At 47.2% G+C, this 121695-nt stretch overlaps 1 protein-coding gene and 1 long non-coding RNA gene across 4 annotated transcripts in view; one reads left to right on the top strand and one right to left on the bottom strand.

The window, feature by feature from the left end:
* The first annotated feature begins 7410 nt into the window (after positions 1-7410).
* LOC135244872 (spectrin beta chain, non-erythrocytic 1) lies at positions 7411-116639 on the top strand. 3 transcript variants are annotated; one of them, XM_064317514.1, is made up of 39 exons: positions 7411-7576; positions 40429-40633; positions 44090-44100; positions 51102-51112; positions 56544-56635; positions 73598-73749; positions 77640-77813; positions 78701-78792; positions 79998-80078; positions 80659-80774; positions 82372-82484; positions 82876-83063; positions 83674-83791; positions 84550-84708; positions 85254-85556; positions 85965-86118; positions 86472-87342; positions 89175-89312; positions 90589-91345; positions 93016-93218; positions 94535-94625; positions 95410-95556; positions 96429-96692; positions 98040-98264; positions 98969-99058; positions 99670-99948; positions 100440-100570; positions 102088-102292; positions 102509-102883; positions 103355-103599; positions 105826-105964; positions 106468-106552; positions 107249-107445; positions 108036-108139; positions 108457-108511; positions 113047-113246; positions 113378-113551; positions 113811-113853; positions 115128-116639. In XM_064317514.1, the coding sequence occupies exons 2-39, from the start codon at positions 40489-40491 to the stop codon at positions 115353-115355; spliced, it is 7155 nt and encodes a 2384-aa protein (XP_064173584.1). In that variant the 5' UTR covers positions 7411-7576; positions 40429-40488; the 3' UTR covers positions 115356-116639. The 3 variants fall into 3 exon arrangements, with proteins under 3 accessions (XP_064173584.1, XP_064173583.1, XP_064173582.1); XM_064317513.1 differs by lacking the exons at positions 44090-44100; positions 51102-51112; positions 56544-56635 and having other exon boundaries at positions 7412-7576; XM_064317512.1 differs by lacking the exons at positions 7411-7576; positions 40429-40633; positions 44090-44100; positions 51102-51112 and having other exon boundaries at positions 55938-56635.
* A 3661-nt stretch (positions 116640-120300) lies between these two features.
* Positions 120301-121695, bottom strand: part of LOC135245303 (uncharacterized) — a 34488-nt gene continuing 33093 nt past the window's right edge. Inside the window, exon 3 of the long non-coding RNA XR_010327191.1 lies at positions 120301-121695. This exon is cut by the window's right edge and continues 657 nt beyond it. This is a non-coding gene — a long non-coding RNA (uncharacterized LOC135245303).

Below are 121695 nucleotides of genomic sequence, written 5' to 3'. Positions count from 1 at the left end.
GTTGAGAGTGATATATGCAATAAAATAAATAATTAATAATTATGTGTATATACTTACACAGACATACAATACTTACCTGTTGAACTGTTGAATGCCATGTGACCAAAGTAAAAAAACATTAATTTAAATTAGAATTAATAATGACACAAACACACACTCCGTCCAGAATTATTAGCACCCTTGATAAAGATGCCAATAAAAGGCTGCATGATTTAAACAGCATACTGTAGGTAGTGGGCTATTTTGTTTGTTCAAAAATGGTGAAAGTACATTATTTTCTACTACTGGTCAGAGAACAATTTTGCTTCTTAATTAGTAATAAATTTCCCATGAAGGTGTTAAAATTAACCTTGTTTTCAGTACTTCTGCACCTTCCTTCGCAAGGATAAAACTGCTGAGTCATCTTCCACACTGCCTTATAAGATCAGTGGGCATGTTTGGGGGGAATGGTCCTTTGACACCCCTCCACACAGAATCTTTCAAGACCCTTTAGTCTGTGCGTGTGGACTGCCATCTTCAATCCAATCCACAAATTTCCAGTCGGTTTGACCCTGGAGACTGAGGTAGCCATTTGAAAACAGTAATTTTGAGGTTAGTGTCCCATTTCATGGTTGACTTTGGGCTTTGTAGAATCAATGGCTTTCCACTAAAACCTAATTACCTAGCACTAACCCTGCCTCTATGGTAACACTAAAACCAGATCAGATCTGATTGGTCGATATCACCGCTGTCTCCCGAGCCTCGTTTGCCTGCTCTTTTGAAATCCTCCTCCCTTTTGAGTACCCCTCAGACTCAGATCGGGGGGCCTTGTTAAGTGGCACCAGAGCTTCGCCCCTGCAGCCCGAGCCGACGGGTCACTTGTTTATGACGGAGTTTCGTCGCGTTCGCCGCGTCTCTGTATGTCGCTTTCACTTTCTCAGCGCGGCACAATGGCTGCATTCTGCGCTGCTCAGGATCTGCGCCAAGCGTGGGCAGATGGAGGGGCTGCTGTAGTTGCCAAGGACGGCCCCCCCTCTGCCCCCCATCCACCCCCCAGCCCGCCCACTTCGCTCGCTTAGTGGCAGAGAGCTCCCCTTGACCTTCTCTCCTCCCACCCAGTCGCCCCCCCCCCGATCCCCGCCACACACACAAACTGATCTGCTTCTGAACCAAGCTTGGATACAGCCGTCCGCCGTGTCCATGGCAACAGCTCTGACAGACTTTATTTAAGGGCGGGGCCGGGAACAAAGACGGGAAATGTATTTGCCGCGCCGTCGCGGAGGACCCGACCGTCACTCGGGGGGCTGGAATCCGGTAAAGTAGCCGAAAACAATCCCCCCTTTCTGTTCCTTTCCACACTTGAGGGGGTTCTTAAGGGCTCCTCAGGAACAAAGCCTAAAAAACCCCAATATCTGCACTGGACCGGCTCCCCTCCGCCTGGGAACGGGCCCTCCGTCCCGGGGGGGTGTGAAAGGGAGGCACAGTTGGCGGAGTGCGGAGAGCCTTCGTCAGGGCCCTGAACCGGGCTGCAGTACTCGGTGTTTGGCCAGCATCGATTCAGTTCAGACGAAAATCTGAAAATTTCACTGAGATTTTCCTTTTCCCAGCATTCCCTGTTTCACAGCTGCGGTTGATCCCCCCCCCTCCCCCAGCGGCATGTGAAATGCACAGCTGAGCGCAGAACTTGGAGGTGCTCTTCAGGATCGATAAAAAAACGATGAAAAAGGAAATGCTCTCACTCACCCTGCTTAAACAATTACATTATCTATGATCCTACTCACATTATACTGTTCAATGTTGTATCAACTCGGTGTATTGAGTACATTTAATCCCTTCTAGGGCTCATATAAACTCAGTTTAAGTGACAGAACATTTACTGTGTGTATCTGCTACCGTGTTGATGTATGGGGCGACATAGCTCAGGAGGTAAGACCGATTGTCTGGCAGTCGGAGGGTTGCTGGTTCAAACCCCGCCCTGGGTGTGTCGAAGTGTCCTTGAGCAAGACCCCTAACCCCTAACTGCTCTGGCGAATGAGAGGCATCAATTGTAAAGCGCTTTGGATAAAAGCGCTATATAAATGCAGTCCATTTACCATTTACTCATTAAGGCTATATTCTAATCAGTAGAAATTTCAGATTAAATAATTACAATATTTAATCATCCCTATAGTTTCTAGTCCCAATTCTTCTTTTTTAAATTATTATGTAATGCCACTTGGTGCCTATAGGTTCATTTTACATGAATACATTAACATCTCCCAATCGTTCTGCCATTATTTCAGACATCAATTTACCTGCCGAGTGCTGGGAAAGGACTGACGTTGCTTAGCAACCCATGACAGATTCCAAAGACTCCTACCTCTTTCTGATAACATTTGACTTGGAGTACAATAAGAAGCCAGCCCTACTCTGCAATTATCATGCTCAAAAGAGGGTGGTGAGTGGGAGTGATGGTTGGAAAAGTTCACAGCAGACAAAAAAAGATTTAAAAAAAACGACTTTTTTTAGGTAGGTGGGCAGTGTACTCATTAATTTTCTAATTTATTCTATCTTTAATATATATCCATTTAGCATTCCACGCACGCACTAGCATTTAGTTTGCTAGCATGAGTGCATGGAGAACTACATGGAAAAGGATGCTAAATTTGGCGTCGATGTGCTCATAAAAATATGCTCTTATGAAATGAGGGACTGTCCATTGAATATTCTCCTAAATCCTGGCAAGTTAGTTTCATCCCTTGTTGGGGACATGAGTCTCTGGTCTTAATCTAAAGACTCATATATTCTACTATGCTGAAACTTATACTACAAGGGGCGTTCAATAAAAAAATATTTTTACTGAAACATGCTTTTGTCATCCAAGTGGCATCATGTCCAAAAATTTTAAATATTTAAACTTATCAAATACTTAAATATGCTCTCAGGAGGATATACTGTACACGTAAATATGATGTAGATCTATTCTGTGTTTAATTTAGAGATTTGTGAGCAATCAAAATTGAAAAGGAAGTAAAGCAAAGGAATTATCCTCTGAGTGGCGGGTTGCTTGGATACTTGCCGTACGTCTGTTCCCGCTGGAGGACGTAGGTCTGTCCCCGCTGGAGGACGTAGGTCTGTCCCCGCTGGAGGACGTAGGTCTGTCCCCGCTGGAGGACGTAGGTCTGTCCCCGCTGGAGGACGTAGGTCTGTCCCCGCTGGAGGACGTAGGTCTGTCCCCGCTGGAGGACGTAGGTCTGTCCCTGCTGGAGGACGTAGGTCTGTCCCCGCTGGAGGACGTAGGTCCGTCCCCGTCCTTCCGTGCACCGGTGTTTTGACTTCAGGACATTGTGACAGCTGTTGCCACCGGTGTCTGGTGTCAGAATGGATCACAGAAGGCCGTCGTGCCGCCACCGGTGCGCGATCCTCGAGCCGGGAGTCAGGCTAAGCTCCCCCCCCCCCCCCCCGCCCCCCCAGATCCGGTTCTCTTCTGCAGGACGACGGGCTACAATTAGCATCCCCATCTCAGTCTAAGGTCACACAGCCGTGTTTAAGGCACTGGCCACTTGGATAGATGCGCTTTTCATGTCAAGAAGAGACTGGTAATAATTCATTTTGCAGTTAATGAGAATTCTGAGATGAAGCCCATTTTTAAATTTTTTATTTAAAGTACATAAGAGGAGGTATACCTTATTTAAAATGAATTCCTGTAGTATTGTGACCTGTATCGTGTGGGTCTCGATGTGTTTCTGATACTATTGTGAACGCAGGTCTGTAAAGCGTTAAATGGATAATAAGTCATAATAAGACTTATCCTGCATAATGAAATAGCTTTTCTAATGTTGAAATATGATGAGTTGTCATTTTTAAATCAGTGGAGATTTGTTGAGTAATTTTTAATTGTTGGAGTGGATTGATGGAGTAATATTTAATAGGTTGAGCAGATTTGTGTAATTTTTCATTGGTAGAGTGGATTGGTGGAGTTATTTGGTGGAACAGATTTGGTGGAATCATTTTAAATAAGCGGAGGTTGGTGGAGCAGTGAATTGGTGGAGTAATTTTAAAATGGCTGGATCACATAATTGATGGAGAGTGGTATGTGGGACTGAAATCACTAAACAACATTCTCCACCCGAAAAATAACAAATAAACAACAAAAAATGAAATGATTTAAAAGTGCCTCAAGAGAATCGGACATTAGTGAACTCCGTCAACTTCAGTGTTATGTAAATTATTTTCATTTTTTGCTGGATGTTACCTGTATCAGAATCATTTACAAACATTGCTGACTGAAATAAATTAATTAGTAGCGGCATTTTCCTCTACCTCATCTATGCCAAAACACGGTAAGAGGGTATGTCTCCAGTGCCATTGAGAATCGCATTAAAATAAGTGCTGTAAACAAACAGGATAATTATTTTATGACCCTTTACCCTTCCTTTAATACTTTAATAACGCAGATAAAATCTAATACTATTAGTCATACTACAATAACTCTTCCCCGATTGGTAATGCTTAATGACGCTTCTCCTAATGGTCACACCTAATGACTCTTTCACGTTGGGCCTACACTACTGTAATCCCTCCCATTGTTTTTGCTCTCATATGTCAGTGTCATTCAGGCGGACTGGCATCAGCTCAAAGAAGGGTAATCTCTCAGAACTCCAGTGAACGAGTGCGTCTGTTCCAAACGGACGGGGGGGATGACAGGTCTTTCCATTTAGCGTAGCGTTAGAGAAACCGGAAGGCGTGGCCACTTTCGATTTCAGAGGCGAAGTCTAGACGCATTACCGTTTCAGACACCTTTACCTGTAAAACGTCAACACGACCTGTTGTGTCAAAACATGTTGTTGTTAGAAGAATGCGCTTTTCTCTGAGTATTTATTTTTATCGCTGCTAATATTTAAAAGGGCTAGCATGCTTTCCTTGATACAGAAATATAAATTTTTTAAAAATTATTTTTGCACTTAAATCAACTTATTCTTCATTTCTCTACATTGCTGACCATCTGTTTATGGTACAATTTATGTCCATATTCTTAATACTTGTGACAAATCAGCTGAGCTAATGATGACCATAGCATAGTTGAAACATTGCAAATCTGTAAGAAAAATAAAACCATCCTTCATTTTATATTATACAGGAGCTGTATAATTAAATGTGGTTCCCAGCAATACACCATGAGACAAACTAGAGAAATACTGCTAACCTCTTTACCCGCAATTAGACTGAAACCTTACTCCCCACTTTCCACAATACCAGCTATCATATCACCACATTGCTGTTTTTACAACCTTGGAATACTATTATCCAGTGTTCGGAAACTATTTTCTCAATTTCTTCCTCATCCTTTTGTCTCACAGGAAAAAGCTGCTCGGCATTTGTTGGCCAGTGAGGGCTGTTGTCATGGGTAGGGTCAGATATGTCCGATCTCCCCTAAGGGCCTTGTAGTTCCTGGAGCCGGAGGAGGGGGGTGGGGGAGAGCTTTGTGCTGCTTTAATGCTGTTTACCATGGTGGATTTACTCAATGGTGCTGCAAGTCCACGGACAGCTGTACCTGGACTAAGGCTCGAGTATCCTATTACCTTCGCCACACAGTGGATGAATCCATTGACCCACGGGCTGACGACGTGTGTATTCATTCCCAGTGACACCGCGCATGCAACAGTATTAAAAGCTAGTTTCAAATTCACACAACGTCTTGTGTTTCTAAGCACCACACTGTCTGGTTCATTAATGGTACCACTTTACAAGCTTCAGTTTTGTATTTGACTTATTGAACCACTATCATTTTGCTTATTGAAATCGTTGCTTGGAAATTATTTAATGTGCACCATATTAGAATATGAATGTATTCCAAATACAGGCACACAACAGTTGTCTAATCAGTTAATTTGACTTTTAGAATATTCATGGAGCTGGTTTATACTTTACTTCTCTCTGTCCATCTTTTTTAAATATCATTAATACTCTGAAAACTGCAAATCTGTAGTTAATCAAGAAATATATCAAGATATCCACACAAACCTGATATATAAGAGGGTGGTATCTAAAGTTCTTGAACAAAAGCGAAAAATGGGGTCTGCCTGAATTGACAAAGACTACAGGGCCCTCAAATGTCAGAGCCCCCTCCCTATCTAATGCATAGAGTTGCCTGACAGATTATCCGTTATTGGTTGCCTTCCCCCCCCTTCTTTACATCTGTGATTCAGTGCCCTGGCGTACAGCCAGCAGAGGAGGCGGGGCAAAATGGACCGGGCCAGCCAGCCAGCCCTCTTAACTCTCAGACACACACACACACACACAGCTGCTCTCACATCTCTTCCACAGTGTGCTTTTCGCGTTCTGCTGTCTCACCGGCTTTTGTGTGGAGGGATGTGAAGCTGGCACTCGCCGCTCAGCGCTCGCTCTTGGTGCTCGGCTGTAGCCGCAGAGAGACGGCGAGAGCACGTGCCCCCCGGGTCTGGGGTCTGTGTGCGTGGGATAGCGGGGGTGTGGGGTGGGCGGGTGTCACGTTCACCACCAGCACAAATAGGAAACAGGATGACCTCACTCGAGCTTGCCTCCTGCTCTCCCCGCCAGATGTTGGACGCTGGCACAAATCCTCTATCAGGCACAGGCCCTGTGACAGGGAGGCCTGCAGGTTTAACTCCGGTCCTGGAGGGCCGCAGCGCCTGCAGGTTTAACTCCGGTCCTGGAGGGCCGCAGCGCCTGCAAGTGTAACTCCGGTCCTGGAGGGGGTGCTGTGTTTGGTGGTTTAACTCCGGTCCTGGAGGGCCGCAGCGCCTGCTGGTTTTTGGTGTGCTTTGAAACTGAATTAATTAGTTCAAGTCATTGATTGGCTGAATAAACTGGCAGGCACTGCAACCGTCCAGTACTGGAGTTAAAACTGCAGACACTGCAGCCATTCCAGTACTGAATTTTGAGATCCCTGACCTGCCCTAAAAGAAGCCATGATAAGCGCCCCCCTCTGGTCAGTTTCTGTAAATCCTAATCTTCGATTTTAAAGCGTTCATTGTGCATCCTATGCATTTGCCAGATTGAACAAAAGCACCTTATTTATCAATAAAATATGTGATGTTCAAAACGTTTTCTCTAATATACTTCAGTAACAATGACTTATAAACGGTAATCAAGAAGAAAACACTGACAAACAGACAAACCACTTTCAACATGTGAGCGAAGCACATCATACTGCATGGTTTCGCACCTCGTTACCTTGGAAAACATGGCGCTGTGAGAATCATTAAGGGTTTGCGCACTCTCAATTTCTAAACTTTGTCCAGAAGCATCGCTTACTTATTTCTCTTTTTGCACACACGTGCCGCCTTTTGTTTTGAAGGAGCGGCGATTTTATACTGTCTCCAAACTGATAACATTCACTTTTATTTCGTATATATCTGTCTTGAACTGGGGCTTTTCAGTCCGTGAGTAGACGCTGAAGTGCGATCTCTCCGCCCCTCTCTAAATCAGTGCAGCAGTTGGCGTTGGTGTTGGAGCGAAGGAGGCGGTGCGTGCGGATTCCTCCAGTCGCTCGTTGCTTTCTCATCACCCTGCACTGCACTCAGGCGTGCATCGTGGGCTTGTTCGGTGGCAAACTTCTTGAAATATCCGTCGATTGGTAAGTAGCAAATATCTGAAGAAGCTTCAATTTAGATATATGTGTAGCATCCCAAACGGTGTAAACTGTTCAAACAGCGCGGTTTACGTTGGTGGAATAAAATGGCTTTTCTGGTGTTGCTAAGTTGGAAGTAATGGTTAGACCCGCACGAGGAATAATTTGAAATCGGATGTGTTTATGTGGGTTTCTTCTAGCCAGTATCAAAACTGAACGCAGATCGTAGTGAAATTTGCAGCAGAGCATTGAAGAACGACAATTTCTGAGGTGTTTGGTGGTTTTGTCTTAAGCATTTGTCTTGTCCGAAAATGGAAAATGGTGTTATTTTTTGATGGGGATAGGAGATTGAGCCTACCAGTGTATTTCGTGTCGGCTACCACTGAATATTATGTTTGCATCCGAGACGCATTTCCCCGTTGCCTACTGTATGTACAGTTCACCGTCACAACATGGACGTTTTCATTACAGGTAGCAGGAGATAACTGTAGGATGCAAATAGGCGTGGCCGTGCGGATCTACCGATAACGGCTGGTGTCGGAGCGTGATGTTGAATTCAAATGACTTGAGTTTCGTTGTGCTCCAAGATCCATTCCGTGAGGATAAGGGGGGAGGAAAACAAAGTAGGCAATTACAGCCTATCCTTAGGGTCAAAATATTAGGCACATTTTTCAAAAGGATTGAGGTAGACTTTTTCTTCGTTTAATGTGGTCTGCTAGCAATACTGCATCTTCCATCCTTAGGATTTTTTTTGCTGATATAAACGCAGTCACACTGTTGCAGTCAATGGCGTCAGCGCTCCGGGTAGAAACGCGTTCGAGTTGCTTATGCGTGATGAAAACAATCCTAGCGATCTTGACGGGTCGCACAATTGGACTTGCATTTCACTTGCGGTGTCAGAAGGACGTAGCCTAGCCTACAACTGCGCATCAAAGGAGAAGGTCAGCTTAGCGAGCAATATCCAGCGGTTGGCGTTTTGCGGTTGTCATGCATGAAATAAAAACACACCCCGCCCGAATGATGGATGTCGCTATATCACACATGATAAAACCCAACGATTCTATGTATATATGTGTGTCTTGGCTTTCTTATTGTCATTGTTGGCGACGGTTACGGGGTAGCCCACTGTAACTAACAGTTTTGTGTCTGGCCTTTTTGATGCACTTCCAGGTAGTTACACTGGATAAAACATTGCGGCGCTGCAGCACTATGCGGTTAGACCCGGTCCAGCCTGCGGCTTTTGAACATTAATCTAACACGAGGCACGCTGTTCGGGAGCGGGCTAACAGATTAACAAACCCAGTTACTCTTAAAAATAAGCACGGGAAAGCTTTACAGCAAAATCCTGGGCAACGATTATATGATAAGTTCTCAGAAGACATGCTCGTGTGTAAACAGACTTCGGCCTCCTGCATCCCTTAGCAACCGTGATCCGTGTTTCTGTGGAAAGTCTGTGGGAACTGCATCCTTTTAATTCTGAGGAAATTTCGCCCACTCCTTAGCATCGAGTGGTCACACTTTACGGTGGCTTAAGGAAACTGCGTTAACTAGGCTACAGTATGTTCGACTTTGAGAGAAGGTATTAATGTGTGAAACAGTGATGATAATAAATTCCAGTTCAGTGACACTCTTAAACCGTGGTCCCACGCCTTTCACGTCAGCCGACCTTGTACGTTTGCGAGTCGAGTCGGCTTAAACAAGTTTATTGACATGTCATGTGTAAGCTTGTGTGCAGACATCCAAATATGGATGTTAGTATAATGTTCTGGGGTTGGCGTCAAATCTAGGTTGACCCGTTGGACATGTTGACTCTTTTGCAGCCTTTATAGACGTTTTCGTTTCCGTGCAGATATGACCTATAGAGTGGGTCACTGCACATAATTTAACAGGAAAATTTTCAAAGATTCATTGAAAATACCATTGTTACAGTGCATTATATTTTTAGGATGCTAAACCTGTGGCCCCATGTATGTATTGTACTTGTATGATTAAGGCAAAAACACGTCTTCAGGCAAAAACGAAATATAGCCACCTGCATGTGCAACTCATCAAAGCCTTGCTATAAACCAGGATTAAAAGCACTTATTTGCATTTACACAATGCCAATGTTTTGATCCACATGATAAAATGGTTGTGGTTTTAAAGTACAGGCTATACTGTATGTCAACATAAGCTATTTGGTAATATTTGAGAAATTACTCAAATTTTTTAAAATCTGTGCGATTTAATAAATTAGAAACCGTCTGTAAAGCCTAGGCAGTCAGACATCCCCGTATTCTTCTATTGTGTCCATATTCTTCTTGTGCCTTTAGTAAGAAATTGTTGAGAAGTGGCTTGGCTCTCTGTCAAGTATTGGATTAGATTGAAATCGACATGATCATCTGAACGTGTTACTTCCTGGTCACCATTTGGCTCCACACAGTGCCGTAAGTTTTGTCACCCTGGGCTGGTGTGAGCGATCGTCTTTCAAGGGAAAACCATTGAACTGGGAAGTATGTTATACTGCTGCAGTGTTGGGAGCTGAATTAATCTCTGCAGGATGTGGCCTAACTTCCTGTGGTCCTTAACAAAGTAGCCTGGCTGTGGTGCCAAAATTCCACTTGAGTTTCTGGCAGGTTGCAAAATAGATTTGTAGTAGCGTAGCTGCTCTTAGTTTCTCTTCTTGGCTGTCTGAAAAAGTAGATTTTTCTTAATATGTGTTGTTTGTGAGGGTTTCAAACTGAGGTGCTTGCTAGTTTCTTTTAGGATGTCAAAGAGCATATGAAGTGATTGACTGTGGAGGGTGGTCCTGACAGTTTGGCTGCTCTCTCTGTGTAATGAGGCATTATGCCAGTTTGATGCTGATGGCTGACTACATGGTCCACCCAGGTGAAAATAGAAGAGTTGGTCTCCCATAATCATCCTCACTTTGCTGAAGCTCTAAATATGTTGCCCTTTACTCCCTTTAGTCTTCCGCTAGCCTTTTCTGTTCGGTTTAGTCGTTTGTTTCCTGCTCTGCCGCGCCAGTCAAAACGACCAAAGAGGCCGTCTGTACCGCTCTGTTTCTGCTCCGTCTCCCTGGCCTGGCTCCGCCCCGTCCTCCGCCTGTGCCCCGTGAGCACGGCCCGCTGTTCCCCCGTTTCGCCACGGCAATTAGCACGACATGGAATTCCTTAATTGCCCCTCGAGGGGGGGGGGGGATCTGATCAGGCCCTCGACCGAGGCCTGTTTGTCGAAAGCGGCGGGCAGACGCGATTCTCTCCTGGCGGGCAGTAGTTACCGTGCCAACAGGAGTGCCCGCTGCGCGGGGGCGTTTGAACCCGGCGGGCGAGGGCGTGCACCGGCGGTGCCGAACGCTCGGCCTTTCATTCGTGCCGCGGCGGCTTTTGAAACGGGACGCCGTCGGCAGGGTGACGCCGCATGCAGACATCACAGCCCCGCCGTTTACCGCGGGCTTGGGCTTCTGCCTGCGGCGCAGGTTGGATCGCGGTCTGCCTTTGGTTTCCTTTTTTTTTTTTTGAAGGAGAGCGGTCAGTCTGCCCTGCATATGCCACACAGTGTCCTCGATTTTGCTCTTCTGTGGCTTTCGCATATTGCACGTTCAGATCGTTTTCCGATAGCTGGAGTCTTCCGAGCTCATTTCCCCTTTAGTGGACTTCCAAGGACTCCTGAAATGGCTGTGGTCATATTTACTGCGACTGTAGGATGACATCCGAGTGTCCCCACAGCATTGCAGTCTCTGTTTCAGTCTGCATGCAAGCAGGTCTTCTGCCTGAGGAGTTTTTCAGCACGTTGAGATACAAGCTCATTGCCAAATGTGACACTGGCATTATTTTAACAAGATGCGCATGAACGAAAACGCTGAATTAAGTTGCCCGTTTCCTGGAATTTCCTAATTGGGCTCTTCGTAGAAGTGCTTTGGCTTTGCGTGAACACTGGCAGCATTGAGCCCTGAGCCTGCTCTAGCTGACACAGCCCATCTCAGTGATGGGTTCTGTCAATACTGAGTCCTTTTAGAGAGAAGAGAGCTGAAAAAATCATCAGCCCTTGCGTATCAGGCGTGAGAATCATCTTACTGTCTTCACGTGTTTGAGGTTTACTGGTTGGAGAGAAATTGGACCACCCCCTCCTTCCGTCACAGGATAAGGACAGTATAGACGTCACATCATGTGTTCTGTAATTTGAAAGAAATGGTTGCGGAATGTGGGTGGATTGACTGAATCGGTGCAAAAGATGGTTCACAGTCTAGTTTTGAACTTGATGCCATTCTTGCAGATGATAGTCTGCAACGAGTTTCTTTGAAGTCTTAATACCAGGTTGACCCTCCTGAGCACAGCAGCCCACAGAGGTTGATGTTTTGTCAGATGGTTTGGGGGATGGGGCCGGGGTGTGTTCAGTCGAGCTTTAGCCTATATGCTGTGGTCACGTTTAATGGTACCGGCCCTGGTGTTTGACGCATTTCCTGTTCAAGTCATGGTTGCGGTTGTTCTGCCGGTTCGGGATGCGCAGGCTCGGAAGCATGCCGGCGTTCCGGATTCCTCCGCATGCGCTAGTTCCGTGGGCCAGGCGAGGGGTGGGGTCACCTTGGGACGCAGGAGAGACTCGGGCGGCGGGTCCGTCAGGCAGGAAGTGGGTCTCCTCGCCGTCGGGGAGGGGCGGAATGTGCCGGGATGTCTTGACTGCAGATAGCAAACGGGACAGCGCGACAGAAACTGGCCGCCGTGCCCCTCTGCAGCACGAGGCTAAATATAGAGCCCTTCTGTCTGTATCGTCTCACCTGCAGCCCTTTCTCTCCCTCTCTCCCTCTCTTTCTCTCCCTCTCTCCCTCTCTTTCTCTCTCTCTCTCCCTCTCTCCCTCTCTTTCTCTCTCTCTCTCCCTCCCTCCCTCTCTCTCTCCCTCTCTCTCTCCCTCTCTCTCTCCCTCTCTCTCTCTCTCTCTCCCTTTCTCTCTCTCTCTCTTTTTCTTGTTCTCTTTTCCTTTCCCTTTCCCTCTCTTTTTCTTGTTCTCTTTTCCTTTCCCTTTCCCTCTCTCTCTCTCTCTCTCTTTTTCTCTTTCTCTTTCCCTTTCCCTTTCTCTCTCTTTTTTTCTTTTTCTCTTTCCCTTTCCCTTTCTCTCTCTCAATCTCTCACATGTACTGGCTTTCTCTGCGGCTTTCTGAGGGCTGGATTTGAGTACGTTTTTTGTGACTAAAATGGCAGCAGTGAACCCAGCTGGCGGCAAGCAGCACCTGTTTCTCCCCCCATGCCACTGGAGTCTTGTTGACGATTTCCTGGAGATTGAGAGTCAGGTTTCTTGAGGGCAAAACCTTTTTTGAAATGTAGGGGAACACAACCCATTTCCCAGTGTTTCATTTTACTCTTTCTGTTGATTTCAGTGATTGGTGAGAATGAGATTGGCATTCTTTGGCCTCCACAGGTTCAACTTTAGTGCGTTTTTAAATTTTACAGTATGAACATAAATGTCTGTTCCTTTGTAAAGGGCTGTATTGTTTAGTGTTTGAAGACTATGGTATGTAGGCGATATTTTTTCACGCTTTGAACCATTGTATATTTCATGAAATTGTTTGCTCTGCAGTGTTTTCTGTGATCTAGGATCAGGTGGAGGTAACAGATTCTATAGACTCACCAGATGCTCAGCTCTGTATTCAAAAAAATATTACACTTCATTTGCTGGGGTTTTTTCGTATTAGATTGGTTTAGTGTATGTTTTTGAAGATAGGTTTTGTATGTGATGTATGATATTTTAGTTATTGAGAGGCTTTGCAGTGGCAGGTCTAGGGAATTTGGGGGTTTGTGGTTTTAAGCACAACAGGACATCAGTTTTTATATCACACTGATACTCTTTTCCTTCAGAGCAGCGGTCACAGATTGCATGCGCTTTAGGAAATGGTTCCAACCTAAAATTAGATTAAATGTAATTATTTTTTTAAATAATATGGTAATGTACACACATACAACTTCTGGAGGCATAATGTTGATGTAGGCTACAAGCTGCTTTTGAGCTTGTAGGATATTTTCATGCCTGAACCTAGAGTGCCCATTACCTGCCATTTTAAACCTGCAAGGTTTACAGAAACTCCTTTGCATAGGCCCTTTTAAAATGTTCTTCATCACACACAGAAACTGTCTTGGCCAATCAACAATAAACAACATTCACTAAAGCTAAACAATATTTAAAAAAAACCCAGAAAGTGGACTATCCCTTTAATTTTGAAAGTGCCATCTCTGTTTTTCACAGCAGTGCAATCCAATTTGAGGCATCTTCTTAACATTCATTAAACGGTGTGATCAAGTACAATCCAATGACATTACATGCTTTGTGCTGTAATGGAGGACTGGGGGACTCCTGTTACCATCTGAAAGCCTCTTACAGGCCTGGGTATGAAGCAGAGAGAGTGGGGGAATACAGGAGCTCAGAGTCTTAGGAGTCTGTACTGGGCTATACAGCACTCCCATTTTATGAGCATTTGATCCTGAAAATTTATGCGCGCTAACTGCAGAAATAATTCAGGGGCACATCAACTAATTGGGATGCATCAAAAATAAATTTTCGTTGAGCCCTGCAGTAGACTCTGTGGATGGCCGTGGTGCAGTGACAATTGGTGGGGGTGGTGGCGGTGGTGGGGTGGGGGTTTGGGGGAGGTGGTAGGGTGACGGGACAGCTGTCATCGCAGGACAACAAACAAGGGACATATGGCCTGATACGGTCACCAAAAGGGTGTTCTGCAGAGAGGTGGGGGTGGGGGGGGGGGGCAGGGCACAGGGGTACGGGTTAACCCATGCGCCCCACCCTCCCCACCTCCCCGTTTGAAACGCTAACATTCCTGCAATTTCAGGGATGTTACCTCAGCTGTCCTCTGGGAAAATTCCGAACGCCTTTCCCCGAATCCCGAGTCTGGGAACGCAGACGACCCTCTGAGGGAGAGAGCGGTTTGACTCAAAATCCCCGTCTCTGGTGGGGAAAACCGGCGGCCCCTCTACGCTCTACTGGGCTGACCCTGTGGGGGTGGGATTAAAGTTAACTCAATTTTCGCACTGGATTGAGCGTGTCTGTTTTGGACAACTTAGTCACGGCTGTGACAGTATACTGGGCACTATACTGCCATGCTTTATGGACACACGTGATTAATCTTTAGTTTTACCCGTTAAGCTGCAAGATAAATATATGATTAGAATGTTATTAACTGAATATTCTTATGCTGATGTCACAATCACTACTGGTAACTGAAAGTGGGGTTCTAGAACACTAACTTAGAATTTTGAAAAAAAGCATTCCAAAAACCTACTCTTTTATTTTGTGGTACGTTTGTAGTAGTTCATGTTTTCCATTGACCAAGACAGTTTTATGTCTATTGAACATTTTAGATACTTTGAATTTTCTGACAAAAAGTACAGATGCAATCTGGGCCAGTCAAAAATGTATTACAATTTAAACAATTTCCCTCAAAAAAACATCAAAGCCCCAAATGGTCAGTGATTCCTTTAAGAGATGAAAAATTGTAAACATTTTTGTTCCCATTTTATTAACAGTAGAGCCGCTTTGACATCACTGTATAAAGCAGCGGTGTTATTGACAGGAGTTATTAAAAACCCTGTTTGCTTCTGCATTAGTCACCAGGCTTTCTGTGCCGTGCAATATTGCAGAAAATGTGTTTTCATTCGTGTTGCGCTTGCTTGTGTATTCTATTGCTGCTTTTTCTAGGTTTGTGTTCGGTGAGTAAAAAGTGTTCTAATATCATCAGCGTACAGCAGTTTTAAATATGCCCGCCCCGAACATCAGTGTGTTGATCACCCCGTGTAGTCGGAAGACAGCGCTACAAATAAAATCAAGAGCCACACCGCTTGCATATTCCTTTTGAGACTGCAGATCTTTTTGAATTTGCAGTGTTAACGCGTTATTCGCGTTGTTCAAAAGAAAGCAGAGGCTACCGGCTACCATCCCTCTTTTTGTTCTCCCTTTATACTGTCAGCTAAGAGAATTGCGAAGGAAAATATTGCTTTGGACGGAGTTAAGTTGGAGAACATCTTTCATAACCAGGGGCTTAGTGTGTGGAGGCTGGTGGGCTTAGTGACAGGGGATAGCTGTTGGTGTTCTCAAACACAGTCCAGGCCCAGAGAGAAACTGCAGAAATGAGAGATTAGTCAATCGGCTGGGAATTTATCTGGGATCTGTTTGTGCACTGTGCTAAAAGTGACCGCAGCATGTAGGCTAAAGCTTATACTGTGTTCCCATTGCACCCGGTTCATTTTGGGTATGCCGTTAACCTGTGAGTTTGGTGCCAGTGCCGCCGTTGGTGTTCACCAACCCGGTTACGTTTGGAGAGCGGCGGATCTGCTGTTCGGCTTTGCCCCGTTCAAGATGGCGATTTAGCATATTTGTTCGGTGTGTACCAGCTAACGACAGAAACTCCCTTGAGAAGCTACTCTGTGTTTTTGTACTTGCATTGCATACCGGTAGCAGTTCTTTGTGATAACTTCATAAATTGAGGAGGCATGGACACTGAGGGAGATTAAATTATTATTTGGCTGCTTTTAGAAGTTAGGTATTTACCACCTCGTCACAAGGCACGCAGTAAATTTGATCATTTTTCTTATTGACATGGATATAACTTCCTGTAGTATCGTCATGCAGTATTAATGAGGATACCATTCTAACATTCATTTTGCATTTATTACGTTTAAGGCATTTAGCAAGCTCTTATCCAGAGCGATTTGCACAGCTTTTCACATTTTTACTTAGTATCAATTTATAGCGCTGTATATATACTGAAGCAGTGGAAGTGCCTTTCTCAAGGATACAACTGCAGTGTCTTACCTGGTAATCATTTCTAACCTTTCAGTTACAAGGCCAGTTCGTCCTTCATTACTGTCACAATTATGAGTGTCTAAATAGGAATAAATATGGGTTAAGTGGTCTTTGATAGGCATCAGGCTTTACCTGAGAAACTTGGGAGAGGGTTCATCCTTGTCATATTTCATGATACAAGAAATCTCTCATTTGTGGTAAAGCACGGTAGGGGGAACGGTCTGGAACCCGCAACCCCAGCTCTCCTCAAGCCCCTGTGGCACAGTCAGACTCGACAGAACGGAACTGAGCTAGCGTAGAAGTCAAGCTAGTTTATCATACAGGCCATTCAGCACAACCATAACAAAGTGCTCCGCTGCAGTTTCACGCTCCTCGGCTGTGATGAGTGTGTTTGTTCTCATGTTACCCTGCTGTGGTGGACGTTAAGCAGAGCCAAGTTTGGCTTTTTAGCACAGAGAGTGGGGAAAGGAAGTCAGAAAGGAAATTGGCGGTGTCCTGGGAATATTAAGAAGCTTTGCCCAGGGGTGTCCTTTTCCAAGAAATAAACCCCCTCCCCACCCCCCACCCCAATCATGGGAACTAGGATTTGGGGCCTCAGGAACGCTCTGAAACATGTCCTTTAACTGGTGATGTTAATCTGACTAGGGCAATACCAGTATCATAGAAATCTGACCCCATGGAAAACAGACCGGTGGATCAATTTTCTATATACAAAAATGACCCCTGTGTCTATCTTGGAAAAATGACTTCCTTTAAGGGAAAATGACCCACGTTTTGTAATCTAGGTTTTTGGGATCGTGGTCAATTTTCCATAGAATAAAAAAAACGGTTTGTGTGTTATACTGTAGGGTTTTTGGATTGGGGTCAGTTTTCCTTTGCCTAAAACCGTTGTAGGTTAGAAATTGAATAAACGCTTATACTTTAAAATGTGCGGTCACTTTTCTATGACGGGGGTCAGCAGTCTCAGCCTGAAAAATGATTTTTCTGAAAGCTGAGCCAGGACGGTGAGGTTGACTCCTCAGTGGTCATCTGAGAGGAATCATGAGATTCCTCTTTCATTAAATGTCGTGTTTTTCAGGGAAATCTCATTAACTTCAGCCCATTCCTCTGCCCCCCCGCCCTCCCCCCACGTCTGAAGTCAGATCCAGCATTTGTGGTCTTGTACAGAGAAAGCATAGGAGCTGAACATTTTTGGTTATTTAGACTCATGCAGCTCGACACACCAGAATGGTCTCAGAATCAGCCCAAGATTTGTTTCAGGCACAGATGGCACAAAATAAAAAAAATGAAACTAAACTTTTAAAAAACATTTTCTTACAGGTGCTCGGCCAACAGTTGAAGGCTTACATCATTGGCTGTGTGACATGACAGTGAGAATACTGCAGTGAAGAGCAAAGAATTGTCATTTTCAAAATGGCAGTCAAAGCAAAATTAGGCAGTTTGCGATGAGTGGCTCATTGCTGTGACAGCATGTGCCTATTCATGTCCATGCAGCACCCTGCAGTTTTATAAAGATACGTGATCAGAGTTTGGAACTCAGAGTTCTGCTCTGACCTAGATCGGGATTACAGATGGTAGTGATTTGAGACACATTGCTGTTTTTTTTTGGAGCCAAAAGACTTGTGTCCAATTCTGAGATTACTTTGTGAGTGAAGATGGGATATTGTGACAGTGAGTGGTTGACAGCTACATATTATCTTTAGCATTATTGGACCCCCCCCCCCCCAATAACCTTTTCCATCCTCCCATATCTTGAGCACATTTTAAGTAAGTCATAAGCATATAATTGATCGCTTTTTTTAAGCAATACAATGCAAAATCTATGAGATTGTTATTTTCCATAGCTGCCTGGAGGCTACCTTAGGGCTTGGTCTGTGCTGGGACACGAGAACTCGGTCCTCTCCCCATTCCCCCCAAGCCCTACCCCTTGTGCCAGTTTCCAAATTGGGCTGGGGCATCTAAATTAGTCTCCTGCTGTCTTTTCCAAACCCTGGACCTTATCAAGCGACGTTCTGCAGAGCACTCACCGATCCCCCTTATCGCCTGGCGTTCCTTCAGAATCACGGCACTTGTTCGGCGGGGGGAGAAGCGGAAGGCTTGCGCTTAGCGTCACCTCGCCAAACTCGCCAGATACACCGCCCCTGCGCCCCTCCCGTCCTCTCTGCTTCCCAAACTGCGGGAACTTCCCGTCGGTAACGGGAGTTTCCTGTGCAACGTTAGCAGTTGGGCCATGTCCAGCACCGCAGTATTGCGCTTGGTCTCACCCTATCGCGAATGTTTCAACTCTTAATGTTAAGAAAACGGAGCTGATTTCCTGGTTGGGTCTGAAGCAGGGTTGCCAAATCTTTGTTCCTGGAGATCTGCCGTCCCTTTGGTTTTCATTAGGTCTGCTTTGTTAGGGTTGGAGTTAAAACCTTACAGCACCGTAGATCTCCAGGAATAGGGTTGACCATCCCTGGTCTAAAGACTCTGCAGTCACGTCTTCCAGAGCCAGGGCTTCCAGGTTTCATAGACACCCAGCTGACCCACTGCCATAATGACTTGCTGCTAAGTTCATTAATTGCACTACATTGCACTACTTCTGGCTACCTAGATGTACCCAGAATTGTAAACTTAAAAATCAGCAGCAGTACGTTTAGATTCAGGTCTCCTAAACTTTGGAAGGACCTTCCCAAAATTATGTGGGGGCACTAGAACTGCTTTGTTCTTTGAAGTTTTTCGCTTCTTGTTCAACACCTGTTCCCTATAATCCAAATCTCATACTCCACGCCTCAAGCATTACTTTCTTTGCATTTGCTTCACCATAGTGAAGTTCTGTCTGACTAGACCCGTTCGTTAATGCCTCTACGCCAAAATAAAGACTGGAGATGGAGAACAGATTTTTTTTATCCTCGTACTGGGCCATCCACACCCTTACACTGAGCTCTTCATTGGGATTCCTGGTCGAGTGGGAGTCTGTTGGAACTTCCCGAGTCCTGGTGCTAAGCTTCCTTCGGGCGGATGGATGGGGTGTGCTGTTATGGGATGTCTCCTCTCTCTCCCAGAGGCCAGCGTTCATTGAAGTCCTCCAGCAGAGCAGGAAAGACCACGCCCAGCTGTGCACCCTGGGGCCCCCACTGCCTTCGGGAGACATAATTGCGCACGTAATCCATCCGAGGGCGTTGCTTCCCCCTCCCTCCCATTTGGCCCCAGTCCAGCATGGGTCCTCCCCCCCCCCGGTCCCAGACCAGAACAGCCTGTACGTGCTGTGCACCACATGCCCGAGCTCAGCTTCAAAGGCCCAGAGGAAATCAGATCAAATGGGGCTCCTCATTGATGCGTGTATTTTTATGACCGTTGTTTACACCCAGCCCAGAACAAGGCCTTCTCCCAAAATGCACTGCCAGGTCACCCTGGCACAGTAAATAAATATTTGGGTTCTCCAAAGCGTGTCAAGTGAAGACGTATGATGGGCTCTGCATGGCCCGTTCTGTTAAAACTAGCACGCCGATTTGGGCCCCTCTACAAAGAAAAAATCTGTTCAAAAATCTTTGAAAAAAATTTGTTGTCGCAATTCAGAAACTCATCTTTACACTATCGGCAAGCTTCTTTTTTTTTTCCCCCCAAGATTCATAGGACCATTTCCAAATGTTTCTGTACACGCACCACATCTTTGATGCATCTGCAGTGTAGCATCTGTTGTATTTTACCAGTGGTGGGTTTGGCCTTTTATTGGCCTTATTTTTACCAACCTCTTAATGGCGCATAATACTTTCCTAAAAGTGAAAAATGACCCGCATGTCACTTTTCCACGGGGGTCACTTCTGACACATACGGCGGTGCGATCTGACGAAGCGGGTCTTCATTCTGTGGCGTATGATGGCCAGCACTTCCTGACCACCGTGGGAAGCTTGTTCCAGCGCTGCGGGGAACCAATGCGTAGCCTCTTTGCCCACGTATGTGTCAGGAATATGCAAACTGACAATTCCCTGCACAAAAAAAAAAAAAAACCAAGGATGCAGAAGCGAATTCCGTTTGGAAGTTTGATTCTGCCTGGACCCCTCGCGCGTGACTGACGCGTGATTGAGGAGCCCTCGTCCCCCTGCGTTCTCTGCGCACTTAACGGTGAACCCGTCCCGCTCCCCGATCGGGCCTGCCGTGCCGGCGGGGATTCTGACAGCGCCGGGGAGATGTGGAAAAGATGAGGTCATCTTCAGAAGAGACCGACCGGGTTTCCTTTCGAGCATCGCTCTTCGCTTCTTCCTTTAGGCCGGTTTCCGTGCCCCCTGTGCAAAACACATAGTCACAGGGGAAATGCAAAATGGAGCACAGGATAAGGGGCTCTTAGCAGTGCCTGTCCTCAGGGAACATTGCCCCCCCCCCCACCCTCATTCTTGGGTACTGTAGTGCCTGTTTTTTTGTGTCTGGCTGATGTAATGTGTTGGTTTCAGAAAGCCAATCCAAGCCATGGTCGTGGTCCATTTGCTATGTTTGTATGTAAGGAGTGGATTTAAATATTTAAATATATTGTAATATCCAAAAATGGTAGTAGACTGTATGTCCTCTCATATGTTGGGAATTCCTGCGATGTTGTGACGATGTTTATTTTCAGTGTATTTTTAGTATGTAGCTTTTGCCGAGAGGGTGTAGCCGCCATGGGTAACCATGGGTAACGCCCGTCGCCCCCGCCAGTTCCGCCGCACAGCCGGTCTGTCTCGGCCTCCTCCAATGGGAAAGCCACATTTAGTTCACTCCTAGACCGCTCATTTGTGCGATTATTTAATGCAGCATAAAAATCATCAAAAGGACTCTGCTTGTAGGCATTTGGTTAATTGGTGGCTTCTTGGTTGAATGCCAGAAAATTTTAGTTCACCCCAAGAGGGCTCTGTGCTCCTACTCCAATTCTGTACAGCCCTCCCTCCCTCTGTAATGACTTCTCTCTCCTCCTCCCTCTCTCCTGCTCTCATGAAATGGATAAAAAGTACCCAAATGGATATATCGAGGTATCTGGATATTAGGTGTACAGATTTGTGATGGTCAGCATTACTACGGTGGGAATTTGTGATCAAAAGTGTCAAGAACAGCGCTCTTAGAAAACTGCTCTTCTCTGTCAGCCATTTTGTACCATACGGCCTCACGTCCTGTTGCACAAGCTCTTGGACTCCCTCCTTTGTGTTTTTTTTCTATCTTTGCCATCCCGCCCATATCAGTCTGCCTGTGACGTTGACATCTATCAGCTTTTATTATTGTTAATAAACGACACACATAAGTCCTGATTTCTATGAAATCTCCCACATACCAGTTTTTGGGTCTTTCATAAGCAGCCCTGGATTTAGCTTGATTTTCTGGTTCATTGGACAGTCCGTGTTACTGTAACATGGGGACCTAGGGTTTGTATAGTATTTAAAGTGTAAATCCTTCATTTCTTATATTAAAAAATGCCATATTTGATGCCTTTTCATGGTGGCATTTTTATAGCAATATTGATTTAATGCGTTTCCATTCTGAAATTGCTGACGCACGCACAGGAACTTGCTTGCCGAATGTGAAAGAGGTTTGATATGTTGCTCAGTATTACCAGACAAAAATTGTTGCTTGTCTCTAGGCAGTCTTCTTTCTTAAAAATACGCTACCGTTGGATTATCGTCCAAGAAAAATAAGCACTCTACATACTCCTAGTAATAGCTTCGGTTCAAATGGAACTCTAGTATTTGGAGTGTGAAAATGAACTACCGTGACCACCAGTCACCACAGATGTCGCCAGATCCTCCAAACTGAAAAATTAAGGACACTTTGTTACATATGCCCTGTCACCATCTCAGTGCTTCGACAGTTCCTGTGCTTGTCCCCTTGCCTTGGGCTGCTTAGTGCCCTGACCTCTCACCCTTGACCTCTGAACCCAGATTTCCTAGGTGTCCTGTGTTTACCACAGACTGCAGCGTAGACCCCACCTGACCCAACAGGGCATTTTCCCACGTCTTCTCTGTGGCCGGAGGATGGAGTCCTGCAGTCTCCTTTCTCCAGACCCTTCCCAGCATGCTTTCCTCATGGGAAACCATCCACTGGTCTCTGTTCCTTCAGAGTGCTCTACTCACGCAACCCAACAACATTCCCACTAGAGCACGGCTTTTCATCTTTCTCTGGTCCCAGGACCCCCCACCCTGGCTACAGGGGACTGCCCATCGTAAGTCGAAAAGGGCTATATATATATATATATATATATATATATATATATATATATATATATATATATATATATAGAATAAATAATATATATAAAAGGTTTTGTATTTTGAAATACTTTACCAAATATGTATGTAGTCAGTGGATATGAAGTTTGATCCAGGACTCCCTACAGTTTTTTTTTTTAGCAAAATCTGAGACAGCGGCCCTGGTAGACAGACAGTATGATGGTATTTGGTGATCAAAATTGGTGAACCTATTTTCACCATTACTTGAAGTTTTGTCTTTTTGTTTCCGTAATGTGTTTTTGGGAATCGGTCATTTTTTAGTTAACGAGTATAAGCGGACCACTCGGGTTCTGAAAAATAGTTTCTCTTTCCAGACTAGCTTGTGTCACATGTGAAAGTGAGCGTACTCACATCTGTATTGTGTGGACTAGCTGGTGTCACATGTGAAAGTGAGTGTACTCACATCTGTATTGTGTGGAATAGCTGGTGTCACATGTAGAAGTGAGTGTACTCACATCTGTATTGTGTGTACTGTGCTGGTGGAAAACCCAGCTGCTCTGCTCCTCTGTATTTAGTTTCTGGAGGATTGCCATGTGGTCACGACATTCCTCTACTTCCTCACTGATCCCCACCCAAAGACGTCCATTTTCTCCCTTTTTCGCCCGTCCTTTCTCTATTTGCATTATTCTTTCTTCAGTTTTACAAAATGTAGTTACATTTTTATGTATTCAGAATGAGTTGAGAGAAAAATGGTTCCAACTATGCACCAGTTTAATGCCTGTGTTCACTGTTTGGGTGTCAGCAATGAAGAAGAGTCCATCTGTTTAGTGTCTTGTCTAATGCCTGAAAGAATTTGAGGTTTTATATTATTTGTCTGTAACACACCATAAATTGTTCTGCAGCAAAACACATTAATTGCTTGGGTTCATCCCCTGTGTCATATATAGACACAATATAATAGTAATGTTTCCATGATGATTATTTAACACAGTACCAGGAAAAATTCTATGACTCTGCCAGCAAGAGGAGGAGCTATGTGCCGTGACTGTGTGTGTGTGTGTGTGTGTGTGTGTTACCCTTCAGGCAACTGCCACTCCTGACATTTGTTTCATAACCCCATGCCCCCCACCCCCCCGCCCTCACCCACCCATACATCCACCTCTCCCCCTCCCAGTACCTTATTGTGAATGGGTTGTGGCCACAGTTTGCTCCATCTCCCAAACAGCTGGGACATCATTGGCAGCCACAGATGTTCCTGTCCCGATGGGGTGGGCGACTGTACCAGCAAGGGATGAAGGAACAAATATAGACAGAAAACAGTCTGAACCTGCTGCAGCCAGCTTTTCAAACACATTACAAAAGGGGGGAAGAAGACTCAGTGGAACGTGCACATAAACTATATCTTCTTTTCTTTCTCAGTAAGAGAATAAACACGTTTTTAATGGGTTGCACTGACAGTTGTCTTCTCAAGGTATTCAAAGTTTTCTTTTATGAACTTTGGATTCTGAGACGGCCAGCTGAATAAACTGTCTACCCACATAATGTGGGTAGTGAATGCTACTAGGCTAAATTGGAACATTTCCTGCCGTCCGTGTGGATTTTTGAAACCGTCTGGGCAGTTGGTGGTTCATGTCCGTAACGTGGGCAACTGCAGAGATGCACAATGCGTTTATAAAGACCGCATTATCGATGACGAGCCTGGCTAAATTTAGGAGACGATCCAGGGATGTTTGTGGCTGGGTTGAGTGGCATGCCTTGCATGCCTTGAGATTTGTGAATGTGGGCAAACAATTGAGTCAAACATCCAAAGCTTCAGACTGGGCCAGGTCTGACTGGCCAGCAGCCCCACAGGGAGATGTGCAGTTGGCGCTAGTATCTTCTGGGTGGAGGGGGGGGGGGGTGTTTTAGTAGGCTGGGGTGACAGCAGCTTATTGCTTGTTACTGACCTCCCCCCCCATTCAGATCAATCAGGTGTCTGCAAGCCCACCTGTTGAGCCACACTTAACGTGTGTCTTCCTCAGACTACTGTGGTGTGTTAAGAAGTGGCGGTGGGCATCACATGGTAAGAGGAGAGTGCAGACTTGTCTGCTCTCCTGAATCAATAGTGGAGGTTACAGCGATTGGCACTTATAAAAATAAACTGTTACAAATTGAGAGAGGGAGGGGGGGCTGGTGGCCAGAAAGCATTGCTGAAACAATATCAGGAGCTGGGCAGGTAAGATCAGTGGTTTTACCACTATGTTTCTGTCCACAGTGCAGTCTAATTGCGGTAGTATTTGACGTCTTCCAAAGGCCTATCAGCTGTCAAGATGGTCTTGGAACCTTCTCAGGAGAAGTTGTGTTCCGGCGTGAACTACTGACCTATAGAATCCCTGCTGACGGCTGCTGTAGCCTCAGATTGAGTGCTGCACCTGTTACCTGTGCTGCACTCGTTAGGGCGCTCGGCATGTATGCAGCTGTGTTGATGTTTGGTTAACCCTTTGAACAGTAGGTTCTTTGGAATGTTTTTTCAAAATTCTAAATCGGTGTTCTAGAAATTCAGCAATTTCAATCGCTAGTAGTGAGTGTGACATCAACATTAGAATGTTCTTTTCATAAGTCAGGTCACAGAAAATGTGCTGGCTAATGGAGTGGGTTTTGTGCTCCTGGTTCTTCTATCATACCACGTGAAAACACCAGTGTTTTTTTTCCTGCTGTGCTATGGGTGGCCCAGTAGTAGCGAACAGTCCCTGCTTGTAAACAGACAGCTACTGATGCACAGGGAGGGAGGGGGGGCTGTGTGACCTCTCCCGGGATGTTAGTGTGCCTTGTTTGCACACCCCCTCCCCCCTTCCCCAGCAAAACCACCCGTTTCTCACCCCTGCAGCTGTCGCGCTGCTAACTGCTAATGACTTTGCCCTCTGGGGTGTGAGCAATGGGCGGGGTCAGGGCTGTCTGTTAATGCCAGTCCCCCCAGAGAGGGGGGTGGGGGTCTTCAGTCTGGGGTACACTCTCAATCCTCACCCCCATTTCACTCAAAATAACAGTGTTTGTTCAACCCCCTTTTTTGCCACCAGTCCCCCCTAATTGCCATATGGAGTGATTGATTGCATTGTTTGTTATTGATATTTTTTTGCCTTGCAATCTCATTTTGTTCATTTGTACTTATTTGGCTTTCATCGTGTAATCCTCTTGTGTTTTCCCCTAACAGGCTTAACTAGTTTTCAGTCAATCCTGGGTTTTCACATTTGTGGTTTTTTGAGTATTTACTTCCCGCCTCTAGGGATACTGTTGCTCTTAACCTCGATTTATGCACTTGTCTTCTCGTTGTAAGTCACTCTGGATATGAGCAGCCAAATGCCACTAATGTAATGTCATGCAGTAAAAGCCCTTTGGTCTGTCCGTGTTATCTTTCATCTCATAGCTCTACGCCCTCAGTTTCCCTCTTGCGCGTTCCACCGTGCCTAGCGTTATGTTGCGCGCTAGCATGATGACACTCGCTATCAGTTGTGACATTTATAACTCATCGCCGTGGCGTCTCTGTGGACAGCCTCGCTGTGGGGCACGTTCATAAGTCACTCTGGATTAGAGCGTCTGCTAAACGATGAAATGTAAATGTGGTGGAGGGGGGGTGGGAAAGAGCAGAGTGTGTGTGGTGGTGGTGGTGGTGGGGGGGGAGTGGGAAAGAGCAGAGTGTTGTGGTGGTGGTGGTGTGTGGTGGTGGGGGGGAGAATGGGAAAGAGCAGAGTGTGTGGTTGTGGGTGAGAGAATGGAAGAGCAGAGTGGTGGGGTGGTGGGGAGAGAAGCAAGTTGGTGGTAAGAGAGAGGGGAGTGTGTGTGGTGAAAGGGGGGGGGGATGCTGGGTATTTGGCAGGAATGACGCGCGCGCCAGGGAGAGGGAGTTACGTAAGTTGAGGAAGTCTGTGGGAGTGAGCGCTCTTGCGCTAGCTGGAGAGTGGGAGTATAATGGCAACCAGACTCTCTCTCTCTCTCGGCTTCATGCTTTAAATCAGGGGGAGAAGGCAGCTGGGATTTTATTCATCTCTCATCTCGTCTTTCTTCTTTTTGCTGGAGTCTTTCGGTCGCTGAGGCACGATCGGTTCTGCAGCGGCCATATGGAGAGGCGCGCTGAACCGGGTCACTGCGTTTCGTTTCGCAAACGCGCCCCAAAGTTCAGGGCTAAACCACTTTCTTTTTTCCCTTTTTAAAAAAAAAAAAGTAGAGTTGACAGTAGTCCATATGTACTGGTCCCTATGATTTATTTAAATTTTTTGTTCAGCTGCGGGGAGGCGGGGAGGGTTACAGACGGAGAAGGGATCACGGTACTGAAAGAGCTGTGGCGGGGGACTGACCCCTCACTCACACGGCAATTTGTGTGTGTGTGTGTGTGTGTGTGTGTGTGTGTGTGGTGATGTGTGTGCGTGCGTTGCATGTGCGTGCGTCGTGGTGCGCTGGTGCGTGTGCGTGTGTGTGTGTGCGTGCGCGTGCGTGTGTGCGTGCGTTGTGCGTGTGTTGATGTGCTGGTGTGTTAAGTTGTCCACACTATTGGTTTCAAGCCCAGTTCCCTAGCCATTATAATACACTGCCACCCACACTTTATATGAAAGGTGATGGGTGTTCAGTGTGGCAGTGTTTGAAGGGTGTGACTGATGTAGTTCTACAGCATCTATTGGAACACGTGGGAAATGCTGTCTTGGATGTTAAATGGCGAACACAGATGTGTTAAAATGGTCTCTGTCCTAGGTCTGATAACTGCTTCTGTCACAAACTAAGTAGGTCACTGCCACTCTGCCCATGAAACCCCCCCACCCCCACTCGCCCAGTTCAGGGTTACAGCACTTTCTACGGTCATGGAAATACATAAATCTGTTTTAGGCCCTCTTCTGTACAGGATATTAAACTATTTTGACAGGAAAGAAGAAAATAAAAAAACTTAGCAAGCTTTGTTGTAATTTCCCTTGCTTTGAGTCAGAATTTGGGACGAGGCAGTGGGGTGGGTGGGGGGTGGGGTGGGTTGGGGTGTGTTTGGAAAGCAGGCGTGGAGAGAGGCTGAGCCTGAGGGTTGAGCTGGGCCATAAACCGAGTGCAGGGGAAGCGGACATGCAGGAATGCGACCATGCGCGGCTGCAGTCTGGTTTACCCGGCGTTTGGCGGAGCATGGCGCTGAGCTACTGCTGATCTCTAGCACGTAACACTGCTCTGTGTGTTCTGTGACACCCAGTGATTCGCCGTGATGGAGAAGAATGCTGTGGGTTCACTTCCTGCTTCTCGGCGATGTGTGGGTGCAGTATGCGTGGTGATTGGACAGTTTGTAGCTTATTTATGGTGGATGGGGACAGACCGGTGGCTGGGCAGTGCTCGTGCGTGATTGGTTGGGATTTCCATTGCATCCATCAGCATGTGCGGCGTGTTGTGCAGTGGTCAGAGATGTAGGCTGGGGTCTCAGTGAAATGGATGGGTTCTGCAGTGTCTCAGGCTGATCATTTGATACTGATCAAACGGGAGCAGCAGAATGTTGGAGTGTTTTTCCTAACTTTGAGGTTTTGTTGACCGCATGTTGAAAAGCAAAGAAACTGTTATACAGTAGAGAAATCTTAATTTCCTTCCACGGTTTTTTTTCGTGACATCAGCGAGAGATTCTGCTCCTGATGTATTAAATGTGTATGCATACAGCACACGTTATTGAAGTGTTCATGTTCCCTTCAAGTTCCTTTTTGATTTTCCATTTAATTTCTTTTGGACGCAATCCAGTTCCCATAATGCTCTGAAAACCTAGTCAGTGTGGAAGATGTGAAACTAGGTCTTCATCTGTCTGAGGGCTGATGGGAGTTGTGTCTGTTGCCCACTTTTTTCATTCGCAAGATGTGCATAAATTATTGATAATCTGTTCTTGGACCTGGCAAGAAAACAAGATTTATGTATTTATTTATTTATACATACAGGCATATTACAATTACTGCTGGAGATTTACAGTACTTTTACTCAAGGGTTCTACAGCAGTACTCAACCTGGGAGTTGAACCTGCAGCCTCTGAGTCACACGCCCAGGTCCCTAACCCATGCGGCACGCTTCCCACCAATCATGTGAGTCGGTGCTAGCGTTTAAGGTGTGCCTCTCCGCAGTTAGACTGTGCTAGTGTTTAAGGTGTGTCTCAGCAGTGAGACTGTGCTGGTGTTTAAGCTGTGTCTCAGCAGTTAGACTGTGCTGGTGTTTAAGCTGTGTCTCAGCAGTTAGACTGTGCTGGTGTTTAAGGTGTTTCTCAGCAGTGAGACTGTGCTAGTGTTTAAGGTGTGTCTCAGCAGTTAGACTGCTGGTGTTTAAGCTGTGTCTCAGCAGTGAGACTGTGCCGGTGTTTAAGCTGTGTCTCAGCAGTTAGACTGTGCTGGTGTTTAAGTGTGTCTCAGCAGTGAGACTGTGCTGGTGTTTAAGGTGTGTCTCAGCAGTGAGACTGTGCCGGTGTTTAAGCTGTGTCTCAGCAGTGAGACTGTGCTGGTGTTTAAGCTGTGTCTCAGCAGTTAGACTGTGCTGGTGTTTAAGGTGTGTCTCAGCAGTGAGACTGTGCTGGTGTTTCTCAGCAGTGAGACTGTGCTAGTGTTTAAGCTGTGTCTCAACAGTGAGACTGTGCCCCCCTTGTAATAGACCCCTCTGGAATACGATAGTAGAGAAATAAAGTCTGCACTGTAGCGTATTGAGAGGGTAATGGATTAACACTTGTATTTTCTTTCTCCTTATCGCTGAAACCGAGCGATGCCGGTATCGCGGCTCACCGCTCCGCTGAGCCGATGCAGGCGGGTGACATCTGTATCGCCATGGCGCTCGGGCGCCGCGCGTAGGAGGGAAGAGCGGCAATCGCGCCGTGCTTTCTTTCCCTCCAAAAGCGCGCTCTCCCCGAAAGAGACCGGCTCTCGTCGAAACTGCGGGCAGCTTTTAAAAGGCGTTTCTTTCATCGTCGGAGCTGGCGGAGCGGCTTTTGTTTAACGCAGAAAGGCTTGTTCCCGTAGCCCGCCGTGGCCTGACCTGAGGTGGATGTTATGTACAGTCAGTTAATGAGCGGTGTGAATAAAGAGAACGAGTAATTCTTAATGAGGACTGACACTGCTGGGCTCCCTCAATGCAAATAAAGATCCATTAAGGTTGAAGCTCCAGCATCTCCTACGGTGGGGCCCTCAAACTCCTGTCCTGGAGGGCCGCAGTGTCTGCAGGTTTAACTCCAGTCCTGGAGGGCTGCAGTGCTCATCGGAGCGGCGGGTTTAACTCCAGTCCTGGAGAGCTGCAGTTAAAGTTTGATGGGGAGCCCCTGCTTTGTGCCTGTTGGGTGCAATCTGTCCTCTCCCTCCACCTGTGGGACTTTCCTCCTGGGGTCCCTGTGACCTCTGGGCTTTATACATGTGACCCCAACATATGTGAGTCCAAAAACAGAGATGACCGGGAAGATTGAGGGAGGGGGAGGGCCTTCCTTGTCGACCTCCACTTGTCGAGAGGAGGCTTAGCACCCCTTCAAACGTCCTGTCTGCGACGTGTCCCGCTGTGAGTAATGAGGCGATGATGTCACGTCTCTGCGTGTGCAGTAAATCAGTCGCCGGCTTGCTGTCTATGCCATGTCGGTCTCACTGTTCAGCCTTTGATGAGATGGTGGCACTCCTGGCAAACAACTGCTCAGTCTAATGTCATGGACTCAGAATTTGACCCGTATTGCATTGTGGGAAGGAATGGCGGCGGCAGGGGTTCACGAGGGGACGTCGCTAAGATGCGCGGCACGTTTCTGTGCGTCTTTCTCGGCTCGTGACGTCTCCAGGGACGCAGGAAGGAATAGAGTTAAGGCGGAGACGTACTCAAGACGTCTCGGCGTGCACTGGCTGGTACCTCCCACCGCACCGCAGGAGCAATCTGCACTGCTGGCATTCCTGAGAACTGATGGAGCTGAACCTGGATGTGATTGGAGCAGGCCGAACGTCTCATTATGCAAGCGTAGAAAACATTTCATTTGCTTTCTTCATTAGAGCTCAACTGAACACAGTCAGTAGTCTATCTGGATGTTTATTCATTGTGTTGCCTTGGCAACTGTGACACATTTTTATTAACATGTATTGTGTCAGCTGGGTTGTAAGTAAATGGCTTAATTTTTTTTACATAAGAAAAAATACTATTTGAGATGTTTGATGCACATCCCTAATTATAGTTCTAAGGTTTGGGAAATATACAACCCTTAGAGAAATCTTAAGCAGGAAAAACTGGTTTGTGCCACTCTCCACAGGTGGGGCTACATTTAAGGCTGTATCAAAAGGTACCTTCTAAACAGTTTTTATGCTGCTGGGAACCAAGTGGGAATTATTTTTGTTTAAAAGATTTACAAGTAGTTTCTAATTTCAGAGTGATCAGATGTACTGTGCTGACTGCATTCAGGGGTGTGATGACGTGTCACTGACGTGAGACTGTTGAATCTGTGCTTGTGTTACCATGACGACAAATCCTTACTTTCTGAGTTATTTAAAAACGAGCACCTGGTTTTGCATATGCATCGCAGTCTTTATTTCATGGTCTGTGGCATATTATGTGAGGAAACTATAAAAACAGCTGGATCAGGGTTTATCAAAAAAGTTTATCAGGGTACTTTTTTGATTTGGGGCATTTACTTACCGCAAATTTGGTGAACAAAGCTCCTTTGATTACTGCTTGTTGGATTGTCTCGGTACAGTTGCAGTACATTCCTCTTATCTGATCGGACTCAACAGCATGGGAATGGCGATTTAAATGGTGCCAGTTTCAACAAAGTGGCTGTTAATTCTGGAGTTAGCTGGGAGTCCTAACTTTGGAGGAGGCTTGGAAGACAGATAGCTGGACAGGCTTGGAAGACAAATGCTTGCGCAGGATTGTATTCGTTGTTGGCTTCGCTGTGTTGCCAGATTAGAACCATTTCCGACAGTTCCCTTCTGCTGTTACGTCAGATCGTAAACACCGCACATCTGTAATCCATTTCGGAACACTCTGTAGGATGTATGTTTTTCTAGATTTGTTCCTCAGTTCCTGCAAAAAAAGAATCTAAATAGCGCATGATACTAAGAGTGGCCTACTGGACGGCTGCCACTGCAAACAGGTCCCCGCCCGGCCTCAAGCTTGTTTGTCGAAACCGAAGAACCTGCAGCTGTTTGTCTGTAGTCCTCTGTTCTTGCTTTTCTCCAGGCAAAGGGAGTTTTAAGGCTTGGTTTCTTAAACCCCTTCTCTTGTGTTTTCAATGGCGCTTATACTCTGTAGGGACTGACCTGAGCTGTCGAGGTTTGTTTTAGTATTTAGTGGAACCCTTCTTTGAAATGTTTTGTGCGAGATGTCAACATTCTCACGGTGAATTGCCCTGTACACTTGGTTCCCAAGAATGTGCGGATTCAGTGGTTTCTTGCTATTGATTTCTACAGTCAGTGTGACTTGTACAAAGTGTTCAGTGCATTCTAAATAAAGGCCATTCCCCTTCCCATGGTACTCTTTCTATTCTCATCCTTGTGTGTACAGTAGGCCTGCTTTTACTGCAGGCATAATGTAAGGTTGTAGACGGTGTGCAAATTAACACCTGCAATAATCTTTCTGCCTTTTGGATAATGCAATAACCAGCCCTGAATGAATAAATATGGGTGTTTCATGAAAGTGACTGATCCTGAGACAGTCATGTTTGCGGCTGATCCTTTTTCGGGGGGATGGTGCGATCTACATTGAGGTGTGGCTTGGCAGTAAAACCTGACATGTGCCACATTTCCCCAGCAGGGGGGGCTCTAAAGATGGCCCTGAGCAACGTGAATACTGTACATGCCTCCTGCACAAACTATTCTTCTTCCCCACCCACCACTGCCTCATCAGCAGGGCTGCAGTCATGTGATCTGTTTCTGAGGCATTGGTTGGTTATATGTGAGTGATATTGGGTATCACTATCTTTCCATTGTGGTGAGAGTATAACTAGCTGGTAAATCAATACTAATGTTCCATCTGCACATTGATAGTGCCCACGTGCAATTTGGGCTACATTTGGTGCCCGGGGCAACACAAATGCTGTTCAGTTCAGTGTTTGGCTGCTCTCTGTTGTGGTCAGCTCTTCTGGTATTCTCCCTCACTTGATTTCACCCAAGATATTCAGAATGACGTGCCGTCAGAGGGAAATGTTTTTGCTTACAAATTGCCTTTTTCTTTTTTTTTTTGGTCAGAAAAATGTATTTATGATATTATGATACCATTGTCTACTTAAATCTGCCTGTGACGTCCTGTTGTAGTGCCCTGATCTGAATAAAGAATATTTATGTCCACTGTAATTTGGAAGAGGACTAAATAGCTGGTCTTTGTTAAGATCTGAGTGGCGTATCATAAGTAGCCATGTAAAAAAAAAAAAAAAAAAAATTACAACCCCCTCAAAAAGGGTAATCGTGAGCCTAAGGTAATACGGGCACAGGTTTATTATTATACGGCATTAGTAATTAGCCCTTCAAGGTGTGAGATCACAAATATGTGATTAGAATGTTCTTAATTGAACATTCTAATGCGGATATAACAATCACTGCTGGTAATTGAAAGCAACGGAGTTCTAGAACACTGACTTGGAATTTTGAAAAAACATTTGGGGGGAAAAAAAAAAACCTACTCTTTTGAGGGTTAAGGAACCATACCGGCGAAAGAATGTCGAGCCTCAACCTGGGTCCCAGAAAAGAGAAATGCTTGAAAGTTTTTTTCTGTGTGCTTTGGCAGTGTTGTCAGCTTCGCACAGTCATTCCAAGGGACAGAAAACTCAAGACTGAGGTGTGGGGTGCCAGAGAACCTCCGCCAACGCTTGCTAAAAATTTCCGTTCGCTTGACTCGCTGTGTCCCGCGGTCGGGAATTCGCGTGTGACCGGAAAAAAAGCCTTTTCGTTCCAGACCAGATAGCATGCATAACGCACGTATGTATACTGGATTGGTGACGTCCTCGCTAGCTGAAGGAAAAGAGGCCACGGCTGGCTCTAAATCAGGCTGCATTCATCTATATGAGAACAGCTTTGTCCGTCGCCAATTTCAAATCTCAACTGAACATGCACTTGTTTAAGATAGCTATTAGCCTATATAGGCTAATCGTTGTTGTATTATTTTTATTTGCTTATTTGATATTGTGTGCATTTTCAGTTGTACACATTTCTTTTTATTCTACCGTGAAGCACTTTAAGCTGCTTGTTTGTTTTTATGAAAGGCACTTACATAAGAAATGTATTGCATTATCTGTTTAGCTATGCAGGACGTGGGGGAGAAATGCAGTATTTGAGGTTGTGGTACACACATGAAGGAGGGGGGATTTGAATGAAATACCTAAGAGGGAGGGGCCTCGTTTAGTTCTACAGACCAGTATTTGTGTTTCTATTGATACCTGTCATAACATAAAAATATAAATATTTCTAATATTCTAACATAAATGGGAAAAAGAATTGCCTTTTTTTCTGAAAATGTGAGAGTGGGCGTCCTAGTATTGCAGCCCACCTCCTTGTCCCACAGGGTTTAAAAAAAAAAAAAAACGGACAGTATCACTGCTGCACTGTTCAGTTTCAGTGGGCGTGAAGTACCATCTTATGCCACGATTGTGTGTAGACCAATCAAACGCGTGCTGCTCGACCGATGCGTGGGCCGTGGATGGATAGGTCTCACGGTGGAGCTTGAGCCGCTGGGAAAAGCAGCTCCTCTCTGAACTGGCGGGCTGCTCTTCGCTTGAGGGAAGGAAAGTCGATGGAATCTTGGCATTCCGATTCCGCGTTCCACTGGCTCGTCTCCTGTCATTTGGACCTGGAATCCTGGAATCCGTTCCAGGCCATAATACCGGTTTTCTTCCCCAGCTACTTCAGATGGCCGTTCGCTGATCCAGGATTAGGTAACCCAACCCATATTTGGCCCGGCCTTTTTCGTAGAAAAGGACCGAACCCTGTTTGTGTCCAGGGTATGTATGCGCACCTGCTGGCTCCCCTGTTTGATGCAGTTTTAGTCTGCTGATGGGGTTGACATTTGTTCACTTTACGATGACGCGATTATCAGTCTGTCGACGTGTTTGCCTGAGGCCTCAGGTGGTATTTGAGATCCGCTCTCGTTGAATTTCGCTGGCCGCATTCGTATGCATTTCCTGTCGCTGATACCTCCTGCCTGCTGTGACAGACAGAGGAGTCTGAAAACTTGCTTTCTCCAACCCTTGTCTCAGATACATATTTTATAGCAGTTATAATGTGTCAAAGCCAACCTCGGCTGCAATAACAGCGGGGAGTTCTTGGGTTTTTTAAAAAGATGAAAATTCTTTTTTTCACTCAATAGTTGTTTTCTCTTTTTCTTTTTATTTGTAAGGGCAAAGTAGTGCAGTGCTAGCAAATTAAACACAGGCCTGCTCTGGACCTGTCAGTATGTGCTCCTTAATGCTTGCAAACCTGTCTTCACACCCCCAGACAGGTGTCTACTCGGGGTGTAGTATTATTATTTTATTTTTTTTACCTGGCCCTTTAATCTGCAGCCACTACAGAGGACAGTGCTATTCAGAGCTCCAATCTCCAGTCCGCACTCACTCGCGGACACTGATGTCATTGTTCTGTTCGCCCCCCCCCATTCCCCACCCCCCCTCGTATTGAGTACCCATCAGTCACATGAGCCCCCCCGGAGGCCTATTTTGAGTGCCTGCTTTCAGAGAGGGAGGTGGGTGGACTGGAGTGGTGGGGACTGTCGCCATTACCCGCTGAATGCGGGGGGAAAAAATGCAGAAAAAAATCGAACCTGCCCTCAATGGTCAGGCAGTGAAGCCAAACTAAACGAGGTTTAGTTTGAAATCTCTCAGCGCTTATAGCTTGTCATCTTAAATGCACCTTCTGTTTGTCACTTTGGCTTCTGAGTGTCTTCTGAGTGCCTTAAATGTAATGTCACGGATTGGCCCTGCCTGTTCTTGGAGGTATGGTAAGGGTGTGTATTCACTGTGTAGCCCTGGCACTAGTGTGAGTGTGTGGAGCTCCTTAGCAACTGCTCACCTGGTCTTTTTTTGGATTAGGGTTGATTTGGGGTGGAGTATATTTGGCTGGTTGGGGTTGGTTTTGAGTGGATTTGGGGTTGACTAGATTGGCTGGTTGGGGTTGAGTAGTTTGGGTGGTTGGGTTTGGGTGGACTGGCTGGATTTGGCTGGTTGGGGTTGGTTTTGGGTGGATTTGGGGTTGAGTAGATTGGCTGGTTGGGGTTGATTTGGGGTTGAGTAGATTTGGCTGGTCGGGTTGAGTAGATTGGCTGCTTGGGGTTGACTAGATTGGCAGGTTGAGGTTGATTTTGGGTTGTGTAGATTTAGCTGGTTGGGGTTGATTTGGGGTTGAGTAAATTTGGCTGGTCGGGTTGAGTAGATTGGCTGGTTGGGGTTGACTAGATTGGCTGGCTGAGGTTGATTTGGGGTGGATGCTTGCACCCTGCCTCCCTCTCGTCCTCACACGGCCGAGCTGCTCCCGGAATCGTTAGGAGAAAGCGCTCCCTCCTCCTCCTGCACCTCCTCCGCACTCTAAAAATAGCCCAGCGGACTGAGCCGCTTGCTCTCCTCACCCCCCACAGCGATGCTCGCCTGGTGTGTGTGTGTGTGTGTGTGTGCCTGCCTGCTTGTGTGTGTGTGTATGTGTGTACGTGTGTGTACGTGTGTGTGCGTATGCGTGTGTGTGTGTGTGTGCGTGCGTATGCGTGTGTGTGTGTGTGTGTGTGCGTATGCGTGTGTGTGTGTGTGTGTGTGCGTATGTGTGCGCGTGTGAGCAGTGTGCGGTATGCAGTGCGCTCCCACGCAGCCGCGCTCTCGACCCTCCTGTGATAACACAGCGGCAGGAGTGGGTGTGAAGCAGTCGATCCCGCCGAGCTCTTCTCTCCTGCCTCCCTCTACCCACCGAGGCCCTCTGATTCGCTCTCGCTGACAGGCTGTCTTTCAGCCAAACACAATTGCACCTCCGCACCCGCTTATGAGAATTCTCATATCGCTGCCCTGTTTGTGCCAGGCCTGTTTGCGCCATGATGCGTTCTTGGCACGCGCGCGGCGCCCCACAAATGTTGTTTTTGGACGGGCTAGAGCGAGGCCTGTCCTCAGCCGATTGTGCGATGATCAGACCCTAATTAAACCTGGGAAAGCTCTGTTCCTCTCCGAATGGAGATCAGCAGCCCACCACACAGTACGTATACGCTGAAGCTTTTCTGTTAGCTCTGTGCAGTTACATCACTGTGTGTGGTCGAGTCACACACACACTGCTCTGCTACATGCATACAAGCAGCAGTGTAGTATAACGGTTTAGGAACTGTGCTTCTAATCCGGAGGCATGCAGGGTAAAATCCCAGGTGAGACAGTGCACTTGTACCAGGGTGATGGTACAATGACAGCGTGCAGTATGCAGTGTATTTGCGTGCCATACTGTGTATATGGGCAGCACAGTATGCTATGTACAGTGCATAAGCTGTAGCCCGGCCTGTGTGTACGGTGTGGTATATACGCTGAGGGTCAGGCTCAGGCCGTATGAGCTGGAGATCCATAGCTGGAGCGCTGACCTCAGGACGCGGCTCTCTGCCTCCGCGGGCCGCTCGTAATTATCATTCCCAAAGGCACGCGAGCCCGCAGCAACGTGGTCGATCTCCACCGAAAGTCGATCTCAGTTTCCCCCCCCGCCCCCCCCCCACACCCGCTAACGGCAGACTCCCCATCTCGCCAGGGCCCTCAGGCGGTGGCGACGCGCGTACGCCGATGTTACCGCGCGTCCCCGCGATCCGGATTATCCGGGGGCCTGGCTGAGGACACCTGCTCCAGGCTTCTGGCTGTTCTGGCGCTGCCTGCTGAGATCAGTTCAGGCGAAGGCGCACACTGTGCGTCGCGTCCAGACCACTGAAGTGGAATTCAGGATTTTCTCCTTGCGACATTTATCATGGGGCGGGGAAAAAAATGCGGGGTTGTGGTTGCCGGTCCAGATGCCAATTTTTTATGAAAGATACTTTTATGGAAACTTGGTCAAAGTCACAATGCGTAGTTTGTGGGTGTTAATAGGGAACTATGTGGAACAGATCAGCCTACGCATGACAGTTTCACTCAAACCCAGTTTAGATCAAAGAGTCTCAGTTTGTCCATTCACAGCTTCAATCCAGCGGCTGAGTTTTGAACTTCGAGGGCCCCAAGCTTTGGAATGACCTTCCCCGGGTTGTGCCGGGAAGTGGAAACTGTTTTGGTCTTCAGACAAAGACCCAAAAGTGACCTTTTTTAGTCACATTCAATTGCTATCAACTATAAACAAACCCTATGCACAACTGGAGTCATGTTGCTCTTAAACTGCAGCCTGACAACTGCTGTAGCCACCAGGTCGGTTGCGAAAGACTGAAAATTTGTTTGTAATGTTGCTAAAAAAAACCAAATATCATTAATTGATGGATGTCCCTTCTCGAAGGTGCAGTACATCACCCAGAGCTGTTTCTAGAAGCATGTGACCCTGAGCTGTTTCTCCTGTGCTGTATATCCATCATCCCTTCTGCTCGAGTTTGCTCGCCAAACCCCAGACTCCTCTCTGTTTTAAAGGAGAGTCCCTGCAGGCGTTTTTCATCCTGCCAGTGCAGCAGGCCTGTTTGTTTTTAGCACAAACAACGTCCTGGTCAACGTTAAGCTCAAGGGTAGGGGACGGCCTCTGGGAGCGGGCTCTAGATGCATTTGGTCTGAAGCCTTTTACTCCCGGCAGCTGTTGAAGGGGTTAACGTTTTAATACGCAGACGTCAGAGAACTAGTAAATTCCATTTTTCGCAATCGGGAGTTTAGAAAGTGAAAGTGTGTAATTTGAAGGGGGTTTAATTGCACAATAAAAAAGAAACCGCAAGTATAAACAGCGAGACTTTATTCTCGAAGCCTCCGAACCTGGTAGCAATTAGCCCAAATGTGGTTCAGCCCTGGGACCAGTGAAGCTGACGCAGAGGAAATCCCTGCTTTCTGACTCCCCTGCTCGTCGCCAGAATTTATTATTTTTTTATTTTTTATTTTTTAGAATTAGCTAGCATCGCGCCGAGCCAGAACGCGCCCTGCCCCGCGTGATGACCCGCTGCGCTCGGGACCGCGCAACGTCACTCGCCGCTCGTCACCGTCTGGCACGAATTCGCTGACCGCAGCCGTTACGCTCAGAAGTGTGCGCTGAGCTCATCGGTCAGCTCCTTCTCACATGATTTAGAACAGATTTCAATTAAAGCCGGGCGAGTGTGGCAAAACGATACGATGGAGGGGGAGGGGGGATGAGAGAGGGGGATCCCCGTTACGCTTCAGTAGTGGAGATTTTATAGCGGGTGTGCGTTCACGGTCTTGGTCTCTTCTTTATCCAGGCTCTGTGTCAAACTTTTGCAAAGTGCGTCACGGACTTGCACTGTCCAATTTACGCACGAGTTTGACGTGGCTGGCATGAGCAGCTTCTCGTGAGAAGTCATTGCGTCTCAGTGTCATTACTCTGTCCTCCAAACCTAGTAAGCTCTCTATCCCCTTTTTCCTCAAGTATTACCACGCAGATGTTTGGAAAGATGTTTTTAATTTACATTGGGTTGTTTATAATTTTAACTGTGTGAAGCCCCCTTTAAAAGCATTAACTGTGATACGTTCTGACCACATAGGCCTGCCATGTGGGCACACACACACACACATTACTTAATATCATATATGATCACTAGGCATATTTACACTGTGTGATATGAAACTTATGATTGATTCAGTTTAGGTTGCTTAAGAGCTCTTTGCGTTAGGTGATTTGAGTCCTTAGAGGGCATGAACTTTGATATGTTTTGTATGATGTAACATAACCGAACATAATGATGCGAACAGACCATTCAGCCCAACATGCTCGCCATTTTCCTATCTAAATTGTACCTAGTGCTCTGATTACCTACAGACTACATGGTATCTAACACCTTATCAACCCTGGTCGTGCGTGTAGTGAATAAAAGAAAAACCTTTCCATTAAGAGCCTGCATTGACAGTAGACTACTGATGTGTTCAACCTTGCAGTCTGACAGTCAGTTCGGCACCAGCTAAGTGAAGCTGAACGTTGATGAGGACTGTCCTTGTCCTGCCTTCCGGCCTCATTCACTTTCTTACTTGACCTGTAGATGGAGCTAAAGCTCAGGCTGCTCTACGGGCTCAGTTCTTAGGTTTCTCCACCAGGTGGCACCATAATCAAAAGGTAGCCCGTGTTCTGCTTATTGAGAACCGAGAATCTTATAAATTCTCAGGACCAACGATGTATTGAAAATATCAAGGTGATGGTAAAGGTCAAACGTATACATATGTTCATATTTTCCCTTTTCATATTATTTCAGCTCTTGTTCTCCCCAGCCAGTAAAACTTTGTGAACCCAAAAAGTTAATATGATTGTTGTCCTCAAATTGGTATTAGGTGTTCAGTTAAATGTGATTAACTTTGAATAGGATAAAATGCATGTTCAGATTGAGTTTAAAGAGATATCTATGGAAGGCAGTTCAGCTTTGGGATCGCATTCGGTCTGGAAGGCTGGTTCGTTTACGGTCTCCATGTCGTAGTCGAAGCTGCTGACCGCCAACGCACGGGTATGGCTGACTGTGGTACTGCCTCACTGTGACCTTGCAGAGCAGCTTGTGTGGACAGGACAGGAAAAAAACGACGACATGGAAGATCTCAAAGTGTGTGCCGTGTGCAGAATGGACGTGCACACACCTGAATGAGCAGTGAATAGTTCATCACTGCGGGTGAACGTTCCCCCATACCCTGGGGAGTGGGGTTTCAGCCTGGCTTTTTGGAAAATGTCTTGGTCTTATGTTTTTCTCTGAATTTGGTGTGTCACTGATGTTGGCTCTCTCTCTCTGGCTCTCTCTCTCTCTCTCTGGCTCGCTCTCTTCCCCTCTCTCTCTCTCTCTCTCTCTCTCTCTCTCTCGCTCCCTCGATCCCTGGCTCCCCGCAGTCCCCGGGGTTTTGTGAGCAGAAGCCGATGACGAGGCGTGTTTGCTGAAAAGGGGCCAGGATGACATCAGTAGCCGCGGATTACGATCACATGGAGATCCAGCAGCAGTACACCGAGGTCAACAACCGCTGGGATGCCGACGAGTGGGACAACGAGAACAGCTCCGCGCGGCTGTTCGAGCGCTCGCGCATCAAAGCGCTCGCAGGTGAGCGCCCGGGAGGGGCGTGGGGCGAGGGGCGGGCGGGCGGGCGGGCGGAGGCGGGGGTCTCAACAACAGAACCTTCGCTTCCGGCCTCTCAGTGGAGCGACCTTCCCCTGAGCGCACGGGACGCAGGAGCTTGCTTTGATCTTTAAATCAAGACTCCTTCAATAGAGGAGCCACTTTAGCCTGTCATTGAACATGTATCCCAATATAATACAGATCTGTATCCCTGCTGAATCATGGAGTTCTTAAACTACAGGCTGAGCTCTACTATAGTCACCAGGCCAGCTGTGAACAGCTGTGTGTCAACTTACTTGTGAACGGCTTTGTTCGAAAAACAAGGATTGGTAGGTTGGTTGGTTGGTTGGTTGGTTGATTTGGTTGGTTGATTGATTGATTGATTTGATTGGTTGATTATGGCCCTGCTTTCCTGGTTTTGGTAGCTCTCAGGACAGCCTGGCTAAAAACCAGCACATTAGGTGATACAGTATGGAGTTGGGCAGAATTAACTACTCAGAAGAAGCATTAAAGGCCACATGGTGTTCAGCTGTGTACGCAAACCCAAATGCTAAGGGCACACAGAGACACACTTCCTGGTGAGCGTGTGTGCAGCAGCATGATTGGCTTGCTTGGGACAGGGAGGCGGGGCTCTGAGCCGTCAGCAGCAGAGAGGATAAAAACTGGCGTGAGTGAGACTGGGGTTCAGGGAATGGACAAGATTTACTGGGAACCAGGGAACAGATGCTGATGAAGGATAATTTGGTGTTGGAAAACTAGGATTTGTGCCAGAACAGAGTGTCATATCTTCCCCCAGATGGGAGGGGAGGGGAGGGGGTGGGGGGAGGGGGGGCAGAGGGGTAACGTGAACACTGTCCAGACATTCCCCAGTTTTTGGCTTTCCTTAAAATGTGATATTCCAAAACGCTAAATTTCACAGAGTGCTCACAGCTGCTTGTGGAAAAGATCACGTAGACTTTTTGCTGCTTCAACTTAAAAAAAGAAAAAAAAAAGACTACATTTGTTATACACATTTACATTTAGCCATTCCACACTCTTATCCAGAGCAGCTTGCATAGCTTTTACTTATTCTATACACGTGCAGTTATACATACTGAAGCAATTCTGAAGGTTTTGGTCATCGATATGAGCCCAGTTCCCCTCCGTTAGACTGCGCTGCCCTGGGGTTTCTGTACAATAAGCAGGCCGTGTTTGGCCACACTCTAAACTCGGGCCCGAGAGCTGAGCCACTAACAGCCGTGTGAACATGGCGTCCTGCCCGCAGGGTGGCAGCGTATGAATGTTTCAGCTCTAATTCCATTTTTAACGCTTGGAGCATTCCAGCTACGTTAGCCTTTCGATAAATGTAGCACCCTTTTGTTAATTTAACCCTGTGTATCCAGTTGTAGTCCAGCCTGTATCGTTTCTCTGTCAGGTTTAAAAGAGTGACGAATTTCATCTCAAACTCTGAGATCAGGGGGAAACTATGTCAGGTTTCCAGAAGTTATTTGAATAAAAAAAAAAATACTTTCAGGTTTTATTATCTCTGGTTTCCGTTTTACTTCACGCCCATAACCACAGGAAGTGAATCATGGAAGATGAGTTTGCACTGAGAGCTCATTACTTGTTTGACTTTATCTCTGAAGGCTGGCATGTACAGCACAGTCTCGACGCTGCAGAGCGCGGTATCCTTCGTCCCTGTTTACCTGTGTGCGTAGGTACACCTGTTAATATTAATCTGGCAGTGTAGCTGGCAGCTGTTAGCCTCGATACTGCGGGGTCGGTATGGAGCCTTGAGCCGCGTGTCGCTACACCTCCACAGATTCTGCCGTTGGTCTAGTCATTAGAGTTGCGTCACCTTCCCTTTCCACACTCCCTGTGGCAGTTGTGATGCATGTCATGCATCAGGCTTTGCTCAAAGTGTCAGTGGTCCCGTGAAAAACAGCAACCAGCCAGTGTTTGGCTTTACAGAGTGATGGGGTCCACTGTATGAATCATGGCTCATTGGGCTGCGTGGGTTTGTGTGTGGACCTGGTGCTGAAGAGCCTCAAAAATAAACATTTCTCCCAGATATTTAGTGCCCTCCGTAATGCTTGGGATAAAGGACCTGTTTTTCTCTTCATGTATAAAAACTGCTGTAATTTCTAAATGGTGAAATCAACATGTATAAAAAAATACCCTGTAATAAAAGCTGCAGATCTGCACTTCAACCACGTGTGAATTGTTTGATTACAAAATCTGAAATTGTTGGAGCACAGAGCCAAATCAAGAAAAATATGTCTGTCTCAAACGTTATGGAGTGCAGTCTATATGCTGCCTAGTCTGTTCCTCTCAGAGAGAGGTAAATGGGGGGATTTTTGAGGTCAGCGTGTGCGGTACAACCCCGTAGCTGTCTCTCCTCGCCCTCAGCGTCGGTGTGGTTGTGAAGTGACTGTACCTGCTCAGGGGACTCCCAGGCTGCGGAGCAGAACTCTGATCCCGCCAACACTCACACTCTCATACCGCCATTTCTCTCCTCATTCTGGGAAGTCGGCCACAGATAACCTTGGGATAAGAGCAGGGGTTCTGTTCATAGTCATTACTGCAACGTATCATTGCTGAAGTGTGTTTGTCACCAAGTATCAATATTACGTCTGTGTGTCATCAGGCGAACGTCATCACTTGGAAAAAGAACATTGTTGTACAAGAATCAGTCTATAAGAAGTCCATTTAAAATGCATAAAAATGAATATTTCCTTTTTTTGGTTTTTGAAATTTCTGCTATTTCTTAGCTAACCAATGAATTGTAATAGTAGTATTTTACTTTAGGTACTGCAGGTACTGCACCTGCAGTAGTTATGAACCATAATGAAGTACAGCCCACTATGCACTTTTGTGTTCATGAAAGCAGTGTGCCTCTCTTATGCAAACTTTAAAAAATCAGCAAATGGTGGAAAGCTGTGAATGAAGAGACAGCCCAAAGACGTGCGCTCGTCTCTATGGTTACCCCGCCCCCACACCGCTTGCAGATCTGATCCATTTAGGATTCTGATGCCTGTTTTCCAGAAGTGTGCGGTGCTTCACCCTCGCACCTCTTCATCTTTGATGGTGTGAATAGTGATGTACTGTACGGGGGCCGCGGCGGCTGCGGGGGCCGACGCATTATCAGCCCTGCGTGTTCATCCGCATGGCGCATGCATTTGCATAAACCGCTCTCTGACACGGCTCTCTACGGCCCAGGCTGATTGGCCATCAGATCTTAGGACTCTCAGGCTTAATGGGAATTTCAAACCCTTCACTGCGGTGTAAAAAAGAAAAGAAAAGAAAGGCTATTACTGAAATGTCATTTAGTGGCCTGTGAGGAAATTGGTTTAAAACAATAAAAATAAAAAAAGTGAAAGGGAAGTTATTTTTTGCTTAGCTGATTAATAAAGGACTTTTTCCTCTGCCAATTCACTATTGGATGGACAGTCATGTTTGAAGATCTTGGCTTTGCCACTGGAATATCTTGGCACCTTACTGACTTATACAGTGAGTGTGTGCACGTGTGTGTATGTGTGTGTGCGTGCGTGCGTGAGTATGTGCGTGCGCGCACGTGTGTGTGTGTGTGCGTGTGCATGCGTGCGTGTACGCATGTGTGTGTGCGCACGTGTGTGTGGGAGAGTTCAGGTCATGCTGACTGCAGTGTTTATACTGTCAATTGTGCAGGCTCACCTCCACCTGGCGGATGACTCCGTAAGGCTGCTCTTACTGTAACTGGACGCTGGCGGTCTTTGGGCTTTGATTGTACCCGCTTGATTCCCACTTTCAAGAAAAGCCGCCGGGACTTCGGATTGGGCTGCTTAGTCACCACAGCAGGCTGATCTGGAGGCTCTCTGAGGGCTCGGGAGATGGAGAAGACTCAGTCTGACCCGCTCTGGCACGCAAGCAGTCCCACGGACAGCTGCAGGGGATACTGGGAAGGCCATTTCCCGAAACTTTGACAAGCGAGGGATCCGGAACACGCGGTGTGTGTGTGTGTGTGTGTCCCTCCGTGTAATCCTGATGCTGGAAACTGCAGCGCTTTAGATGTGGGAGGGGGCGAGGGGGAGTGAGGGGGCGGGGGGGGGGGGGTGTTCGTCAGAAACAACCCCCTCGTGTTACTGAAAGTAGCGAATGTCTACTGCCTCTCACATGATTGTGTTTTCCTGCATTCCTGGCCATTGGAACAGATTCCCCCCTTCCCCCCTCCCCCTCCCACCCTGTTCTGAGCAGTAATGTGATGAGGAAGTGCGAGGAGCTTGGGTGGGGGGGGGGGGGGGGGGGGAAAGCGGGGGGGCGCGGAATGCTGTACATGACAGCGGTTGACACCTTCAGCATTACTGTTACAGATCTGTGCTGATAAACTGAATCTGTAGCAAACAAACTGATAAAACTGATTATACCATTCCCTCTCTGAGGCTGCAGCACATCATTTTTGGAAATAATAATCGTGAATAAAAATAAAGTTGACTCTTGATTCTTATTGGGCCCATTTACTAGTTTAGTTATGAGTGCAGTGTGACCTATTGGTTTAGTTGTGAGTATAGTGTACTTGATTGGTTAGAGCTCAGTGGTTGGTTTAGTTATGTGGACAGAGTGTACTGGTTAATATGTGGGTAAAGTTTGCTGCTTTAGTTGTACGTAGGTATTACTGTACTTATGTGTGCTGTGTACCGAATCGACACTGAATGTGAGGCTCCTAACGTCTCAGAGCTGTGGAATATAAAAATTCTCTGCATTACAATGAACCCCAGGAGGTTTGAAGAAAAACAGGCCAAAAGTCAATATTATCCGTGTTCCCCAGCAGTCTTGGTGCTTCATCGTATGACTCGTTGACTTGCAAGCGGCTGTTCTTTTTTGGGTTTTTTTTGGTGAGGTGTAGCCTTGCTCACCAGATGTGCATTTCCCTGGCAAACACAGAGGCCCTTCGTTATCTCCTCACCGTGTGTGTTGATTGGGCATTGGAAGCACAGTGACTGAAGGCTGAGGCACGCCATTGGCTGTACGCTGGAGATGGTTTTAGCTGTCCTCTGATGGCTCATCTCTTGTCTTCGTTAAGATGAAGAGGGTTTCTGCTCTAGCAGGGAAAATGTGAACCATTTTCCTTTTATTTAATTCATTTCCAGGGACCGTGGTGTGTTTTCTTGGGATCCTGACACACAATTGGCCAGTTGAAATCCTCGGTGAATGAAGGCTACATTTGGCAAATACACTTGATCCCTAGGCAGGCTAGTATTCCACATTGGAAATATAAAACTTTGAATTATTCAAATTCCCTTAAAATGAGTAAGATTCATGTGTTAAAAATATTGGACGTTGAATTCCTAATTTGCCTTTTTGGTGACCCAAGCTGCTGTTGTTTCTGTTGCTTTAAAAATATTGAGCGAATCATTTTTACTTGCCAGGGCCTGTGAGTCCGTCTGTCCGTCCTTTAAATTCTCGGGACCTCCAGCCCTGTGCGGTGGCCCCTGGCTTCCCTCGCCCTGTCACACGTGCTCCCGTCTCGCCCCTGCCCCTCCCTGCATTCGGGGGCTAGGCGCGAGTTTGGCGTCGCCGCGGCAGTGCGATTCCAGCTCTGTTACGTCCGTGGAGTTTCGCGTTCCTGTTCGCCTGCCGAAGACATCAATCATCGGGTTTTGTGGCGAACCTCCTCGCCCCCTGTCCGGTTCGGTGGTGATTAGACTCAGTTTGATTACGCGGCTCTGGAGCGGGGTTCAGATTGCGTGATATTTCAGATAAAGGGGCTCCAGGTAATTCTGTCTCTCCCCCCTCTGTGTTTTTGGTTTCTCTGTCCTCTTATGACCCCACCTACCTCCCACGCCATGTTTGTTGGCATGGAAATGGCAATGGAATGCCATGTGCGGAGTCGGTGAAAAGCCTGTTTCATTGGCCCTCCAATGGGCTCATTGTTAGCTGTTTGCCCCGACAACTTTAACTCGGCACGGTTACGTTCGTTAGTTCAGAATAACTTCACCACCTGATTCCTGCGACTTTCATAAGTAGCCTTGCCACCCCTTCACGATTACTTACCAACCAGGATGTCTTGTCTCTTTTATTTTGCTTCCCAAAGCCTGGCAGTAATTGGTGGAAAAATATCTTAATTCATTTCAAGGTTTGATTATTTGCATTAGTGCTGTTGAAGATTAACCACATGCTCCCATCAGCCAATCAGGGCTCTAAGGGCTCACTTGACAACTGTTTATGTATGGATCAAAGAAAGTGTGTTGAATAGAGTGAATTCCAGGTGACGTAAGTTTGTAGTGATATGTCAGTGCACCATGTAATATACCAGTAGCACATGGTTGTTCTTAAACGTGCCCCATTTTGCTAATTACTGTGTTTCGGAGAGTTCCGCTCATTTGTGGGTCAGGGTAGAAGGAGTGGGGAAAATGTTCATTTATATGGTAGAAAAAAAGACTACCTTAATCTTTGTTGAATAGAAGCTGTAGCTTGCTGTATCACTGAAGAATGCTTAGTATAAATGGTGATACATTTGAAAGGGATAGTTCACATTCTAGAGTTTTTGATATAATTTGAGCTTTACTTTGTTTTTGATTGGCCTGCACAGTTTTCTGTGCGCAATGAAGGACAATGAAGATATTTATAGAAGTTTATGACTATGGAGAGTGATTAGTCTCAATATTATTGACAAGTGCATCTCTTATTTATGGATCATGATGCACACATTTTGTCAATACTACTGAGACTCATCTCTCCATATATGACAACCTGATGGCTTTATGATGCCTAGTCAAGGGGCGTTTGGGAGGTTGTTGTCTAAAGCAAGAAAATACACTTCAAGTAACTCCTAAGCAGCATGTACAATGATAGCATGTTTCCAGAGGCTGTGCCAAGGAAAATAGTCACGTTCTAGCATGTATTCACAATTCCAAACAAACAGTAAATACTTGTTGTTATATTGTCCTTGAACACAGCAGCCTCTGGCTATATGCTGATATCAAGGCTTTATAGAATTACACTGTTAATTAGCTATTTTTGATGCTTAAAAATGTGAAATTGTATTCTTTCATACTAACATAATTGTTCAGTTTTTGTAACAATACGTGTATTTCCAACAAAAGGTCGGTTTCAAAATAATAGACACTCCTGTTTTCAGCAATTGTGCCCTTTCCCTTTTGCTACAATAATGCTAATGCCACATCTTCTGTGGTGTTTTATGAGATTGGTGAACATACCGGGGATCTTTGACCATTCCTTTGTACATAATCTTTCAAGATTCTTCAGATCCTTTGGTGCACGGCCATCTTAAAATCAAACCACAAATCTTGAAATGGTTCAAGAATAGTGACTGAGATGGCAACTGTAAAACAGTTCAGTTAAGCATTTCTTCATTGACTTTGATTCATGACTCTGTTGACTTTTAACAAATGTCCCAGGAGCCATAGATATGAAACCATTCCATAACCTCAAAGATCCACCTCCATATTTCACCATAAGCATGATGTTCTTTGGAACAAAATCATCCTTCTTCCGATGCCAGACCCACCACTGGTGTGCCTGACTAAAAGGCTACACTTTGGTCTCATCTGACTGTAGCACCCGGTTACAATCAAAGTTCAGCATTGTGCTGCTGCAGGGGGCCAATAATGTTGGAAGCCATTGTAGTTCCAACCAAAAATAAGATCAAGCATACACACTTACAATCTCTGAAGGAACAATGTCGCTGAACAAGAGTGAACAACAGAACACTGTTGTTACTTGAAATGTATTGTCTTGCTTTAGACCACAAACTCGTCAATGCCCTATATACTAGCCATTGTATGGCTGGCAGGTTTGTAGAAAATAGTGTAAATGTCTAAAATATGCTCCACCACACACAAAAACCATTGGTTAGAAAGTTTGGTATGGTCACTGATCATTTCAGTCCACGAAGCAGTCCCCTGCTGAGAATTCCATGTCAAACCAGCCTAAACTGGTCAGGCTGGATTAAGATGTGTTTTTTGACACTTCTAGCTGGTTTTATCTGGTTGCTTGGCTGGGCATCCTATAATTAACTACTCCACCTGTTTGGCCACCAGCTTACACTACCAGCTATGAGCTATGACTAGTCCCAGACCAGCAACAAACTAGCTATTACCTGCTGGAAGTGTCAGAACACAGCTGAAACCAGCAATGAATCCCAGCTGGTCTTAGCTGGATTTTTCCACAGGGTTATATCTCAAAAACACTGAGAGCGCTGTCTGTTACTTGTGCTTTTTTAAATTTTTATTTTTTTAAAAATTTAATTTAAATTTATTTAAACTTTATCTCAAAATAAAAGGGCCTGCAGGATGGAGGGGGTTCTGTGCTGACACCCACAGGTTCTTGTCCGCTGTGGTTGGACTTGTCTCAACAATAACAGCACTCGTACATATTGATTTTCTTTATGTTTTTATTTTCAGTTTGAAATGTATCTTGGTGGTCTGCCGCATTTTTTTTTTTTTTTTTGAGGATTGTGAAATGGAGGAAATTTCTCAGAAGTCAGAATGTTTTGAAATGAAGCGAGAATGCAGTCGGTGCTTGCTTTGGCCCTCATCCTTCCCAACTGACCGGGATTAAATGTTTTGGTGTTTCTCCTGGTCTTCTTTGTTTGCCTGTCCACGGTCAGCTCCTTATTAAGCTACTGTACCAAGCAAACGCATGGCCAATTTAATGAACAATAATTTTTAAAAAAACATTTAAAATAAGTCACTCATGAAAAACACTCTCTCTCTTCTTTTCAGTTTGGTTTCTGTTGTTTTGCAGATCTGCTGGATGTGTTTCCAGTATAGTTGCCTTTATCATTGTTCAGTTAGCTGTTAACAGTGCTACTTAAGTAGGTCCTTCGAAGCACAGAGACCACTGTGAAAACTCGGTCGGACAAAGACAATGCAATCAAACTGCAAGTCTCCATCGAGGAAAGACCCATGATGCATTGTGTCACGCGTTTTAAGATTGTCTCATGGAATCCATGAATTCATCTAGGTCACTCTATAGGATATTTATGACATGCATGCATGCGACACCGTTAATAACCAATATGGATGGAGGGAATGCTGAAACCGTGTGTCTGGTGCGTCTGTAGTACCCGTGGTAGTGTGCTCCCATTGATCTCTTTAGGCCTTGGTGGTATGTCTGTTCCGCCTATGGTGAGGCCACGTCGGTGTGAAACGTCCCACTTCTAACTCCGGTGAGGATCGGAGTCCAAAAATAACAGAAGATGAAGTGGATAATATCACGCAGAGCTTCTTGAAAGTTATCGACACATTCTGCAAGGCCCGCCCTGGCCCCTGAATAATTAAAACCAGCCCCTCAGACCTCGTAGGGTCCCTAGATGATCGCTGCCCGGTCTGTTTGCCCAAGCCCTAGCCCTGAAAAATTCCCAGAATTCTTTAATCCGCACATAGGGGAAACCGAACGGCTTCCTCGACTCTTGTTGTTTTTGCCCTCTGAAATTGAAACGAAACCGAGAATCCGTAGGCCCTGTCGTCAGAGTTCCATCCGCCTTCCTGACAAAAGGTGAGGCTGCAAGAATTTGTCATTTAAAAAATGAGGTCTGAATGCCCCTGTGAAATTTGCCACCGTGGCTCCAGGAGCAGATGAAATGCCGATGCCTTGAGTCGGGCGGCTCGGTGATCGATGTGATGATGACGCGGTGGATATCGGGGCCCCGTGCATCCACCCACCCTCCCTCGTGACACCTTCCTCCTCTGCTGCCATTTTGTGGGCCCAGTATGTGTTGGATCTCAGGTTTAGGGGTTCAATGCACAAGCTGTGTGTGAGTAAGTGAGTGTGTGTGGATCCCAGACTTACTTTAGGGACAAAGTAAATGCCTGTGTGTGTATTTTTGTGTTGGATCCTAGGTTTAAGGGGGCTGTGTGTGTGTGTGTGTGTGTGTGTGTGTGTGTGTGTGTGTGTGTGGATCCATGTTTAGGGGTACAGTGTGTGCATTTGTGTTGAATCCCAGGTTTAGGGGCTCTGTGTGTGTGTGTGTGTGTGTGTGTGTGTACCCCTGGTAGTGGGGTACCCTGCAGAGTGTCTGTAACGCTTTAACCTCAGTAGAGGTTCCCAGCTTCGCCTCCTGTCTTCAGATCCACGCTTAAGTTTCACCAGTGGGTGGTGCCACCATCTGGATTAGATTGAGTCTAACTCAGGCATGTGGGGGGGAGGGGGGCTTACTTTCATAAAATACCCTACCTGTCCTGCATCCCCATCATCCTCTGTCTGTATGGGGTGGGTTTGTAGGACAACGGAAAGGCATTGCCATTTTAACCTTGAGCAGGCTGCTTATCCTGAACTGGTAAATATGGAGTCACATAAGTAAATAGCTTTTACATGAATGAAAACTGAATAAGTCTCTCGGGCTAAGTATATTTGCTGAATGCCTAAACTGTAAATGTAAATTGCAATATTGGAACTTTACACGCACACACACACACACACACACAGTAGGCCTTGGGACTATTGGCCTCATTCATGTTACATGAAGCACAAGGACAAGAGAGAGTCATGCTTAAGACTTTCCTGAACCCCACTGTGTCCAGTTTCTAACGCAGTTGATTTCCTGATGTTACACAGTTATTACTCTGATTTTATACACACCACAGCCCATGCAGTGCTTAGTCTAAGTGTGCCTCGACCAAAAAAATCTAAAAAAGGGCACCGTTAAAACCACAAGACTTCACTGTCTTGCCAAAAACCCACATTGTGAATCATATGACAAAAACGGTCAAATGCATGAAATTGAAAATTGGATCAATTAGTGGGACTTGAGTAAAATGGATGTTTTCATTTTGTAAAGAAAACTTGAAAAGATCTATTTACCTCTGAACTAACATCTTGACCATAGAACATCCTGCTCTCTGTTCCAATGACAACTGCTTTCTGGGACCTCAGGTATCGAATACGTTTGTTCTTTGTATAAATTGAAATGTCTTTCTTTTCATAAAAACACCTCAACATGGTCACTGAAAATGGTGAGGCCAGGCAGCATCACAACATTCCCAATGAAGAACTGGGTGGACGTGAGAGCTTAACAGAGCTGAAAAATACATTTTTGTAGCATCCTGTGGGCTGTGAGGGAGGAGAGATTATGACTGCAGCTCTCTTAGGCGAAGCGAGCGAGCGAGCTAGCTAGCTGTCAGCTAAGGCATGATTCACCTCCTGGGTGGTTTGATGACCAACTCTGACTCTTCTCTTCTCTTCCTCCCTTGTTCTTTTTCTGAAAGAAAGGGAAAAGGCTGAAAGTTCCTGCAGGGTTCCTGTTGCAGGGAAAGGGGGGGGGGGGGGCGTGTGGGATTTGGGAGTTGGTTGGGTTTCAGGCTCATGACTGCGAGAGGAGAGGGGCTGGATGGAAGCGAGGGGGGTGGGGGTTAGGACACAGGGATACCCTGGGGGCAAGAGGCACGCGAGTGCCTTGTGATCGGGCCTCCGTGATCTCATGGGGGAAAGGGGGCGGGGCCTCCTCTTGTCACATGACCGCTGCATGTTTTTTTTTCTTTATTTGCTTTTTCCTGGTAAAGGGAGTGAACTACAGGTCTGATGAGCGAGAAAACTGATTATTATAAATAAATAAATAATGCAGATTCATCCAGTTCTTTACTTGCATCCATTCAATAGTACTTTGAATACGCAAAGACTGGGATGTGCATGTTTTTTCTACCTCGGTACACTCATATCCTTCCCATGAGTACATAGTGGGGATTTAAGGTTTAGTTTAGTAATACAGTAGCTTCGCGCTAATTTAATATTTTCACATTGTCATAATGACTCATTCAAGATGCCGGGAAAAAAAGATTCAAATATGCAGGCATACTGAATCACCACTGAGAGTTCCGAAATGGCAGATGTTTTGGTTCAAATTATTTTCATCAACATACATTTGTTTTCGACGTAAGGGCTAAAATGAGGATGCCCAAAATTTTTACGACAGAAATATAAAATGCAGCATGATGTGCAGTGCTGTGCTGACAGGTGGACTTCCTTGTGGTTGTGAAGCAATGAATTTTGTGAAATCTTTCGAAAGATTAGTTATAAATTATGACTAATGCCAAATGTATATGGCGATGTGACCTCTGACTCTCTCTGTGATAATGAGTTGGTGTGGGAGTCGACCGTCACTAAAACTGCTAAACTAAAACAGGCCTGTAAAATTGCTGATCTTGGATCAGTTTTGTTTTTTTACTCATAATGAATAAAACTAGTATATAGCCATGAGAAACTGATCCTAGATCAGCACTCCCAATTCTGAGACTGTGCGTCCTAGTGCTTCCTCCTCAGTCTCTTACCATTCGCGTGTTTCTTCCCCCTCGCAGTCCCACCGCTGAGGGACCTGCGGAGGGTCTCTCCCCTGGTGCGTTCTGGGTAAACGTGCGCTGAAAGCTCATTTGAATCGTTGCCCAGGCGACTCGAAGCCGTTGGCGCTTTCGGGGGAACGTGATTGCATCAGGAGCGCCGGCCCCGCCCCGCTAATGCACACGGCGGTGTTTACTCAGCGTTCCCGCGTAAGCGTTTAATAAGCGGTAATGGCGGCGCTTTGGGGAATTGGTGTCTGAGGGAATGCGCTTTCGGGGGAAGGAATTTCTTCTCGCCCTCTGCGCACACGCTAGCCGTACGAAAGATGCCGGGGAATGCTGTAGGTGGCTTGCATGGGATTATGGGAATCCGTTAACGGTCCCGGTCCCAGTGTTGGGACCTTAAAACGGATTGTGTAAACTAACCAGATACATCCAGCTGTGTTCCCTCTGTCTCCTGTAATTCTTAATTGCAGCCGGTTCCTGTTGGTAACAGGAGCTTCCCTGGTTATAGTACAGTGAAGACGCTCCATTGCCATTGTCACAGTATTGTACTAGGCTGGGCCACTTAAATGACATTTTTGGAAGACGCAGCAACTTCATACGTTTCAGCTTCATCAGTAGGGAGACTGAACTGCCTGAGTTGTGAAAATGGAGCTGAGTATTGCGAGAGTAACTGTGTCTAAAACAGGGTTTCTTAACCCTTTGTTCCGAGATGTGTGCGAGGGGGGGGGGGGGGGGGCTTGTGAAAGAATGCTGTTAGCATCAGCTGCTCCGATGCAGATTGCGTTATCGCTGTGAGGTTTTGGGGTCAGGCACGTGGTGTTCTGTCAGGGCGGGGAGTTCAGGCACTGCACAGGAACAAGGAGACGGAAGACCTGGGTCGGTTACTTTTTATTTGAAGTACTTTAACCTTGGAAGACATTAGTGAAATTCCCACAGGTAGCTCACAATTTTAATATCTATGGTCACCAACAGTTATAACATGGGGGTCTGCAAGAGTGATTTCAAGTACCAGCATTTAACTTGAAAATATTCCAGATATGTGCGTGATCCAAGCTTACAGTTGAGTGCAGGTTTCATGTGACAAAGTGACTGTGTTTGTGTGTTCCACTGCTAGGGGACAGACGCCACTTTTCCATGGTTTGTCTGTGCTGTTCTTAATATTAATCAAATCAAATAAATTTTATTTGTATAGTGCTTTTTACAAAAAAATTGTCATAAAAACGCTTTACAGAGTAGAAGAAAAAGAGCAAAAACCAGGCCTGAAGCCCCAAACAGCAAGCAAAAAAAGTAAAACCCTCAGACATTGGCAAGAAAAAACTCCCAGATGGGAAGAACTTTTGGAATGAACCCAGCTATAGAGGGTGGAGCCCATCCTCCCCTGGCCAGCCTGGTATAAAGTATGGGTGGAATGGATGTAACAGAAATGCAATGAGGGATCGGTCACAGCATATAAAATGGGTTGAGCAGGTTGCGTTACACGTTACATTGCATTGCATTCATTTAGCAGATGCACTTAACCAGAGTGACTTGCAGTATATGAGACCATACAGGCTCTCACTAGATTCACATGAGCAAGAGTTCCAGATCTGGCTAACAACGTTCCCAGACCAGTAGGTGTATATATATATATATATATATATATATATATGTACACCATCACTAAAGCTTTACGGGAAGTTAACCAAGATCCAGAATACGCATTCCGAATATATACTGATTACGTCCATAACGTAGCTTTAAGAAGCAAAATATAATCTATAAAAATATGCCGTGACCTAAAAACCACATGGTTTCTCCAGCCTCAGCGCTTCTGGCGGAGAGTAGCCCAAAACACCAGGTTGTGAGAACTTGGCGGGGGTGGGGGTGGGGGAGGGAGGGTGGCGTCTGACCGTTACAGCAGGGGGGGCGTGTCTGAGTGTAGATCAGAGAGCGGGCGTTCTCAGTCTGTTCCCCTCCGGGTGTCTTTGTGCTCCACGGCCCTCTGAATTATTTAAACCCCTCTCTCGCTCACCCTTGAGCGGAGATGCTCCTCTCTCTCCGGGAAAATGAGTCTCTGCTCCCTCCGTAGGGCAAGCTCCATGTTTGCCCTAACTCCCAGACACCAATCCCCTTCCCCCCCACCGGCTGGACCACGCCCCTCCGTCCAGTACACAAACATAACTCTGTAAAACTCCAGTTCACTCATATGATCAACACATTTCATTTTACTTACCGAGCAGCAACACAGGTTATCCTTCTTTTAATATTATTATTATTGTAAAGGAATCGTAATCTGCATGCTGTCTGTTTAAATTTCGCATGTTCCCAAAGCATGTTTCACAGTGCACTGCACAGAATTACAGACCGGATTGCATAATTACAGTCAGTGCAGTGATAAAATTAGAGCTCATTAATGGCATGAGAGTCAGTGGTGGGATGCTGGGGTCGGTGCCTTTTCTCTTTCCAAATTCCGAGCTGCTGTGCTGGCGGGGTGTCTGGGATATTTTGGGGGGGGAGGCTGGAGCCTCTAGAACACCCGGCCCCGAGACGGACACTTCCTCGCGATAGTAATCTGAGACCTTTCTGTCACAAGGAGCTCTCCGCGAGCGATTGTAATTCCAGCGGCTTTGTTCCACCATTCAAAAGCCACCGCATTTTTGCTTCTGCCCACACTCTCTTTCTCTTAAAGGACCTCTGGGGAGGGGGGGGGGTGGTCGCGCAAACGGCCCCCACGCAGGATGCTGCGGGGAGGGGTTTAAACAGGAAATTAGTCACACATACCCGAGGACCAGCGCCGACCGAAACGCTAGGGGCGAGTGTTTTCCTTCGAATGGAGCAGCATTCCTCGGTAGCATGGAACGTCCTGCTCAGCCACCCCCCAGCCTCTCCCGAGACTTGGTTTGGCCCAGCCTCCTCCTCCTCTTTCTTCCCCCCTCCCCACTGCCCTTTATGTTAATGAGGCGGTGACATCACCGCCGAATGCATGGCCGCTGACTGGCTCCCGCCTCCCTCCCCTCCTTCCAAAGGTCTGTGTGAAAGGTGTGCAGTGTCTATTAGCCTTCCATTGAGTGCGGGAGGGCAGAGCCTGCTGTGTCCCTCTTTCTTTCTCTCTCTCTCTCTCTCTTTCTCTCTTTCTCTCTCTCTGTGGCTGCACCAGTGCCATGAAAGAACTTCTCTTTTGGCCTGCCCTGGAGGATTTCCCTGCAACTTGGCGCTTGTGAGAAAACGTAGCGGTTTTGTTTTTTTTTTTCTTCTTCTTCTTTCCTCCCCGTGGGGGACCGTTTGAAGGGGAGGAGTGGGGCAGAGGAAGAAGGAGAGGGGGGGGGGTCTGTTTTGAATGGGGAGGAACAATCCGAGGAGCACGCCGCTGTGCTGAGAGGTGCAGCCCGCTGGATTCGGGACACTGCCGCTTGGAGACCCCTGGGTCCTTTCCCTCCCTTTTGTCTGGGACCTGACCTGAGTCTGCCGTCCAGGAGCCCCCGCGAACCGCTAGACTCTCCTTCCCCCCTTCTCCCCCAAATCGTTTCCTTTTTTCCGGCTATTTTTTTTTTGTGTGAGCGGGGTCTGGAGACCCGAGCCCCCCGGGTCCAGACCATGGAGCTGCAGCGGGCCTCCAGCATGCCTGGCCCCCTGACCCCCGGCCCCAGCCCCGGCCCCAGCCCCAGCCCCAGCCCCAGCCCCGTCCCCGGCTTCTCTGGCCAGACGGCTTTCAATTACAACCAGCTGGAGGGTCGCTTTAAGCAGCTCCAAGGTAAGGAAGCCTTTTGTTTGCGCGCGTTGCTACGCGGGAGAAATCCCTCCACTTCACTCCGCAAAGATCTGCCGCGCTTGAGAGTTGAGGAGATGAACCTCTCGGTCGGAGGAATTATCGGATTGAATCTTGCCTGTCTTTTATTTAAAAAAATTTTTTTTTTTGGCATGATTTTGCCCGTTTATACGAAAGACTGAAAACTGCCCCCTCATCAAGAGTTTGGAGTGCGGAGTGTCTTTGGCGTAACGTTCAGATAAGCCTGCTTGAGCCGCTAATTAAATATTAATCGGGTGTGTATGAATTCAGATGATGAATTCAGAATTGTGATACTTGCTTTTTTTTTAGGGGGCGGGGGGTTTTGTGGGGAAACACGGGTGAAAGTGATTTTTCAAAATAGATGAATGTCAGACAGACCCCTCCCCTGGCATTGAGACCCACCCCCCCCTCCCCACAAACTCAGCCACCCACCCATCTAAACCCCTCCCCGAATCTCACCGAGCGTGAGGACCAGCTCCTGATTGGCCGATGGCGCACAACAATAGCGGCTGGAGGTGGGGTAGGTGGGAGGGGCTGTTTTGTTGCGCGGCGCGTTCGCTGGAGGTGCCGTGCTTTTCGGGGAGACCCCTCCGTGGCTTTGTGTGCGGAGCGGAGCGGGGCGGGGCGGGGCGGTGAAAGAGCTCTTGTGTTCCTGGATCTCTGAGCCCGCTGTGCGGGTCAGAAACAGACGGGACGGTGTCCGAGGGGCCGGCCACGCCCCCGTCCTCTGGCAGCCTCTCAGGAATTCTCCGGAAGACTGAATGTGGGGGGGGTGGTGGTTTCTGTATATTTGTTCTGGTGCCCCCCCCAACCCCCCTTCCTCTTCCTCACAACCCAAACAGTTTTTAGCTACACCGTCAGCCTCCCCCACAAATCACTCTCCCCAGAAATCAGCACCCCCGACATGCTTCATCATGGTAAAGCTGAGTCTGGCATCAATAGAGGATAGTATGTAATGTTTAGGTTGCTGTGGCAACGCTTCCCTTGCACAAGCGCTGCGCTCTGCTTCCGGTTGGCGTTACCTTCCCTCTTTTTCATTTGGCGGTAAACCCTGCCGCCGCTGTGCTGTGACCGGGCCCCAGAATGAGACCGCGGTGGCAGCGGCTATCCCCAGCACTCCGCAGACTGAGCCTCCACACGGGGGTGTGTGACAGATGGGCCGAATCGGGAAAAAGCAGGGGTTGGGGGGCGAGGGAACTGGACATGATCCAAACGTATATCTAGTGTTATTAATCGAGACTCTGTGCGTGCGGCGGTCACTGCGGCAACCTGACTGGTCTCTGATTGGTCCTTATCACCGTACCGCGATCGCCGCCTCGGTTTCTCCTGCTCTGTACAAACGCGGTAGACTTCCCATCTTACCAAAGCTCTGCTGTGATTGGTGTGCTTTTTTTTTTTCTTTCTTTCTATGTGGTGGGTGACCTCGGTCATTTTGCCTAGGCTATGTCAGTCAGTCAGTCTTCAATTTGCACCTCTCTGCGATTTCATTAGTGCTGTGCGGAGGGCGGGGGGGCAGGGGGTGGGGGCACGGACAGCTCTGGACGTCCCGCCGGTCGGCCCTCGCTGACGGTGGCCTGCTGTCCTGGGTCAGAGGTGCAGTTCGTTTGTCATAACCCCCCCCGTCCCATCCCCCACCACTCAGCAGTACCAACCCCACCCCCCCCCCCCCCACATCACAGACAGACCTCGCAGTGACGCGACAGATTCCTGCCGCTCAGAATGTGCAAATAAGCATTCCCCAGCCAGCCCCGGAGCTTCTGAGTCCCGTCCTGTCCGTCAAACGTCCGATTAATAAACCGCACCGTGAACTTTTCCCCGGATCACAGTAGAGCCAATTACAACATAACAATAGTGTGAGAGCAGGTCTCAATTCAGAGAGGTGTGTCTGCTTGGAATTCGGGATCTCTGCCTGGCTGAATAGGCAAAGATTAATACAGTAAAGAAAGCTGCAATCATGTATGCGCTAAACTTCTCAGCGTTAAAAACTGTTTAGTTTCCTTTTGTTTCTTTCCAGCTGCTTTTTGTCTTACTTATGGCAAAGCCCCTGAGCATCTCTCTGAATTGCTGTCCCCCTATAGCAATGTGAGGCCTTTTCGGCCCTTTGACCCAGGACTGCTGGCTGTCCCTAGGACAAGCTTAAAACCAAGCGTGGACTGTGCGCTCACTGTCTGTGCCCCTAAACCTTTGAGCGTAAAACGATCTGACTTGACAACCTCTTTTAAAAACGCCTTAAGATCAGTTTTCATTCTCTTGCTTTTCCCGGTTCTTGAGCTCCTGTCTATGCGTTGTCCTGCATGTGATGTTAGGTACATGACGTTATTTGTTTAAAATTTGGCCTTCTGTTGTGAAGCACTTTGTAACCCTGGTTTTGAAAGGTGTCATATAAATATAGAATTACATATGAATTATTGTCTGTACACTGTGAGGCTGCGAGATAGGACAAAGGACATATGGATAGAGGAAGATGAGAGTTAGGTGCTTGTAAGGCAAGATCTATGCTTCATATCTGTGGATAAAATGATTCCACCAAAGGGCTTCAGAGCATTCTGGGCTGCAATGCTGCGTTAATTTTGCGTGCTTGTGAGAGGATGGAGAGGCCTGGGCTTCACTGGCGCGCTGCGCAGGGTCTGTTGGGGGGGTTGCAGCGAGGGAGGCTTTTGACTTTGGGGGTGTGCAGACCGCTGCGTGGCTTGACTTGTCACGGACGAGGCGAAAAACTCCAGAGCGACGCTCGCCCCGCGAGGTGATCGAATCTGCGCTCGAATTACGCTGCTGCGGCAGCTACCTTTTTTTTTTTTTTTTAAACCATCCTGTGGCAGCCAGGTCAGGTGCTCATGGAATTACACTCATGGGTGTTTTAAATGGGAGTTGGTGTAATATTCCTTACTCGTGTGAGAGTTGCGTTTTTGTCTAGTGAGTCTGAGAAATTAAGGGGCTGGCGGGGGGGGGGGTGGTTGGTGGGGGTGAGGGGGTGTTGGTGGAGGCGGGGTGGGTGTGGGGGGTCATTATTTGGACCCGTGAGGTTAAACAGTAGCTTGAGCAGAGACATACAGTGAAAAGAGGAATAACAGAGATAGACAAGAAGATAGAGTGATAGAGAGAGACCTTCACACTTGAACAGTGACAACAGTATCCCCAGATAATGGAAGGTATACTGTATGACATGGCGGAGATGAAAAAAGCCATTTGTATGATAATATTCAGCAGTTTTTTTACCCCAAGCTAGTAAAATCTCTTCAGATAATGAGTGTCAAGTTTTTTTGCCACAGGGCAAGTTTTGTGATTGCATTTCTCTTTGCTTCTGTGAAATTGCTCCATTGTAACATTTTATTTCTTTGTCATGTTGTACAGTTTGCTGCTGGTACCCAGTGCTTTTTGTTTCCGTTGAAGTCGAAACCCCTTTTAATGTCTGGGGTGTATTTCTGTGTTTGTGGGTTGAACATTAAGGCCAGTGGCCCCCACAGGAGGACATTCTTGAGCTAGTTTCAAAGCATTCATCCTGGATTTCAGGGGACTGAATCTTGGGGGTTGGGGCGGTGGGGGGGGGGGGGGGGGTGGGATTCACTGCACTTCAGAGACTAGGTCATCCTAGGAAATGTTCCCTTTCTGATTTTCCCATTAATGTGGCAGTTCAGTAATCTAATGATGAGGGCCTTTGTTTCTCAGACTCTCTCGGCTACGGATCAGGTAGTGCCTGTGTCCCAGCATTGACCCCTGACCAGTGGGTTCACTGTCTTACACTCGGCCTGTGCATTTACCTCAGATCTGCAGGGATGGCGGTACACAAACAGCATTCAAGCTACAAGATTAAAAGTATGGAAATAGCGGTTTTCCTGCATGGCAGCTACTCATGTAAGCGTTGAACTAGCTTCAGGTTTCATATCGCGATCAGTGTTGTTTTGCAGCATTTATAAAATGGGGAGCTGTTGGGAATGCCATGCAATGCTGAATCATGACAGCTGCAGCTGTGGTAAAAAAAAAAACAAAAAAAAAAAAACTGATCTTTAGCAGAGATGCCAGCTTTCTTGCTCCGCTTCAGTTTCATATACATACAGCGTAGTCCTGCCGCACGAGCAGAGCAAGGTCAAAGGGCGAGGCTTCTCTCTGTCCTGTGTGGGAACTCCAGAGCTGTGTTTCACCATGCGGTCACAGTCCACAACTCACTCACAGTCACCCCTGGAGTCCCAGAGAGAATAGAGTTAAAACCCTTTAAGGTGTGAGGTCACAAATGTGCGGTTACTGAACGTTCTAATGCTGACGTAACAATCACTGCTGGTGACTGAAAGCACTGGAACACTGAAAAAAACATTCCAATAGACCTACTCTTCAGTGGGTTAACCAATTTACAAGTAGAGAACAGGTACAATGCTCAATGTGAAGCCACTTTTTTCAGCGTTGGGTCACAGCATGCATCTAGTATGCCATGGCATAGAGAGTCTACCAGAAATACACCACCCCTCTTCCATGAGAAAACCAGTGAACTTGTGCTTAGTTGTTGGATTTGTAAAATGCTGTCTCATGCAATTTTCCAGAATGTTCCATACATGCTCGATTGGATTCAGATCTGCTGACTTAGCAGGCCGTGACATACGGGTAATTTGTTCCTTAACTACTGGGAGGTTGCTTGTGTTCTGTGCATATGGGGCATTGTCATATTAAAAGACATGGTTCTTTCTGTGAGAAAAAATGTTTCTACAGTACATGGGGTAAAAGGTGATTGCTTAATACCAATAAGTAAAGATTGTCATCAATCTGGTTTGAGTGCGCCCGAAACATGCCAGGAAAATGCACCCTGCATCATTACTGAAGCACCAGAAGACTTCACCGTTGTGTTTCTAGTTCATCTAGATCTGGGTGTGAAAGTAACACCAGCCCCAGGCAAGTGCTGGTAAAATTTTGATTGTAGCTTAAGAGATTTCCTTCTCTAGCAGTCACTTTGGCAGGTAACCAACCAGGTTGTGTTATTTTGTAAAAGGTGGTAATGTGGCTGGTAAAATGTTGGAAATGGCTGGTGATTTTTTTCTACAGTCCACATTCTGGCCAGTGGGTGAAAGAAGTTAATTGAGTTCCTTGTAGATGTTTCCACAGACCGCTCAGTTAAGGGGACCAAGGAGCCCTCTGACATTTCTGCACGGTCAGCTTCAGGGTTCGAGGAAAGCTATCTGCTCGAGGAAAAGCTAGCATCATCAGATTCATGTATACCGCCAGGCTACAGTATATCAGCGCAGCGAGGCTGCTACGTGCTTCAGTGTTGCTACACTGGTGCCGATGGTCGTTTCTCAGCACAGAGTTCAGTCCCAGCGTTTCAGCCGATAAGAGCTTCCACGCCTAACCAGAATCAGTCGCGTCGGTGCGACCATCCCCCATTCTTTCAGCTTTGTATCTTAAATGCAAGACTAACTGGTGTGTTACTCTGTATGACTCTGTGTGTGTAATCGCAGTTGTTTGAATGTGTTCGTTTTAATCACGCCTGGTACATTGTGTTCTGCCTGTGTGAATTTGGTGCTGTGTCACGGTGTTGGGGAAAGTGTCGGTTTCAGCACGGTGTGTTCGCCCTCGCGGCCATCCCTGCTGTGTTCCTTTCTACTGACGCACTGTGTGTGTTTATGGTTTTTTCTTTTCTTTTTTTTCCTTCAGATTCATAAAGGGCATTGTTGTGACTGTACATAAGGCTGTGCTTTTATGGAAGGTCCGGCTCTTCGGATGATTCCTTTTGAAATTTCCCTTTGAAAGCTGGTCCTCCTCTTCGAGCCACTTAGCTTAGCGAATGAGCTCATTGATTATCTCTCCTGTCTTGTCTGTGGGTGTGATAAGGAGGTTGGCACAGTCCTCATCAAAAATTCCAATATAGGTGGTTCATTCTGATAAGGCAATGTTCTAGTGAGTGCATGGTGGGGCGGGGGGGGGGGGGTTGGAGCTCCATGGTCAGTTATCCAGCCTGGACTGTGCTAACTTTCACTGGCAGTCCTGCAGGGTGACACGCAGCTGGTACCAGTGCCACTGAAGAAATCTGTAGGAACGTTGAGTGGGTCGAATTTGGGGTGGCAGTGTCATGTCATGGGTGGGGAACTGGGCTTGTAAGCTTGAGGGGTTGCCGGTTCGATTCCCAGGTTAGGACTGTTAGGCTGTTGTACCCTTGAGCAAAGTACTTAACCTGAATTGCTCCAGTACTTATCCAGCTGTATAAATGGATACTACGTTTAAAAAAAAAAAAAAAAAAAAGGAGCAAAAGTTGTGTCAGTCGCTCTGGATGAGCACGCCTGCAGGATGACAGTAACGTAATCTGCCCGGACTGTCACGGGCCGTCAGAATTGTCTCGGCGAATACCCCGGAGCGCTGGATGTTTGATGCGATAAGCCAGGCGGAACGCGTGACTCCCTCTTCATCTCCCTGTCGCGTTGAGCGCTGAGCACTTCCAGCCTGACGTGTTACATCACAGCGAGCTCGTGAGGCCCGTGGGAAGTCCTGAGCGTCTTGTGGATCGACGAGATCATGGGATCGCTTTTATAATTCACTGTAATGCTGGTGACAAACTACGTATTCCTGGAACACATAGCATAGGGCAGTGTTAAGATACCTTCACTCTCACCATTGTTTTTCTGTCCATAACTTAAGCAAACCCCCCCCCCCCTGTTTTCAGACATGGTTTGAAACTTTTATTCATAGTTAACCTTCATACACGTTTGATTGGCATCTGTTAAATTTTGTTGTCCTGATTTCCTAAACCATAAGAACATGTTATTTGTCAAGATACCGTCGATGGTGCTCAAATACTCCACTGTATATGACCCCTCCCAGTAATGGCCGAATAAAGCAGCACTTAGGTGTCTATAATTTAATTTGTCTGCAATGATGTGTTACACAGACTGCTTGACTTCCAGCTTCCAAAGACAACTGATGGTCAATAATAGACTTTTTTTTGGTGTGTCCTTCAGTCACAGATTCTCCTCTGCGTGAGTCGTTTGAAGGTAACCCGTTAACTGCCACAAACCACTGAGCACCGATAAAGCCTATTTTAGGAGCTTTCGTACAGCTTGATTTGTGAAAGCGGCAGCTTCTCAGGAAGCGTCTTGCCGAAACGTGAATCTCACCTTCAGACCGCTGGCGGTAAGCTGTGTCATACGGCGGGTCTGTCACACGCAGGCAGAGGTGTTGGTGAAACCTAAACCATGGCTGTTACCTTTTTTTTTTTTTACTCTGCCGCCATGTTGTTTCCACAGCCCCAGATATACAAATTCCTCCATCCACATGTGCATGGATGCATGGATTTAAAGTTCCCGTATGGTGCAGTTTCATTCTTCGTTGCAGTATCAAAGGTGAAATTCTTTTGATAGCTTTGTAAATGTCCTTAAAAGATAGCAGTGCTGAAGACCGGATGTGGGTCATAGATTTATTTGAAATGTTGTAATCTTTTATATCAAATCTTGATCAGATCTGCAAACACTCCTTAAGATCTTTTGGAATTTTCAGTGAGTCATTAGTGACCAACGCGGAGAACACAGATGAACGTGTCAGTAACCTACCAGACTATTATTGGTGCCTGAAAGGTAAGGGGATTTTTAAATGGTTATTTGACCTAGGTCTCGATTCAGATCCAGCCACACACTACCCTGCAGACTCGAGCATATTTGCGCCTTTGTGCTCGTGTGTGCGGTAGCGTGTGTGGTAGCATGTGTGTGTTTGCACACCCCCTTCTTTCTTCAGGGGAACATCTGCACGTCCCTCGTATTCGGTAGCAGGAAAGACACCCCCCCCCCCCCACAAACGCCAGAAGCACCCCAGGCCCTGTTCTCTCCCCCGTTATTGGAGACAGATGTGCCACATAATGAGCCTTTCCACCCCTGGCATCCCACCCAGCCTGCGGATAGGCCGCAGAGATGTAGAAGGCCCCGCCTACTCTGACCTTACGTCCAGTAAAAACGCAGACCCTCTGAAAGCTTGAACTTTTCTGACTGAGCGCTTTTTACTTCAGAGTTTTTCACAGTATCTGAGAGGGTGGCATTTTGGGGGCGGGAGCATGGAAGATGATCAGTCCCATAATTCCCTTCTTTGTTGTTTGACGGCGGGGGGGCAGAGGGAATGTTCTGTTTAGTCTGAGCGGAATGGAAACGCGTCTCAAGGAGCCCTTTATTTGGACGCACAACGCCACGTTTCAGAACGAGGCTCGCCTGTGCTAACGGTCGCTTGTTTTCCCTTTCTGCGCGGAGATCCCCCCCCTCGTCGCGTCTGCCGTTTCGCTGCGCGAGGTTTGCAAAACGTGCTTCCTGTTGGCCCTTGAAATCCCTTGCAAGAAGAAGAAGAAGAAAAAAGAAACAAAGCGGGGTGGGAGGTGTTGTGTAAACAAAAAAGAAGCTTGACGACGGCGTTGCCGTTGCGTGGTGAAGGTTGGCGGTTTTTTCAGCTTGGCAAACTCTTCTTCACGGTTCCTCATTTTCGTCGGTTAAGAATGGCGGGTCACGATGTCATGGGCGGCTGATCTCCATGAGGGGTTACTGGGAGGGGGGAGGGGGGAGGGGGCGTCCTCAGGGCTGCGGGCCCTGGCTTCTGTGGTTCTCACCCAAGTGGAAGGAGAACAGTGGTGAAGAGGATGGAGGCTGTCTACGTGTTTGCTGTTGAAAGGATGCGTCTTCTCACCCATTAGAAATCAGTGGACCTGCGGGCAAAATAAACAGTCTAAGAGGAGCTGGATATCTCTATCTTATCACAATTTGTAGTGTGTGTGAAAACGGTACTTCAATGCCTGCTTAGCACAGGAACCCGCCTCCACCCCCCCACACACACACGTGCACACACTCTTACACAAAAACGCACAAACACATCCGCACACATACACACACACAAAACACACACACACACACACACTCACTACTTTTGATAAATGCATTTATATGAATGTGAAGTCATATGGTATTATAAAGATTCAGCGAGAAGAAGAAAAAGTAATTCCAAATCCTCATCTAAAGTCACGGACCCCTAGTAAAATCGAACGTACTGCAGTGCATACACAGAACCATAAATCAGAACTTTGTAATGGTACTTAATGATACTTTCAAATTGAACCTGATCCATCTCTGTAGTTTATATGTCTCTGGGGGTATAAGCGCTTATTTCTGGGACCGTTGGTTATTGGCAGTGATCACCTAAAAATATACTCAGGCTTTACGGGGTTAGAGGTATATGGTGTGATAGGCTGTATATGTGTGTGCTTTGAGCTAATACTGCGTCGCTGTGTTGGTCTTCACGCCGTGGTCTATTATTGCTAATAGATTGGCTCTGTCTGACAGCACTCCCGTAAGGTTAGGCTTTCTTTTATTGTATCATAATAAGAGCCATGTATTTCTCAAAGCCTTGCTGCATTCAGAAGGAAATGTTACCCTTTGTGTCACTACGCAGTTTGTTCGGTTGTCTTCTTTTTAATTCAGAGCTGCAGACCGACACCCCTGGTCAGTACATCTCCGGTTGATGACTGATCCCGTGATTCTGATATGGGTTTCCACTCATCGTCGTGTTCGTTGTCATGTTCTTCTGATGAAATGTTCTGTAAAGTGCTGAGATGACACTTTTGAAACTTTTCGAGCAGGCCATGGGGAAGCTTCCGAGCGCGTGGTCCAGTCTCGCGGTCTGGCTCGCCCTCGCGCAGATAGCGGGGGCGAGCGAACGTTCTCTGGTTTTTCCAGTGGTGAGGTCCACCTCCGCTTTGCTCAATGGCGGCACCCTTATCAGGAGAAATTTCTCACTCCCTCCAGGCGACGGTTTGCTCGATATATGATCGGGGAAATGATTAACAGAATGGAGTGCGGTGGACGTGAAGGAGCAAACACTATTTTTTTTGTCTGTCTTTTGTCTTTTGTCTTTTCACCTGCGATACTTTAGTACATGGCCTTGTTTTTATTTCATGTTTGCTGTGAGATTATTCCACTAGTGCTCATTCCCTTTGCAGTTCATGGGTTGGTTCTGTCCAATGAAAACACACCTATGAAGTAATGTGTCCTGTTATCTCCAGGGTGGCATGTACTTTGGAGTAAAGCTTTTTATGTCCCCAAATGCTGTTTCCAGGCCACTTCCTCTCCAGTTTTTTCCACCAATCAAGGAGGCGGGAGGGCATTTGATAGCTTAGCCACTTAGATCTTTATTAAAAAGGCGTGCCTATGGAACGGGCATTCAGGGAGTCGTTTATGATGCCTTTCACAACTTTCCTACTTGTTTGGCTTCAAACTCCGGCTCTGCGTGTGCAGTAGGCAGACAAATGAATCATCAATAACACAAACAGTCCCGAGTGAATTCGGTTCGCACCCAGAGATTGAGGAGAAAGCCGAATGGGGGGGGGGGGGGGGGTTGTGGGAGACATCGGAAGCCGCCAGAAGATGTGCGTGACCTCCTGCACCCGCCATTGTTCTCCCCCTCGGAAGTTTTGGGAACGACATCCTGAGAACCGAGGCTAACCGTGCCGAACCCTGACAGATGGCAGAACACGCAGGACAATGACCTGCCCCGGAATGTTCCGGAGAAGAACAGACGTGGTGCCATCGAACGTCCACCGACGCAAGCGGACGCTCAAGCACAAACACATGCAAGCGCATGGATATATCATTTCTGCCTATGACGTTAGGTATTGCTAAGGTCCGGAAGTAATCACAAAGTTCCAAATCAACTAAATTATTTTAATTAGCTGAACATTAAACGGCTAACACCCAGCAGCCTGACTCTATGAAAGTTCAGGAAATATGGCATTAATAATAATAATAATCATCATAATGCATTTTATTTATCAGTTGCTATTTTGAAGGAGCAAGATCCCTTTAGCCCTTTGAAAAGTAGGTCTTTTGGAATGGTTTTTTTTTTCTTTCCAAAATTCCATGTCAGTGTTCTAGAACTCCGTTGCTTTCAATTACCGGGGAGGGTGGTTATATCAGCATTAGAATGTTTAGTTAAGAACATTCTAATAACATATTTGTGATCTTACACCTTAAGGGGTTAAATGAAACTAAATTAGGTTAATGGAGAGAATTGAGTTTACTGACTTAGTGACATTCCTATGTACTGACGTGTTTGCCACAGGAGGAGGTGTTAGGTGACAGGAAGTATGTAATGATTGGAACTCTCAACTGTCAGTCACTACTCATCCAATGAGGAGTCACAACTCCAGAGTCTCTCCCTGGCCAAATCCTTTCTCATTGTACTGATTAACCATTTCAGTATATACCATATTTACTCAGTGATATCGCTTTATTGCCTAATGAATAATCATAAAATTGCAGTTTGCTGTAGATTAAACTGTTGGAGGTGTAGCGATGCAGGCCAGACCTATCTGACGAAAATGACTCTCCTGTTGTTCTGTGTGCCAGCCTGTTGGCCCGTTACTGTCCACCAGCTTTTTTATAACCTCTTGCGCTTGTCACTGGTCTACCTGCTTTTATATAGCTGACCGCCAGGCGCACTGTTGGGCAATCCGTGGTTTCCTGGAGCGATCAGTCTCCTAACTGAAATCTTCTAGCTAACACAGACATGCACACGCACACACTCTCTCTGCATGTACTGGATGCACATTCATCCTGGATTTCCGGCAAGAGGAAGGTGCTGCTTCATTGGCTTATGACAGCCGAAACGTCGGCCAAAGTGCATATCGTCTGATGCAGGAATATGAGTCATTCACTGGCCTCCAGTCCAGGAGAATGAATCCCTCTCTGCCTGCAATGTAGGAAAATGAATCCCTCTCTGGCTCCAGTGCAGGAGTATGAATCCCTCTCTGATTCCAGTGCAGGAGAATGAATCCCTCTGAGACTCCAGTGCCGGAAGCCTGTTTCAGGGCCACAGATTTGTGCTTTTCCTGTACGAGCACTGATGGGATGTCCCAGTGGCATTCAGATTTGGTGCCTTCAGCACTGTGGCAAACACTATGGAATGTGCTAAAAATAGGACACCCATGAAGAGGGGCTTTTCAGGGTTTTATTCACGTATCAGAATGTATGGTATTTTGAATTGCATGAATTGTGCAGAACATAATTAATATACGGGTTACTGCGGCGACAGCCAGAAGTTATTTAGGAATTTTAATTTGTCTTCAGTTAACTTCCTCCTCACTTATCTAATCTAATCTAGGACACCATTATGGATTGAGATGATAGTTTGTTGTATCTAACTCGTATGATATCATAGCCTGTTGTATCCAACAGCTTTTTTTACAGTGTATTTTTAGGTGTAGTTCTGTAGTTATTTTTTTATGAAAAACCACATGGCATAAAAAAAAGTAACTACTTCAGTTCATTGTACGTGACAGACTTGTAATACGCATAGGCTGGTCTCTTAATCATAAATGCGATGTGGGGCATTATGCGTGTCTCGCAGGAGAGGTTGGAATAGTTGCGTTTTCGCACGCTTGTCCGCAGGGAGATGAAGAGTCTAAAGGGGGGAGGGCGCGCAAATGTAGGTTCCCAGCCTGCGTCGGCCATTTTGAGTGGCCCCGCCCAGGCTGAACCAGAGGAGCTCTTTGCTCCTGTACCTGTGGGACAGGAGAACCCAGCAGGTGAAGGTCGCCCCGACCCGCGGGCTTTACAATCGACCAAAGCCACTTATCCGCTCCGTCTTATGTGCCTCTCACACGTTTTTAGGGTGGTTTTACGGTCACCCTAAGAATAGCCTGGCCTGGTCAGCATTATTAGTGAGCCAAGGGCGGGAATTTAAGACGTGCTTGTCACCGAGACATTACTTTAGATCGACTGCAGAAGAGAGAATTGATCCAGGTGCACATAGCAGGTTGCGCTGTTGCCTAGCGCCATGGTTATCACTTGGATCTGTGCCTTTTTTTTAGTCACTGTCCTCTGCGGTTGTTAGTTGCTGACTGATTGTATAAAATTAAAAGGCAGATTAAAACTATGTAAATACCGTATCGGTTTTAATCACATTGAGTTGGAGGCTGGGTCACAGTGCATTGTGGGATGGTTTCTCTGAGTGCTCTGCTTTCTGAGTGTTAATGTTCTGGTTTCTATGAGTGTTAAGGCTCTAGTTTTTATGTGTGTTAAGGCACCGGTGAAGCTCTGTACGTCTTGTGACTCTGTGTTAAGGACACCAGGAACCAGCTGTGCTACAGGTGGGCGGGTCTGAGTCTGTTGTCATGGTGATGAAACGCCTCTCGTTAGTTTGACAGCCGTTTGATTCTGAGAGTTCCAGGGGAAAGTCCCAGCAGCCCAGCCTCTCGCTTTTCGAGCACACCTGCACTCTTAGGACCATAAAGGGGGGGAAAAAAAACTCTGCGTTCACCTCTACCGCTGATGTTTTTTTCTATGCCTTCTGAAGCCATTGTTCGGAGTCTTGGGTGAAAGGAGGTGTATTGTTGTTCTCCATTCTGGTCCACTCTTGTCAGCTGATTACTAATTAACTGGGAGAATGGTTCTTTCATTGTCCTTATTCATGCTCAGTTTAATAGTCGTGCTCTGCGGCAGCGTGAATGCGTGTAATGACACGGTTTGGGCTGCTCCGGTGACATGGCATTGTTGGAGTTGGCTTGATTAGTGAACGGGAAAGAATGGAGACTGCGCAGTTTGCCTGATTTCAATGCACGGGTGTTGCCACAGATTTGCAAACTGCGGGATTTCAAGATAACTGTGTGTGTGTGTGTGGGGGGGGTTGGGGGGTGTGGGTGTGTGTGTGTGCATCTGTATGTGGGTGGGGGTGTGTGTGTGTGTGCGGTGTGTGGTGTGTGTGGAGTGGGGTTAGGGTGTGTGGTGTGTGTGTGGGCATGTGTGCGCATATGTGTGTTGGCCTGAGCAGGGCGGGGGTTTGCGACAGCGTGCAATTATATTTTAACCTGTCAGACGATGGAGTCTTGTCTCCTAATTAACACAGCTGGCTTGATTCCCATTGGTTTGCAGGAAGCGGCCGATTGGCTGAGGCATTTCAATTCGAGTATTTCAGTTCAGTCAAATGAGTTAATTGCATTGGAAAAATTCCCCGCCTCCTGTTTAGTACAGCGCTGGAAAAGTTCAGGTGATCCCATCAAATGTTTCAGTTTCACAGTTTTGTGTAAAATACTGCTTTTCATATTCTTGGAACTATTGACCACATTTTCCAAATTCCAGACAAAACTTATTGTCATTCAAAACATTTATTTGTGAAAAATGACAACTGGTCAAAATACTAAAAGCACAGTGTTGTTATACAGTATATTGAATAATGCATAACTAAACACATTTAATTTGCATTATTCAATGCTTAAATTGCTTTAAGAGGCAATCAATAATTAGTGGAGTAACCCCAATACTTCTTAAAGAATATGGAGTGGTCTCTTCCAGAGCTGTATAAGGCACCGCTTGGCATAACAGAAAAGGTGTGGTTGTGTTGGGGAGACGTTGAGGAAACGGCGGTGAGGTGCTCTCGGGGTGGTGTGCAGCGGTGCGTTTCCTTCTGGGTTTTCTTCAGGAAGCTACGACTGCCCCGGCCGCATTCCTGCCCTTCTGAGTGGCGGCAAGGCCATTGGCAGGCGGTAACCAGGGGCGATTACTGAGCAGAATTTCACTTCATTTCGCCAATCCTCTGAACTGGAACGGGATTGACCACAACCGTGCACAAAAATAAAAATAAATAAATAACATTTTTAAAAAATCTTTTCACTGCCTAATGACATCTTGGCATGCCACCTTGACCCTGGTGAAGGAAATCCGAAGCCGACATCCTGAGATTTTGGGGATCTGAATGTTGTTTGGGCTTCCGTGAAGGGAAGTCCCACACACACACACACACACACACGGGGGCTGCGTGTGTGAGATAACGGCCCCTCTGTTATTGAGGCGGCCCTGACCGCCACTTCCTGTTTCCTGTGCCGTGCGTGGAGGGCAAGATGCAGTCTTCTAACGTTACCCCCCCTCCTCCACTCCCCCCTCCCCCTCACCCCGTGAGGAAGTGATGTTTATGAAACCGAACGATGTGTCCCTGCCACACCCTCTTCCTGTGCTTGCGTCTGTTTTTATTAATAACTTCGTTTTTTTTTTTTCTATTTTATTTTGCTTTTTGTTTTCTTTGATCTTAGGTGTGCTTGTGTGAGTAATTGGGAGTGTTGCGTCTATAATATTTCGCATAGCCTGTATGTGCGCCTGCTCCCATACTGCACAACCATTGTGTCATCCTGCTTCGATGTAAAGATATGTTTACCGTGAAAACTGCAGCCCTTTTGAGTCTCGGCCGTTCGAAAATAGATGCCTGCTGCCCACATCAATGGAGAACGAGGGAAACACCCTCGGCCACACTTCAGTGTGTGCGCTGGGATGTTCCTCTAAGACCTTACATTGGTTACTGGTATGTTAACCTTCAATTAGAAAAATATATTTCTAAACTCTGAGTGGCAACTGATGGAGGCTGTTTTCAGTGCATTTAGGTTTTCTATATTCCAAAACTGTCCTAAGGTAAAATCCGGTAAGATAAGTGCCTGTATTAAATCAGTATTTACGTTATATTTATATTTAGGCATTTATCAGACGCTTTTACCCAGAGCTGCTTACACTGATTACATTCTTCACATAAAATCCATTTATATAGCTGGGTATTTTTACTGGAGCAATGTGGGTTGATTGCCTTGCTCAAGGGCACAGCGGCTGCAGCACCACAGCTGGGATCTGAACCCACAATCTTGGAGTTACAGTGCCAGGTTCCCGTATCCAGTAAGCTGTGCTGCCATCCAATTTAACAAAATTAGCTCCTAGCTCTGCACTGACAGGGATTTAAGCCTTTGAATAGTAGGAATGCTTTTTCAAGATTCTAAGTCAGTGTTCTAGAACTCCATTGCTTTCCAGTTACCAGTAGTGATTGTGACATCATCGTTGGAATGTTCGCTTTAGAAGATTTTATGTAGGTGATCTTATACCTTACAAAGGGTTAATGACCATGGTTTCTTTCTTGTAATGGGAACCAGGTCTGTCCAGAGTTGCCGATGGCTGATATTCAGACAGAGTCTCAGTTTCACCTATGCAGTCACATGGTCCGGCTTGATTAGGTAAAGATGATATATCAGCTCTGGTCGCTGAGCGTAAGGAGATAGGCCTCTCTCTCTGAGGGCCGTGCGAAACGCCCGACTGGGGGGGGGAGCACCGGCGTGTTTGCCTAGCGATGTGCGTCCAGATGCGGAGGACCCTGCAGGAGCCCGGCTGCAGGAGGGGAGGTGGAGAACACTGGCCCCATTGTCCACCGGGCCCCCGGGCCGCACGGACGGGTGGAGTCCGCATTGCCCTCTACGTCGCAGCGTTTGTGCCGCCCGGGGTGTCATGTGACTCTCCTGGAGGCGGGAACAGGGTGGGGTGGAGTCTGTGAGGCGCGTGGAACGGCATGCCAGAGACCAGCGCTGTGTACGGCACGCGTTAGCAGTCTGGGAAATGGACCGGTTTCTGCGTCCAGCGCCTCTTCAGATTCAAACACAACACGACACGACAAATACCCTTTTCTGGTCAATTCCAGCACAGCCTGTCATTCCACTCACTGCTGAACAAGTTATACTGAGTCAAAGCTAGAAGCGAATCCGCTCGGTCTATGACTGATAATTACTGTGACTCAAATGGGGCTCTGAGGCAGGAGTGGTTTCGTAGTAGCGGTTGGGCAACGGTTTCATTGCTGTTTTTCTTTTCTTCTTTTTTTTTTTCTCCACTACTTCCTGTTACTGTCATGCAGGGTCAAACTGTCACTCTGCCGTGCCCTGGGGATACAATGATGAAACTTCCTTAAAAAGCCAGGTCTGCTTGGCACAGGCCTTCGTATCAACCAGTTCAGCCAGGGCCCTCTGGTGTCCTGGCATTTGTAAGGCACGCAGTTTTAGACACTGTGTTGGGCTCGCTGTGTTTGGAGTTTTACCTGAGAGTGCTGAAAGCTTTTTTTAAGCGGGAGCGGGTCGTTCTCTGCGCGTGACGTGACGTTGATCTCGTTCCTCCTCTTCCTCCCTCTCCGCAGACGAGCGCGAGGCGGTGCAGAAGAAGACCTTCACCAAATGGGTCAACTCCCACCTGTCGCGCGTGTCCTGCCGCATCACCGACCTGTACATGGACCTGCGCGACGGACGCATGCTCATCAAGCTGCTGGAGGTGCTGAGCGGCGAGAGGCTGGTGAGTGCGAGGCGGGGCGGGGCGGTCATCTGATTGGCCAGAGGAATTGGGCTGTAGCGCAAAGAGGCGGGGATGCCCTGCAGACTCCGCCCAGGCGACCCCGAGGTGACCCTGGGCTGAGGGGTGCAGCACCGCATCGAGAGGGCGTGTGTTTTGGCTCACGTCCTCTCTAATCCAGCTAGTAGGGCACAGGGCATGGCCCATGCTAGCTTTGTATAGCCTCTGATTAGATATCTAATCACTGAGTGTGCAAATAAAAGAGAGAGAGAAGACAGGTAATACGGCACACCCTGCTGTTGTCTACCAGGGTGTCTCCATGAGTTTGATTGAGTGGGTGTTTCTGGGAGCAGCTCATTCACAAAGAGCAACTCCCCACTCATTCAGATGGTAAATGAAGTGTGGTAAATGTGGCAGAGGTTTTGGAGTGCGGTTGTTTGAGCCTGTGATGTCAGAGAGCACGAGGCGTCTGGTTGGTGTGTAAGTAGCCTTCTGGTTCAGCGCTTTCCGCTGCCTGGGCTCCAAGGGCATCCTCTGTTTCATTGATCGTGTTGTGTCTCACGAACCCATGCGCACACACACACACACACACACACACACACACATACATACACACGCATACACACTCACACACACGCACAGACACACACACACGTGCACACACACACACACGCACGCACGCACACACACATACATACACACACGCATACACACTCACACACACACACACACACACACACATACATACACATACACACGCATACACACTCACACACATGCACACACACACGGCGTTCTGTAAAGCCTAAGGCTATCCAAGGCCTCACTAATTACTGTCTGCATATGTTACTGTATGAGAGAGACACTCTGTTTCTGAGGTACTGTACAGTAGGTGTTGCATTAATAAGTGGCATTAAGAAGGAAGCAGAATTACATATACAAACCTTTTTCAGTGCCTCAAGGGATAAAGAAAGTCCTGTAAAAAATTGCTTACCCTGAATTCATCATGAAACGTAATGTATTGGAGCGCAGCAGTATAAACCGAATTAAAGTCTCAGAAGTCAAATAAAACCGTCAACGGGGTTAGGTGAGGTGAGGGGAAACGGATCCTCCGCAGAGGGAACGGGGGTGGGGGGGTGAGGGGGTGTGCGGGAGGTGGGGGGGGTGAGGGGGCTGTTAGCACATGGCCGTCAGCCCTGTCCTGACCGCGCTCGCTGTCAATCACAGCCAGAGGGGCGGTAATCCCTCAGCGCCGCGGAGAGGCCTAATAGCGGCTGGGTCACGAACGCTATGCGAACGTCTCTCAGGAGGGCTGCTTCAGGCTGCCAGAACAACGGAACAGCACCTTCTAATAGGGCCGGGCTGCTGTGTGGACGTGGAGTTTGGCTGATTCTCCCAGACCTGCTGCCCTGGAGTGCTAGTGAAGAAATAGATTGGTGAACATGTGAGTGTGTGTGTGTGTGTGTGTGTCTGAGTAGACTGTGGTCCCTGTGTGAGTCTGTGCTCTGTGTGTGTGTGTGTGTGTGTGTGTGTGGACTGTGGTCCCTGTGTGTATGTGACCTCATCGCACGATTGAGGAGCAACACTATCATTTACAGATTCATGTGAAAACTTGAACTTTGGCTGTGCAGAACTCCCTTCTCTTCCTCTGTGTTGTAAAAGAATGAAGCCGTCCAACTTCTCAAAGGAATAAGTAATTTACCGGCTTTTAGAATGTTTTTTTTTGTCTTGAGTCTCCTGCAAACGGCAGTATGAGCTAACAGCTCACTGATTGACGCGTACAGTAGACGGCTTTGTAAATGAAAGCACAGTGCCTCTGTACTGCTGCCGTTGCTGCGGACTCAACCTTTGTCTTAATTTATCAGCTATTTTATAATCAGCCGACAGCACAGCTTCATGAAGGTCCATAATGCGTTTGTATCAGGATGCCTCCGCCTGTGAGAGAGTGGCTGGCCTTCACAGAGAGACCAGGATACGTCTCCCTGTGAGAGAGTGGCTGGCCTTCACAGAGAGACCAGGATGCCTCCGCCTGTGAGAGAGCGTCAGGCTGTCACAGAGAGACCTGGATGCCTCTCCCTGTGAGAGAGCGTCAGGCTGTCACAGAGAGACCAGGATGCCTCTCCCTGTGAGAGAGCGTCAGGCTGTCACAGAGAGACCAGGATGCCTCTCCCTGTGAGAGAGCGTCAGGCTGTCACAGAGAGACCAGGATGCCTCTCCCTGTGAGAGAGCGTCAGGCTGTCACAGAGAGACCAGGATGCCTCTCCCTGTGAGAGAGCGTCAGGCTGTCACAGAGAGACCAGGATGCCTCCCCCTGTGAGAGAGTGGCTGGCCTTCACAGAGAGACCAGGATGCCTCCCCCTGTGAGAGAGAGGCAGGCTCTCACAGACAGCAGCAGACAGCAGTGTTGGGAGCGTGTCCCTCTGTCTCCTCCTCTGGCCGGTGGCCGCGTGCGCAGCGCTGCGTGTGGGGCGCCGCGGCTCTGGAACTGCTGATGTCATCGCCGTGGGCGGTCCTGGCTTTGTGCTGACCTGCGCTGTGCATGCTGACGAGCCGCTGCAGCTCCTGCGGCGTCGGCGTCAGCAAGAATTCCGCCGAGAGGGATTGGACGGTTCTGGCCAGGCCCCTCTCGCGGGGGCAGCCGTCCCGATGCATGCCGGGCCCCGTCACGTGGCGGCTGTCGTTGGGTCAGGCCTCACGGCAGACCGTCCCAATCCAGCCGGCGCCCGCGCGAAGCCGGAGGTCAGCCTCCGCAAGCTGACGAATCAGGGCGACGCCCACTCCCCCCTCGGCCATCGCGGGCCACGCCCCAGTCCAAAGTCTCATTCGGCCCCCGTCAATAATCCACAACTTTATTACCCTGTTAGTCATTCGTCCTCTGAGTTCACTTCTTCCCCGACAATAATGTCCTAGCTTACCTGTGCCAGACACTCATGGGCTTACACACACCTGTGCTAGATGCTTACGGCCTTACACACACCTGTGCTAGACGCTTACGGGCTAACACACCTGTTCCCGATGCATACGGCCTTACACACCTGTCCCAGACCTTAATGACCTAACACACATGTGCTAGAACACAAACCATTTGAATCCTAAGCTACTGCACTTCAGACAGTGCATTTTGCATTTCCCACTGCTAATCACTGAAATGCTTTAACACAACTGTCTACAACCAAAGTGGGTCAACAGTACTTGGTGTGCCCAAGACAGGAGTCTTTATCGTCACAGTGACAACTCCCTTAAATTGCGCATTATGTTTACATTGTTCTAATGCTTAGTATTCAGATTGCTCTATTGTAATTCCACAGTTTTATGGTTATATGCCTATTCCAGCATAGCAAATGTGTGGCGTGAGAGGTTCTTAGGGCTGGCTATTTATTTGGTTTAATGGCTTTATTGGCTGGATGAAGAAACATTTGTTTTGTGAAAGCATAATCACGTTTAGAAACAATTAGATTGAGTTAATTTTATTCCAGCTTCTCAGGTCATTTCTGTCTAGGCAATGGGGCCTAGTCAATTTAACTATTGGGTGAAGTCATCACTCATCCGGACACAAGAGAATAATGCAGTGATGTGACTTGTCAGTTCAGATTTGGATGTGAAGTTTTTGGAAGTTTAAACTGCGAAATCAGATACTTAGGTATGTATCCCTGAGTGCTGGAGGTCTGATATTTTCAGTTCTCACCTTTAAGATCAGCCACCATCTGAGAATCAGGCAACCAGGTTGAGGGGGGAACTGCTTTAATTGATCGGTTATGTTCTGAGTAACCATGGAAACAGCACTCCGGGATCAGGGCTGTGGGACAGTGATGTACAGTAGGCTCATTCTGAGGGCCAGCGAACGTCACGTTAACACAGCATGTCCCGTTTGTCCCCCCCCCCGCCCCCCCCAGCCCAAGCCCACCAAAGGGCGCATGAGGATCCACTGCCTGGAGAACGTGGACAAGGCCCTGCAGTTCCTCAAGGAGCAGAGGGTGCACCTGGAGAACATGGGCTCCCACGACATCGTCGACGGCAACCACCGCCTCACTCTGGGCCTCATCTGGACCATCATCCTCAGGTTCCAGGTGAGCAGCGTTTCCCAGCCGGGCCTTCTGTCTGTGGGGGCCTTGGGGACATATGCCTGTAGTGGGAGGGCTTTAGACTATTATGCCTGAGGGTGAATTACAGACTATGCTTGAGGGGAACTTAGACTATCTGGAGACTTTAAGACTTATGAGTGAACTTGATTTTGCCTGTTGGAGGGGTGGAACTTTTACAGACTTATGCCTGTTAGAGGGCAAGAATTGTTAGGGACTATTATGTCTGAGTGAGTGTGAGGAGAGAGACTTTTAGAAACTATTCGGTCTGTTATCAGGGAAGGACTCTGCAGTGCAGAGACTCTGTTGATGACTGCCCTCATCGTGCTTAGAATGAAGTGACTTCATGATAAGCACGATATTTCTGGCAAACACAAATGTTTTATATATTATAAGTATTCCTGAAGATTAAGACGACATGGAGGAATTTGGACAGCATTTTTTGCTTTATAAAAATGGGAATTAAGTATTGATGAGCATGAGTCCTTTGTTCAAGCGGTTCGGTTTCGTGTATTGCATTTGTTTAGCTTGGAAGCATGAGTGAGATTGGTCCCTTGTGTGAGCAGTTTGGGTTTCTCTGTGCTGATTGGTCCCTTTGTGTTAGTGGCTTTGGTTTCTGTGTGCTGATTGGTCCCTTTGTGTGAGCAGTTTGGGTTTCTCTGTGCTGGTTGGTCCCTTTGTGTTAGTGGTTTTGGTTTCTGTGTGCTGATTGGTCCCTTTGTGTGAGCAGTTAGGGTTTCTCTGTCCTGGTTGGTCCCTATGTGTGAGCAGTTTGGGTTTCTTTGTTCTGATTGGTCCCTGTGTGTGAGCAGTTTGGGTTTCTGTGTGCTGATTGGTCCCTGTGTGTGAGCAGTTTGGGTTTCTCTGTGCCACAGATCCAGGACATCAGCGTGGAGACAGAGGACAACAAGGAGAAGAAGTCTGCCAAGGATGCGCTGCTGCTCTGGTGCCAGATGAAGACTGCAGGGTGAGCAACCGGGCGGGGCTCAATAGAGCCTTCTGGAACAGTCCCGCACTGCGTCATCTATCACAGTGCAGTACGGTGCAGCACAGCGCCGCACGGCATAGTTTCCTCCATCACAATACAGCACAGCATCCCCCAACACAGTACAGCACAGTGTCCTCCTTCACAATACAGCACAGCATCCCCCATCACAGTACAGCACAGTGTCCTCCTTCACAATACAGCACAGCGTCCCCCATCTTGGGTACATCACAACGTCCTCTTTCACAGTACAGTGCAGCATCCCCATCACAGTACTGCACAGCATCCCCCATCATTGTATGGCAGAGCTTCCCAACACAGCACAACACAGCATCCTCTTTCACTGTACTGCACAGAGCCCCAATGGCTGCACAACACATCATCTTCCATGAGAGCACAGCACAGCCTCCATCACATTATAGTCCAGCACAGCATCCTCCATAGCCGCACAGCGGTGTTGTCAGTCTTGATTCCAAAGTACAGTGGCCTCCATTACAGTTACTGTACAACACTATGCACTGAAGTGCAATGGGTTCAGCCCACCAAAGTTCAGATTTTCACAGATGAAAGATTGTAACAAAAACTACCATCTCTGGTCAGCATGTATTTTGTGCGGTAGCTTAAATAAAAGGCATTTGAGTCCCTAATCTCCCACACCAAGCGCAGGGATTTCCCAGGCCTGGAGTTGACCTGTGCAGAACTGAATGACACCAGTCACTGAAAGGGTGAAAGGTCACAGCAATTCACATTTTTGAATTCACACAATTTAATAAAACTGATTGCCCCTGCGCTGTCTAGCATGGAATTCTTTTACATTTAAACAATTTAAGAAAGTCATTTAGTGCAAGCTCTCCTCTGTGAGTATAAGTTGTTAAAACCCGGATCGGGTCAGCAGGGTTAAACTGGGAATATCTTTATGAAGGATGCATTGTGCTCTACTGACACTGGGTCTTTCGGCGAAGAGTCAAATCGCCTGGAGCCAAGACTACTGACTGCCCCTCTTGTTTCTTTATTGTTTTGTTGAGAAGCTTGTGGACGAGGTTGTGGTCATGGGTTCTGAGGATGCCGGCTGAACCATGAAATAATAATTAATTGCATGTATGGGTAATAAACGGTCCCCTAAACACACTAAAATGTATTTTATTTTGAAGTAGCGTATGAAAATTGTCTGTCTTTGCTTTGTGCAGGTATCCCAACGTCAACATTCACAACTTCACCACCAGCTGGAGGGATGGCATGGCCTTCAATGCCATCATACACAAACACAGGTATTGTATGGCACACCTCACCAACCAATACAACCACTTGGAGCGTTCACAGGTGTGACAAATACAGGTATTGCCACAGCACTGAAATGACTATCACAGTGATGACTATCACAGATCAGACAAATGCAGATATAGACTATTGCAGGTATGGGCTATCACAGATATGATGTACACAGGTATGATATTCACAGGTATGGGCCATCACAGGTATCATATTCACAGGTATGGGCCATCACAGGTATGATATTCACAGGTATGGGCCATCACAGGTATCATATTCACAGGTATGGGCCATCACAGGTATGATATTCACAGGTATGGGCCATCACAGGTTTGTGGGCCATCACAGGTATGATATTCACAGGTATGGGCCATCACAGGTATGATATTCACAGGTATAGTCTGTTACAGGTTTGACAAACACAGGTGTGGAAAGCCAAACGTCAAAGCCACAGGTGCAGCACGCCTCATCTGTCTTGGTTTCAGGACGTACAGTAGAGCTACATTTCCAGCATTAGGTCTGACATCTGTAAGCACCTCAGCATCGGTGCGTGAATTCCGTCTCACTGTGTCCACACAGACCGGACCTGATCGACTTTGACAAGCTGAAGAAGTCCAACGCCCACCACAACCTGCAGAACGCCTTCAACCTGGCCGAGCAGCACCTGGGGCTCACCAAGCTACTGGACCCCGAGGGTACGTCCGTCACCATCGCCACCGGCCTCCAGAAACGCTCTCAGAAGTGTCGCCCACCTTTTAAAATCTTTTACAATGGATCGCGCGTGACACGTTCAAAACAAATAATTGGCTTTCCTCACCCTTTTTTTTTTGTTGTCCTTGTATTGTTCCTAAATAAGGACATGGTGACAGAGCACATTATTCAGGGTTAGGATCACTTTGCTATCTACGTATCCTTATCTGTTCAGCGCTGAAATACAATTGTGGATTTGGAGTTACTGAACACCAGTGGCACAAGTCCAGCAATAGACCCAGAAAAAAACTGTATTAACCACTGTTGGGAACCAAAACATTTCCAGTCACACTTAAGTCACAGTTCCTTTGCAGCAAATGGGTCATTGTTGTGTTGCATTATTTTCAGATTATGAAAGTGTAATGGGGCAGATGGAGGCTTCTCTGCCTGATTTGTGAGCTTCCTCTCAACCTCCTTAAATGGCACAGCCAGATTCAGGGGTTAATAAGAGGTCAAATAAATATCAGAGAAAAACGTTCCTACCTGGAGCTGAATTGAATTTAAATTATTCTTGTTATCTGCCGCAGTCCTGCAGGCACACAGATAGGTGGGACGAAGCTCCGCTCGGGATATTGGACATTAATGCCTCTGTTGTGCGTATCAGTCTGATTACAAGGTCAGAAAGGTGTTCTAGAAGGTAGACAGTGCGCAGTGGTACATAACCAACTTATAAAAACAAGTTCACGTGTCAAACCGCGAGAAAACGTTGGCGGATCCGCGTTGATTGCATATTTTTATGGTGTCATGAAACAGTATTTATCCCATTCATATGCATCACGTGCCCTGCCAACGCAGTTTGAATGACGTTTGTTTATATAAATAAAAAAACACAGCGGAACATCTGCGGAGGTACGCGGCTAAGCGTCTGTTTACTGCTCCGCACAGCGCGAGCTTTCGATTCGCGGAGATGTATTTACAGGAACTCTGCGGCCTTCCTCTGTTGCACCGCACCTGGTAGTTCGTCGCGGCGGTATGGTAAACGGCGCATACCTCCCCTGTAAGCGAGCTTCCGCCAAAACCGCGAGGTTCTTTACCCGCGAAATGCAACGGACGGTTCACCGGGGGGTGGGAGGGGGGGGGAAACAGATCTTTTAAATTTTTTTTTATAAGAAACACGCTGCGCGAACGACAGGGTCCGCACACAAGGGAGCGTGAGAAAACTTCTAGACCATTGTTCTGCTTCCAAACGAAAGCGGGTCTTTCAGACAAGTTCTCCCAAAAATGCTCTCTGAAAACAATTTCCCTCAAAATAAATTCCCTTTCTCTGTAGGAACCGGCAGGAAACCACGCCTGCATTATCCTTTCCCCGTAGCTTTGTTGAGTGAGAAAAATTCTTGAGTTCAGTTAGGGAAAAAAGTATTTTTTTTTCTTTAGATGTCTTTGCTGTGACTTTTTGTACATTGAGGTCATCCAAGGTTAACTTATCTCAATGTGTACATGGCAGATATCAGCTGGATTGATTAACTGATTGATTGATTAATCAATTGAGTAATTGATTGATTGTTTTTAACTGATCCTGGTGTGTGTGTGTGTGTGTGGCAGATATCAGTGTAGACCACCCAGATGAGAAGTCCATCATCACCTATGTGGTGACCTACTACCATTACTTCTCCAAGATGAAGGCTCTGAAGGTGGAGGGGAAGCGTATTGGCAAGGTGAGGGGCGTGACTAAGGCAAAAAGCATATAGACAAAGCATATTGCCATTTATGATTAAAAAGGGAAAATATGCTAAAGTTGTTTGAAATCCATTTTTGGAACTTTTCAACCTGTGCCCAGTGGTAATTTAGCCTGTTCTATCACAAAAAATATATACCACAATGAGAATCTGATCATCCTCAGAACTTTTTATAGCACATCGTATTAATCATTTGTATTAATTATCAATATGTACTGTATCAAACTGTATACAGACATTATACAGTCAGGCAACAGTTCTGGTGCTGTGGGGTTTATCATTACAGTGTAATGGGTCTGGCTGAGTGTGGTCAGACCGTGTGTTATTTGACCGGTGCTGTGATTGACTCATGTCCTTGGCTGGGGTTCAGGTGCTGGACAATGCCATCGAGACGGAGAAGATGATCGAGAAGTATGAGTCGCTGGCCTCCGACCTGCTGGAGTGGATCGAGCAGACCATCATCATCCTCAACAACCGCAAGTTCGCCAACTCCCTGGTGGGGGTGCAGCAGCAGCTGCAGGCCTTCAACACCTACCGAACCGTGGAGAAACCGCCAAAGTATGTACAATACACACACACACACACACACTGACACACTCACACACACACTGACACACTCACACCTGCACACACTCACACGCACACACACTGACACACTCACACGTGCGCACGCACACACAACACACACACACGTGCACACACACACACACACACACACTGAATAGACGCACTTGCTCAAAAGTCCTGCGATGCGCTGCAACATTTCACATGATTTTTACATGGTTGCCACATCTACTGTTGGAACACCAACTGGATAAGCAAATTCAAAATTGCCCCTAGCTACCAGATTCCTGTCATAAAGAAAAAAACAAATACTAACATTATACATTCTAAACATTTACATTCTAAACTTGCAACAAAGTATCCAGGCGATCCCCACTCCTCTCGCGTAACCAGGGAAACGCAGTGTTCTGCGATGGAGTGATACTGCGTGTCACACGAAAGCGTGCTTAACCTTGGCACTGGTGACCTCAGAGCGTTGATACCGGGCGCAGAGACAATGCGCCTCTGTGTTTTGGGAAAGGGACGTTACACCGGCGTCAGAAAGCCAGGGAGGGGTAGAATAAAGTCTTTGTGCTCAGTTCTCCTCTTTTGTCCTGTTTTTCAGGTTTACGGAGAAGGGCAACCTGGAAGTGCTTCTCTTCACCATCCAGAGCAAAATGAGGGCCAATAACCAGAAGGTGTACATGCCCCGCGAGGGCAAGCTCATCTCAGACATCAACAAGGTGCGGCTCCTCCATACCCGTGGCACTTCCTGTGCGCTGTGACCGTGACCTCAGCGCCCACAGCCCCACTTCCTGCACACTGCAGCCATGACCCCCGGCAGATACAGCTGCACTTCCTGTTTACCGCTGCTGTCACATCTGCTGCACAGGCAGTAAACAGTGTGAACTAAGCCATCATTATCACTGCCAAAGGGCAGTCTGAAGCTCGTGAAGATCTGTCGCCCCCTGCTGAAATTAGAGTGGTACTGTTTTGGTCCGTTCTAAGCCAAATCACATCCACATATTTTATCTGCAAAATGCCCTCTCCTCTGTCCTATTATATTGTGAATATAATTTGCCCTGAATAATTCAATCATATTTGCTAGATTGTGCATAATTTATTTTTTCCACAGAAATGTGGTTTTTTTTAACTTACAAAAATAATTGAAGTTTAGTGCAACTGCATGGCAAAGTTTAAGTGAGAGAATCAAAACAGTATAAGTGTTATTATATCAGGTTTCAGGCAATCACAACTTTGTATGATAAGGTTTCAGGAAATCACAGCTTTGAACAATAGCAGTAGTAGCTGTAGTTGCTCTAGTGAGTTGTGCAAAAAAGTATGTGTTGGACTGTGCTTGGGAGACTGAGTTTCTGACAGTAAGTGTGTGTTGGGCTGTGACAGGCCTGAGAGAGACTGAGCTTCTAACAGTAAGGTGTGTGCTGGACTATGCTTGGGACACTTGAGTTTCTGACAGTAAGTGTGTGTTTGACTGTGACAGGCCTGGGAGAGACTGGAGAAGGCGGAGCACGAGCGGGAGCTGGCCCTGAGGACAGAGCTCATCCGGCAGGAGAAACTGGAGCAGCTGGCCCGCCGCTTCGACCGCAAGGCCGCCATGAGGGAGACCTGGCTGAGCGAGAACCAGCGGCTCGTCTCACAGGTACGCTAACGTCACACCTGCGCACTGGTACACTGCCGACGCTCCTGCGCACTGGTACACCGTCAACACACCTGCGCCCTGGTGCACCATCCACATACCTGCACACTGGTACATTGCCAACACACCTACGCACTGGTACATATATGAAGAACCTAAGTTGGTTCTTTGCATCCCCTGGTGGCCATATAGAGCAGTGGCATAATAACAGTATAACTTTCCAATTCATTAAGAAATGACCAGTAGTCACAGTGATGTAATATATACCAGCATATATAATGTTAATGACACAATATAATTTTAGTATTTACTACTTAATACTTAAAATTAATAATATCAATGCTTTTGTGTACAGCAGAACATTATGAGTATTATAAAGAGTAATGTCCATTTTCCTGCCTAAAAGGGGAGTTACTCAAAATTGTCCCCAGTTGCAAATATTGTCAATGCTTGTAAGCAGCCTGTGTGTTGTTTGACTGATTATGCTACATTGAATGACTCTGGTTTGACCACCATCTGCCTCCCCCGCCCCCCCCCCCTCTCTGCAGGACAATTTTGGCTTCGACCTGCAGGCGGTGGAGGCGGCCACCAAGAAGCACGAGGCCATCGAGACGGACATCGCGGCGTACGAGGAGCGCGTGCAGGCCGTGCTGGCCGTGGCGCGCGAGCTGGAGGCGGAGAACTACCACGACATCAAGCGCGTCGCCGCGCGCAAGGACAACGTGATCCGCCTGTGGGAGTACCTGCTGGAGCTGCTCCGCGCCCGCCGGCAGAGGCTGGAGATGAACCTGGGCCTGCAGAAGATCTTCCAGGAGATGCTCTACATCATGGACTGGATGGACGAGATGAAGGCGAGTACCGGGCGTCCTTCCACCGGGGGGCGCCAGTCATTTCTCCTCCAAGTTAACTCTTTTTTTGTTTTGGAACGTGTTTTTAAAATTTTAAGCCAGTGTTCTAGAACTCCACTGGTAACAATTACCAGTAGTGGCTATTACATCAGCATTAGAATGTTCAGTTAAGAGCGTGGTGCCCCTGTTTTCAGGTGTTTGTGTTGAGGTGTGTGTGCTCAGGTGTATTTCGTATGTACAGGTGTTTGTGCTCAGGTTTATGTGTACAGGTGTGTGTGCTCATGTATGTGTATTCAGGTGCGTTTGCTCAGGTGTATTTCGTATGTACACGTGTGTGTGCTCAGGTATATGTCTGCTCAGGTGTGTGTGTGCTCAGGTGCAGGTGTGTGACTCGGTCTCTCTCCCGCACAGATGCTGCTGGTGTCCCAGGATTATGGGAAGCACCTGCTGGGCGTGGAGGACCTGCTGCAGAAACACGCGCTGGTGGAGGCCGACATCGCCATCCAGGCCGACCGCGTCAAGTCCGTCAACGCCACCGCGCAGAAATTTGCCGTGGAAGCCGAGGGTAAGTGGAGAGGCGCAGTTCTGGTAACACCTCCAACTCCGTTCCAGGATCAGTCTTAACCTGAAGTGATTCAGGTTAAATACCTTTCTCAGTAGCAAAATGACTGTGCCTCATCTGTGAATCGAACCTGCAAGCACAGTTTCCTAACCCAGGGATCTCAGCACTCAGTGGCTTCTTTTCAATTGGCAGCCAGTTTAGGTTTTGGAAATAAGGTGTATGAACTCTTCAGCCAGTCAGTGACTTGAATTAACTGAGGTCCCTGTCCCATTAACCATTGTACTCCACCTGTGTGAAATGTACCAGCCTCTACAGCCCTAACAAGCCCCTCTCTGGCCCCTCTCTGGCCCCTCCAGGCTACAAGCCGTGCGACCCGCAGGTGATCCTGGACCGTGTATCGCACATGGAGTTCTGCTACCAGGAGCTGGGCCAGCTGGCGGCGGAGCGGCGGGCGCGGCTGGAGGAGTCGCGGCGCCTCTGGAAGTTCTTCTGGGAGATGGCGGAGGAGGAGAGCTGGATCCGCGAGAAGGAGCAGATCCTGTCGTCGGACGACTGCGGGAAGGACCTGACGGGCGTGCTGAGGCTGCTGAGCCAGCACAAGGCCTTCGAGGACGAGATGAGCGGCCGCAGCGGCGGGCTGCAGCACACCGCGCGCGAGGGCCAGGAGATGGTCGCCGCGGGCCACTTCGGCGCCGACAAGATCAGCCAGCGAATCGCCGAGGTGCAGGAGCAGTGGGCGGGGCTGGAGCGGCTGTCGGCCGTGCGCAAGGCCCGGCTGCGGGACGCCTGCAACATGCACCAGTTCCAGGCGGACGCCGACGACGTGGACGCCTGGACGCTGGACGTGCTGCGCATCGTCTCCAGCTCGGACGTGGGCCACGACGAGTTCTCCACCCAGGCGCTGGTCAAGAAGCACAAGGACGTGGCCGAGGAGATCGCCAGCTACCGGCCGGCCATCGACGCGCTGCACGAGCAGGCGCGGGCGCTGCCCGCCGAGCAGGCGGAGTCGGCCGAGGTGAAGGGCCGCCTGGCGGGCATCGAGGAGCGCTACGCCGAGCTGGCCGAGCTGACGCGCCTCCGGAAGCAGGCCCTGCAGGACGCGCTCGCCCTCTACAAGATGTCCAGCGAGGCGGACGCCTGCGAGGTGTGGATCGACGAGAAGGAGCAATGGCTCAACAGCATGCACATCCCCGAGAAGCTGGAGGACCTGGAGGTGATCCAGCACAGGTGGGGAGCGGAAGGCCACAAAAATATATTTAACTGCATTGTAGTTTTAAATTCGTATGTATGCTAATTTACTTACTTATTTCAATATATTTCTTTTCTATTTAAAGGCTGAAGTATTTTTTTAAATTATTTGATCGAAATCTGGATATTTTAATCACAGTGATCTTGGGAATGTGTTTGATTGGGCACACTTAGAGCCAACCAATGCCTTGCATTCTGTACTTGGTGTAAGTGCTCTCTTTGTATGTCCAGCTAAACACTGTTCACACCATTCAAATCATTTCACACCATTTCAAAACCGTTTCAGTTCAGCTCCCGGTGGGGTCCCAACTGTTCTGTGAATGAGTGTTAACTTTGGCTCTGGGCATTTCACTCTGCCACAGTGGCCTGGTAGATGAATGCCCTTAGGTGATGGGAGTCGGATTATATTATGCCCCTGACATTGACAGAACGTTGTATCGTTCTCCCGTGACGCCTCTCCCAATTCTGTGGGAGTCCTGTGTGGGCCATCGTGTTCTTCCGGGATATCCCTCCCCACTAAAGCAAACCCTGCATGACACGGGCTGTGGCGTTCCCCTGTGATGCCTCTCCAAATTACAGAGTGCTGTGCGGGTTATTGGGTCGCCACCCCCCCAGTGCCGGGCGATTTCCCGCCACAGCTGTCCCTATCCCTGAGCCTGTCCCAAACGGGACGGGCGTGCGCCGAAACTCGACAGACTCCGCCCCGCCTCCTCTCTCCCATCCCAGGCGCTGTCTGTGATTAGCAGGCTCAGCCGCCCCGCAATCAATATCCCTTTGTTATGCCGTACAGTTACCAGCCAGGGTCCTCCTTAGGGTTTTTAATAGCTTCTGTCTACCCACTGTCTCCCGCTAATGGGTGTGTAGAGGTTTCTCAATTGACCCCGGCTCTGTTTTCGGAGGAACTAAAAATGGGACACAGTGAATAAAAATAGTTTTGAGATTTATATTGTCATTTACCCCCAGTCCATACTGCTTTTCTGGATGCCCTGTTCTCTAAAAGCCAAATTCACCTGCATTATTAAAGTTCTTCCATAGCTTTCCGTTAGCCTTCGAAGTGGAATTCGATGTGCACCATTTTATTTCACCCACTTCTATTAATTAATCACAAATGATTTGTTTTATGATTTTTAGCATTTATACCCAGTGTCCCATACATTCTGATTACCACTGCAGTCTAGGCAAAGTAGTCTACCTGCAGCAAAAAAAAAAATGCTGCAGCAATTTCAGCGTGGGTGTTCTGATGTTTTGTGTGGTAGTTTATTTTTTGAGAATTACGGCCAGAATGTTTTTCAAGCCAGACAATCCAAATTTCTGCCAGGTTGTTAAATATTCCCTCAGAAAAGCTTCATCAGCCTTGGCCAGAATTTGAATCCTGTTTGCGCTTTTTGGTCAGAAGTGATTTCTCCCTTCCAACAGTGTTTACAACGTACCACACCACTTGGGAAAAAATGCTGCCATACATCCATTTTTATTTGTTTTTCTGCATGCATCAGCATCATTAGTGCTAGAATATAGTCGTAAAAAATGTGCACGGGGAAATAGTTCCAAAATTGTTACATTTTTTTCATTTTAAGAGTTTGCAGGTTCTTTATTTTACCATTTCCTGTCTGTAGCCTATAATAAGTATTGTTCCCATGTGACACAATCAAGTTGTAGGTCTGTTTGTAATCCACAATAACATAAGTATTATCTGACTGTTCACATACTAATCATCAAATTATCATTGAAATATGAGAAACCAGGAATTATGTGCCTGTTGTTTTCAGGATTCACAATTAGGCAACTGAAGTACCTTCTTTTTCCTTCTCAAGGTTCGAAAGCCTGGAGCCGGAGATGAACAACCAGGCTTCGCGCGTCGCCGTTGTCAACCAGATCGCCAGGCAGTTGATCCACAGTGGACACCCCAGCGAGAAGGAGATCAAAGCCCAACAAGACAAGCTCAATACCAGGTAACAAGCCAACTTCAGTCCCAGGCTTCATCTGAAGGCCTCATAGCTCCGGTCTGCTTGTTTGGGGGCAGGTAGGCGATTGTGGGCCATAAACGTTAAATATAAAACAACAAAGTTGTGTAACCTTCCCACAGCTGCAGTTTGAGTAAACTTGTTCTGTGTATTTGTGAAATTTGCAGAACTTTTCTCATTCCTGTTCAAAAGCCCATTGAAGTTAAAAGTGTTGGTGGAGAATGGATTTTTGTAACGGTATTTTAAAATCATGAATGTCAAAACACCTCATTAAATGCAAGTCATTTTCCGTTGGCTCTCGCATGAAAGAAGGGAGATGTGGGTAGTCTCTGGAAAACAGGAAGGGTATGGGGGGGGGGGGGGGGTTCAGAATCTGTTGAATGTGGTAGCCATGTCCCACATGTTTGCAACAAATCTTTCCAAACAAACAATGAGCCAGGCATGGCCTCTGGTCTAAACAGTACAGCACTACATTACCACAGAAAACAATCAATGCTTCTCTTCTAGAACATTCTCCTTCACATCCATCAGTCTTTCACAGAATAGAAGTGAAACTCTACTGTTTTATGTGTAGCGGTATGTTCCGGAACTTTCTTGTGATGAGAGAGAGTGCTGTGAGCCTTATTCTCTCCTGTGTTTATAATGTTGGATACTAAAAGCCAATAACTATGATAAAGCAATCTCTGTCAGCCTGGAGATGGTACCATAAGGGTAAAAAGTGTTTTTTGTTGTTGTTAATTGGCATTCATTTTATGTTAATCATTTTAATGTTGGGATAGTTTTGTGAGGTAATTTATCACAATATACCAATTATCTTTAATTTCAAATGCCTTTCTCTGGTTTTTCATTGTTATTCACAGCAGTGTTTTAGCATTAAAATCCTATTTAGGTGAATTAACTCTAATGAGATAAATCCATTTAGCGGGCTACTGAACAATTTGGTGGGTTGGCAAACATTTATACTCATTCTGATAATGATAATTTTACAGTGGGCTGCGTGCATATAGTGCTTCTGAGTGCATTTCAAAGCTATTCACCGTGATGGGAGCAACTCACCTGCGGCACAACAAATATGGCACATAAATATAATGCACAATTAAAGGTAATGCAGCACCATCTAGGCAATGCACACCAGTTATTTCTGGCCCTGAATTTTTGCTCACTTCAGCTGAGGTGGAGATGGAGGGAGGGATAGAAGAAAGAAAGCAGCAGGAAATAAAGTGAAGGTGGAGGAGGTTTGAGTCATGTGACCTGTGTGTTCCAGGTGGAGCCAGTTCCGTGACCTGGTGGACCTGAAGAAGGACTCCCTGAACTCCGCTCTGGGGGTGCAGAACTACCACCTGGAGTGCAACGAGACCAAGTCCTGGATCCGCGAGAAGACCAAGGTGATCGAGTCGACCCAGGAGCTGGGCAACGACCTGGCGGGCGTGATGGCGCTGCAGCGCAAGCTGACGGGCATGGAGCGCGACCTGGCCGCCATCGAGGACAAGCTGGGCGACCTGCGCAAGGAGGCGGAGCGGCTGGGCGCCGAGCACCCCGACCAGGAGCAGGGCATCGTGGGCCGGCTGGCCGAGATCACCGGCGTGTGGGAGGAGATGAAGGGCACCCTGCGCGCCCGCGAGGAGTCGCTGGGCGAGGCCAGCAAGCTGCAGCAGTTCCTGCGCCAGCTCGACGACTTCCAGTCCTGGCTGTCGCGCACGCAGACCGCCATCGCCTCCGAGGACATGCCCAACACGCTGGCCGAGGCCGAGAAGCTGCTGGCGCAGCACGAGGGCATCAAGAGCGAGATCGACAACTACGAGGAGGACTACCAGAAGATGCGGGACATGGGCGAGATGGTGACGCAGGGCCAGACCGACGCCCAGTACATGTTCCTGCGCCAGAGGCTCCAGGCCCTGGACACCGGCTGGAACGAGCTGCACAAGATGTGGGAGAACCGCCAGAGCCTGCTGTCCCAGTCCCACGCCTACCAGCTGTTCCTCAGGGACACCAAGCAGGCCGAGGCCTTCCTCAACAACCAGGTGAGCCCGCCGTAGCAACCGGGTGAAACCGCATCTTAGCAACCAGGTAACCGTATCTTAGCAACCTGGTAACCTTATCTTAGCAAAAAAGGTATCCTTACCTTAAGAACCAGGCTAGCTTATCATAACTTAAAAGGACCCAATGACCTGGACCCGTAAGTTCCCTAATGTTAATGACAAGTTTGCCGTGCCTTAATCCATTAGTCTTATTTTACATTAATGTGCAACTAAGGACTTAACTGCCCAGAGAGTGTGAACACACGACACCTACCTTGACTTTGATTGTGTGTGTTTGCGTGTATTTTTACACGCTTCAAAACTCCCTTTCCTCAAAATCAGGCATATCTTTCATTCCCCTTTGTCTAGTGTTCAGTAATAGCTACAGCGCGATTGCAGTCACAGTGTTGCTGGATTTCGGGGTTAAGTGTTAATTGCTTCCCATAATCTAAATAATGGGATGGTGTTGTTTAGCTCCTCTGGTGTCCAATGAGCTAACAGAACTCATAATCTGCTTCATGGCACAAACTGATGATTAAAATGGCGCACTGTGCCTTTTTGGATGTTCGATGAAAGGCGCACTTTACGCACGGGTTATTCTGTGACGTAGCGTGTGAGGCCTCGCGGGTTTGGTCTGTGGTCATGGGACCGTCCCGTCAGGATAATGCGTGCACGGTGTGTGTGCTCGCCTCCAGTCTCTGGTTGCCTGATATCAACATAACCCTCACGGACTGTAACATTGTCCTTTCTTGGTTTGAAGTGACATTGCTTTTAAAGTGCCATTGGTGGTGGTGCTCGAAGTAGAACAAATTCCCTTTTCGAGTTGACTTGACATGATGCAAGAGGATATTCAGAACAGGAATTGAAAATTGTTTTTGACTGTCATACTGTGCACGGGCCCCTACCTTGGAGTAAGTGGCTCGGATAGCCCTTGGAGGGTGGCTGGAAGATCACGTCTGTGGTTTTATCAGTATTTTAGTTGTTCTTTTAGTTGTGAGCTTGTGGAATACTGCAGGAACAGGCAAGTGTTTCATCGGGTGGCTGCCGTCCCACACAGCAGGCTTGATTGCGGTTCCGGTTAAATTCCTGGGCATTAATGACCCCCCTGGCAAAAGGAGGGTAGATATTATTCTACAGTACGGTGTGCTGAGACCAGCAACTGAAGGTAGGGGTCTTTATGTGACATCAGAACAGTATCAGTGGCTTATTGTCTGGTATGCTATAATTACAAGTCTGGTTGAAATTGTTTTTTTTTTTGTTTGTTTCTCATTAAGTACTTATTCTTATCATTTAAAGAAACAGATGGAATGGTTTTTGTTTTTATAGTAGTGATTGCATTAGCTGGATTCTTTTCAGCAGTGGCTTTTGCCTACTACAGTATAGTGCTGTAATGGAGGTATCTACTGTACATAATACTGAGTGATCTGCAGTTGTGCGGAATGTAGTCGTGTTCTGAAGTGTGGGGGTGTTGTTAAACTGAACAGCTGAACAAACCCGGCGTGTGTGGAGAGGAACAGCGTGTGTGGAGGAGTACAAAGTGTCGACCGTTATCCGATTCCAGATTCTGCCCCCACCCCCACCCCCCTCAGGCTCTGTGATCCAAGGGTGCTGAGGTTGCCCATGTGGGGGGTAACGTCCTTCTCTCTTCCCCCCCCCCCCGCCCCCCCCTTCAGGAGTACGTTCTGGCGCACACGGAGATGCCCACCACCCTGGAGGCGGCGGAGGGCGCCATCAAGAAGCAGGAGGACTTCATGACCACCATGGACGCCAACGAGGAGAAGATCAACGGCGTGGTGGAGACGGGCCGTCGGTTGGTGAGCGACGGCAACATCAACGCCGAGCGCATCCAGGAGAAGGCCGACTCCATCGACGACAGGTGCGCTCTCGCCGCCCGGCAACGTCGCCGCGGAGTTAGGATGACATCGGGGAACTTTCGCCTCTGCTGGGCAGGCGTTTCTTGTTGCGTCCTTAATGTTGAGCTCTCCAAGTCAAATTCCATGGACTGGTTGCCATAGCAATGAAGTACTGAATACTGACTCTTGAGTTGCGTTACGTTAGCTACATATCTTTGACTAACCTCGGTGTCTGTGTGTCCTACAGTAGCACTGCTTTACACTCACTGTGGCTGTTCACCTGCTGCTCTCAGTTATGGGCTCTGCTGGGGAATCGATGCATGCCCCAGGGCCCTTATGGAACTGCGTGGGAAGATATACAGATTATTTCTGCTCATTTCTATAAGGGTTCACCTGCTTCCCGAGGGCTGTATTTTTTACATTTTTGAGTATGCAGCTGAGATATAAGTTCCTGAATGGCGGTGCTGTTTCTGTAAATGGGCTTTTGGAGTATGGGACTGTTCCCTCTTTCGGTTTTACTAACACTGTTGCAGTTCTTTAATCTTTAACTCATTCAGACCACATCTCACTGCTCAAAATAACAGCAGTCAATAATAAAACATCACAGCCTGTTTCAGTCGCTAAATATGGCTAAGACGCGCTAACAAAATATAGTCCGTGCTGGTTGATCAGTACCCAAACGTCCTCCTGTTGAGATACTGTGACCTCCTTTGATTCCTGTCTGTGCGAGCGTGACTTTCAAGCTGCGGTGTGATAAAAGCAGTGACTCATATCGCACGCTTTGGAGGACAGCGCGTGCTTGTCTGGGCTCTCCCGACTTCATAGCGAAGGTCGTGGAAATGACCTGTGATTAATACAACAGGGCATTCCAAACCGGTCAGAAAAATGAAAAGCGCACAGACACAAAGCATGAAGTGGGTTATAATAACCTGATAATAACCACACCACCCCTGCATGACGGATCAGGCTAGTCACTCAGTGGTTACAGGTTTGATTCCCAGTTAGGGCTCTGACCAAAGCGAACAGTGGATAGCCAGCGTTGCTTACTTGCAAAAGTGGAATTTTGTATGCAAAATAATGAAGCCATATTGGAACAGTGTATAAGATCTGTTTCTGTGTGTGTGCACTTGTGTGTGTGTGTGTGCGTGTGTATGTATTTGTCTGTGTGTGTGTATTCATGCGTGTGCTTGCGTGTGTATGTATATGTGTGTGTGTGTGTATTCATGCGTGTGTTTGCGTGTGTATGTATATGTCTGTGTGTGTGTGTGTGTATGCGTGTGTGTTTGCGTGTGTGTGTGTCTGTGTGTGTGTATTCATGCGTGTGCTTGCGTGTACACAGGCACAAGAAGAATCGCGAGGCGGCCAGCGAGCTGCTGATGAGGCTGAAGGACAACCGGGACCTGCAGAAGTTCCTGCAGGACTGCCAGGAGGTACGCTGCCACACGCTGTTAGCTAATGAACACTCTGAGCTATCCCAGCATGCCACGGGGCAAGGGGGCAAGGGGGCGGGGGGGGCCCTCTGGCAGTCACCGCAAATCTGCATCAGTGCCAACGCACATGACCCGTTCAGAAACCGCCCAATCTCAGTTACTGAAGTTGAAGTTGTGCATTTAGAAATACGCGAGTTTCATTATTAGTAAAGTATTCGTTGTTTTTTCACGAGGAAGGAGTGAAAATGTCAGGAAACCTTCCTCTTGCATTGACACGCCAATTCACACACACCCACACACACACATGCACACACACGCACGCGCGCACACCCACACACACACGCACACACCCACACACGCACGCATGACACACCACACACACACCCACACACCCCACACACACACACACACACACCACACACCACACACACACACACACCCACCACACACACACACACCACGCACGCAGCACACACCCACACACACACACACCCACACACACACCACACACACACCACCACACACCCACACACCACACACACACACACCACACACACACGCACGCAGCACACACCCACACACACACACACACACACCCACACACACACACACACCCACACACCCACACACACACACACACACACACACACACACGCACACATGCACACTCTCAGTAAATTGCAGACCTGCAGCAGGTACCGTCCTATCACAGCGGTTATGAGGGTCTGCGCATCCGCAGCAGCACAGTCTAACCAGCCCTCCCCCCCCCCCCCCGTCTGCGCAGCTGTCCCTCTGGATCAACGAGAAGATGCTGACTGCGCAGGACATGTCGTACGACGAGGCGCGCAACCTGCACAGCAAGTGGCTCAAGCACCAGGCCTTCATGGCCGAGCTGCAGTCCAACAAGGAGTGGCTGGAGAAGATCGAGAAGGTGAGGGTCCGCCCCTGCAGGTGTGCAGTAGGGTTAGGGTACCTCCCACGGGTGTGCAGTACGCTGAGGCCACGCCCCCGCAGGTGAGCAGCACGCAGCGCGCTCAGCCGTCTCCCCTGTGACCGGTTGTTTTCGGCAGAGCCCGCGATGCGGTCCCTCTGGTCTCTGGGCGTGGCTTTGAGGAGCGAGCGGAGGGCGAGACTCGGGGCTGAGGGAATCACTCCACCGCTGCTCTGACACAATACTGCTTCCTGTTTTTATTCTCTCGTTAATGGACACACACATGCGGCTGCAAATAAATACTGCGCTCCACATTTAGTGCATTGTGAGTTTCGTATATTGACGGCCACTTGAGCAATGCTTGTGTTTTATATGACGTATCAATAATACTGAACTTGCTTTATTAATGAGTGAATATTAATTAATCAGTACGTTAATCAGCTAAGTGACAAAATTTGTATCTTTTATACACAGCTGGCCTTTAACGTTTCAACATTCGCATTCTCATGAAAATAACCGTCTCATCAGCTGATGGCCCTTTGCTCTGAAAGCAGCCTGTAGACTCACCAGATACTCGGCTCCTTCCACTCTCTCTGCTCCTTAACTAGAGCGGGAGGTTCCTCTTGGTAACGGGAGTTTCTGGTGCTGTATTACAGTGCCTAGTGTCCATTGCCAAAATGTTGTATTTGGTTCCTCTCTGGATTTTCATAAGTCAAATTGGAATATTTTAACTTTCATGGCAGGGAGGCACAGCATGTTTAGAATGCCAGGCAGTTGCCAGGTGTCTGGTGGAGTGTGCAGAACCTGTGATCACGCGTAGCCGATTTCCCACAATGCTCGGGGCCTGACGGCTGTCCCGTGCCCCCGTGCAGGACGGGATGCAGCTGGTGGCGGAGAAGCCGGAGACGGAGCCGATGGTGAAGGAGAAGCTGTCGGACCTGCAGAAGATGTGGGAGGTGCTGGAGTCCACCACGCAGACCAAGGCGCAGTGCCTGTTCGACGCCAACAGGGCGGAGCTCTTCACCCAGAGCTGCGCCGACCTGGACAAGTGGCTGGTGGGCCTGGAGGGGCAGATCCAATCGGACGACTATGGCAAGGACCTGACCAGCGTCAGCATCCTGCTCAAGAAGCAGCAGGTATGGCATCACTTCCTGTCTGTCGCATCACTTCCTGTAGTCACTGCTCCCCTGGGTGGGGGGTGCTTCCCTTTGGGGGCCATATCGACTCCCTCCCTCACAAAGCACATGTTGACCCATTACCTGACAAAAACTGAAGGTTGTTTTACATGTACATTAACACATTTTAGTGAGTTTGGAAGGTGACTTGCATAGACACACAGTGCCCTTCAGTGCAAAAACAGCTGCATCTGTAAAATGCTAAAAATATATACGTGTTCAAATACCATGAAATAAAAGCTGAATGTCTGTACTTTTCTCATATTCATGTTTTGATCTCAAATTTAAATGTCTTCAGTACATGGAAAAAATAACTAATTTCACTCTACCATTCCCGTACTTTTGGAGGGCACTGTACATGCATCTGTAGACAACAAACAGCAGTGATTCTCAGTATCAGTCCATAATCCTACTACATAAATTTGGATACCATAGTAGCTGCATGGTGGAAGTAGAGAATGGTTATTTAGGGCATTTAATTTTAGATTTAGAATAGGTACAGCAAGAAACCCCTGTGAAACGTTCAGACTTCAGCCAAGGCACAGTCATTTTTAGACATATTTGGTGCACCTGCGGCGTCCTTGCTGTCCTGATTTGGAAGGTGCGGTCGCGGGTCTGTGTTGTGTAGCTGCGGGCCGCTTGTGAGTCCCTGCTGTTATCTCCCTGACGGATCTCTTTCACCGAGGTGGGGAGCCGCGAGGGGAGGTGCTAATCCCCAGTGAAAAGGCCGTCTGCGCGCTCTTTCTCTCTTTCTTTCTTTCTCTCTTTCTCTCTCTCTCTGCGGACCGCTCATTCATACGGCGCAGACGCCCGCCTCGACCGGCTGGGCAGCCCGGCATTACATAAGCACCCCCTCCCTCCTCCTTTACGTAATCCCCCTCTCCGCTGCGCTCCTCTCCGCTCTGCTCCTCTCCGCTCCGCGGCGCTGGGGGAAGAGCCAGAAACCGCGTACGCTGCGAAGCGCTGCGAATCTGTGGCGGCCTCCCTGCGCGTGCATGCCCTGGTGTGAGAGGGGGAGAGAGAGAGAGGGAGAGAGAGAGAGAGAGAGGGGGGGAGAGTGAAAGAGAGACTGAGAGGGGAGAGAGAGACAGAGGGTCGGAAAGGGAGGGGGTGAAAGGGAGACGGAGACAAAAGGGGAGAAAGAGGGGAGATAGAGAGGGACAGGGGGAGAGCGATCAAAAGAGAGGCAGGACTGATAGCGAGACTGTGAGAGACAGAGAGGAGAGGGAGAAAGAGAGGAGAAGAGAAGAGTACACTGAGTCTCCTCTCACCCCTCCACCCCCCCCCCTCCCCCCGATCATGCCTTAGATGCTGGAGAACCAGGTGGAGGTGCGGCAGAAGGAGGTGGAGGAGCTGCAGAGCCAGGCGCAGGTCCTGAGCCAGGAGGGCCGGGACACGGACGAGGTGGACGGGCAGCGCAGGGAGGTGGAGCAGAAGTTCCGGGAGCTTCTGGACCCCATGCGCAAGCGGAAGGACCTGCTCATGGCCTCCCGCGAGATCCACCAGTTCAACCGCGACGTGGAGGACGAGATCGTGAGTGTGCCCGCCCACCGGGGAGGGGCGGGGCGGGGCGGGGAGGAGGAGGAGCAGGGGGGTGGGAGGAGCATCTGTTAGGGGAGGTAATTTGGCCCCTGGGGAGCCTCCCTGGCAGAGCAGGTCCTCTCTGAAGGGAAAGCGTGTATATATTTTTTTTGTTTCCTGTCTGAGGGGGAGGGAGCCCTTTGGGAGGAGCGGCAGGTGCGCTAGCTGAGCGCCGCGGCGCGTTCGTTAGCCTCGGTGGCGGGGGGGGGCGGCGGCGGCCCTGGCCCTGTACGCTCCCACACGCTCAGGCCGCCTCGCTTTCCGGGTCAGGAAATGGGTTTTTTATGTTATTTTAACGCGTCCCAATTTCGCGTCTGTGAAAACGCGAGCGCCCGTATCCCCCCGCTCACACTCTCAGACGCTGCTCACACTTTCAGACGCTGCTCACACTCTCAGACGCTGCTCACACTTTCAGACGCTGCTCAAACTCGCACGTCTGCAAATAGCACCGGTGAGTTCAAGCAGACTGGAGAGATTCACACAGCACTGCTTTCCCTGCCTGCTTGTTCCTCTGCCATTCATGTATCACACTGATGGCGATGGTAATAGTTACGTACGTTTCCCAGCTTATAAACGGTTCTGTTCACGTCAGGAAAGAGTGTATAATGTCTGTGCTTGTATTCGTTTTACTGATTTTTGTGCTTCTCGTTTAATAGCTCTGGGTTGAGGAGAGAATGCCACTTGCCACCTCCACAGACCATGGACACAACCTGCAGACCGTGCAGTTGCTCATCAAGAAGAACCAGGTAGGAGCCCCGCTTACAGAAAACGTGCTCGCGGTGTTGCTGCAATGTGGTGACAGTGTTATAACATTTAAAAAAACGTTCCAGGAACATTGTGAGAACATTGTGTGATAGCCGACTGGTTCAGCAGAATTCAAGAAAATACATTCCTTCTGTAAAGTCACGAAAAAAAGGGTAAAATAGCTGTCTTTGTATAGTCAGGGAAATTTGGCCAGCAAAAATAAGCTTCTACAGTGAATGGAAAAGATCAAAGTGACTTACTGTCAAGTCTTGCAATATCTTTGTTTTGATAGTGGAAAGTAACGGGACAGATCATTGGTTTGTCCCTTAAATCAATAAACAAAAGTCATTGGTCACTGTAGGAAACATTTTTTGAAGTAACCTGTCTCAAAATTTATATCCATCTCGTAAAAATCCCCCTAGCGACTCCAAGCAATCTTGACTATTGCACCGAAATAAATCCTTGAAAATCATCCTTGAAGCATGATTGAAAAGTCAAGAGCGTAAATACGATTTAACTGGAAATCTCTGGTCAGGATGAAGACACCGGGCCCTGTAACAGTCTGTGAGTGACCAGGTCTCCCCCCTTCCCCTCTCCCCTCTCCCCCCTCCAGACCCTGCAGAAGGAGATCCAGGGCCACCAGCCGCGCCGCGACGACATCTTCGAGCGGAGCCAGAACATCCTGCGGGACGACAGCCCGAACGCGGAGGCCATCCGGCAGCGGCTGGCCGACCTGCAGCGGCTGTGGGGCCTGATGGTGGAGGAGGTGGAGAAGCGCCACGCCCGTCTGGAGGAGGCGCACCGGGCCCAGCAGTACTACTTCGACGCCGCCGAGGCCGAGGCCTGGATGAGCGAGCAGGAGCTCTACATGATGTCAGAGGAGAAGGCCAAGGTGCAGTATGGGATACTGGAGGGGAAGGGGCCACGGTGCAGTGTGGGATACTGGAGGGGAAGGGGCCACGGTGCAGTGTGGGATAATGGAGGGAGGGGCTTAGGTGCAATATGGGATATTGGGAGAGGGACTACAGTGCAGTATGGGATACTGGAGGGAGGGGCTAAGATGTATTATGGTGCACTGGTGGAGGAGGGGCTAAGATGCATTATGGGAGGAGTGGCTAAGTTGGGACACTGGGAGGAGGCAAAGATGTGATGTGGTTTTCTGGAGAACCTGGCCATACGTGGAACTGAGGCCAAGGCGCATTATGGGATACCATGGCAAGGGAGACCTGGGGTAGGGAGTAATTATTGAGTGTTTGATTGAGTAGGAACTGTTGCGCGGTGGGAAGTTTACTCTTGATAAAAACTCAGCTGATAGGAGCATAGCTGTGACCGTGACGGTGAGGCAGCATGGTGAGTCTCTCTGGGTGACCCCCCCCCCCTCAGGATGAGCAGAGCTCGGTGGCCATGCTGAAGAAGCACCAGATCGTGGAGCAGTCGGTGGAGGACTACGCAGAGACCGTGCACCAGCTCTCCCAGACCAGCAGGGGGCTGGTGGCCGCGGGACATCCCGAGAGGTCAGTGTGGCCCAAACCTGCACACCCACATACAGACAGGGGGTGGGGTCATGGCTCATTCGACCATTCCCTGGAGGAGTCCTGTTAAACTAGAGCTGAGGCTTCCATCAATTATCCAATTAACTATACTCAATTAACTAAATAACAGTTGAACGTAATGTAGCCATGTTCTTGGTTTTAACCTTTTTTTTTTCTTCCTTGGATTTGTCTTTTCAGATCTTTAGCATACTCTTCCACCATGGTAATGCAGGTGTATTGTCTTTGGAGGGAATAATGTGCTCGGTGTTCTGCCATTACATTGTCAGGGAAAACCAAAAGCATATATACTTGTGTACTGGAGGCAGTTAAAGTCTTTATGTTTAGAATTCTAACTGTAAAGGTTGGTATTTTTTTCTGCACAATCTAGAATGAACCAGATTAAACTGGATGTGCTGCATCCCCCTGTACTGTGCTCATGTTTCAGTATCCCAGGCCAATTACGAGCAATCATAGAGCCATAGATAGAGCCAGTCTGATGTTTCTAATGGCCAGTTGGCATTTTAGCCGTGACATAATAATCCCTGATAAACCGTGGGAAAATGGAATGTTTGCGCATTGTTTTAAGGTCATTGCGAGTTGGACCATTTTAAATATTGTAACGTTAACGAAGACGTTGGCCTTGGCAAGCGTACAATGGAAACGTTTAACAACATTTAACCTATTTCAGTTTATGGCGTTTGATGAGTGGGCCACTAAGGAGTTTCAGGTAACCTCTCGAAAGCCTAGTCGTCATGCAGAAGTCAAATTGACTCATATATAGACAATTTGGAAAGGAATAGGAAATGAGGTCAACACAGCAGAGTCAACCAGCTGGACTGTGTGCAAGCATCATGCATCACCAGAGCAAAGCTCATGAAGTCAGCTCCTTGTCTCAGTACTGATTCCATCTGTCTGTGTGTGAAGATTGAATGTATCTGAGGCTTGTACTGGAGAAAAGACCTTTAGTTATTATTGGGTAGTATCCATCATTCTCATCATTTTAATTTCATTGACCTGTTTGAGCAGTGATCTCAAATGCTAGTCCTGGTGCGCCAGATTGCCTGCTGTTTTTAACTGAACTGGCTAAAGAGTCCGCACACTTTGCTTCCAAGGCCTACTGTAAATTGGCTGCCAATTGAAAGGGAAAAACACAGGACCCCTGGTTTAAAGACGAAAAGGATAAGCAAAACCCTTCAGCACATCCTGGTACTTTTCCCCATACAAAACCTTGCTTTTTGTTTTTTTTTTTCAGGAAGTGCAGTATTATGCTCATTAGCATATCTGTACCCAACAGTGAGAGGATAGTTGTGTGTGTGATTGACATCTCTCCCTCTTCCCCTCTCTCTCTCCCTCTCTCCTCCCTCCCTCTACCTCTCTTTCTCCTCCCCCCCTCTCTCTCCCTCCCTCTCCTCTCCTCCTCTCTCTCTCCCTTTCCCCCCTTCTCACCCTCTCTCTCTCCCTCCCTCCCCTCTTTCTCTCTCCCTCTCTCTCTCTCTCAGTGAGAGGATTAGCATGAGGCAGTCGCAGGTGGATAAGTTGTACGCGGGGCTGAAGGACCTGTCGGAGGAGAGGAGGGGGAAGTTGGACGAGAGGTTCCGGCTCTTCCAGCTCAACCGCGAGGTGGACGACCTGGAGCAGTGGATCGCCGAGCGGGAGGTGGTGGCGGGGTCGCACGAGCTGGGCCAGGACTACGAGCACGTCACGGTATGCCCTCCCCCTGCCCCCGCCCCCCTCGCTGTCTGATCTGGGGCATCAGGGCTTAGTATGAGGGCTGGGTACTGACAGGTGCCTTAAGATACCGCACCTGTGGAGATATGAATAAAAGGTTATTAAGACCTTTATATCTGATATGGGATGTGATAGGGAGACGTCGTGACTCAAAGTTTCCTTTTCTGCCATTTCCGCAATTTCCGGCCACAGATGCTCCAGGAGCGTTTCCGGGAGTTCGCCCGCGACACGGGCAACATCGGCCAGGAGCGCGTGGACGCCGTCAACCAGATGGCGGACGAGCTGATCAACTCGGGCCACACGGACGCGGCGACCATCGCCGAGTGGAAGGACGGGCTGAACGAGGCCTGGGCCGACCTGCTGGAGCTGATCGACACGCGCACGCAGATCCTGGCCGCCTCCTACGAGCTGCACAAGTTCTACCACGACGCCAAGGAGATCCTGGGCCGCATCCTCGACAAGCACAAGAAGCTTCCGGAGGAGCTGGGCCGCGACCAGAACACGGTGGAGACGCTGCAGAGGATGCACACCACCTTCGAGCACGACATACAGGCCCTGGGGACGCAGGTACGAGCTCCCAGAACGCACCTCACCTTCAGGCATGATGTATAGGCCCTGGGTATGGGTATGCAGTACGAGTCCCCAGAATGCACCTCACCTTAAAGCATAATGTATAGGCCCTCGGTTTGCAGGTACGAACCCCAGAATGGAATATGGGATATTTGTGTCGTTTGTGGGGAAAAATGTCTTCCATTTTTTTACCTTGAGTGAATCTCATAGCTAAAAAATACACCATGTAAAATCCATTACATTCATACAGCAGTACTGCATCGTTTTACACTCCTGAATGTGGGTGAGACTGCGCTGTAATAACGGTGGCACATACCTGTGCGTTCGGCCCTTACCTGTGCGTTCGGCCCTTACCTGTGCGTTCGGCCCTTACCTGTGCGTTCGGCCCTTACCTGTGCGTTCGGCCCTTACCTGTGCGTTCGGCCCTTACCTGTGCGTTCGGCCCTTACCTGTGCGTTCGGCCCGCAGGTGAGGCAGCTGCAGGAGGACGCGGTGCGTCTGCAGTCGGCGTACGCCGGCGACAAGGCCGACGACATCCAGAAGCGGGAGGGGGAGGTGCTGGAGGCCTGGAAGGCCCTCCTGGAGGCCGCCGACGGGCGGAGGGTGCGGCTGCTCGACACCGGCGACAAGTTCCGCTTCTTCAGCATGGTGCGCGACCTCATGCTCTGGATGGAGGACGTCATCCGCCTCATCGAGGCCCAGGAGAAGCCCAGGTACGGCCGACGGGGGGTTGGGGTGGTGGTGCGGTGCGAGGGTGGGGTCGGGTGGGGGCATGGTCCTAGGTTGGTCAGTGCACTCAAAACGCAGCCTGTCTTCTGTCCAGACCTAGATCAAATGTGCATTTGAAATTATTTGGTGTTGGTTGAAATTCTTTGGTGTTGGTTCTTTTTCAGTTCAGTAATGCAACTGAAATTAAATTCACAAATTGTAAAAATGTTTGTTAATATCCAGTATGAGGGTTTTTTTAAGTAATTGGTTATTGAATTAACCGACTGAGTTATTTTCCTGAATTGACTGAATCGAAATGAATTTCATACCAAATACAAATACCAAGTACTTCAAATTTGCAAACTGTCCTGAATATCTCTGAGAATTTCCGACCAAAGCATGTCAGTAAGCAAAACGTGCAATTATGTATTTCTTCTGAATACTAGTGAAAAGCAATGTATTTTTTTTACCTGCAGTAATATGCTGGATGTACACTGGTCTGAAGGGTTGAAGTGTTTCACATGATTATTAGACCCAGATCTGGTTCTGTGTCCATGTCAACAAAAGCAGAAGAATGATTCCTGAAAAGAACAGAAAACAAATAATAGTTTGTATTAAAGGGTCATTTGTTGAAGAGCACTTACCTCTCTGTCGTGCATGAAGCTCCTCCTTCACTGAAGTACTGAGACGCAAATCCAGGCCAAGCACCAGAATACACAAGGCACAGACCCTACTGAGACAAATCCAGGCCAAGCTCCAGAATGCATAAGTGAGGAGAGTCATGGAGAGCGGGGTTTATCTGGCCGGGTTACTGTAAGCCACTTGGAGTTTGTGCGCGAGATTATGTCAGGGATCGGAGGTCGCTCAAGCACTCTGGGCGGAATTTCTAGTAACGTCAAAAGCAATGAAATGTAGGTCACTCCGACCAATCGCAAGGCGTTCTTCTTCGGCGGTGGTAACGGTCTTCAGCAAGTGCGCCTGACAGTCTTTCAGTTTGAGTTATTAAAATGAGTGTCAGTGGCCATTTTGGAATTGCAGCGACCCTGACATTGACTTTACTTCCAAATGCAGGATGTGTGAGCAGGGACTTTTTCTGTTCTCTCAGTGAAGTGTGGTTTCCACTTTCCTTTTCATTCCAAAAACCAACAGTTTTTTGGATTTTCGCGTCAGTCAATGACAAGTAGGTTTTTACAAAACAATCAATATTGATTAGGACGTATACATTCAAGTTTATTTGTCAACAGACGTTAACAAGGAAGGTGGGAGAAAAGGAATCCAAAAAGGAATAGAAAACAAGCCAATACACAGATGGAGCATGCAATGTGGTTATCATCAAGTAAATTAAAAAACAGTCAGACAGTGTGAGACACAGAACATCTGATTAGTCTTATTCATCTACTTTACCTAGTGCACATACCCTGTGGGTACTTCAGGATAGATGGGAAATGTAATTTCTCTGCATACGTAAACAAACAAAGGCTGCCGCATTTTAAGAAATTTGGAGGAAGAGCCATAGAGAGATTTTTTTTTACCGAAGTGCATAAATGTCCCTAATCTAGGAGGAACGCGCGATTGCCGCCTAATCAGAATCAGTCACCGCCCATTCACCTCGGCCTCAAAGGCCCACATTCTGTAATGGCGGCGTCTGATCTGCACTAGAGCGGAAAGAGCTCGTCTCCGCCTCAAACCGAAAGCGTAATTGGCATAATTAAGCCCGTGCTGGCTGGGGCTCCTCTTCCGGTACCGCTGCCTGCTCGCAGACCCGTGCCCAGCTGACTCCTCTGATGGGGGGGCGGGGGGGGCGGGGGGGACGGAGGGACAGAGATCCGGTTTTTGAACGCAGCAATTACGCGTCTCGGTTTTCCCCCCCCCGGACCCCTTAGCTGGCCGATCGGTTGCCTGATTAATTACACCGTTAGAGGGAAGGGATAATGGGGCCTTGGCCCTGCGTCCGCATTGTTGCCTGACAGGAGAAAGACTCCCGCAGTTTTGCTTGCCAGGTCCCCTCCATTAGCGCAGCTGGGGCCTTGTGAACGGGGGGATCGGAACTGCGATGGGGGGCTGGGGGTGGTGGTGGGGGTGGGGGGTGGGTGGGGGTGTTGGGGGCGGTTTTACTGAAGCACGTAGGGGCTCGGCTTGGCTCCTTCCGTCTCGCCCGATGCTGACCAGAAAACAGAACGCGGCCGTGAATGCTAACGCGCCGCTCCGACTGTGACCTCTGACCCCTGCAGGGACGTGTCGTCCGTGGAGCTCCTGATGAACAACCACCAGGGCATCAAGGCGGAGATCGACGCCCGCAACGACAGCTTCACCACCTGCATCGAGCTGGGCAAGGCTCTGTTGGCACGGAAACACTACGCCTCAGAGGAGGTGCTCCTTCCCCGCCGTGCTGTCACTCAACAGCTTGATAAACCACCCAGGGCTGCAGCCCACTGAATCATTTGTGTATATCATGCAAACATGCGTATATTTTACGCAGTGTGTTAAACACAGGGGCTAATGTAAGTAGTAGGCAAGTACGCATGCACAGGAAAATGATTAAAATGTGCAACTTTTTTTTTTATACAGTAGCAGTGCAAATGCGTGCATTTTTTTTTAAATATTTCGTTATGAAATTGCCACACGCTTTTATTTTTTTATTGTGCCTGTGTACTTGTGTACCACTTGTGTCAACCCCTGGTTATACAAATAAAATTATTATTATTACTGTTCTTATTATTCTCATTATTAAACTTCTTAATAGTATTTACTTAGAAATTACTTAGCATTATTATCTTAAAGATTGTATTTTATGTATATCCCTACATTGATGTATTTAATTAGGAATGTATAAAGCATTATTGCTCTCTAATCACCTGACCTTTCCCTCACAGATCAAAGAGAAGCTGCTGCAGCTGACAGACAAGAGGAAAGACATGATTGACAAGTGGGAGGACCGGTGGGAGTGGCTAAGACTGGGTAATTTGTCGAATTTCGTTTTTTGTTCAGGCATGCCAGCAATGTTGCTAGGCAACCCCGCGACTGTCTTTTGGTCTGAATCTCTGTTTGGAACCCTTCCACCCGTGTGAGAAATGGTGACATCTGCAGCCAGATGAGATTTTTAAGCCAAAGTCCCTGGGGGGTCCTGGCAAAATTTCCAAACTGGCTGTCTCAACCTACCACCTAATCACCCCCTGCTTAAGTGGCTCAGTCGGTCCCTCCCTCTCTACCTCATGCTGATATTTAATTGGCCTTCTGGTGCAAATATGGCTGCCATGCTCATATTTGTAGGAGCCAATAATACCTGTGATGTTCCCTGAAGTTCTTTTCTTAAGGTGGTGCAGACACGCCAGAGCTTGCATGAACAGGGAGTTTCTGACTTTTCTGCATGTCCCGTATAGGACCCTTGGTGTACCCCGGTCTGTGCTGTAACTGGGTCCTGAGGACAATTGAGGCAAAACGTTTTGGGGTGTCCCTGTGTCCTCACAGCTCACTGGCACGTCCTGTTGCACCCCCCCAACCCAGCTCTGCCCTCCTGACCCAACTTAGCCCTCTTTACTCAACTTTGGCCTCCTGACCCAGCGTTGCCCACCTGACCCAATGTAGCCCTCTTGACCTTCTGACCTAACTTACATTGTTTGACTCCATGCCTGACCCTCTTGCTTTCTCCTCCAGTTTTGGAAGTGCACCAGTTTTCGCGGGACGCGGGCGTGGCGGAGGCGTGGCTGCTGGGGCAGGAGCCGTACCTGTCCAGCCGGGAGATGGGCCAGAACGTGGACGAGGTGGAGAAGCTGATAAAGAGGCACGAGGCCTTCGAGAAGTCCGCCGCTACCTGGGAGGAGAGATTCTCTGCGCTGGAGCGGCTCACCACGGTGAGGACCTGATGGCTCAGAGACGCACCTGAGCCTAATATGGGACACACCTGAGCCTAATATGAGACACACCTGAGCCTAACATGGGACACCCCTGAGCCTAATATGGGACACACCTGAGCCATATATGGGACACACCTGAGCCTAATATGATGACATGAGCCACTGCAACCCTTTAGACACCAGTAAAATCCCCCCAAATTGCTGATGATTTTAAAATAATTTTAAAATGATGCAGGCCTCAGAGAAGATCACATGCTTGTCTGTGCTCTCTTACATCACTAGTAGAGCCTGGGTTGCAGCGATGGGCACAAACACACATACACAATTAGCCATTCCAAACTGGCGAAAAACATGGGTCAAATTGTAAAAAGAATAGAAAGCTTTAAGAAGAACATTAAGGTTTTTAATTCCGCTGCAAGCCATGTTAGCAGGGGCTAAGCAATGCAGTATGGGTAGCACACGTTAGTAAACAGTATTGTCAATGGGATGTAATGCTGATGATTTAGCTGATATTTACTGTAAGTGGGTAGGTTTTGGGGCTCCCCGTCATACAGGGTGAGTGACGGGAGTGTTTTCTGGGCACACAGATGGAGTTACTGGAAGTGAGACGAGGACAAGAGGAGGAAGAGAGGAGAAGGCAGCCCCCGCCAGAGGCCATTGCCGCCTCCGAATCCCAGTCGCCACTGCAACGGTAAGAGCTGCTGCCTGTGAGGGTGTCCTGTTTAGGCGCTGCTCTACTGCTCGTAAGCGCCCAGCGGTATGGTATCGAATCCAGAACGTTTCTGTAGCGAATGCGGCTCCCAGCCCTGTGGGCTAAGTGTTGCTAGCGGCGCTCAGAGATTGGAGGGTTTCCTTTGGCCGGGATGATGGCGGCTCACTGCCACCGCTCACTGGCGCCCCCCTCTGGTCACTCTGGCACCCGCAAGGACCCAGTACCAGAGCAGAGTGGAACGGCGACGGTAAACAAACGCAGCCTCTGAGCCGATGTGCCCTTTTGTGTCTCTGCAGGGAGGGCGAGCAGGTCTCCCAGAACGGACTGCCGTCAGACCAGGACTCTCCACGGGTTAGTTACCGATCCCGAGCCTACCAAAGCTATTCCAGCTTCCAGGGCCGCCACTCTGGGCCTAAATAGGGCGGGATCCCGGACTGGGACCCTCCCATATGACCCCTTGTGCCTTTACCCCAGCCCTGACCCCCCCACACACCTCAGGCCTGGGGGTAGTACAGACTGACTATCCCCATCAGCCTCTCCTGCTAGCCCACCCAACCTGCACCATTTCTGCTGTTCGGTCCCCCCATCCCCCCGTCCTGTTCCTTGCTGATCCCCTATTGGCCGGCTAGTTAGTCACAAAGTAGCAAAAGCTGCTGATTCAAAAGCTGCTCTTCTTTTTTTATTAATCAAGCACCATGTTTTGCTTTATAGTTCACAGTTTTGTTTTATTAAATCACTTTGGCACTGACTGCAGAAATAGGAGCATTCATAACAGCTATAGCCAGAGGGTGCCATTTGAAATTTTGAGCCCCATGTAAAGATCACACATTGGGCCCCACCTCACCAGGCCATCCCCAATTTTTTTGAGGGCCCCTGTCAATCAGGACCCTTGGAGTCATTGTGACTCACCCCCCGCCCCCCAATATGGTTCCACTGGTTATAACATCCGTTGCATTGCAAGAGGAAATGCTTTGATTTTTACAAGCTGCATCGGAGATACGTGAAATGTATTGTCTTGCTTTAAACCGCAAACTTCCAGCTTCCCCTATGTTGTCAGAAACCTCCCACAAAAACTCCCTGGACCAATTGAAAACATTGAGGAAACATTAAATAATATTTGGAAAGTGAACTATCCCTTTAAACTGACCTATCAAAGGTACATCAACATCCACTTGAGCTAGCGTCCTTGTTGTGCACTTCTGTAGAGACTGATGTACAGTCGGACACTCTTTTGTGTGTCCGACTGTCCGATTGGCTATTTGATGTACAGATGTACTCTCTCTGAACAGTGATTGGCTAGTGAACCTTCAGTGCCCGCCCTGTCGTTGCCCCCAAATACCTGTGCTCCCATAAACAGCTGTTCTTTCTGCACCTGTCTGTTGTCATGTTTCTGTTTTTTTCCTCCTTTGGTCTCCTGTCCTGTGTCCTTCTCTTACACAAATGGAATGTGCCGCAATTTTAGGACTTTTTCAAAGAACAATTATTTAACAGTATTAAATATTGCAATAGCCTGTATATTTGCCAGTATGATTTTGCGTTGCTATACACAGAGAACGTATTATTTAAATATTTTTGCCGTGCATTCCATTTTCGTTAGGATTTCTTTGGCTTTAGAGTGTCAGGGTGCCATTTGCAGTTATGAAAATGCCAGCTCTTTGGAATAGCAGTCACTTAAATTAGCATAAACATAAATATCATTGGTAAGTCAAACCACTGATTGAATGATTCAGGAAATTATTGGCAATGAATCTGCAGGTCCCAGCCGAGTCTTGCTTTGAGAGATTTGAAAAGTTGAGGGGTAAAACACTTACAATCATTTTTCAGAATTAAAATGAAGTGTACATATTCTGAACGACTATATGGCTTCTGACAGATGTTCTATCTATCATCCATTCTTTAATGTCTATCTCTTGCCAATAATGTGTTTCCAAATATATATATATATATTTTTTTCCATTCTTTTTTCCCCCATTGTCTTCAGGCCTTTATGTGTAACATGTCGTTTTAATTTATGTTTTGTCGACCTCTCATCGAATATTAATCTTTACAGAGATTGTGTGGCATGTTAGTCCATTCGTTTGATTAACCCTCCATTTCACTTCCTGTCCCAATAAAGCCAAAATGGCGCCGTCGTCCCCAGTGTGCGTCCCACCTGTTCTTGTTGTCCCCTATGTTTATGTTTTACCCTGCAGGAATAACCCTTTACCCCCCTTTGTTCCCGGTGTCTCGCTGTTTGCATGTCGTCCGCACGGTGTCAATCACCCATGAGTGACAGCTGTTCTGTGTTTTATGTTCTTCCTTTTCTTCTGTGTGATTAATCTGTGATTGTCCATGATCAGGTCATACAGTGCGAGTTCCCATTCAGCAGGCATTACATATTGTGCCCATGTTATTTTTAGCTTGTTGTGGGTGGTGTCACACTTGCAGAAGGCTGTTGAAGCAGGGACTGTATGTATCTTAGAGAGACTACACCCTATTTCTATTTTACCTCATTATAGTGACCACCATTGTAAGGTTTTTAACATATTTTTTTCTGGGTTGTGGCTGTGGAAATATATAACTTTGCACTGCAGATAAATGGGACAGATACATTTACCATCATATTTTACAGATTGCTTTCCCCATCTGTAAACTTTTTTTTATCAGAACAAATTTTAGGACGTCAGAGGTAGTAAGAGTGGACAGCTGGTATAACAGGCAAGATGGATTTTTGCTTCCATATTTGGAGAAGCCTAATCCAGAACAGGTTTCAGTGAGAACTTATGTTTCTAAAAATGTCTTTTTAACACTTTGTTTTGCTTCACTTGAATGACGTACAAAAGCTGCCATTTAAAAAAATTTGCTCACTATTTAATGAGCCTTATACTTGGAAATAAGTGCACTTAATTTTGACTGGGAAAATAAGATAAAAATAATTCCTATTCCAAGTTAATTTAGATACTTTGTTTTAGTTTAGTAAGTAAAACAAGAACTGTGTTTGCAACAGAGTTATTACAGCCTACAGTGTTCAGTGAGGAAAGGTTGTTCTGATTTTGTGTGCTGCTACAATGGCAAAGCCTTTACCTCGAGAGTGCAGTAACTTTTCTTTATAGTAGCTATCATTTAGTTTAATTTGACCAGTTATCTTTGAAATTTGTAGTGTCCACCAAGAAACTTCCGTATGCACCACCTCAAATATGACCTAAAAATATATTAATGCCATCACATAATTATGTTCTGTTATGAAAAAGCGGCAGCCACAGTGGCAGGACTGGTCAATGAATGTGAAGTGAATAAGCTACACCCTGTGACCTTTGAACTTTGGGCTTCTCAGCTCCATGTGGTCAGTTAGAGCATTCTCTCACCAGTGGCTGTCTCCCAGACGGCCCTCTCTGCGCTTGTTTCCATGGAGACACATGATTGGTGGTGTAAGGGGTCAACTAGATTTTGGGGGGGCTGGGGGGGCTGGGGGGGGTGGGGGTATAAAGAAAGAAAGTAGTAGTGCTGAACACAGGGCAACCCGGGACCCCCGGACTCCTTATCCCTGCTACGAGGATGACAGTTGTTAAAGCTCACAGGGAGGCGTGGCTTCGGAAGACCGTCTCTCCTGTTCCAACCAATGAGCTGGCTAGGCCCCCCCTCTGCCCTGCCAATCGAAGGCCGAGAAGCCTGACAGCAACGCAATCCGCAAAGCACTGGATTGGCCCGGCCCTTGATGTGTCTTTGTACCGGGGTAACTAGCTATGACAGACTGGAGTGGCTGTGGTGTTAAAATACCCTTTAACAGACAAACTGCTTTCTCCTGCTTTTTCCAGTAATGACAGCAATAATGATTCACCTGCTTCACGACAAACAATTTCCTTAATTGTTTGCTTTAAAAAAAAAAAAAAATTACTCCACCCTTTGCTGGCTTTTTCCTCTACTACGTAAACAAGATTCACATCTTGGGGTGGCAGTGGTGTGTTTTGGTGTGTGAGCCCTTCTTTAATTTACCCTCTAATTGTGTGGGCACGTCATTTAAAATCTTACCTTCCTCCTCTCCTCCTTGACAGCGCTTTTCTAATCAGTGACCAATCAGATTATCGGTGGATCAGCCCCGCCCCGTTCGCGAGAAATAAACGCTGTGCCGTGATTTGCCGGAGCTTTCTAGAGCCATTGCAGAGCAGGCCTCCCTACGGCGGGGTTGCCGCCCAACCGGCGACCAAATCGCCGGACGGAACGGGACTCCATTTTGTTTGCGCTCCGCGGTCACGCCTTTGCAATGGTGTGAAACTCCGAGCCTCTCAGCCTCTCTCTCCTGTCCTGTTTGAGCGTGTCGATTGGTGGGGGGCGGCGGGGGGGAGGGCGGGACCGTAGAGCTGCACGGGCCCCCCCGTGAATCCATGGGGGCCTGACGGCTCTACGGTTCCGCCGAAGTGATTCTGCTGTTTTTGGCGGGAAGGGCCGTAATTGTTAAATGGACCGCAGATTTAACAATTCGAGGCTGCTGTAATGGCATGAGCGTAGCTCAGGATCCCGGGAGGGTGCTGTTCCTTTCTCCCCGGGGTTTTTTTTTGTCAGTCTAGTGACGCACTGCTGTATTTTAGATGTATTAATTTAGTAGGTAGATGGGTTCAGTTCTTTAGGCAGGCAGTCTAAAGGGGCAAAGGAGTTTTAGAACACTTACGTTACTCCAGCATCCCCTATAGACATATTCATAATAATATTCATAAGCGTCCAGACTAGTTTTTTTGTTTCTTTTTATTATCTCCCGATTGTGAAGCACGAAAAATGTTTCTACACAGCCTCTGACACTTGACGCGCATGAAGCCCTGTCCCAGTGCATTGTGGGTGGGGCGTGTGGGGGCGGGGGCGGGGCCTCGGGCGAGCGCGTCAGGTTGCCTGACCTGCGTCCCTCTCTCCGGCAGGACGGCGAGGAGATCGTGAACGGCGTGGCGGAGCGGAGCTCCAAGGAGCCCAGCCCCACCCCGTCGCCGTCCGGCGAGCGCAAGGGCAAGCAGGCCGCCACGCTTCCCGCCAAGTCCCAGGACTCCCCGGCCTCCCAGATAGAGGGCGTGCTGCACCGCAAGCACGAGTGGGAGGCGCCCAACAAGAAGGCCTCCAACAGGTACGCGGGCCGGTCGTCGGCCGGGAGGCCCTTTTCCCGCCAACCGCTGCACACGAAAACCCGCCAAAGGCCTGCAGTCCTGAACGCACGCTTCCAGTGACCTCACTCTGTATGTGTTTTTTTTTTTTCAGGTCCTGGCACCACGTGTACTGCGTGATAAACAATCGCGAAATGGGCTTTTACAAGGACAACAAGAGCGCCAGCCAGGGCATCCCATACCACAACGAGATCCCCATCAGCCTGAGGGACTCCTTCTGCGAGGTCGCCCTCGACTACAAGAAGAAGAAGCACGTCTTCAAGCTGAGGTAAGACCCCGCGCACACACACCTTTACACACGCGCACACACACACACACATATAAACATAAACAAAGCAGGGGACTCAAATGGTGGTGGTGCTAATTATATAATTGTTTTTTTCACGCCTAAGTTTAGGTTACTATGGTCACCATTTGTGCCATTGCAGACAATATGCTACAACAAACATCTTTGTCAGTTCTTACGTGTCTAAATTTTGGGGGATGTTTGATACATGTTTGACGTTGTGATATTTTCTTTTTTGCAGACTTACTGATGGGAATGAGTATCTCTTCCAAGCCAAAGATGATGTGAGTGCTCATTTCATTTCTCTTTTTGAGCAACAGTTCGGCCATTTTGGTCGTCCCCAGCTTCGTAAGTCTGAGCCATCACAAAATACTGCAGGACGCGTAGCTTACTGGGTGTTTGTCCAGGTTGTGCCCTGGCTATGCGAGCTGTCAGACGGGCTCTTAGGGTAATGGAGGAGATGGGCTGATCATAATGACCTGGAGACGCTGATGTTGGCTATTAAGGACGTAATGAGGTTTCAGTGCCAAAATGCTTTATTGCTATTCCAGAGGAGTTCAGAGATGCAGTCGTCCACTGCAAAGGGTCACAGCACCCCTGGACAAGCAATAAGAGCACGATCACTTCTCTTAGCGGTGGACATTTGGTTTTTTTAGCGAGGTGGGCTGATCGTAACGCGGTGTTTTTACCGGTTCCGACCGGTTCTCACAGCAAGTGTGGGTTTCTCGTGAAGAAAGCTCATATTTCAGGTACCGGCTGCCACTGCTGGCCTGTAGGCTTTCATTAAGCTAAGCTACCTTTGATCCAATTCAGTTTCGGCGCACAGTTTGCCATTACTCATCACATCGGTGCTCTGTTGAGAAGCACTCTCCCGAACTGATGGATTCTCAGTGTGTACATTGGACAAGGAAGGAAGTTGCCATAGAAACATTTGCTGGAGTATTGAAAATGTCTTCGCTTGAACTGATGGGAGCCAGCAGAAATCATTTTGTTTTCCAAAATCCGTGATATTGACCTTGTGATATGACATTTCTTTGTCACAGAAGCTGGTGAGGACAGTCGAGACATTGTTGATTAAATGTCATCTATACAATAAATGTGTCTGTTAAAATGTATTTTAAAAATAAGTATGTTGGTATAAATTTATAAATCTGATACAAACTTTCTGTTGTGATATTTTAGCATACCGAAACAAACTTAGTTTTATTTTCTCCTGCTTTAAAGAAGCTAATTTTGGCAGCGCTGGTCATACTCAGTTTAATTAGAATGTAGATCTGGGGCGACATAGCTCGGAGTAAGACCTGTCTGCAGGGAGATTGCCGTCAACCCCGCTGGAGTGTCGAAGTGTCCTGAGCAGACACCTACCTACTGCTCTGCAATGAGGCATCATTGTAAGCGCTTGATAAGCTAAATGCTCATTTACATTTACAGATCGGGGTGGAAATGATCGCTAGCTGCGGATCGCCTGTTGGTCGTTACAGCATTTATCGATCAGCAAAACAGTTATCGACGGTTCCTCCAAGTAATAACGGTCTGTGCCCGTCTGCGCCCCCCGCAGGAGGAGATGAGCATGTGGATCGCGGACATCGCGGGCGCCGGCGCCTCGGACAAGGCGGACGTGACGCCGAGCAGCCAGAGCACCCCCGCCTCCAGCCGCGCCCAGACCCTGCCGGCGGGCGCGTCCCTCGCCGCGGAGTCCAGCCCGGGCAAGCGGGAGAAGGACAAGGACAAGGACAAGGAGAAGGACAAGGAGAAACGCTTCAGCCTCTTCAGCAAGAAGAAGTAGTGAACAGGCCCTCCACCCCCCCCCCCCCCATTCCTGGGCGTGGCCACTTCTTCTCCAGCCAATGAAATTCCAGCATGCAAGCTCAGAACCAATACACCACACTCTGTGCCTAATGTTACTCCAATTGGTTTTAGAAGTAAATTAGGGCTTTTTAAATAAACAAAAAAAAAAATGTACACAAATTAAAAAATTGTAAAGGAGAAAAAAAAAAATATTTAAAGCTAGGGTGTGAGATGCTTTGGGCAGCTTCCGTCTTAAAAATGACAAGTAAATACATAAATAACTCAGAGACAGGACCAGAGGGAGGTTATTTGTTTTCATTACCCGTTTGACTTTCCTTTTTTCCATTTTTTCCATTTTTGTTCTTCTCTCTTTTTTTGTAATTGTATGTAGTTATAGGGTTTGGATATTTAAACATTTCCTCAATTTTGTGAGGCTGTCTTTGGAAAGACGACTTACATCCTGTTCTGCTGTTGGAAGGAGGTGGGCAGTGGTGCTTGGAAACCATTCCTTTCCACTCCGCGCATATACTGGACTGCACACCTGCAATTAAACAAACACCTGTTCAATTCCCTGTACTAAAACCTTACACCCATTATAGGCTTCAATAAGGTATATCGTCTTTGCTAATATTTAGTATAAACACGCATTAATTTTGGATACAGATCCATAATGATCAAGTGTCAGCTACTAACACACGCTGGTGCTTTTTAACAGTGATTGTGACAAGCAAGAATGTTGGATTACTATGAAGGACTTAGAATACTGAATACATTTTAAAACTTGTAATTTTACAGCAAAAACTCCTTTATTTGTTCTGTTGTTTTGTTTCTGTTGTTGTTCTTGAGTTGCATTATATTGTACGTTTCAGGTTATTCTAGTACAGATTATAAAATAACTAGATGTATTATAAACACTTAAAAGCATTGTTGTTAAGTGAAAAAAGTGGAAACAAAAGCATTTACTGGAAAAAAAGTAATGTTACTCAAAAAAACGGTTGCTTGCTTGTTGGCTACAGCACTGCGTGTTATGATTTTTTGCTACATTTCCGCGCTATTTGATACATAGTGTGCATTTCTCTGTCTCTGTAACTATTGTAATGAACATTTTCATCTTATTGCACAATCAGAAATGACATTATTATAGGAATGAGCTCCTTTGCCCGGGTGTGAGGGTCTGTGGGCTCGCACTTTAGTGAGGCCAGCCAGAAGTATGGAACTGCACCTGTAGACTTTTACCCTCTGTTAAATATGTTGCAAAGTCATTAAAATGCTTTTAAAATTACTCCAGTGAGTGTATGTCTTTCTTTAACGTTTTCTCCATCTTTCGCACATTTGAAATTGCCGTACACATGGAACGTTCTTATTGGGCACTGCAGCAGAGTCGCGTGTGGTTCACCCGACTAATCGGGTGGGCATCTGCTCCTGGATTTCATGCCAGCTTCTGCTGTTAATTGTTTAAATCGCCAGAACGTGTTTATTCACGTTTTAGCTCATGAATGAAGGATCTTGTGTCCCCTGTGTGAAACATTTTACTGTGGTCTCCAAGCCACAGCATACTACAGGAGAGCTGACGTCAATCGGATGAGAGGCACACCCATCACTTTGATTCCCCATAACCTGCAGGCACCTGTAGGTGGTGGTTTTTTGTTTTTGTTTTTTTGTAGGGGGAAAATTATGCAACTGTAATCAATCAAGGATTTCAGAGTTAAATTCTGAAAGGCCACGGAGTCTGTCAGTTTTCCTGCACTTTTAACGCTTAATTTAAGGCCTCATTTTAAAAGAAAGTAAAATTGATATTAAATTTAATGTTAAAATTAGCAGCACAACTTTTATGTCACAGCATTTACCATCGTTTTGACAGCGTAAACACACTTACCTCTAGAAATGAAGTTACAGAAGGCTGCCGTCTTGTGGCTAAATGGTAGCAGTGCAGTCGAAAATAAAACCATATGCAGAAAAATCAATGTTAAATTTTTAATTATTAAAATTGAAATGCAAAATATTAAATAAGAATTATTGGGTATTATTGTTTTTGTTGTTGGTGTTAACACCAGTAGGAACTAGTGGGCACTGTACTCCGGTCATGGAGTGGAGTTGTTTTATCGTGAGGGGAACACAGTTGCATTAATAATGACTATAAATGGCCCTATTTGCCTCTGTCTCCATATGATGGATTATTTAGGGCATTAAGGACACCCTGCTGTCGGGTCTTCATTTACTTCTGAGAAGCATCAAGGCTGCAGCCCCAGGTTTGAAAAGAGACCGGAAGGACAGCCAATGAATTATACATCCCATGATGTATTTGCCCCAGCCCTATGACAGGGCACCATGCGGCTGGGAAACTAAGGTAATGATCTCCCCTACCCCCCACCCCCTCGTTTGATGTGCGAATACAAACACGCACGGATGAGGCTTTTGTGTGTACTTCAGGGCTCACAGCTTTAATGTGTTTATTGGTTTCGGTTTTTTTTTTTCTTCAAATGACCTTTTCTCAGGCTGTCAAGGTTGGGACGGAGATCATGAGGGACACAAGCTGAGGAATTCTGCTGATTTTAGTGCTACTCCTGGCTGTCATAAAATAAGTAAAAGTTAGGGGAGTAGCTTTCATTGAAATAATGAGTGGAAAAAGAGAAGAGGTTAGGATCTGTTTCTAGTCTGCGGAATCTGTGGAAATGACACTGTGGCAGACTTGGTCATTAATTCACATTGCCACGCATTATCATCCGCCTTAGTCCTGCTACATATTTTTAAAGTAAAATATATATATTTAAACCTCTTTTTCTCTGCTGTTGATTCAGTTGAGCGCAGACTACCCACCCACCCTCTGGCGCATATGCAGAGCACTCTGAAAAGGCGCCTTACTGTACCTTTGAGTCGCTGAGGCCTCATTTTGCCCCTCGTTTCCCGCCAGCGGAACCTTGAGAGAAAGACGTGAACTGCGGCACGTTCGTCAGAAGGGGGAGCGCGTGCACTGCCAAACCGAGCCTCCGGGAGCAGCTCCAAGACTCCGCTGCTCGAAATTCACTGAGCGTGTTTGCCTGGGGGGGGGGGTGATGAAAGGGCTGTATGTAATAACCCACTCTTGGATTATTACATATGGGGGGGGTAGGGTTGTGGTTAGGGTTGTGGTTAGGGATAGGGATAGGGATAGGGAGCCAGTATTGATAATTCGTAGGAGCTGCTAATCTGACCCATATGGGTACGGTTTATCTCCAGGCCCTGCAGCCCCTGAGCCCTCAGTGGGTGGCATTTCAGGAAGTAGAGAAAGAGAACTGCCATCTCAGCTGGACTCACCACAACAGCCAGTTTCCCTCCCCTCCCCCCTCACCCCAAACTCTGGTCTCACACAGGTGGCCAATTACTGGAGCTGCAGACATCAAAAACAGGCGGAACGAGGGTCTGGGGAGCACAGCCCTCTAATGGGGATAGAATGAGCAAATTGCTGTTCATTTCAGCTTCATTCTCTCTGATGATTCTGATGAGAAATTCTGATTGTGGTGCATCCTCGCGTACCGATGTGCTCAAAGCTGCTCATCACCAGTAATTACGACTCCCTTGTTCCACGCTGCGGCGATCGTTGCAGCCCCCTGCTGTGGGTTCTGGACAGCGCAGGCCAGCGTCTGTTCTCAGCCTGGTAGGGCTCACAAAGACACTTAATGTGTGCAGCCCAACTGGTGGACCGCGGACACCCAATCGCAATCGCATCCTGCACGGCCGATTCCCTCTCTCTCTGGGCGATACCTGCGTCAATAGTGGGGGGTTACTGACCACAGTCTGTACTGGCACAATCGCCATTGGACACCAGACTGTGAGGTTCATCCGACCTCTGGAACATGAGATGGCAGTCAAAATAATGGATGGTTGGGCCCGCCCAGCATTTTTTATACACAACTCAGAGCATGCTGGGATGTTGATTGGTAGAGTAACTCAGGAGCTACACCTGTGTGATGAAAACACCTGCTATTCATGTTTATTTTGTGTAACCTTTAGCTAAGCAGTTAGCTGCAGGTGCTCAGCATTTTATTTGGTTTTGTGTAAAGTGGAAATTCGTCAGTTGTTTTGACAATATTTTTGGAATATTAACTGATTGTCCAGTCTGTCACAATAATTGGCATTATTGTGTGCCAAATGTACTCCCATTTTGTTTTTATTGAACTTCATCATGGTCAAATTCGCAAACAATTTCTATTTAATTCACAAGTGTTTCTTGTGACAAATATTACCATACTAAATTCCAGAGAAGCTGTTTTTTGCTTGGTTGTCTAGCAGACTAATACATCACTCATTTAGAGTAGAAGGGAGGGATGCATGCAGAATATCAGGATGCATATACTGCAGGGTCTGTAGCTGCAGCTCATGACTTCAAATGTGTTGGGTAAAAGAAAAGATTAGGCTGATTAAATACGTAACTGAAAAAGTTTGCATCAACTCATGAATAATCTGTTAATCCATGTTATGCGTACGTGGTCTAAGGTAAGAAAAAAAAGTCTTATGTCCAAAGACAAAAAAAAATGCAAAATATTTCAAAATACACTTTAATGTTATAGGTGGATAGGAAATAATATTTATGTATCTACCATGGTGAAATAAATGAGTAGAAATTAATTTTATGAAATTTATGATGAAAAATATGATTCATGGGAAAACTGGAAAATATATAAGCCTATAGCCTTATGTCCAAAGACAGGAAAAAATGCAAAATATTTAAAAATACAATTTAATGATATAGGTGGATAGGAAATATTATTTATGTATTTTCTATGGTGAAATATATGAGTAGAAATGATTTTTTAGAAATTTATGATGAAAAATATGATTCATGGGAAAACTGGAAAATATATAAGCCTATAGTCTTATGTCCAAAGACAGGAAAAAATGCAAAATATTTCAAAATACAATTAATGTATAGGTGGATAGGAAATAATATTTATGTATTTCATGGTGAAATAAATGAGTAGAAATGATTTTTTAGAAATTTATGATGAAAAATATGATTCATGGAAAAACTGGAAAATATATAAGCCTATAGTCTTATGTCCAAAGACAGGAAAAAATGCAAAATATTTCAAAATACACTTTAATGTTTTAGGTGGATAGGAAATAACATTTATGTATCTACCATGGTGAAATAAATGAGTAGAAATGATTTTTTAGAAATTTATGATGAAAAATATGATTCATGGAAAAACTGGAAAATATATAAGCCTATAGTCTTATGTCCAAAGACAGGAAAAAATGCAAAATATTTCAAAATACAATTTAATGATATAGGTGGATAGGAAATATTATTTATGTATTTTCTATGGTGAAATATATGAGTAGAAATGATTTTTTAGAAATTTATGATGAAAAATATGATTCATGGGAAAACTGGAAAATATATAAGCCTATAGCCTTATGTAAAAAGACAGGAAAAAATGCAAAATATTTCAAAATACAATTTAATGATATAGGTGGATAGGAAATATTATTTATGTATTTTCTATGGTGAAATATATGAGTAGAAATGATTTTTTAGAAATTTATGATGAAAAATATGATTCATGGGAAAACTGGAAAATATATAAGCCTATAGTCTTATGTCCAAAGACAGGAAAAAATGCAAAATATTTCAAAATACAATTTAATGATATAGGTGGATAGGAAATATTATTTATGTATTTTCTATGGTGAAATAAATGAGTAGAAATTAATTTTATGAAATTTATGATGAAAAATATGATTCATGGAAAAACTGGAAAATATATAAGCCTATAGTCTTATGTCCAAAGACAGGAAAAAATGCAAAATATTTCAAAATACACTTTAATGTTTTAGGTGGATAGGAAATAACATTTATGTATCTACCATGGTGAAATAAATGAGTAGAAATTAATTTTATGAAATTTATGATGAAAAATATGATTCATGGGAAAACTGGAAAATATATAAGCCTATAGTCTTATGTCCAAAGACAGGAAAAAATGCAAAGTATTTCAAAATACAATTTAATGATATAGGTGGATAGGAAATATTATTTATCTATCTACCATGGTGAAATAATTGCGCAGAAATTAATTTCATGAAATTCATGATGAAAAATATCATTCATGGGAAAATTGTAAAGTACATTCCTTTACATTACCTCCATTTGTCAGACACTTATCAAAAGCAACATACCATAACTGAATACTGAAGACAATTGGAACAATTACAAAACACACGTCCGATAAGTTACAATGCTCATTTGGTAAGTTATTCATAGCCATGAACACATTAAGTCCAGTTCAAGCAGTAAGTGTCGTCTATGTCAGAAAGTTTTGGTAAGTCAAACTAGGAGGCACGTCAACAAGCTATAA

This window comes from Anguilla rostrata, chromosome 18, assembly GCF_018555375.3.
Source record: "Anguilla rostrata isolate EN2019 chromosome 18, ASM1855537v3, whole genome shotgun sequence".
In the NCBI taxonomy this organism is placed as follows: Eukaryota; Metazoa; Chordata; class Actinopteri; order Anguilliformes; family Anguillidae; genus Anguilla; species Anguilla rostrata.
Note: the sequence above shows the minus strand (reverse complement) of the source record. Positions and strands in the feature narration are given on the sequence as shown.

What these genes read in the sequence shown, in the direction of transcription:
- LOC135244872 (XM_064317514.1), top strand. Translation starts at nt 40,489, where the DNA reads ATGACATCAGTAGCCGCGGATTACGATCACATGGAGATCCAGCAGCAG. An exon ending in AGGCCTTCCTCAACAACCAG is followed by an intron (nt 91,346 to 93,015) that starts GTGAGCCCGCCG and finishes CCCCCCCTTCAG; the next exon opens with GAGTACGTTCTGGCGCACAC. An exon ending in TGTCAGAGGAGAAGGCCAAG is followed by an intron (nt 99,949 to 100,439) that starts GTGCAGTATGGG and finishes CCCCCCCCTCAG; the next exon opens with GATGAGCAGAGCTCGGTGGC.